This window comes from Rhinopithecus roxellana, chromosome 21 (assembly GCF_007565055.1).
Source record: "Rhinopithecus roxellana isolate Shanxi Qingling chromosome 21, ASM756505v1, whole genome shotgun sequence".
NCBI lineage: Eukaryota > Metazoa > Chordata > Mammalia > Primates > Cercopithecidae > Rhinopithecus > Rhinopithecus roxellana.
Window position 1 is genome coordinate 78203535 of NC_044569.1, and position 144179 is coordinate 78347713.

Below are 144179 nucleotides of genomic sequence, written 5' to 3' on the forward strand. Positions count from 1 at the left end.
GGCCGGAAGTCCAAAATCAAAATGTTGGCAGGGCTGTGCTGTCTCTGAAATCTGTAGAGGATAATCCTTCCTTGCTTCTTCAAAGCTTCCTGGGCTTGCAGCTACATCACTCCAATCTCTGCCTCTGTTGTCACAGGGCAGTCTCCCTGTGTGTCTTTGCCTTCACATGGCTATCTTCTCATAAGGACACTAGCCATATTGGACTAGAGGCCACCCTAAACAGCATGATCTCATCTTTTAAAATCAATATACATTTATACACATGTATATGTATATATCTAATTTTTTAAATGTAACAAGAAATTTACCGTCTTAATTTTTCAGTGTGCAGTTCAGTAGCGTTAAGTATATTTACATAGTAGTGAAACAGATTTCCAGGAGTTTGTCATCTTGCAAATTTGAAACTCTATACTCATTAAACAACAACTCGTCTTTACTCTCTCCCCTCAGCCCCTGGTAACCTCCGTTTTCCTTTCTGTTTCTATAAATTCGACTACTTCAGTTGCACGTAAGTAGAATCATGTAGTATCTGTTTTTTTGTGACATGCATGACTCTGTCTTGGTGAATTATATCTGCAGCAGCTCTATTTCCAAATAAGGTCACACACTGAGTTACTAGGGGTTAGAATGTGTTTATCTGTTTTGGGGGATCACAATTCAACTTACAACACTTGTCTTTCATGACTGACATTTTTGAAGAGTACTGATCAGTTATTTTGAGAGTATCCTTTAATTTGGATTTGCCTGATGTTTTTCTCATGACTGAAATGGGATTATGCATTTTTGGCAAGAATATTACAGAAATGATATTGTGTTCTTCTCAGTGCATAATATCTAGGAGTTTATGTTGTAAATACATTATATTCCGTGGCCCATTTTTGATAAACAAAAAGTTTCACACAATCCACTGGTGAGGGTGGGTGAGGTAATCTCATGGTAGCGTGAAAAAGGCTGAGAGGGGAAGGACAATGGAACCTGGAAAACTACACAGGATGTTGTTGCTGATGATAATAAAGGCTGGTGATGATAAAAAAAAAAAAAAAAAAACAGGATTTAACTAGAAATGGAAAGGAGAGAATGGTGTCAATACGCTACACAGTCCACATGCCCCAGGAACACATCTATGCGGTTGAATCAGTTGGGTTTATTACTCCTTCCAGCAAGAGAAAGCATATTCCATGGGAAACCGTGTGGCATCTCACTAAGAGGGTGTTAGAAAAAAACCTATTAGAGGACTCAGGCTTTGGTTGGGTGACTTTGGGGAGAGTCTAAGGAACTGGGGATAATTCTATGATTGGGTATCTCAAGCACTTCTACAGGAAGGGCAGACCAGAGTAGAGATAAAGGCGTGATTTGTAAAGCAGCAGCAGTTACTCATTTTAGTGGGAGGGTGACATTTGGTATTTTGTGGGTTTCACAGTGATTTTTGTTTTTGTCTTATGTTGTCATGGCCTGAGAGCGACCTTGTTTGGTGTTGATGTTCTGTGAGATTACATCCAAGGGATCAACACAGCTCAGCTAGGAGAGAGCCAGATTAGCTTGTAATAACATTGAGGCCACTTCTCAGATACCAGGATGTTTAAGTATTTCCTTCTTTTCCTCGATGTCTATAGAGGTATTTGAATAGAAAATCAGCAGATGAGTGATGATAGCTTTGTTGTGGGCTGTGAGAGAATGAGAGGAGTCTAGGAAGCCTCGGGCTTCCGTCCTGGCTAATCGTGTGAATGGATGAGAGAGTAACTGAGTTCAGGGATACGAGCAGAAGAACAGATTTGCAGTCAGAGATAATGAGTCCAATTTTAGCTACACTGAGCCTGGGGTAATCAGGCAGTTTCCAATCTCATAGCTTTGAAGCTGGCACTATGTGTACACACACACAGCCCAAAAACAAAAAACACTAATATTGAGATATCTTCTGAAAACAAAAATCACAAAGCCTAATCACAAATCACAAATACCTCCTGAAACATTTTGATAGCACCTGTCAAACAAGAAAATTTAGGAGTCTTTATGCCTCTAACTGCATTTTGTCCACCAAGAGCTACAGCACAGGCAGCACTTCCTAAGAATGTTTATTTCCCACCCAACCCCTTAGTTTTACAGCCAATTCCTTCCTCTGCCTTCACACTTCATAGAACACACCCCTCCCTGAGCCCCATTACATCTTCTTACTGCCTTTCAAAATGGAAATAAGCTTAGAATCAATTCCATTTTCCTGGCTCCCCATTCTCTCTGGGTTAGAACTGCCCCAGTTAATTTAAAGCCAAGGCAGATGGTAATTCATCTTTGGCAATCAATGCAAGTGCTGAAGGAGAGACGGGTCACATGCAGGCTTTCTTAAACCAACACTTGTGTGGAGCTTCCCTCCAGGCTCAGCGGTCACCCACCTGCCGTTGCTGCCATTAATTTTACTCCCCAGGAGACGGAAGGTGGTGGTACTGGGTATAAGGCATGGTGTGGAAGCGCAGTAACAGGCTTCAGGAGAACATGCTGAGGCTGAACTCAGAGCCTGGGTCACTGCCTGAAGAAGGACTTGTGCTGAGCTCAAGAAACACTACTCTTAGAAAAAGAAAACAAACAAAAAAAAAAAAAAAAACAAAAAAAAACAAACAAACAAAAAAAAAAAAAAGAAACACTACTCTTGGCTTCATTAGGAAAGTGTATTAGAAAAGATATGGGAATCCATTTCCAAGTCTCTGGAGAACAGTGTCTAGCACACAGTCCATGCTCAATAAATATGTGAGCAGGATGGAGCAGCATTCTTGGAAGGAAGGAAGGAATGAGAGGTTTGACTCCAGGTAGGCAAATAGCTCTCATCTGAACCCTTCCTGAGCCCATGGGTTTTATGAGGCTGTTGTTTTTCCTCTTGCTAAGATGTGAGAAATGGCATCATGACCCACCAGTATATGAGAGATTGACCATTTTGTTGGGAAACACTAGAAAACTACCAGTTCTTGTGGGTAACCTTGTTCAAATTTCGACTGGCAGGTTCTGCATCCATGGATTGATTTCAACAACTTAATCACTGTGAATATTTCAAAATAGAACCAGTCTATTTAAAGTGTCCTGACTAGGGCCAGAATCAAAACAACAAGGGTTGCCTCTCAAAACAACAACCAAAACCTGCTAAGAAGGTGTTGGTTGAGGGAGCTGAACTGGCAGAGACCCTCTGCTCTTCTAGGCCTCTTCACAGAGAAGCAGCAAGAGATGGGAGAACTGCCTGGACCCAGGCACTGCTGGGCTAGTTGGGCCTGCACGGGGAATGGGAGTCCTACATAGGGATTTGGGAGCCTCACAGAGAGTCAGCACCTTGCCTGGGAGTCCTCTGTAAAAGGTAAACACAAAAAAAGGGAAATTCACAAATGCTCCATAAGGGACATTATAGCTGTAACACCAGCGTCCATCCCATTCATTCTTCTCCCACTGAGTAGGAATGAAAATGATCTCAGCCATAGCTCCAGGAGGAGGGGAATGGGAGTGAGGAACTCATTGGTCTAAATCAGGGAAGTCTCATCATCTTTGCCATGCACTTGGTTTAGGGATGGCAGGGATCTGAAATGGCCCAATCAGAGGGAAACCCAGGACTTCTCTTTTATGAATAGATAAAAATGTGGTACGTCCCTGGTCAAAGGCAGCCCTGGCAGGTGCTGGCAGCCGTCCTAGGACTACGAGGGAAGCCATCCTCGGGAGAGGGGGCAGTTCCAGGAAGAGAGAAAGCCAGTCTTGATGACACTGCTGAGTGGCTGAAGCACTGACTATTTCTGGAATGTTCACCGCATTAACTAAAGAGTTTCCTTTTTAAAGTGAGTTTGATTCAGTTATTTCGTTACTTATGACCAAGAAAGTCTTAACCGATACAGCTATAAAAATATTCATCATCTTCTCTTTAGTAAGATAAAAGGAAGTACAAAGAAATCAGTAATGGATCTGAAATAGGCTTTCTCCTCACACAAAACATTAAATTGAAAGAGTCAATCCTATGATTTATTGAGAACAAAATTGTCAGAATTTTTTCAAAGGTAACTATTTTATTATACTCCTCTTGAAAAGAATTTAATCATGTTAAAGAAATTAAAAATATAGTAACCCATGGTTTTATCACAGTAGAATGTTTTTTATTAATAGATTATAAAAAATGTTTATGTAAAGTTGCAATCATAACTGTTATTTTTATGCTTTAATGATTTTATCATAACCAATTTCCCATGTTTCTCTGTAATCTTTATAATTTTCATTTTTTGAAAAAATTACCATCTTGTTTATATTCTGTACTTAGACAACCCTGTGATTGTCTAATCATACTTATATATGATACATATAATAATGTGATACATACTTAGTTTTTTGTATTTGTAATTAGTGCTGCAATTAACAGATTTATGCAGCATACAGCTCTTTCCTTTTGTTGAATTTGAAATATTAAGTGAATGACCTAACATTTCTAGGCGTATACAACTCCTAGACAAAACAAGGCCTTGGGTATCAAACTACTTGGGAAGAAGTCTTGGCTCCATTCTCGCAAATAGTATTCTCTTGTTACTATCTTGTACAGATTACATAAGCTTTCTTTTTTTGTTGTTTTTTTGTTTTTTTCCATTTGTAAAATGGGAGTAATCATAGCACCTACTCCAGAGAGTTACTTTGGAAACCAGTTGTCATAATACGTGTCAAGGGACTTAAAACAATGTATGGTACATAATACATTCTCAAGAGCTGTATCTATTACTGTTTGAAGTAATATTAGTGTATGAACACATTAATATAATAAGTTCTATGGCATTATGGCCTTACCAGTGCTGCTTATTGATAATATTTTGTCACTTTAACAGACATACCATTATATCTCATAATTATCTTAACTTTCACTTAATTACTGAAGGTGGCCATTTCTCCATGTCTTTTATTTTTTGTGTGTATTGTCTGTGTCCTTTAATAGACGATTTTATAAAGTATGTCTAATAGTCCAAAGGGACTGTGACTTGTTAACTTGTATAGGCATGTGTATTAGTTTCCTACTGTTACCGTAACAAGTTACCACAAATTCAGTAGCTTAAAACAACACAAAATGGTCGTCTTACACCTCTGGAGGTCAGAAGTCTAAAATTAGTGTTGGCAGGGCTGTGTTCATTCTGGATGCTTTGGAGAGAATCAATATCCCTGCCTTTTCCAGCTTCTAGAGGCAACTTGCATTCCTTGGTTTATGACCCCTTCTTGTAGGAACCCTCGTAATTATATTGGGTCACCTAAAAAATCCAAGATTATCTCCCCAGTTTATGATCCTTAATTTAATCACATATACAAAATCCCTTTTATCATGTCAGGTAACATATTCACAGGTCCTGAGAATTCGCATGTGGACAGCTCTGAGGGGCAATTATTCGGCCTAAAACAGCATAGATGGATTCATTCATTCAACCTACATTAATTGAACACCTACTCTGTTCCAAGTGCTGGAGCTATAAAGTTGTATGGAGACACAAGGCCTGTTGGCAAGGAACATTCTTAGCAATGGAAAGAAGGAACGGAAGGAAAGAAGGAAAAAAAGAGGAAGGAAGGAAGGAAGGAAGGAAGGAAGGAAGGAAGGAAGGAAGGAAGGGAGGGAGGGAGGGAGGGAGGGGAGGGAGGGGGAGGGGAGGGGAAGGAGGGAAGGGAGGGAAGGAGGGAAGGGAGGGAGGGAGGGAAGGAGGGAAGGGAGGGAGGGAGGGAAGGAGGGAAGGGAGGGAGGGAAGGAGTGAAGAGAGGGAGGGAAGGCAGGGAAGGGGGAGGGAGGAAAGGGAGGGAGGGAGGGAAGGAGGGGAGGGAGGGAGGGAAGGAGGGAAGGGAGGGAGGGAAGGAGGGAAGGGGGGAGGGAGGGAAGGAGGGAAGGGGGGAGGGAGGGAAGGGAGGGAGGGAGGGAAGGAGGGAAGGGAGGGAGGGAAGGAGGGAAGGGAGGGAGGGAGGGATTAAAGAAAGAAAAAGAGAAAGAGGAATGTGAGGGAGGGAGGGAAAAAAGAAAGAAGGGAGAGAGAAGAAAGAGAAAGGAAGGAGGAAGAGTGGGAGAGAGAGAGAGGAAAGGAGGGAGGGAGAAGGAAAGCATTGTCATGGAAATACTTCAAATACTATGGTAGCACAAGAGGAAAATGTTTTCTAATTCCCGGGGGCCTGGAGGCTTCACGGAGGAGGAGGGGACATTTGTGTTAGTTCTTAAAAGCTAAGTAGGAGGTACCAGGCAAATAACTAGGAAAAAGTCATTCCTGGAGCGAAGAAACTGCAGAGGGACTAAGATTTGAGACAGAACTGCAATATTCAGAGAAAGGCGAGCCAATTCGGTTTAGTTAGAGGCTTGGATATTTCCTTGGAAATGGCAGAAGACTGAAGGGCTATGCTAAGAAATTAAAGAGCTTGTGTGTCATGGGGAAGCTGGTGAAGGTAAGAAGGGTAATGACGATCTGACTGATGCTTTCCCAAGTGCAGTCTTGCGGCTGGGGGAAACTGAATGAGTGGAGCCGAAAGGCTGTTACAATCGCCCGGTGAAAGGGTGGTAAATTTCCCTTGTATTTCTTCTCGTTATCATTAATATCTAATAAAAAGTAAGGGAAATAAACTAGATGACTTTAAAGTTCCCTTCCTGATCTGTGATTTCATGATTTCTACTCAATTTGTTCCCCCAATGCGATTAGTAATTAAAATACTTTAGCTTCTGGGCCTGGAGGAAAAAAATTACATTTACTCCCAGGAAATAAGTCAAACTTCTAAAAGAAGTTTTTAGATAAGTAGCTACTAAAAACCATTATTAAAAAAATACTCCATCATTTCCCCCAATGAGTCCTAATATGCATTTGGATAGCTTTTATTTCCTTATAAAAATATACTATAAAATTAATGCCATATTCTTTTCACTTAGAAGCAATGAAGTCCTTTAGGCTGTGGACAGAAAAGTCAATGTGTTTGTGTTTAAAACTTTAATACCCCCCAGCCCTCTTTACATGGCTTCAAAGTGCTCCACTGTGTGGGTAAACAGAGCTTATTCAATCAGTCCTCTCTGGATAGACATTCAAGTGCTTCCAATCTTTTGCTAAACAATGTGTCCATAAACTTGAACATCTGTTGTTTCATATCTAATAGAGATGTTTCTTTAGGGTACATGCCTGAAAGAGGATTCCTGGGACAAAAGGTAAATGCTTTAGTAATTTTGTTGGATTTTGCCCATTTTCCCTCCACAGAGGTGGTGACAAGAGCAGGCAATACATGACCAGCAATGTATGACAGTCCCAGACTCTCCACAGCCTTGTCAACAGTGTTCATGAAACATTTGGATTTTTGCCAATCTGACAGGTCAGAATTGATACCTGTGAGTAATTCAAATCTGCATCTCTCTTACTTTAAGTGGAGCTGGTCATCTTTCATACAGGACCATAAACCTCTTTTTAAAATAAATTTTTAATTGAGATGATTGTGGATTCACACTCAGTTGTAAGAAATAATAGCGAGATCCTGGATACCCTTTACCTAGTCCTCCTGCTGGCAACACCTTGCCAAACTATAGCAGGATGTCACAGCCACACTATTGACATTGATACAGTCAAGATATAGAATAGATCCTGACCTTACTTTTTATGACATTTTTATGTGGGTTGAATACGATGGTGTAAATTACATTTACTCTTCCCAGTAATGACCAAAAAAAAACACAAAAAAACCCCTACACCCTATACAAAACGCATAAGTAACCTACCAGAAGACTCTGAAAGGTGCAGTGAAGAAAGCACACTGACTAGGGACATGTGAACTGGAGGAACTCAGCTGTGAGCAACTTGGGTTTCTTCAGGCCTCCTTAACATCCCAGCCTGGGTGCTAGAGATATCTATCACTTAATAGAACATCCGCACCCCAGAAATGGCAATAAGGCAGATTTTTAAAATCCCCCAAGAAAAACATGCTCTAAGTATAAGGACTTAAAACATGCTCTAAGAACTTAAAAAAGAGCTGCCCCTTTTAAAATATATTTATTTAAGCTGCAGAATACATGTGCAGAATGTGCAGGTTTGTTACACAGGTATAGCCAGGCCATGGTGGTGTGCTGCACTTATCAACCCGTCATCTAGGTTTTAAGCCCCGCATGCATTAGGTATTTGTTCTAATGCTCTCCCTCCCTCTCCATACCTCCCCCGCAGCGCCCCTGACAGGCCCAAGTGTGTGTTGTTCCCCTCCCTGTGTCCGTGTGTTCTCATTGTTCAACTCCCACTTATGAGTGAGACCATGTGGCATTTAGTTTTCTGTTCCTGTGTTAGTTTGCTGAGAATGGTTTCCAGCTTCATCCATGTCCCTGCAAAGGACATTAACTCATTCTGTTTCATGGCTGCATGGTATTCCATGGTGTATATGTGCCACATTTTCTTTATCCAGTCTATCATTGATGGGCATCTGGGTTGGTTCCAAGTCTTTGCTATTGTAAATAGTGAAGAGCATCCCTTTTATCCATACCTGTCTGTTCTACAGAGCGGCACCAGCAAAGAAGCTATGCCCCTCCTCTGCCCCAACAAGCAGTGCTGTGGATGATCTGTTTCCCACCCTCACTCACACCCTCTCTGCGGTAACCAGACGAGGCCCCTCCCTTACACAGCCTAAGGTAGAACTCTGGAAGCTTTCCTTCTTTTATGGGACCTGTCCAAGACTTTCGCCCAATTTTCCATCAGGTTTACAAGTAGGCTGTAAAACATTTAGAAGAAAAGGGGGTTGGCCCTTTTGAGAAGCCCATGGCAAGCATCTCCCTTTCTTGGTTATGGGCTACTTGGAAAAAAACTGTATCTCATTTACCCCCATTCCCCCAACACTAAGCACAATGCTGAGACGTAGTGTGTTAATAAATGATTAAAAATTATTGGTGTTAGAATAAAGACAAGCCTACCCGAGTTGCTAAATAGGCTAAAAGGCTGCATAATTACCCTATGCAAAATGACATTCATACCAAGGGCAAGGGAAAAAGAATAATAAAAGGGGAATCTAGTTACCATAGTGACCCTGTTCTGCTGAAACAAAAACACTCAACAGGATTTAACGAAGAATTAATAGCCATCACGATTGTTACTGATTCTGACAAAGACAGTGGTGGAAGAGAAGGCAGAAGGAAAAGCAGGCAACAGAGGGGTGGAAGGGGAGGGAGAACTGTGTGAACAACATCTAATAATCCTTGGAAATTAACTGGATACATTGCTAAAACTACCTCAGATGAAAATTACACTCCAGAGATAAATTAACACTTTCTCTTTGATAAGCCAAATAGGTGTTTTCACAATCTGCTCTCATGTGCTTTCCATGCCATCTAAAATCACACAACCCAGTGAGGAAAGGGACCCTGATTCCCATTTGCTGCATTTCTTCTTATGACTATTACTGACAAATTTCAATTGTACACTTTTGCCAGTTTTACTAAATTGTTCACATACACGATCACATATAGGGTAATCACTGACTTCATTTTCTAGTTGCATTAAAGAATGCAGTATCATTCTTTAATCTTTCATCAAAATATTAGGGTCACATAACACTATATTTTGTGGGAAGGGCGACTTCACTTTTCATGTTTGATTTTTTAAAAAAACAATAAAAATGATCGTGGCAATGAATTCTTTGCTATTTTTTCTCTTACATACTAACCTCTATCAACTGACTTAGAAGATACCTTTTAATTTTAAAACTATGTTGAGTATAAAAGAGCAGGGCTCTCTATTCAGATTTATTCACAGGTGTGTCACACATTTTGACAACGGCCTTTCATAGTCCTAATGAAGATACTGATCCTACCTAACACAATCAACAATCAACTATGAGGTATACGGTTTTCTTTCTTTTTTTCTTTTTTTTCTTTTTCTTTTTTTTTTTTTTTTTTTGAGACGGAGTCTCGCCCTGTCGCCCAGGCTGGAGTACAGCGGCACGATCTCGGCTCACTGCAAGCTCCGCCTCCCGGGTTCACGCCATTCTCCCACCTCAGCCTCCCGAGTAGCTGGGACTACAGGCACCCGCCACCATGCTCGGCCAATTTTTTGTATTTTTAGTAGACACAGGGTTTCACCGTGTTAGTCAGGATGGTCTCGATCTCCTGATGAGGTATATGTTTTAATAGAACAGTAATTTAGAATGCCATTTAGTTCTTCCCTAATTAGAGGGCAAAGTGTTCCCCTGACAGACTCACTCATTCATTGAGTACTATGCCAGATGCTAGAAGTACAAAAATAAATAAGACACTGCTATTCTCAGATAGTTAGCAGTCTTTGGGAGAAAAGAAAATTTGTTAATCAAACACATGCAACAGTGTAAGCCATGCTTTTAATAGCGTTTAGGTACTGGGGGCAGAGGTGAAAGGAGAGAGTGGCAAACTGGTTGGCCAGGGAAGGGTTCCAGAGGAGCTTACTGAGTCAAAGAGGTGTGTAGGCCAAGCTTGGTGGCTTACACCTGTAATCCTAGCACTTTGAGAGGACGAGGCAGGCAATCACTTGAGCTGAGGAGTTTGAGACCAGCCTGGGCAACATAGTGAAACTCTTTCTCTACAAAAAAAATACAAAAATTAGCTGGGTGTCGTGGCATGTGCCTGTGTAATCCCAGCTACTTAGGAGGCTGAAGCGGGAGAATCGCTTGAACCTGGGAGAAGGTTGCAGTAAGCCAAGATGGTGCCACTGCACTCCAGCCTGGGCAAGAAAGCCAGATCCTGTCTCAAAAAAATAAAAAAAATAAAGCTATGTAGTAGGTTCTCTGGTGGATAAGATACAGAAGATTGTGTACAAAGGCAACGGTTAAGAGGCCACTCGGAGCAGCCCATAGGTAGCTAAGCATGGAAAGAATGGAACAGGAATGAGAGATGAGCTATCCGTCCTGGAGAGGCAAGAATTTAGATCATGAAGGGCCTCGTATGAGAAGCAGAAACACCTGGACCTTATCCGTAGGCGGTGGGAAGCCCCAGGAAGATTTTCAGCAAGGTGGCATTTCAAAAGAGACAATTTATGTGGCAATATGGAAAACGGAGTCAAAGAAGAAGATATATCCTTGCAGTGAGAAAAGATGGAGTGAGGCAGGTGGATCACTTGAGTCCAGGAGTTTGAGTCCAGCTTGGGCAATACGGTGAGACCCTATCTTAAACAAACAAACAGATTGGGAAGGTTTTTGGCAGCTGTTGAAGAAACAAAAGACCCAGGCAGGTTGAAGAGAGAATTAAAAGGTAATGTTAACCATGGGGAGGAGAAAAAGGGCGGATGACTCAGATTCATGCCTTGACTTGCTAAGGGGATGGGAATACAAGAAAAGACTAGGTTTTGCAGAGGAATTTGATACATTTACCTAAGGACCTGGTGAATTTTAAGTTTCTGTGAACAAACAGGTGGGGATGGCCAATAAATTGATAACGAGTCAGATGCTAATAATAATTCCGAGCTGGAGATAAAGGCTTAGGAATTTCCTGTATATACTTAGTGGGTCCGTGGAGTTAAAGCTCTAGAAGTACAAGAGATTGCCTGCTGCATTTCACTGATTAAAATTTAACAATATCAAAAATTGAGTTCCTTACCCTTACTACTGACATCTCAAGTGCTTGAGAGTCATGTGGCTAGTGACTACTACATTGGACAGCATGGACGTAAAACATCTTCATCACCACAAAACATTCTATTGGACACTATTAAAAGTGAGTTATTGATCCAGAGAGGGCGAGTGGAAGGCAGAGGAAGGACCTTCCAAGGAAACTGCAGATATGTATGAAAAGTCAAATTCAAAAGCCAAGGTTGGAGAGAGAGAGAGAGAGCAAGGACTCCAGCACATCAGGGATATTTGACTCCTTCCGGTATGATACTGGGAGAAGCTCTGAGTTACCAAATGCCTTCCTTGAACTACATATTATAATGTGCGCTTTCCATGCCATCTAAAACCACACAACCCAGTGAGGAAAGGGACCCTGATTCCTATTTGCTACATTTCTTCTTATGACTATTACTGACAAATTTCAATTGTACACTTTTGCCAGTTTTACTAATTGTTCACATACATGATCACATATAGGGTAATCACTGACTTCATTTTCTAGTTGAATTAAAGAATGCAGTATCATTCTTTAAATACAAGCCAAGAATGTGCATGAAAGAAAAGCTTGCTAACCTAAAGCTGAAAAACTGACTTAATATGAGCCAAGTTTTTGTTCCCTGTATCAGACACTGACACAGTGGCACTGAGTGCTCTACTACAGTTAGCTTATTTTTAATCATTTGAATTATCCTCGGGCAGAACATCATCCTTGATTGAGAGAACAGGAAACTGAGGACAACAGACGTTTGAAAATGTGTTAATGTTTCACAGATAATGGCAGAGGACCCCTGGATTCAAACTCAGATCAGTCTAAGTCATAAGTAAAAATTCCACAGTATTTGCTTATAATCCCCACCTTCCGCAGAGCCCACCTTATGCAAAATCCTTAAGCAAATTTTTAAGGTCTACTGCAAAAGAACAATTATCTCAACAACTCCTTCTGAAGTACATGTTTATAGCTGAGAAATATGTGCTGGAGAAAAGCTGCTCCTACAAAGATCCTCAATTAGTGAAACAGACAACCAACGTTTGCAAAGGACAGAAATGAGCCCCTCATTTGATGGCATATGGTTCTTCAGGTGTTTCTGCTACATCAGTTTTACACACAGAAGACGTAAACTCCTTGAGGATAGGTAATGTCTGATACCTCTCAAGATCCTTCAGAGCACACTTAAACCGATAAAATTGGGAAAATTATATTAGCAAGGGCATGCAACCAAAATCTGTTAGGGGAATGTGTTGAGAAAGATGCAAGTTTTATTTTTCACACTGTTTTTTTTCTTTTCATTGTATACTTGAGTGGCAAATCATTTTTTCTGAAGTCATTTAAATCAAGAGCAACACAGTACATGCTCCTTAAAAACAGACTTCTCTAAATAATATTTTGGTCCAGAATATACCCAACAACCTTGAATCTTTGTCTAAAGATAGCACAAAAGGTGTGTGTGTATAGTGTGTGTGTGTACATATATAGGATATCAAGGAGGTATATATAATGATCATATATACAAAATATATAATAATCACACACACACACACACACACACACACACACACACACACACACACGATCATTAAACGAAGTTACTATGTTTTCACCAGAGGACACATTAATACCATAGGTGGGGCAGACTAAGCTGACTAAATTTCATGGCTTTAAATGATTATGATTTAATGACTGGTTTTAGTTGTGACATGCAGTGACAATATCCCTATAGATCATATTATACATAAAGTAATTACAATTCATTTCACAAATAGTTGATAAAACTCACGATCTCACAATCTAGTCTCAAATACAAATCTAGTCCCTAGGTATTTCTGATTTGGCTCTTTGCCTTAAAAATCATCGATACCTGAAAAACACGTAGTAAACTGAGCATAACACACCAACTGAATTTATTGAAGTTGTGCAGGGAGAAGAAAATTTATGCTAAAATGAATTCTTAAATATTTATCTTGATATAGTAGATTACTAACTGTTGCACTAATGAAAAATACTTAAATACTACCTTTTGAGATAAAGGAATAAAGTGATCTTCAAATGTATTTAAGCTGTGGTTACCTTATGCTTATATTGCAACCCTAGTGTCAACCAAGATATTCACCAATAATTCATTTAAAATTTAGGATAACAAACAAACAAAAATCCCAGGTAACCCAAAAAAGTTCCTGAAAGGAAAATAATTACGTCTTCACACAAAGTCTTTAGAACATTATATTTCATAAAAGACAATGATAAAAAAGTACAAACATTTCCATGAGAAGCAAAAAAAGAAGAAAAGTGGGATACAAGAAATTACTAGCATGTATTTCAGTGCATTTATGTAGAAGCCTTTCATCTAAATAAATAAAATAATCTTAAGTACACTTCCTCCTTCTGATAAACAGTACTACGACCATTTTAGTTCTCTCCACTGGCATACTTGCAAATCCAAGACAATAAATCTAGAACAGTATTTCTTTGAAAAACACATAAAGAAATATATCAAAGACAAGCAAAGGTCAAATAAAATGACAAAATCTGCTTTCACTTGTAGGAAGCCTCCAGAAAGAGAATATTGTATTGGACATTTTTCCACTTTGTTTTAAAACAGATATCAGTATCTTGGCTGGGTATATAAGGAAGTTTTTAATACATAACTGTATCTACTTAATATTATAAAGTTTTCTTACTGAATACCCTTTCACAAAAACAAAAACTTAAATGTAGATTTAAAAAATACTCATAAAACCCTAGTTTTGGCAAAAAATTAACTATCTCCACTGTGAATTAGATATCATGTTACAGCAAATGTGTACTCTTTTCCTTTTCTTCTCTACAGACAGGCCCATTAGTCATTACTTCTGTAGTTGAAAAGCACCACGTAATTTTTCCAGTCAGTGCCATAGGGACCTCCTAGTAGCCCTAAGTCCACATATACGGGTTTCTTGACTTTAAAGACTAGGAAATACAACAGGTAAGTTATCAGAGGATGTCTTCATAATTTCAGAAAGACCTCAATTTGCTTGACTTCATTTGTTTAGAAATGAAGTAATAACACTCTTTCCATAGACATACCTAGCATTGCACTGGATATGGAATAGGCAATCAATATATGCTCATTAATAAATCCTCCAAACATACTATAAAGAAGATAATTTGCATTTGCAATATATTTGTTAATCTTTATGTAATAATTTATTGTCATACAATGAAGATAAATGGGCACAGCTCTGTCACTTAGAGAAACACATTAAGGTCACCATTTATAGGCAGAAATAATTTTAGGTCTACACTAAAAAAGCAAACCAAACAAACAAAAAGCAAACTAATTAGGTGGTTTTCACAGGATGACAAACCATATTCAAAACGGAAAAAAAGAAAAGTGTTTATATCTCACTCCTGAAACAAAAATTAACGTCAGACTTAAGAAAATAAGGCAGATACTAGTAGTACTAAGTTTTCTTGAAACTGTAAAATATATATAAAAATGAAAAGATACCGAATGTGGACAGCTCCACATTGATCAACAAATGTTAACATTCTCAATCTTTCATTGACTTTAAAAACTATGTAATAGAAACAGAAAATGAACTGATACACAAATTAAGTACAAATATCGTAATTTTCAGAAGGTTTGATTTTTCATTATTTTGAGTACCACAAAAAAACTGAAATATAAATATTTTGGAAATAGTTCTAAGAAATATGAAAATATTTTGTTTGGTATCATAACAGAGAAGCTATCCATTTTCTCAAAGTGTAAGAATTCAATTATTTCATGATTTAGTTTGTGGTCATTTGTGTTATCAATATTGCCATAAAAATGACACTTCAAAATAAAACTTACAATATGAGATAAATAACCATAGTTCTGTTTTAGGTAAACAATCCTTGAGGCAAACAAATATTATCCAAACGTCTCTCATATATAGATTTCTATTGTTCAACATTGTTGTTGAAGATTCATTTTATAGATATTTAATTTTTTGTTTAAAATTTGTGAAAATATCAAGATATTTTAAAGAATCTTTATAATTGCTAATTTTCAAAAAAAAATACTGTTTGGCTTTACTGTGGAAAAGTTCATCCAATATTAAGATATGTACTTGATATCAGGTAGTAAGACCTTTTTTCAGAGAACAGTCATATGAAGATAACTGGACAAAGCCCTGACAATCATGCAAACATAGAAGATACTACATATAGAAGACATTAGAGCATCAGTGCACTGAATAACTCATCATGTATTTTAAGATAATTCTATTAAATTATACTTTTAGATACTACAAATAGAAGACTTAATAGCATCAGCGCACTGAATAACTGATGTATTTTATTTAAATTAACTGATGTAATTTAATAATTCTATTATACTTTCAGAAAGAAAATTTTAGTAATACCAGAGATATAATCTCTTAAAAGTGAAAAAGACAAAATATAATTTGAATGAAACTAACATTCAAGGGTCCCTTCCAAAAGTGAAGTTCTGTCTGAGAACTAAACTTAAAATTTGTTTTTATCTACTAAGTATTTATCTTCATAAAAATAGAGTATTTAATTCTTATCTAATAGTATAATTCATTTGTATATTATAAGCACTACTGGGTTTTCTTCCATAGATCATTCTTTTTAAAAAACTGACTTGATTTCTTTTTAAATGAAGATACTTTTTTTGGCTCTTCTGAACTGGAAATAATAAAAGTGCTGTTTACTGTGAATTAAAAAAAAATACAGAGTATAAACACACAACCTTGGAAACATTTTTTGAGGCACAAAATCCCTGACACACCAGAGATACATGAAAGACATTTAACATAAAGAGGTCCTTTATATCATGTCACATCACAACTTTTAAGATTTTCTTGGTAATACTCATGCAATATGCATAAACAATATGGTTGTGATTTCTAGCAAAATCAGATGAGATTGCAAGCAAGGAAAAACATAGGTAATCCCAGTAGGAAGAAAAGCTGTTTAAGTCCTTTCTTCTTTCCCTTTAAAGCCTAAGAAAGCTGTGACTTCTTCCACACAAAAGGCTGAGGTCTAAAGCTCAAAACTAGTATAACAGTTTACTGTATTAGTTGGCTGTCAATTATTGACAGTTCCTTCATTTCACACAAGGGTTAACCTTTGTTTAGTGACACAAATTTAGTGAGTTTTTTTTCATGCAAATAAAAAATGTCTATAAAAGTCCAATAAAGGTATAACCGATTACATGCAAAACTGCAGCACATCTAATTTTTCAACAATTTGCACACATTAATTTATATCACATATATACAAAATATGTTTAAACAGAAATAAAAGCATTCTCTTGAATTAAATTATAGATTTTAGTATAAAAATTTTTCTCTTCATAGGGAGCTCTCTTAACTTCCAATCTTAAGTAGTGGCTTCCAGTTTCTGCGATGTTCGCCATAGGGGTGTGTCTCAGAGCAGGGAGGACGGGTGAGAGAAGGGTGACTGTATATAGTCCCACTCTGTAAACACTGAGGACTGCCGGCTCTTCTCAAGGAAAAGGGCACTGTGACACAGCCAATCGCTGACCTCCACTAAGAGTGCGCTCCAAGTTTACGATGCAGCATTGTGGTCTATCTTGCCACGACAGCCACTTCTTTTAATAGTCTTCGATTGGAGCTAACTCTGGCATGAGGTTTACAGATATGTTTGTATACAACCTATCAACCAGTATTTTTGGCCTATATATTAAATTGTTCAACCCATCGATGTACTGACGCTCCTTGGAATACCTTAGTAACTTATACCTATAGTTTTGGAGGAAAAAAAAAAAAGGAACAAAACATGTTCAAAAAGGAAAACTGATAAGGACTGTGTTCAAGGTCATCTCATAATTAAAGCACTTAATGCTCTTTACAATTTCTGGTTCTGGTGTATAATTTAAGAATCTCTAAACCATTATTCTAAATTAGCAATTTTACTACTCAAAAAATGCCACCTGAAAACATTATTTTGCACTTTTACAATTAGACATTTTTAGTAAATGAAATGTTATGTTTTGTTATGGAAATACTTTTACATAGTTAACCAGGCTCTTTAACGTAAATATGTATATTTATTAATACATACATATCTCTTCAAAACAAGCACCAAAAATGCTTCCTTCTGTAAAGATTCCCTTCAGCAAAAAATGCTTTCCTTCCATTATGAAAATTCCCTTCAGCAGCTTTTTTGGGGTTCAATGCATTTTAATTCACCTTTCATATATTCAGCAGCTTTGGAAACCTTGGTATCTGAAGATGACATTCAACTTACCGTCCTAAAAACTGGACTTCACCTCTATGGTGATGAGGAATTGACTTGTATTTTCCTAAGTCTCCCTCTGGTCTGGTTACATTATATCCAGCATAGTGAACTCTACAATACCATATATGAAAATGAAAATATAGAGAAATAAAACATGAAAATGGGTTATGTGAGCTCAATTTTAAAACACAAAAGAATGCTCTAATCCAGGGTTCCCCAACCCCTGGCCCACAAACCAGTATAGGTCTATGGCCTATTGAAAACTGGGCCACACAGCAGGAGGTGAGTGATCATTACTGCCTGAGTTCCACCTCCTGTCAGATCACCGAACGGCATTAGATTTTCAGAGGAACACAAACCCTATTGTAAATGCACACGTGAGGGGTCTAGTTTGTGTGCTCCTTATGAGAATCTAATGCCTGATGATCTGAGGTGGAACAGTTTTCTCCCGAAACCATCCTCCTGGGTCCATGGAAAAATTATCTTCCAGGAGACTGGTCCCTGGTGCCAAAAAAGTTGGGGACTGCTGCTCTAATCTATATGTTGCCAGTAATTTCAGAAAGCAGTCTTAATGAAAAAAAGGAGAAACACAAAATAGGGTTTAGAAACTCAAACATTTCCCATCCCGAAGAATCTTCTTGGAATAGATAAGTATTACAATTTACCTAATATAAGTAAGATTTATAAAAATTCTATTAGTGAACAATTTGTACCTCAACATACCTGTTCCAAAGGTCATCATCTTCTCCTCCCCATCCCCAGAAGGCATTAGGAAAACCATTGATCTTTCTAAATTGTTCCACTGTCAGCCCACTTACACCACCAAAAAATTCCTTATATGGAAGACTAGAAAAGAAAGATACAGTATTCTAAAAATAAAATCATAATAGTTTCCCATGTGAAATGAAGGTTTCAGTCTTTTGTGTGCTTTGCAAAATATGCTTTTATATTCTATATAGACAATTACGTTAGAAAATGTGAAGTACAGCAAGATACACAACATCTTTATATTCTAGTGAAACAAGTACATGTAAATATATTATGTTAAACGTAAAGCACTTATGGAAACCTAAATTTAATATTTAGTATACAAATAAGACTCAAAACAAAACCTGTAAGGCTCAAAACCCAGTCCCCCAAAATTGTATATTTTGACAACAAAAGTAAACATGATTAAATATATTAATAATGGTCAATGCCTGTCAGATGTTCCTAAATAGTAACACTTAAAAAATTAACTGAACTATAAATGCATTATTTATGATATAAAGCAGGATAAATATCAATTACAAAAGACAACTCTAGCATTTAATTTTCTAGTTGCCTACTTTTATAATGATCTTATCTGTCAGGATTATACTCTCAAAATATTTATGGATAGTTAAAAATATATTCATTCTCAATGCATTGATATTTACAGAAATAACTATATTTTTATTTGGATTTTATTTTCCTTACCCTTCCCTAACTCATATTCCAAGGAATGTGTCAAACGATGCAATGTGTTTAAACTTTTCTAAACTGTATTTTTACTTAGCTAAACTGTGTGTTTAGGTATAGATTGGCTTTCTGACGTTTAGGCAGCGTCCCTAGACCTGCAATCCTGAATACATTCCCGTGGAGTGAAACATGTCCCTGGGGAGCAGATGTCAGAGCAGAGAAAACGTGACCATGGACAGCACCCAAAAATCAAGCTGAGGGAAACCTGACTGCGACCACAGCAAAGCAGCAAAGCTGTCTCAGAGGAGGGAGCTTTTCGTTAGAGAGACTCGCCTCACATTCTGAGAAGGACGTGCTGTTTGCCAGCTGAGGTCTTGTGTGGCACACAGACCAAGGAAGAGTAGTTCCTTCATGGAAGCCTAGGGTTGTAGGAGAAAGCAGTCTTGCCCTCACCCTAGGTCAAAGGTACTCCAAGATGATAATAGCAACACTGATCCTAAAGACAACCATACTCTCCTGAGACCTCTCAAGGCTCACTCTTGGGAGCTTAGTGTTCTGGTATTTTAGTAAGACTAGCTGGGGGTTCCACAGGGCCAATAAGCTTTCTTGGCACCGTGTACTTCCCACATCAGATGGATTATTCTTGCCCAGGCTAGTAGTTTAGGAAAAACCTGAGATTGTCAGATAGGGAGATATGAATAAATGTGTCTGTTTACTGACATATATAAATCAGCAAGCCCATCAATTCCATTTACTGCTCTAAGTGGAAATAATCAATTGTACTATACAAAGAATGGAAAGTTATTAGGTAAAATGAAGGTATAACAGATAAACTAAAGAAGAGAAAACAAAATCCAACAAGTCAAACTCTTGCAGTGTTTATCTTACACTGTCCAAAGTGGGAGAGACACCACACCTGAGGGTCTGAGTTCTCTGGTCAGCAGCAGTGTGGCCACCACTGTAGGGCAGGGACGCTTCACCAGGCTTCATCCCACAGCTGAAGTCTATGCACTGTCCAGCCCAGGCCGTGATCTACTGCCATTCTCCCTGAGCTACATTCTAATTACCATCCAAACGTCCAAGATGCCTAACCAATCCAGGGACTAGTCTAGATAGATATGAATACAGTTGACCCTTGAACAACACAGGTTTGAGGTGCACAAGTCCACTGATACACAATTTTTTTTTCAATAAAAGTTACATTGAATGTGCCTCTCCTGCCTCCTTTTCCATCTTCAACTCTTTTACTTTGCCACCCTTGAGACCCCAAGACCAACCCCTCCTCTTCCTTAGCCTACTCCATGTGAGGACGATGAGGATGAAGACCTTTAGGATGATCCACTTCCACCTAATGGACAGTAAATATATTTCCCTTTCCTTATGATTTTCTTAATAACATCTTCTCTCTAGCTTACTTTACAGTAAGAATATGGTATACAATACACATAACATACAAAATATGTGTTACTCAATTGTTTACATTATTGATAAGGCTTTTGGCTAACAGTAGGCTATCAGTAGTTAAGCTTTTGGGGAGTAAAAAGTTATACTAGATTTTCAGCTGCATTCTGGTGGAGGAGGAGGGCAGTCACCACTCTAATCCCTGCATTACTCAAGGGTCAACTGTATTTTGTTTATTAGAAATTGACATTTACAACTTAACAAATTATTTAGACAAAAAACAAATTAATTTAGAATTTAACAACAAATTAATTTAGAATTCCTAGTTTATATGACCTTTACAATTTTGTGTGTGTGTGTGAAAATCCGTTACCCTGTATCTAATTTGATTCTAGCAAACCGACCAAAATCAAGTTTCCAGAAGTGGTAAGAACCAGACTGTGAACCTTGATGGCCTTCTTCAAGGTAACTCCCTACTCAAAGTTCAGATACAGAGGTAATAAAGAAAAAGGTTTTCTAATGATAACAATGACTAGCAAAAAAAAAAAAAAAAAAAAAAAGGGAGGAGGAGGTGGAGAAGGAGGAGCAGGAAGAAAGAAAGAGCAAGAAGCAGGGAGGGGGAAGGAGGGGAGCGGGAGTGGGGAGGAGGAAGAGGAAGAAGAAGAAAGAAGCAAGCATTATTTTCCTCCTTGTGTCGGACTTTTTGCTTCTCTCTACTCTGTTGATTAGCACCAGGCAAAACTGTGACACAGGCAACATCTTCCTGCCCTAATCAACAAAAAGCTTTCTTTTCTCTCCACTCCCATTAGCCAATGAAAACTGTGATCCCTTCCCCAGGTTAGACCTGCATTCTTTTGTGTCCTTTTAAATTACTATCTCAGCTCTGATAACTATTCACATTTTAAATTATCTCCAATTAGAGAAGGAAAAGATTTGCTTTTCTTATTGTGAAGGGGCAGGTCAAGAATGCATAGTTTAGGAAGAAGACAAACAGCACTTTGTGGCCCTCCAAACCATCACTGGGGGAGAGCAGACAGGAGTCAAGATGAGTTATGCACCTGCCACACAGCAGGCACAGAGCACATGTGATCTCACAGCAGCAATATGGATGGGATCTATCATCCCAGTGAACAAGGCATACACCTTCAGAGATGCAAGTGACTAACCTATAAGTCCTGGAATTGTAAGTGTGAGAACCCAAGTTTAAATCTGTGTGTGTTTGACTGCAGAAACCAGGTTCTCTTTCCCACCACACCACATTCAAACTTCTGTCTAAGGAAGCACCCACGGGAACGAAAAGCCACTCTGTGTCCTGGCTCCCCAGGAGGACATGATAGAGTTAAAGATGATATTCTTGGGGTTCCTGAGTTCTCTCAGATTTAGGGACATAATGCAGCTACCATTTCAATGCTATGACTGTGCAATTACATCGTACAATATCAGGAACAGTGCACACTACTTACATATACATGTATTTATCCAGCTTTGCAGCAAAATGACGTGGCATTTCTCCACATCCGTAATAGTTTCGGTCGTTTTCAGGTAGATGATCCACATCGTGGAAGATTACACAGTCCCAGACACTGTCTTTCATGGCCTCTTTGAAGCCCACATTGAAGAGCATCGCACGGTTAAAAGGTTGTGTGCCAGTCTTCATGGAGCAGACCGAGAGAAAAAAATAGAAATGTACTCACACTTCATCATCTGACTTTTTTTTTTTTCTTTTTTTTGTATTTTTACTAGAGACAGGGTTTCGCCACGTTGGCCAGTCTGGTCTCCAACTACTGACCTCGTGATCCACCCACCTTGGCCTCCCAAAGTGCTGGGATTACAGGCGTGAGCCACCACACCGGGCCCCCATCTGACTTTTTTCTATTATTTTTCAAACTTGTTGCATTATGGTCAAATGATTACAATAATTAGACCCAAATGAAACAGACAAATAATAAACATACTTCAGGATTTTCAAACATACTGTTTAAATTTACTTACTATATTATTTTATAATTTAACAACATAGAAGAAAACAGTGGTCCACTGGTACATCAGCACATTTATATAATTGATATTTCTGCTCTACTTCAAATACATCAGGATATAGATTACTTGTGGCGAGAAAAGAAGTCATTAAAGATAATATAGGTTTTATTTTTTTAGTGGAGCTTGCCATATGCTGTCAAGACTAAGAGAAGAGGAAAGTGGAAATGACTCAACAGTGACCCTTCTCTAAAGTACCAACACCAGGGAGGTCTAACTTCCTATTATTAATGCTTATAATAAATACCAAGAGCATTTTAGAGAAAAAACAATTGGAACTTATTACACAAAGCCAAACTTCCTTTATTACAACCATTTTCCTTTATTATTACAGAAAATACATTAAAGTACATGGGCAATAAATAGTTTCTATTATTGCTTATGATAAGATTAAGGGCATTCTAAAGGACAAAAAACAGAATTTTATTAAACAGAACCCAACTCCCTATATTATAACCATTTTCCTTTATTTATCAGTGAACATATATTAAGGTGCACTGCATTTATTTGCATATATGAATATTTATTGCATATATGAAGGCAATAAAAACCCTTCATTCTGCATCTAAAGAAAATTAAAGAGCATTTACCAATGTCTTAGCAACACTTATCAAAACCATTTCTAAAATATATTAAAAAAAGGATTATTACAGAAGTGAATGAGACACACATTGTAGTCATCATCAGAGCGCTGCCTCAAGAGTGAAAACTTACTAATTTTCAGTCCTAGGCCTTACACTAACTTGAGGTAATAGAAGTCACTATTTTTTACAGCCTCTTTTTTCACCAGTGAAATAGAATAAAGAGAAAAGGGAGTTAAATTATGATGTTATGACTAGTACATCAACATCTGCTTTAACAAACTACTTTCCTCTAAGGTTTTAAAAATCGTTTTTATTAAACGTGGACATAACACTCAAAGGCTTATAACAGAAATAAAAAGTTCCATATCTAATCCATCTCCATCCCCCAAGAGCAATACATTTCAACTCTTCCCGTTTATTCTGGTATTTATCTACATATTTTGAGGAAATTAGAGTCCCGATATTTCTTGCTTCTTTCACTTTAGACACTGTCTCTTGACTTCTTATCATGGTAGTGGAGGAGTTAAACCACCACACCTCTTGCCCCTACCTCTAATCTCCCAATACAGTTTTATCATAATTTTTGGTTAAATCAAGAATTTACATTATTAGGACTATGTAAATATTTAACATTTCTTCAGTAATGAACAGATTCTGTTTTCTTTTGCAAACTGGGAGTAACTATAGTTTTCTATGTAACTACTGTATTATTACTTTGTACAAAAGTCCCAAGAAATACGCCCTATACCTATTAATAATTGATGTAATCATTCAAACACATCAAATCATCTATCAATTCCTTCTCCATCTCTCAAGCCCAACTCTCCCTTACCCTCTCCAGACCATGTGTGAACATCACCTGGGTCATCTTCACTCCCTAAATCACCCACACCTTTTCCTTGGCTTTCTCAATTTGCTGAGGCACATTCTTCAGGAGCTTCCTAAGTAAAGACCCATGGAAAATACGTTTTTAGCCAATCGATGACTGAAAATGCCATCAGTCTACTCTCACATTTGTCATTTTGACTGGGTAAAAAATTCCAGGAAAAAAAAATTTTCCAGTATTGCTGAGAATGTTCATAGGTTTCTGATTCATACTCATTTGTCATTTTTCCTAGAATTCCCAGCATTCTAAAACTTTTGTAGTATCTTCTGTTTTCCATTTGTATTTTAAAATTTTAAAATAATACATTTCAAGGCAGATTTGTATCTTACGCATGTGTGCACGTGGGGCCCCTTTAATCTAAAGATTCCCACCTTCACTTTGGGGAAATTTTCTCATGGTCTGTGGTCATTTGTCTCTCACTCCCCTCAAATTTTTTTCTGCTGTATTTTTTACAGTATCTTGATTAGTGAATGTTACTAACTATCTACTGATGTGTAACAAATCATAGCAAAATTTAGTGGCTTAAAAAAGCAATAGTCTCAGCCTGGGCAACATGGTGAAACCCCAACTCTACAAAAAATAGAAATATTAGCCAGGCATGGTGGCACATGCCTGTAGTCCCAGCTACTCAGGAAGCTGAGGTGGGAAGATAGCTTGAGCCCCGGAGGTCGAGGCTGCAGTGAGTCGAGATTGCATCACTGTACTCTAGCCTGGACAACAGAGAGACCCTCTCGAATGAATGAATGAATGAATGAATGAATGAATGAATGAATGAATAAAATAATCATTTATCATGCTGATGGCTTCTGGGGAGAGGGAATTCTGGGAGCAGAGTGGAGGCATCTCCACTCTGCTCCATTAAGTTCAGGGCCTCAGCTGGAAGACTGAAGGCTGGGCAGCTGGACACATTGGAAGGCTTGACTAGGGGCAGAAGGATCCACTTCCAAGGTGACTCACTCGCATGGCTGTGAGATGGTGCTGGCAAGCCGGCTCTTCTCCACAGGGCTGCTTGGGCATCCATATGACAGGGCAGCAGCCTTCCCCAAGAGCAACTGATCCAAGAGATCAAGGCGGAAGCAGCAACGTTTTTTATGACCTAGCCTCTAAAGCCATGTACTGTCCCTCCCACAGTATGTGGCTCCCCATGCAAAGCAGTCCTTATTCGCTGTGGGAAGAGACTACACCGGGTCTGATTACAAGGAGGCAAAGACCCCTGGGGGCCACCTTAGAGGGTGGTTACTTCCATGACATACTGGTACTCTTAGATAGATTCTTTCATTTCCTTAGCTTTGGTTCTATTTGGGGGAGTTATTTTATCTTCCAGCCATTCTATTGAAAGTTTTGTTTTAGTTATTTTCATTTTTTCGATAACTTTCTTATTCTCTGATTATTCTTCATGATATACTATTTCTGTTCCATAGATTATCTTTCCTTCCCTCATTATAGATCCTGATGATGAGTTTTTGTTCTTTTTCAAGATTTCCTCTGCTTCTTCCATTCTCTGTATTTTCTACACCTTCCTTTTTGGCTTAGATTTGTCTCCTCCTGTGGAGGATTTCTTCAGCTATCTGGGGATCCTTGACTTGCCCAATCATGTTGGAGAATAAGGCACTCAACAGGTGAGGGTGAAATGGGAAAAGTTCCCTTATGTCCCTCACAGGGTATACGATGGGGGTGTGGCTTGCTTCTTCAGTGCCCTGCTACTCAAACCTCTAGGGGAAACAGGCAGACGGGCAGGTTGTGGGGCTCTGAGCCCACAGCAGTGTCTAGGGGTGAATGTTTGCAGCTGAAGCCCCAGTGGGCCTGTGTTACACACAGTATGTTCTTTCAGTTTAGCTGTCCAAAGGTGGCTTGTGTTTATCAGCTCAGTTACACTCTCTGCCTTATCACAAGGACAGAGGGCTTCCTGTATCCCGTATCTTGCCTTGGTGTACTGGAAGAATCAGATCACATGGGGGCTTAGAGAATGAGTGCAAGGTTTTATTGAGTGGAAGTAGCTCTCAGCAGATGAATGGGGAGCCAGAGGGAGATGGAGCGGGAAGGTGGTTTTCCCCTGGAGTTGGGCTGCTCAGAGGCCGGGCTCTCCTCCAACAGCCCTGGTCAAACTTGGTGTTGTTCCACCAGTTGATGGCCTGCCGGCGTCTGCCGGTGTGGTATGCTCTTCCGCTGGTGTGTTCCTCTCGACATCCACCTGCTTGTGTCTCTTCCTGCCAGGATCTCGGGGGCTGTTATAGGCACAGGATGGGGGCGTGATAGGCCAGGGTGGTCTTGGGAAATGCAACAGTTGGGCATGAAAACAGAAATGCTTGTCCTCACCTAGGTCCATGGGACAGATCCGGCAGTGAAGCCTTCACCAGGGACCCACCCTTCTCTACCAAGCACTTCCCTGCCCACCTCCCGTATGAAGAGGAATACATATGCAAGTATTACTGCAAACCACTCTTGACTCTTATAAGCACAGACACACACACATCCCTGAACCAAACTGAAACAACAATCAAAAGTAGGCACGGCTCAGGAAGCAGCAATGCCTTTCTTTATTCAGGACAAAAACCCTGGCATCATGTTTGACTTTTCTCCATCACTCAGGCTACATATCCAATTCATCGGCAACTCATACCACTTTAAAACCCAAGATGGCCGAAACCCAACCACTGCTCACCACCTCCTCCACGACCACAGCTGCCCAAATGGTAACCATCTCCTACCCGGACAACTGCTAAAGCTGTCTAATGCTCTCCTTGCGTTAGCCATGTCCCTCTACAGCTTATTCTTAACACAGTAGCCAGAGTCACTTTGTAAACTTAGATTAAGTTGCTCCTCTACTTAAGACCCTCCAGAAGGCAGTGGAGGGTTTTAAGTGGAGGAGAGACTTACATTAGGTCAGTACACATTAATACAAAATTACCACCTATCACATACATTTCAATGTGAAATATGAGGTAACAATACCAAAAGTGGTACAAGCTGGCATGGAGAACTGGTCTTCAAGTGTTACCAGACTTTCTTTAGGTTTCTAAAACATCACTTTATCCAGAAGGTTTTACGTAGACGAGTGACTTAATCTACCTAACACAGGATAATCCAAGCCCTCACCCTGCACTTCCTTATTTGCTTCTCTGATTTCCTCCCCAGAATGTTCTTCAGCTGATGCTCTGGCGACAACCAACCTCTTTGCTCAAACACACCACGTATTCTTCTGCCTTCTCCAGAGTGCACAGCCTCTACATCAGCATGGCGTTCTCCTTTACATCATTCCAGGATGCTCTGATCTCACCTCCCCAGAGAGGCCTTCCCCAAATGCTCTGCACAAAAGGGCACCTCTACCTGCCCTTACCACTCTCTGCCCTGAGCGCCATGGAGATACTGCACAATGATTTACTACTGCCTGTCCTTCCGGGCCAGCAAAAGAAGAGGCCTTGTCTGGTTTGTTCACTGCCATATTCCTTTTGTTGAATGAAGGAAACTGGGCTGCAGGGAGCTGATAAAGTGACAGGCTGGCCTTTTCCTTTAGAGACCTTCAAATATCAGATTTGGACTCTTTTTCCTGGAGTTAATTTATTTCTCTAGCGAAGACACCACTATGCCCTGCCACAGCTTGAGGGGTGGGGGGATTCACATCTGGCTGTTGGCTTCAAAAGGCCAGACAGGGAAGGCCTGGGGTCCCTAAGATCAGCATGCAGACGTACTCAATCCCCCTGGTTTTAGGCCCTACCACACAGCTGCATCAGCACTCTCAGGAGCTTCCTGCTACACTTTTGCCACAGGATCAACTGGAAAAAGCTGCTACAAGATACAACAGAGTAATCACCTGGCAGTACAAGTAAAGATGAGCAACTGGGAATGTGGCTGTTTTGTAGTCAAACTTTTAAACAATCTCCTTACTTTAGCGCAGTGCTTCAGCCTACCTTCAGTGACAGCACTGAGACAGAGGTGTGTCCAGCAAATTGACTCTAGTCTTGTCACATCACCCTCTACAAGCACGTGGGTTTGCACATCCCCTGTTCTGCTAGGCGTCGGCACTCCATCTGCTTCCTGACTTAACAGAAATGTGTGAAAATCTCTCACCCACGACTTTCTGTCCTTGAGGTTTAATAACTTTTCAAAAGTTTTTTTTCTTTCACTCTCATTTTAGGAGTTTGGAAAGAAGTAGTGAACCCATGTCCATCCTCCATATTTCACTAGAATTCCTGAGCTGCTCTTCAATTGCTTAGCACTCCCTGGGTACCTGTATGGCAGAAAAATTACTTTTCTATTTCAAATATGGTGAAGATGTTTCTAGCTCAAAACCTCACTCTATCAAATACACGGTCCTGAATTAATATTGATCAAGCCTGAGACTCAGACTTAAAAGGTTTGAAAATAAAAATGCAGACCTTAGTTGCCTTGCAAAGATTGCTTCATCACATACACCAAATAACCGGTCAACTCTCAGAATAATACGCCTTTAAAAACAGAGACAGGCCACAGTAACTCATGCCTGTAGTCCCAGCACTTTGGGAGGCTGAGGCAGGTGGATTATGAGGTCAGGAGATCGAGACCATCCTGGCAACATGGAGAAACTCTCTCTCCACTAAAAATACAAAAATTAGCTGGGTGTGGTGGCACATGCCTGTAGTCCCAGTTACTTGGGAGGCTGAGGCATGAGAATCACTTGAACCCAGGAGGTAGAGGTTGCAGTGAGCCGAGATCACGCCACTGCACTCCAGTCTGGCAACAGAGCGAGACTCCGTCTTAAAACAAACAAACAAACCACAGAGACAGCTCTCTCACCTCTCAATACATTATGCAGAATTGAAGTTTACACAAAGGAAACCAGCACTTTCCTACTGATCTACAAATCTACAACTACAGCTACCATGAAAGCAGATAAAAATTTTTACTTGTTAGGTAAAAAAAGTCACATTTCACAATATGGACTATTACATTAAAAAGTACGTAAGGCACAAAACTTAAAGGATAATTTACACACACAGAAGTATGGTATGTTATGTTAAATACCAAGCATTTCCATGGAGAAAAAGCAGAGGTAAAAAGCTAAGAGTGAGAAACTTTAAAAAAAAAAAAAGGCAGATTTAGAATAAAGGAACTGGAGAAACTATAACCATCTTAGGAATAAAAATTTGAGTATTTTCCAAAAACTAGCCGAACATGATCCTGTAATCCCAGCTACTTGGGAGGCTAAGGCAGGAGAATCGCTTGAACCTGGGAGGCAGAGGTTGCAGTGAGCCCAGACTGCGCTATTGCACTCCAGCCTGGGCGACAGAGAGAGACTCCATCTTAAAAACAAAAATTTTTCTGAGTATTTTCTACCAAAAGAAAAGATAAAAGTATCTAATAATACAAGCCAGGTAACTTTGTCTATCATTTATACTGTTACTTATCTATTGAAAACTAAGGAAATAAAGCCTAGCGGACTTTTTAGTAGAAACTGACAAGCAGAGTCACTGGAAAGCAGAGACCAGAAACAGACCTGCATACATATGACATGTATATGTTAAGTGATTTTCAACAAAGGTGCTAAAGCAATTCAATGGTAAAAAGTCTTTTCAACAAGTGGTGATGAAACAACTAAATGAAACTTCACTCTTAGCTCATATCATATCTAAAGATTAACTCAATGGGCTGGGCGCGGTGGCTCAAGCCTGTAATCCCAGCACTTTGGGAGGCCGAGACGGGCGGATCATGAGGTCAGGAGATCGAGACCATCCTGGCTAACACGGTGAAACCCTGTCTCTACTAAAAAATACAAAAAAAAACTAGCCGGGCAAGGTGGCGGGCGCCTGTAGTCCCAGCTACTCGGGAGGCTGAGGCAGGAGAATGGCGTGAACCCAGGAGGCGGAGCTTGCAGTGAGCTGAGATCTGGCCACTGCACTCCAGCCTGGGCGACAGAGCGAGACTCCGTCTCAAAAAAAAAAAAAAAAAAGATTAACTCAATGATTAGCCTAAGTGTAAGAGCTAAAACTATTAAGCTTCTGGAAGAATGAGAAAATCATAGAGAACAATTTCTTAAATATAATACAAAAAGCACAAGCTATAAAAACAAAAATCAATAAATTGGACTTCATCAAAATTTAAAACTTGCTTTCCAAAAAAGTCAAAAAAATAAAAAGGCAAGCCATAGACTATAAGATATTTGCAAAACGTATGTCTTACAAAAGACTTGTATTTAAAATATATAAAGAATTCTTACAACTCAGTAAAACAAAGACAACTCAATTGAAAAATGAGCAAAAGATCTGAACAGAAACTTCACCGAAGAAGGCCTATGGGTAGCAAATAAGTACATGAAGAGATGATCAACATTAGTAATCAGGGAAATAAGATACTACCACAGACCCACTAAAATGGCTACGATTAAAAAGACTGACCATACCAAGTGCTGGCAATGATGTAAAGCAATTGGAAAGGTCAGTATACATTAACAGAAAATTACCATCTATCACATACACTTAAATGTGAAATATGAGGTGACAATACCAAAGTGATACAAGCTGGCATGGAGAACTGGTCTTCAGGTGCTATCAGATCTTTTTTAGGTTTCCAAAACACCACTCTATCCATGTTTAGAAATAATGTAGAAAATTACATTCTTTCTTTTTTTCTTTCTTTTTTAATTTTTTGAGACACTCTGCCGCCCAGGCTGAAGTGCAGTGGTGCAATCTTGGCTCACTGCCACCTCCACCTCCTCAGTTCAAGCAATTTCCTGCCTCAGTCTCCCAAGTAGCTGAGATTACAGGCGCCCGTCATCATGCCTGGCTAATTTTCGTAGTTTTAGTAGAGATGAGGTTTCACCATCCTGGCCAGGCTGTTCTTGAACTCCTGACTTTGTGATCCACCTGCCTCGGCCTCCCAAAGTGCTGGGATTGTAGGCATAAGCCACCATGCCAGGCCAAATTCTTTCTTTATATATGCACTTTATAGCCTTTAAACAAAGACTACAAAAAGTAAGTCAGGGTCATTTCAATTCTATTTGAATTAACTATGTTAAAGAATTATGATGTATTCCGCTTTGAGAGCCTCTGTTCAGAAACGAAAGAAATCAGCTTTTTTTTTGACAATATTTTAAAATTCCATTCTCCACCTGGTTATCTCTTTCAAAGAATCATAGAATCTCAAATTTGGAAGGGATCTTGGGCATCACATTGTTTAGTCTTCCATGTAATGTACGCTTTTTTTTTTTTTTTTTTTTTTGACCTGTCAGCTCACTGGATGCATATTTACTTACCAACTGTAGAGTTGGGTCTATATCCTACAACAGAAACAGTCAAGGTTCCTCTACCAAGAAAGATGACTTTGAAAATGAAAAACTGAAAACAGGACAGAAAATGTTTAATGTATACTACTTTTTGTTTTTAGGCTTAATAACTGGCTCTCATTTAGGTGTCTCTGATTACCTAACAAAGTTAATCCAATATTGATTTTCAGGGATAGCCAGCAACTACCCCACAGTACAAAGATATCCTCAATCGAGAATAACCTATGCTTTGCTATTGAGTTAAAAAAAGAAAAAAAAACTTTCCTTCCTTTTCTGTAGTTAAATTCATGGGTCATAAACTGAAATGTTTTTTCAAATCAAACACTGCGAATATAGCTGAGGTGACTGTGGGGTGCTTTGGTATAATTTAGAAAAGAACTTTGAGTTGCACCAGTTATGAGTCCAGATGTCTGTACATGAGTCTAAATGCTGCCAAGTAGCCTAAATTAGAAAATAAGCAGTTTCTCAGTTCAATGAAACTTTACACAGGTTTTCAAAACTAAACAAAGATCATAAGCCTAATGAAAACATAAAAAGGAATAATACTACACGTCAGAGACACATTTAATCCTGTAAGGTAAGTATCAGCTGTATAGCTATTTTAAAAACCAGAGATCGACAATCCAATATTTAGAATGTCATTAAAATATAACGAGGCTATCATACTAAAGTGAAACATGATTGCTAATTAACTCATTTGACCAAATTACTATCATAAGAAATATATAGGCCCAATCCAAAATGTAATTTCACCCAAGTAGGAAACAAAGAATTTGACTTACCTTATTAATCCTAAACTACTAACATGTTTAATCTAACCAAATCTAAGAGTTTAGATTCTAGTATACTTAGTGACCACTGTGAAAAGTATTCTCACCTGTTCAATGACATAAAAGGCAAATTCCAGCCGCTGCTTCTGGAGCATTGGAATCAAATGTAAGAAAAAGATCGGAAGATGTTCATGGCGATTACGGAACGGAATAAGAACTGCCACCTTTAAAACAAAAGTCATGTATGTAAATAAATACAGTAGCACATCCTAGAGGTCAGTATAAAAATTAATCCTTGAAAACTTCTCATGGTTTTAAAGCCATGCCCTTATAAATTTTCTCATCAGAGTTACAGCATTAAGCAAACACGGAAAAAGCCCTTGCTGCATGCATCTTATAAAGCTGAGGGGTAGACGAGGCTCTGAAGGGTTTTCTAAGGATTGTGGTCCTTAACCTGTGAACACCACGAGAAATTGTTCAAGGATTTTGAAAGAGTGATAAATCAGATGTGGTGACTGCAAAGACTACTTTGGTGGCAGTACGGAGAGCAGATTGGAGAAGACCAAAAAGTTGGTTAGGCAATTAACACAGCTGTTGAGAAAAGAGGTCATGGTAGCTTAAACTAAGAGGAGGATAAAGGAGAAGAGAAGCACATGGGTTTTCAGCACATCTAAGAGGTAAGCTAGCAGGATTTGGCTATCAACTGGGCATGAAAAGTAAGGGAGGGGAATGTATCGTAAGAGTAACTTCTTGGTTTTAGAGTAGATCCTAAATAATAATTTTCTGGATTTTGAATTGAATTTAAAAGGCATTTCACTTGAATATCTACTATCTTACACATGGTTTCTCTGTCCTAGAGATATTTTCAGAAATATAATAGAAACCAAAATCTTCAAACATGGGGTTCCAGCCATAGCATACAAGAAAACCTCACTGATACATGACATTGCCCCAAAATACACATGAAGTTTGATAATATAATATTTTTCATTTAATCAAAATGCAGAATTAATTTTTTGATACATTTTTAAAATGTATTTCAGTGGTAGGATAATATTCAGTTTAAAATGAGGTTGGCAACAATCCATAACAAGAAAAGACGTAAGCAGCATAGAAATTTGTTCTTTATCAATCAAAGAAATTTGTTCTCATCCAAAAAGCAAAAGAAAAAACACGTACATAGAAATGAAAATAGTTTTAGTATGTTAATCTTTCTTCTAATATGAAATAAAAAACCTAATGTAATTCTCAAACCCAACACTTAAAAACACCATCTATATAAAATGTTTTAATGTAATACAGGAATAAAGGAATAATCATCAATCATCACTAATTCAAATCCTCCATTTCTTGGATCCAAACTTTGTCATACAATCTATATCTCCTTACAATTTAGATTTTGCCTTTGAAAAACCTAAAGTGTTTTCTAAATTACTTTTCTCAGCAACTTCCTAGCTGAGCTAGCTTTATTATTATTGTGAATTTTCTAATAAAACTGAAATTAAAGCAAGTTTTCCACAGATCATAAATTCCAAATCATTAGATTTTCAAAAAAAGACAACAGTGAAAGTATATCTAACCAAAATACCTCTGTGTTACTCTATAATCTGGATTTTTAAAATATACAATCTAAACTGGTTGTAACAGAATACTGTGAAAGAACATTAAATCTATGATTTACTAAAATTTTATCTATACCAAATAAAGTTTATTAATAAATGAATAAATGCAAATAATTGAGAATGCATAAGTTGTGCACCTAATCCTTTTAAAATCAGGACCTGATATTAGACATCGTCAAACAAAAATAATACTTAACCGTGTATTTTATATTATTACCAGGATCATAGATGGCAGACATTTTTAAATTATTCAAATATTTTCATTTATAAAGAGAACAAAAAATGATTTAGTAAAACTGAAGATGTCTAAACTACAAACTCCACCATTCATTTTCCCCTAACGCTGATGGGATAGCAAAAAAAAAAAAAAAAAAAAAAAAAAGAGAGACAATGGCTGCTATGAGGCTGACGTTTTCATGATTATATTAATTACGGCATATCTGTCTAGCAAATGGTACGAACAAAAGAGGTCTGGTGCCCTTGCCAGCCCAACTTTGGGTTCCACTCCCGTTTAAAGGTCTCTCTTGGCTCAGGAGCCTGAGGACCACGAGGTTACCCCAGCAACACCCGCCCAACACCCAAGACCTCCTTCCTGCCCCTGCACAATGGCTGCCAACTGTACTGGAACTATATACTGAGACGGGACTTACTGCTGGGCTTCAGTGCCCATGGCTGGCACATTCAAGGAATTCCCAAATCAAAACAACTGCCAACCCAGCTCAGGGATTTGCTTTTAGGATAGGAAAGTGCTATGAAAAGTAAAAGGAATAAAAGGGGTTAGATGGTGAGTACATATCCCACTACTGACCTTATCTAAAGCATATCCATGTGATAACATGTAGCTTAATAAGTCAAGCCTGCCCTTCTTGATTTGGAAGTTGGCCACGAGTTGGCCACCTATGACATAATGTCAATGAGCTGTAAAAGCAGTTAACGCCAATTATAGATATTTGAGGGAAGAAATTATTAAATGGCTACAGAGGCCCGATTAAAGACAGTGCATATTAATTAAAGACAATTAGACTGAGTGATGAGCTGAACATACAAGGATAAATAAAAGGTAAAGTTCTAGCTCCCAATACAATAACCTCTTCAATGAAGTATTTAAATATCAAGAGTTTTTTTTTTTAATCTTATAAGGAAAGTGAGACAGTAATGAAAATAATAAATTAACCAGTGTCTTGGTAAATTCAAATAAGCTAATCTAATGTGCTAACAGTAAACGGATGTCCAAATTTTAATGAGAGGGTTATTAAAGATTGTGAATATGTGATAAGTCTAAAGCAAAGCTTTTATTAAAGTAAAGCTAAACAATATCTTAAAAATTCATCTGGCACATCAGTTCTTGTGTTTGTGGAAGGATGTCCTGCATAGTTTACAATTTTTTGTCTAGAAAATATCTCAGTGTTCTGTGCTCATTTATTTTAAGGCTTAATAGCCTGTTTCGGGACATTCTTTCTTCTATGTGCCGTAATTTGCTGTTTGAGCCACTCTCTTGTTGATACACCTCCAGTGGAGACCGAGAACATCTGGTCATTATCTTCTGATAAAACAACACTTCATCCTCCTGAATCTCTCCTCACCACCTCTTGATCAAGTAAAATTATTCCATTCAGTTTGCTCCTACTTTAAAATCACAAATCTTGCTGAACATATGCACCATTTTTTCCCTTGCTTATTTTCTCCTATATACGCCATGAGGAGATCATCAAGAAAAATGTGTATCACATCAATTTCTCCCACCAAGTTTCTGTCCTACTTTCAAATTTTCAGCACACCACCAGCTACGGTGTCCCTAAATGACATAGCTTTAGGCTTGGTAACCTTAAGGTAAATCTAGCTATCTGCCACTGAGTAAGCAGAAGCTGGTAAACCCTCATTCTCCTTCAGTGTTTTTAGTTCCATCTTCCTATTCCTCCCAATTTCCAGCACCTACAGGAGTAATTCTCAAACTGGAAGCCCTTGGTCAAACATGCAAGTTCTTGTTCCTTCCCACCAATAGAAACAGTATGTTTGAGGACTGAGTTCAGGAATCTGCATTTTTTTTTTTTTTTCTTTTAGAGATGGGGTTTCATTCCATAGCCCAGGCTGGAGTACAGTGGTGTGATCACAGCTGCACCAAACTCCTGGGCTCAAATGATCCTTCTGCCTCAGTCTCCCAAAGCACTGGGATTACAGGTTTGAACTACCACACCTGGCCAAAAATCAGCATTTTTACCATATGCCTTAAGTAGTTCTGAAACAGGGAGGCCAAGACCCATCTTTGAGGTACATTGGACTACAAATGAAACTCCAGGCCTCTGGGTAGACAAGAGCATCAAGCAGCTGCCTGGTTCTTTAAGCCTGGAAGTTACAGACCAAAGTTGTTCATCAAGCCCTCCATCTGAAATATGAATGGAAAGTCAATGTTACAGGTAAACACTTCACTTTTAATGACCTGCAAAGCATCCTCATGTTCTTTAGATACAAGCTTGCCCCATAAGGTGTCCAACCTGTGCAGAAATCTTCTACTCAAACCTGCAGCATTCAGGAATATCTAGGAATTGCTGAAATTACTACTGGTTTTTTGTTTGTTTGTTTGTTTGTTTTTTGAGACAGAGTCTCACTCTGTTGCCCAGGCTGGAATGCAGTGGCACGATCTCGGCTCACTGCAACCTCTGCCTCATGGGTTCAAGTAATTCTCCTGCCTCAGCCTCCCAAATAGCTGGGATTACAGGCCTGCACCACCATGCCCAGCTAATTTTTTGTATTTTTAGTAGAGACGGGGGGGTCTCACCAGGTTGGCCAGCTGAAATTACTAGTTTTGAAAGATCTCAGTTCTATTTAATTTGCCATCAACTAACTGCACTGGTATTTTTCTCATTTAAAAAAGGGGCCTCAAATACTAAGAATCAAGTTGATGACAGATGTTTAACATAAATCTAGTCATTTCTTACTTCCCTCTCTCTCCACTGTTCCAATATGAGAATGGAACATTATCAGTAAGCAGGTAGGGACGGGTAGGGGGAGAAACTGTGTAACTAAATATTTAGTGAGATGATAGTTATATAATATTTATGTGAATATAGCTCACTTCTGAATAATCTCCAAAATTCCTTTCATACCTTTAGTTGTGTAATTCTGAACTACAGACTATATTCTGAGAAGGGTTTGCTAAAAGTTGAAATAAAAGCAGCATTATCATAAAGTTCCTAAGTAAAATAAGTTAATTTATTTTGAGACAGTCTTGCTCTTTCACCCAGGCTAGAGCGCAGTGGTGCAATCTCGGCTCACCGCAGCCTCCACATTCCAGGTTCAAGCAAATCTCACACCTCAGCCTCCTGAGTAGCTGGGATGTGCCACCATTGTATTTTTAGTAGGGATGAGGTTTCACCATGTTGGCCAGGCTGGTCTGAAACTCCTGGCCTCAAGTGATCTGCCTACCTCAGCCTCCCAAAGTGCTGGGATTACAGGTATGAACCTTAGATCCCTGAATTAGTTTCTTTCCAGGAACTCTTTTCAATACTGTTACCTACTGAGTCATATGTAGTTTATAGTCTACTAATATCTCTAAGTAGGAACTACTCATGTGATACACCAGTCTCCTGGAAAATGAGAAGAAAATAAAAAAATTTAAAATCCATCTGGTATAGATCACTGGAAACGGGACAAGAATACTTCATTTTTCCTATCCCAAACTGTTCTACTAGCATGCTACTAGTAGAGCACACCTGAGGGGTGTGCCATATCCTGTACAAACAACTATCTGAGTATCAACCTCCGTGCTATCCCACAGCCTCGGTGACTGAGTGTGCTTCTTTTTCTATTAGCATTCAATATACACCCTCAATACCCAAATGTTAAAAATAATTTACGTGCCCAGGATATTTTTAAAAGATGGAATGTACATAAATTGGGCTGCATTTCATATAGATACAAATGTGAGGAAAATCAAGAAATATGAAGAGATTCATTTGTTAAATGAATCTGATCTGAGAAATAGTGTAAGGTAATTATAAAATAAAATGTTTTGCTAAAATTGGTACTGGAATCCATTTAAGCAGCTTCACAACTTGTTCAAGGCAATAAGAAAGCTGACCATTTATTGAATCATTTGTAACAAGGCCAAAAAGGCTTTTATTTGCCTTATAGAGTTAATTCAACAAAACTGTGTTTAGTGCTTAACTCACACAAGACAATGTGCTCTGTGTTGGGAATACAGATACAAATAATAACACATCTTCAAACACAAAGAGTTCATGGTAGATGAAGTCAGAGGGTCTTTTTCATGAGTTTAACAGCATGTGATTTTCCTTCCTACCAGTGGGGGTTTTTTTGTCAGGGGGAAGTGAACACACAAATATTCTAGAAGTATACTAATGTTTTAAAAGAGAAAACTGAAACTGTCTCCAGATCAAGATTATATCACAATTCTTTAGGAAATAACATTTGATTTAATCAGTTGTAGTTTTCATTGGAATTACATAAATGTTATTTCTTACTCAAACGTAATAACATTAGATGAATATGCACTTATTAACCAATTTCACAGCTTTGAGGGCAAGTCTGGCTTAAATTATGGCTTTCAATTTTTCAAAAGCAGCAGAGGCAAACCCACCCCCTTACAGTTTTTCAAACAAAACATTGAATAGAATTCTGACATACCAAAAAGACTGAAAGCTTGGGCTGTGCCTTCTGAAGCCAAGAAGAGCCCAAAGTCCAACTTTTCAAGTCCCACAGTGATCTCTGAGCAGCCTCTTTATAATCTTGGATTCTGAGAAACACAGCTTGAAGACCCCAACGCCAGACCAAACTGAAAATCAGGATATTAATATCCTCCGAGTGAGTTCTCACGATTCCAGAAATTGGTGAGGCTATGCTTGCAGGTGTCAGTAATCATTAGGGACAGCTGCAGGAGGCAGGGAACTCACAGCCTCTCTTCCAAACAGAACAGAACAACAGAAAAAATCTATCTTCCAAGCCAAACTCAAGTCACGTATTTATTACCAGGAACTCAAAGAGAATGAACCGAGCATCTATTTTGTATCTACACAGGTGCATTTACAGTCTTCACACGTTAACACTTAAATCACATTTGAATTATAAATAGTAAACATTAAAGACAAAAATACTGATGTTTTAAATTTATCAAGACTTAAAGACATTTGTCTCTGTATTTTGAATCAAGCACATAGTAACAGTCAAATTGCTTATGAAAAGAATTTACCTCACCTTCCATCTGGGTTTACAGTCTTTTGGCCTCCAATGACCCCCTGGCTCAATATCTAAATCCTTGGAGAAGAGTTGATGAATTTCATCAAAACTGACTTCGCTTACATTGACACTGAGGAATCCTCCTGCAAATTAAAAATGTGAAAAATTGTTTTAATATTTTTTGCCTCAAAGATCTAGTAGAACAAATAATAATCAGCAGGGTGATGGCATAACTTAGTTGCCAGGAAAATACAGTTTATTCCTATTACCACCACAAAATAATGAATAGCGCCCCCTTTCACTTTTAGTTTCAATGATAATATATATGGTCACCCTACTGTGTTTGGTAAATCAGCCAAAGAAAATCAAATTCTTTTTAAAAACCTTTTTGCTTTTGGGTAACATATCGAATAATTTAACATTCTTTGGAAAATGTTTGCATGTCATTATAACTTAACGCTGCAATTTAACAACTATTCAAATATTTTAATACCATTTTTAATTTTAACATTTTCAACATAGGGGACACAATATAGCACAGTGCTTAATGAAATAAGCAGTCAGATTGACTGGGAACTGATTCCTAGCTTCTGTCTATTGGGAAAATTATTTAACCTCTCTGTGCCTAAGCTTCCACCTCTGTAAAAAGGACAGTAATGCCTGCCTCCCAACGTGGTTGTATCCATTCCAAGAAATCACCTGTGTGAAGGATCATATGCAGTGTCAGGCATTAGATACAACCAACAAATGTTAGCTACTATTACTGTTACCTGCTGACATTTCTTAAGAGAGGGAATTTGCAAACACAATTCAAAGCATTGATTCTGAGCACTTACCATATATCAGGCCCCTTGGTATACAAAACTGAAAAACTACTTCTGAGATATTCCTGGTCTAATAGGCACTCATTCTCCAAATTAACAAATATATGACATTACTGGAGGTGTTCTTACTAGCAGCTTTTCTAATGTATACCATTGAAACAGGAACGAATCTTGAATAGAAAACCACTTGCATTAACCCTAAAACAGAACTAAGAATCAGGAAGTCTCTGTATCTCCCCCTGAATTAAAATAGCTGCTTGATCACTAACATCCCTTCAAAGCAATGCTATATTCAATGACTTCACTGTTAGAGAGAACAGGATGTAAAAGGCTATTGGAGCAAAACTACAGATCATCTTCTAGCAGTTTTAAAGTCATCTGTTAACTTCCAAATAGGTACAAATTGCTCTGGAGCGCCCTCCAGCCAAATTCTTCTCTCTGACCTCATCTCATAAAATACAAACCAACAAATGTTGAGGTTTCCCATTTCGAGTCTTCTGAGTTTCATGTAGCCACAATTTCACATAAAAAACACTCAGTTCCTCTCCAGAGAGCCTCTTTGCTCCCGCTATATTTTATGAGTTTTCACAATATCCTCTCTTCCTGTCCCCACTTCATCCTAACCAGGCAGCACTGTCAGTAGCCTCCACGCAGGCATGCTAGAATATTTTACATCGAAATACCTGTTTCCCAGAATAAGTTAGAAAAAGAATTGCTATCTTCTAATGCCTGCCTGTTCTACTGACAACATAAGCAGTCTTTTATAACGAAACACTCAGCCTTCAGTGTGACAACATGCGCAAACAAGCTAATCTTAGAAAGGTCAGATTCATCTAAAAGAAAGAGAAACCTATGAACTTGCAGAGAAAGAGTAAGTAAAATGTAAGATTGATCAGTCAACATAAGTACAGACTATCATGACTCAGCTGACAAAGAACGGAATCTAACACTGTAATCAAATAAAATTTACACAAATAAATCTGATACATTTAATAGTATGCATGATTGCTAAAATGATAGTAATTAGGCTAAATAATAAGCAGTTCATATAAGTAACTGAAGCTGGTATTCTTTCTGCACCGTTAAACCAAATTTTTTGTCTTTTTTCCAGCTTTATTGCTTCAACAGCTGTAATCATCATTATTGTCAGCAGTTTTCTCCAGCATCATTTGCAGTTTAATTTCCATCTCCAACGCATATGTGCTGGCAAGAGACAGGCTTTATTTCTTTCCCTCAATAGAGAGCGCTTTTTCTGTCCATCACTATCCCCATGCCTGAGGTATCCAAAGTTCACACTCCTCGGGGTTGTGCGCCGCCCTCCACCCCAACCCCATCCATACCCCTCAGAGTCCATCAGGAGCTTTCCTATGTGCTTGTTGCCCTTTGCACTGAAATCCTAATAATTTGCTGATGGAAGGCTAAAGATTGACCCGGTGGCATGCTACCCATGATAACAGCAACATCGCTATACTGGGGAGTGTGCAGGGCAGGCCTCCCAGGACAGGTATTGCCACCACTGGGAACAGCAAAAGTATGATCAGAGAGAGAGGAACAACAAACACGCATCACTGTGGGGAGTGGTATTAGGGAGAAGATCCTGTACATAGGAAGGGAAGGGAAGAGGGCATGTTATAAAAAGAGTGGCCGGGAAGAAGTACACTGCAGATAAACTAATGATGGTGTGGTTTCCAAACCGTCCTCAGGAAGGACTTCTCTCAGGGATCCTGTGGTAGGAGGAGGAAGGACTCAGGCTCCCCCAACATGGCCACTTTCATCTCTTTCACGTACTCTTTTGTCCCCTTTAGGTTTCACTCAAGAAAGCCTTCCACTGCTTTAAACACAAAACAAAAGGCTTCAGAAAACCAACTGCTATGAATGAAGCCAGAGAGGGAATGTCCTTCTTGTAAAGGATGCCATCAACTGGGCCAGTCCCCTTTATTTCACTTGCTGAGATTTCAAGAGCAACTGAAGAGATCCACTGAACTCCATGGACAGCCAATCTTCACTCTCCTCTGTGGTGAATCTGAGATTTCTTGTTGTTGTTCTTAATCCCAGATGTGATCATATAAATCTGAGATTTTTAACTAGCACAAGTGGTTTCTTTCCCAGTTAGAGATTTAAAGATCAGAAAATAAATACATTGACTGAAATCCATTTACCCAGTAGTGTAATCACAATCAGCAAATGTAAATAATATAATTTACCAAATACTGAATTTCACTATTTTGAAGGTGGCGCTGGGGTTAGAAAGGAAAGACCAGGAGAACTGGGTGTCTGAAGAGTGGAGGGGCTGCCAAGCACCTAGAGGGTCAAGGTGAAGGACAGGGAACTCAAGTCAGCTGGAAGCTACCTTCCAGCCATGTGTGCCAAACTGCTTCTGTCATGTGTGAGGGTAACTTAGTTGCACCATTGGTTATGTAGGACATTTACTATAATTTCCTAAAGCTGAGTTTGCAAGACATGCAGCAATGCTGCCCATCTGGGAAAGCCAGGCGTGCATGGGCCAAAACAAACAGGCTTATTGTGCTGTGGATGATAATGTATCACACGACATGATTTAGGATTTTATTTTTCTATTAAAATATAATTCTTAAAATAACAAATATTCAAAACCTATGAATTACCTACATTTATATTTTTCTACCATTTCAAGTAAAATTTAAGGCATATAATCTCCAGAGAGTTGTTTGCTCTATAAATCAATAGTTTTAAATGACTGTTTCATTTTGTTTGGAGCCTATATCTATTTTTTGGTATCTAAAACCTAATTCTGGATATGTTGGTTTTATCTGTTTTACCCTCAGGGTTTTAAATGTGCACAGCTCAAAGAGCTGATGACAGTGTCAGAGAAGGACCTAAATTTCCCCTAGAAATGTCCCTTAGGGTAAATTCCTCTCCAAAGCTAGAAAAGCATTTTTATGATAAGATGGGACATTCCCTCCCCCAGCCTCTGTGCTGCCTCCTGAGCATAGCTCTGAGACTGAACAGTTATGAGGCACCCAGCCATCGGTCATCTCCTGTCCTTTCTGAAGCCAACACTAGACACTGCCTATTTCAAATGCTTTACTTAAGCTTCTCGACTTCTAAAATTTTACAACCGCTGCTTAACAAATGATTTCTTACTCAAGTTTTCTTGAAGCAACCAAACCTGAGCATTCTAAACATAAGACAGAGCATTAGTCACACATCCCCACTGCCAAGGGCAATGCCTGGACACAGAATGAATGAATGAATGAATGAATGAATGAATGAATGAATGAATGAATGAGTAGGAAGATTCCTGTCTCATCCCTGCTTCTACCTACCTGCATTTCTACTCCCTGGCTCCATCAGGTGCTAAAATATTTCTTTAAGACATGTATGCAAAACTGTACATCCAACAAAGGCCTAATATCCAGAATCTATAAGGAATTTAAACAAGCAAAAAACAAATAACCCCATTAAAAAATGAGCAAAAGATACAAATTTCTTAAAAGGAAACATTCAAGTACCAACAAACATATGAAAAAATGCTCCAAACCACTAATCATCAGAGAAATGCATACTAAAACCACAATAAGACACCATCAAATACCAATAGGAAAAGCCATTATTGAAATGTCAAAAAACAACAGAAGGCCGGGCGCGGTGGCTCAAGCCTGTAATCCCAGCACTTTGGGAGGCCGAGACGGGTGGATCACGAGGTCAGGAGATCGAGACCATCCTGGGTAACACCGTGTCTCTACTAAAAATACAAAAAAACTAGCCGGGCGAGGTGGCGGGCGCCTGTAGTCCCAGCCACTCCGGAGGCTGAGGCAGGAGAATGGCATAAACCCGGGAGGCGGAGCTTGCAGTGAGCTGAGATCCGGCCACTGCACTCCAGCCTGGGCGACAGAGCGAGACTCCGTCTCAAAAGAAAAAAAAAAAAAAAAAAACAGATGCTGGCTAGGCTTGGGAAGAAAAGGAGATGCTTATACACTGTTGGTGAGAATTTAAGTTAGTTCAGCCACTGTGGAAAGCAGTTTGGAAATTTCTCAAAAAACACACAGAATTACCATTTGATCCAGCAATTCTATTACCGCGTAAATATCCAAAAGAAAATAAATCATTCTACCAAAAAGGCACATGCACTATTATGTTCATTGCAGCAATATTCACGATAGTGAATTCACAGTGACACCCTGGACACTCTGTGTCCAGACCCTGAATCACAGTCACCTAGAAATGACTGGCTTTCACCTCTGACACTGCACCCTCTCATTAAAGCCTCTTTCCCTTTCACCTTCTACCACTCCCCTCCCATGAAGTCCCTCTTCAACTTCATGAAGACTTGAAGTCCTCTCTGCTATATCCACATTTTCCTCTATCTGGCCTCTGTATAAAGTGGTTTGCTAATTTTGATGTGTGCCTAAGAATTACCAGCTGTGCTTGTTTAAAATGCAGGTGACTAGCCACACTGTCAAAGTTTCTGTGTCAGTTGAAGCTCATGGGTCATGGTTTTGTCCACTGGCTTTAACTGAATACATTTCAACAGCTTGAACTACCCACCACTGAGTCCTGCCTTTCAAAGGAAAAAGCTAGAACCCACTCTCCAAACCCCTCTAGCAGGTAGGAGCGGTCATGTGACCAAATGCACCCACAGGAGAATGGAAGCAGTATTAAACAATATAAGGACAAGGGTGCTCTGCAAAACTATCTTTCAAGTAAAAGTGGTGGCAAAAGCTTCTAGCTTTACGGGAACCAAGAAGTGGCACTTCTGGTCTCCAGACCTGAGCAATGCTGGTAGGAGGTGTAAGTCCTGACAAGTGGCAGCAGGGGATGTTTCAAAGTGGTCTGAGCCTTGTTCTGGCTGCTCAATTTCTCAACCTAATTCTCTAGCCACCCAGGTTGTCTCTGGGCTCTCTAATATATTTTCATGAATTCTTTTTTCTCTTAAATCAGATATATTCTGTGGTTTGCAACCAAGAGCCCTGACTTTCACAGTCTAGGGTTTAGCTCAGAGGCTGCATTTTTAACAAGTATCCCAGTCACAACTTTTTTTTTTTTTTTTTTGGGGACGGAGTCTTGCTCTGTCACCCAGGCTGGAATACAGTGGCACCATCTCGGCTCACCACAAGCTCCACCTCCCGGATTCATGCAATTCTCCTGCCTCAGCCTCCTGAGTAGCTGGGACTACAGGTGCCTGCCACCACGCCTGGCTAATTGTCTATATTTTTAGTAGAGACAGGGTTTCACCATGTTAGCCAGGATGGTCTCGATCTCCTGACCTCATGATCCACCCACCTCGGCCTCCCAAAGTGCTGGGATTACAGGCGTGAGCCACCGCGCCCGGCCCCCAGCTGCATTTTTAACAAGTGGATGTCATCTGAATCACACTTAGAGAAATGCAGCTCTATGACCTTCACCCGATCACAGCACCTACACACTGACAAACACCTTATCTACAACCGCCCCAACCTGCCACACCTGGGCTACAGGTCCCATCCTTGTGGCGACAATTAACCATGCTCCAATTCTCTACCTAACAAACATAACTAAAGAAAGCACATAAGCATATGGATTAATCCCATCATTTGGGTGGCAATACCTAACATATTGCCTTAAGCATAGTAAGTTTTCAGCAAAAACAAGTGTCACTTCTTTTTGTATTGTGACCCCACCAGGGTGGGGTGGAGGGCTCTCTAGGCTAACCTGTCACCTTTTAATTTATGATTAGTTGACTCCACTTTTCATTCCCTACAACAACTTTTTAAATACTTACTCCTCCCTTTCAAGCTGCTCAGTCCTTCCTGGCCATGCCCTCAGGGACACGTGGCCTCCTGCTTTACCAGGAAAACGACACAGCAAGCACAGCAGGCACAAGCACCCTAGCTCTCCACCTCATCTCCAAATAAACCTCAGGCTTCCTCAGGGGAGGAGGCATTCCTGAGGCTTTCCATGCTCACTTTTCAACCTGAGGCATTGTCTCCCTTCACTTTCTAACCTGGCTCTATGGAGACTTCCCTTGTGCTTCTCCCTCATCCTTCCCAGCTCTCTTCTCTCCATCCTTCCTTTTTTTTTTTTTTTTTTTTTTTCCCCTGAGACAGAGTCTCCCTCTGTTGCCCAGGCTGGAGTGCAGTAGCATGATCTCGGCTCACTGCCAGCTCCACCTCCCGGGTTCACGCCATTCTCCTACCTCAGCCTCCCGAATGGCTGGGACTACAGGCATCTGCCACCACGCCCACCTAATTTTTTGTATTTTTAGTAGTGACAGGGTTTCACTGTGTTAGCCAGGATGGTTTCGATCTCCTGACCTGGTTATCTGCCCACCAAAGTGCTGGGATTACAGGCATGAGCCACTGCGCCCGGCCTCTTCTCTCCATCCTTTCTTTCCATGATGCCTACAACACACTCAAGTCCATCTCTTCCTAAAGAGCGCTTCCCTTACCCCCACCTCCTCTAGATCCTTTACCCCATTCTCCTTCCCTTTGCCACCAAATTTCTCTCGTTTCACCTAGTCTTCACACACATCTGACTCACTTCTCAAGACAGTCTACTTTGCTTCTTTCCCAACCACTTTACTGAAATCGTGCTTGCTGTATTCTCCATCCATTTTTGCACCAAATTCAGTGGCCCTTTCATGGTTCCTCACTCTCCCTGCTGTCTGCAGGTATGTGACAAGACACAGCAGTCTCTTTCCGGGATGTGTTCCTCCCTGGCCCCCCAGACACCATCCTCTGGCTTCTCTAGGTTCCTGTCTCCCCTTCTTCTGTTAACTGCCACTCACCTCACAAGTACGGAACTTCTCAGGGACCCACTCTCAGCCTTCTTCCCACCTCACTTCCTCTAATCTTCAGTCCAGATCTCTTATGAAAGTCAGACCCCAAGTTAACCCTCCTGAACTTCAAACAAAACAGCCCAAACAGAAACCACTAACTTCCCCATCCTCCAAATGTGATGGTTACTCTGTATCACTTCAGTTCATGGTCACCAAGTCTGAAACCTAGAAATTAATCCTCACCTCTCAATTGGTCACCGCATCTGGCCAACGGTACCCTGTAGGTTCTTTTTTGTGCCTCCTCCTCTCTCCAACGCCAGAGCCTTGGCACATGCCATTGTTGTTGCCTGTGGGCTCCCTGCAGCAAGCTCCTCTTTGGTCTCCTGGTGATCCCAGTATTTCTCCATTCTCACCCATTTTTCAGCTTCTCATCTGAATAATCTTCCTAAAATACAATCCTAGTCCATCATTCATCTGCCTAAAGCCTTTGATGGTTCTCCATTTCCCTAAAGCAGTGGGGTTTTTTATTTTTGCTTTTGGTTTTTTGTTTGTTTTTGTTTTGCCCCTAGACCCTTTGAAAATCATGCACTCTCGCCTGAGAGAAATGCACACAGGCTCATAAATCAACCATCTGCATATAAGCTAACAGGCTTTTCTCCCTCTGAAGCTCACCTCATGGATGCCTAGGAATGATGGAACCCACAAGGCCCTCAGATTCCTCAGTCCTTTACACAAGACCCTTCTGGCCAGCTTCCTTTCCCATACACGCCACTTACACACCCTCTCTGGGCAGAGCCGACCACTCTCCAGTCCTGGAACACACAGAGCCTCCTCATAGTGATGCTGTTCTCTCCGTTATCTTGCAAGACCCAGTTCTAATGACACCTCTCTCTGACATCGTCCTTTCCCTTGCAGAATAAACTGCTGTCTCCCTTTTGTCACATTCATAACCTTTTTACTTTTTTTTTTTGAGACAAAGTCTCGCTCTGTCGCCCGGGCTGGAGTGCAGTGGTGCGACTTCAGCTCACTGCAACCTCCACCTACTAGGTTCCAAGCAATTCTCTGCCTCAGCCTCCCAAGTAGCTGGGACTACAGGCGCGCACCACTGCACCCAGCTAATTTGTGTGTGTGTGTTTTTGGTAGAGATGGGTTTCACCATGTTGACCGGGCTGGTCTTGAACTCCTGACCTCAGGTAACGTACCCGCCTCGGCCTCCCAAAGTGCTAGGAAACAGGCGTGAGCCACCACGCCCAACCTGATAAGCTTTTCATAGCATGCCTTTCTCCAAGTGTGTTACCTGCTCTGGGCTGCCACACACATGACCATGTTCAGCTTTGTCTCTCCCATGCCTGCTTCTATGAACAACACAGGGACCGCTGTACAGCAGCTGTTCATCAATGACTGGTTGACTCTAAAATGGCAAATGGCTCCCATCTCATTTTTTTTTTTTACAATAAACATATGCATGACGGTTTGTTACATGAGCATTATTTGAGCTTTGCTTAAGTTTGCTTATCTTTTCCTTCTTTGCTGATTTTCATTTGAATTATTTAAATTCATCTCGAAAAGTCCTTGGAGCTTTTGTTACATTCATAAGGTTAGCAACTACAGAAACTATCAGGGTTAAACCATAAAGGGAACTATTCCACAAATAGTAAGAACAGAATATATAAAGGTCACTGCAAACGTATTCTATTTGAATAAGAATTAAAAGATAGGAAAACTAAAGGTAAGTCTATTTTCACTCTAATGCAGAGTATGCAATTGACATTTTCCATTTCTACCTCACCCATAAAAATTAAAATCAAAACATCCACACTAAGCACTTATTAATTTTTAGCCTCAGACAAGGTGAAACTTCTATTTTACTTTGTTAGCACAAAGAATCTTACATAAATGCAATAAAGCTGAATGTGGATTTGCCGTTTGGAGAATCTATAAATACTAACAAGAAAGAAGTATTCACTCATATTCTTCATATAAAAATACACATTAAAATAGATTTTACAGTGTAATCGGCCACTATTGAATATGAAACACTGCTGAAATGTATGAAACACATTTTATCTGCATTCTAGTTTGAAAAATTCACTTTATCTTTACAGAAATCCAGTGCCAGTGTTTCCATTGCTATACTAGGTAAAAATCAAAATTTACAACAGGATAATCAAATACATCAATGTTAAGCCTTAACTTCACTTTTAGTGACTATAAGTAAATATCACTTGTACTTGAATGGTTTTCATCCAAGTAGATCTAATTCTTACACAAATCCCTTCTATTATTTGGGAAAGAATCATACTCAATTATTTTGTGTGACTATTGTAAGATTTTATACTTATGTATTTTATTGCATTGTTCTCTATTATCAATGAAAACTATCTTTCTAAGTAAAAAAATGTAAGGATATATAGCTAAGAATAAAACTTCTAAACTCCACACATTTCTCCTAGTGTCTCATTCCCTTGACCATTGTAAAGTCTGGCTCTATTATTCAAAGAAGGAGGGAGAAGAAAGGGAGAATCAAATTAACGCCTATCAAACTTCAGGCACTGTGCTTCATTCTATCCTTACCACACTCTGCAGGTGATATCAGAATCCCAGGTTTTACAGGTACGTAAACTAAGCCTCCACTTTGCGGAGGTCACAGGACTGGTGAAGCGCTCTGTTGGGCAGCTCGTGCAAGGTTCTCTTGGCAGAAGCCTCATTATGTTGGCTGTACCCATGGCTCCTTTCTAAAGCTTTACCTGTATCTGGCTGTATTTTCTACCAAATCACCCTGTCATCATGGCCACCACGGTCACCACTAACTGGGCACAAAATTGGGACAGGACCCAAAGTTGGCAGCCCATGAGAGGGCCTGCTGTGAAAAGATGGCTGGCCACACCAGTGTGATCCTCTCTTACAAAAGAATGCAAGGATCTCAGGGAAGCAGAGAGAAGGGGCAGCAGTGCTGAGGCCCCTCCCCACCCCCAGTGTAAAGGTACTGCACAGCAGCCACGCACGACGCAATCTCTCAGTCACCATGACACAGACGGTACAATGGGCTGTGGGGCGGGAGGAGAGGAGTACCAGAATGAGGAAGTGGCAGACAGATGCTTTGAAATAGAGTTTAATTAGTACTCATAAAGCACTAATTAAAGAAAATGGCAACTAAATCAAGAACAGAAAGATTTCCTGAAACTATAAACCTTGAATATGAAAATTATGAAGATGAAATTATTGTAATCAATATTTCAACAGAGCATTACCCAGCGGTTTCAGTATTACACAGACAAAAGTATTCATTTTTAAGAAAACATGGCTGCATAACAAAGTAATGACAACCACAAAAATCACTGAGTTCCATTCTTTATTATGGTATAGCAAAGAGAGAGCAAGATTAGAATCACCTGAGAATTTTTTTTTCTTAAATACCAGGGACCAGGCCCACTGCTCTAGATCAGTGGGTCTCAATATGTGGCCCAAGGCTCAGCGGCAACAGCATCACCTTGCGGGACTTGTTAGAAATGCAGATTCTCAGGCCCGCTCCACACCTGCTGAGTCTGAAACTCTTGAGGGCAAGAACAAGCAACGGGGCTTGACAAGATGATCGGGGTGATTCTGATGTACCCTCAAGACTAAAAGCCATGGCCTTAGATGGTATTAGGTCAATCTTTCTTTTTATTATCGATATATAATATCTATCAACAATAAACTAAAACAAATCCTACAAATATGATAGGCAAAGGCTGATTTCCTCAATTTAAAATGCTCATGTAAAGAATAAAAAACCAAATACATCAGAATATGGATAAATAAGCAATTCAAAAAGATGTTCATATAAACCTTTAATTATATCAAATCCAAGATACAAACCTATATGTACAAAGTATGCTTAAAAATCATGGGGCAGGGGTAGAAGACTTGGAAAAAAAAAAAAGCCAAAATAATAGCTGTGTAGCTTCTGAATGTTGAGAGTACAGTATAGTGTTTTTAAAATAATGATAATGTATTATCTTCATAATTTTAAATATATATATTTAACGTACAGTAGCTTTATCACTACGACGTATTAAACACAAAGGTTAAAAACAAAATAGTAAAATCACTAGAAGGAAATAAAGGTATTTATTTGTATGGCCTCAGGGTAAGAAAAACTTTAAGACCAAAAAAAAAGCAAAACCCCTAGGTAAAGTGATAAAAAACATTTGAAAATGTTATAATTTTGAACTTCCATAAAATAAAAGACAAAATAAAATGAGAAGCCCGGGAATGTGAAAAGATACTTACAAAACACATAGCAGATCCACTGCGAGAACATAAATAATTTTTACAGATCAATACCAACACACAATAACCAACCAGGAACTGATAAAGCCCATGATGCAGCAAGTCACAGGAGAGAAAATTTAAAAGCACAAACATGGGAAAACCTACTCAAACCCACCAGGAATAAGGGAAGTGAAAACTGAAACAATAAGAAACCATTTGTTAATCTTTCAGATTAGCAAGAATTTAAAAGTCCATCTGTATCAAAGTGGTACATTCATGCTTTGCTGTTATGGATATAAATTGGGATAGCTGCTTTTGAGAGCAACTGACAAAACCTGGAAAAACTGAGCCAACCTACCCAGCAAGTCCCCCACTAGCCATCAACCCTCAAGTACAGATGCATATATGCACAGGAAAACCCACACTCTGTTATTCTTTATACATACATACATATATATATATATATATATATTTTTTTTTTTTTTTTTTTGCTATTTTGTGATAGCAAAAAAGTTGAAACAACCTAAATGTCCATCAGTGGGAAAACAGGTAAATGAGATGTGATACATTTATACAAAGACGTACTACACAGTAATAGTTAAGAGAAAAAAATTAGATCTATATGTAACAACATGGGTAGTCCTCAAAAAAGTACCTAAAAAAGCAAGTTATAAGAATGAAATGCACTTTTTAAGACCAATTTACATAAATTCTCCTGTGAAACAATATCTATTTTCTATATAGACATCTATCTATGTAAAAAACAATTTTCATAACCGGTGAGAATACTCAGCAAACTCCCAGTAGAGGTGAGGTTACTTCTAAGGAAGGAATGCAGAGCCGGCGCTGGGGATGGTGGTCAAAAAGGATTGCTTAACCAGGAACATTTTAACATATTCAAAAGTAGACTACACATTAATTACTCTCTTAAACACCGTTTTAAAAGAACTTGGACATAGGTTAGCCAAAGTATTCGTTTTTAAAGCTGGGTGGGAGCAAGATGGGTATTTGTCATTTTCTCCCTTTGTATTTTTCTTCAGTTTTTCAATCATCCCCCTTCAAAAAGCACTTTGCCAAAAAAAAAAAAAAGTTCAAATAACATGCTGCATAATATAAACATTTGCACCCAGGTGCACATGACCTGATCCTGCTGCACTCAAATCATGTGGTTTTTATGACCGTACTGTAACACAAGTAAACAGTTAAGTCAAAATTAGATGACGACTTACGCATATAAGGCAGTTTTTCTGGACAGGGGAGGTATGGTGAGTATGTGAAGTTTTCCGGAAGATACGTTGTTGTTTGAACAAGATAATCACTTGAATTATTGCCTTCAGGATAATCTTGGAGAGAGAGAAAAGAGTTACAAAAACAAAAAGGTCCTTTTGCTTTGTCCCTGGAATGAAATACGTCACTGTCACTGTGAGAAAACTACAGTACACAATCTACAGAAGTACTTAAAATCAATTATCTTTAAAGAACTAGAGAACAGCGCACTGCTGCTGGGAACCTAACTCTCCGCATGATTTCCCAAGAGACATTTAGAGAGCAGCACACCCTTATCCTTGCACACAGACATAGCAGTCCCATTTGCAACCATGTGAGAACACCTGCTCCCATCCCTCCTCTGGCTGAGCCCCATCTAAAGGGAGTGTGAAAGTATAACAGGGAATCCCCTCCACTATGGCATAGCCACGGGTGTTCCAAACTGCTGTGTGCTTGCTACTAGCATCCACAGAGCAGAGGGGTGGGAGTAATGTTTTCTTACCACCTCACACTGTAGAAACTGAGATTTACCCACTCAACTTACTTTTGTAATACAGATCATTCTAAACCTTTAAGTTAGTCATTCCCAGCCTGTGGGCTGCAGCCCCGCGGGAGCCCTGGAGCTATTATTACATTAGATCCATTATCTTTAGAGTTAGCAAGTTAAACTGCATACAGGGCACCAAAGTCAAATGCCTGAGTTCAAATCCTCGCTCCAACACACTGTAGCTGTGGGATACAGGGCAGGACATGATGTAGTTTACCATCTATGCCTACTTCATACTGTCATTTTTAAACTTCGATAAGATAAAATGTGTAAGGTGCTGAGAACAATCCCTGGCCCACAGAAATAGTTAGTAACTGTAGCTATGAGCGATTAGAGATGAGCACCTGACCCATGAGACAGTCACAGGCTTAGAATTTTTGAATGTGGAACCAGAGAGATCACATTTCAGTACCTTTCTGGAGCAAAGTTCTGAGACGCAACTCTAGAAACCACGACACGCAGGTTTCCTGCTATGTAGGGAAGCTGGTCTAAGAGAATGACATCATGGTGCAATGAGTAAGAAATGAGAGATGAAAACAGCTCATTAAACTATGGTCTGTCTCCTGGATCACCAACGATGTACCACAGAAAGTGAAACTCAAGCAGACACTTTACGAAAATGTGAAGATATTCTTTGACTCTTGAGTAATCTGCTCCAGTGAGAGACACTGTAGGAGCTAAACCCTCTGACCGTAGGCTAATGACAGAATCCTGCAAATTAGATAGGAAGTATGTGAGATGAGCCAAAGAAAACTAAGCACCTCCCCTGCACACCTTTCCCTAACATCAGTATTCAGTCATTGTCACAATGGAGTTGGTGAGGATGCAGCGTGGGAGTCAGGACAGTACTTCAGGGCAGAGCCTCACGCCACCTGCAAGGCTGTCGAATGAAAGAGGCCCTGCCACAGCTGCTAAGCAGAGGGTGTTGGAATGGACAAAGGTTCCAGGTCGGGCACCAAGGAAGAAACAGAAGCCACAAGAGAAGGTCCAATTCCAAAGAACTGCATGGAAACCCCAGTTACAAATTTCACAGGGCATCAGTAAGGTGTTAAGGTAAATGCACTCCCAGAAAACCTCAACATGAGGGAGATCAATGATGGTACAACTGCTAAGGCCTATTCTACCAGGAAGTGGGAAAGCCCCAATGAGACAATCCTCCTCACTGTCTCTCCCTGTAGGAGTGCTGGCAAGCATCTGACAAGGAAAATCTTTCAAATGACAAGGGGAGGAGAAATTCAGTGAACATTAATCGTTTTGTATGCCCAGTGACACACCAAGACCACAGACACTACTTGGTAGCCCATGCTCAATGTATTCCCCCTGTGTCTGAAAGATTTAAAGATACCAAGCAAAAGCAAGTGGAAGGAAGTCCAATAAAGTTCTGATTCTTTTGTTTTTTTGAGACAGGATCTTGCTGTGTCACACAGGCTGGAGTACAGTGGCATGATAACAGCTCACTGCAGCACTGACTTCTTCAGCTCAAGTGATCCTCCCAGCTCAGCCTCCCAACTATTAATAGCTGGAACTACAGTCACGCACCACCATACCCAGCTAATTTTGTATTTTTTGCAGAGACAGGGTCTTGCCGTGTTGCCCAGGCTGGTCTCCAGCTCCTCGGCTCTAGCAATCCTCCTGCCTCAACCTCCTAAAGTGATGGGATTACAGGTGTGAGCCACCATGCCTGGCCTGATTCTTTACTTAAGATACTTTAAATATATATATGTAGATAGATATACACCAAAATTCAAGTTTTTTTTTTTTTAAAGGGCTTCTCTTTTCATGGGGACTCCTACTTTGCTAGTGGTAGGAGCGAGTGCAATAAGCATGAACTGGGTTTCTGTCACTCCCACCAAAACTGCTTAAGATCACTATTGTTATGAGTTTTGTGACAGTGTCTAGTCAAGTTCATTGATTTATACCTTAGAGTTATTTATTTATCTTCAATATTCCTGAAAAGGAAGATAAGGCATTCTTATTTGAGGGAGACAGTAAGAAAAGAAAAATACACAAAAAGAATTCTTAAAAATAAGTTTGCCAAAATTTAAAAAATCAAATCAAAGCATTGTAATAAAGTCAGAGCAATCTCCCAGAAAGATAGAAAGAAAAATAATTGAAAAACAAGAGAGAAATGATAATACATAATAGGATTTCCAAAAAGAAAGGAAAATAGCAGGAAGACAAATTATCAAAGAAATAATACAAAAATATTTTGGGGAATTGAAGGGTAAGATATTCCATATTGATAGGACTGCTCCCAGTAAGAGAAGAAAAACAAAGCTCCAAGATGCTCTTTGTGAAATTTAACAATACAAAAAGATCCCAAAAGTCTCCAGAAAGAAAAAACTGGTCCATGAACAGTAACTGCAATCAGGATAGTCAACAGACTTCTCAAAAGCAGCACTGGAAGAGTGAAGACAATGGCATAGGAATTTTGGAAACCCCCCTTAGAGTGGTCAACTCATGTGCCTAAGGGAAAATCAGTGACAAATTAAGAACTTTTGGAGGGAAAAAAGAGTTAACAAGTAACATCAACAAAAATAAACAGATCTACAAAACAAACATAATTACAACTAGACTCAGGAAAACAAACCATTATCTACATTCTCTTAACAACATCAACAATACGATTGAACTTAAATTGTGATGTAATTATATTGGGGATAAGGATACGTAAAATTGGGGTGAGACTATAATACTAAATGTCTTTCTTCCATAACAGGAGTAGTTAAAATTGATAAATCAAGAGACGGCAGGATAGAAACATAAAGATAAATAAACAATAAATTGTTAGTTCTCTGAGGATTGGGACTCAGGGAGGAGTAAGCTAGGAGACTGTTGTTATTATACCCTTTTCTACTTTTAAAATATAAAAAGTTCTACTTAAAATAAAAATGCAAGAAAGTTAGTGTGCTTTTCAATATGAATAAGTGAGCAGTTAAAACAATAAATAGTGAATGCCAAGTTCTTCACTAATTAGCTAGCGTGCGCTCACTTTCTCTCTCTGTCTCTCTCTCTCTCTCTCTCTCTCTCACACACACACACACACACACACAGAGTTCATATTATAGCTTTTGTTGCACATACCACCAGAAAGAAAAGATGGGCTAGCAATACAGAGATGATAATTTTTCTGAATCTCTTCAATTTTTATTAAGGATATACTATACACTACACATTCACAAGAATGAGACAATAAATAAGGTTGTCCTTGGATGTACAACTATGATATAACAATATTTTAAAATACAAAAAAAACAAAAGAGTAAGTTTGTCCCTGGGGGTCATCTGCCTTGAGATGTTATAAGGCCCATTTTCTTATAAAACTGAGGCAGAAAAAATCTACATTGTCATTCAATCCTTTTGTTAATATCATGCACTAACTTTAAGAGTATTTTCTTATTCTGCAGGATTTATTAATTTTATCATTAATGCTTGGGCTCCTTCTCTTAGCCACAAGCTATGATTCTCTAAACCCGCATCTAATTCACAGAAGTGCTCTGCTCTCTAGACATTTCCACAAAACAAACTGTTAACTCCTTCTGGGAAGTCAAATGGCAACAGGAGGGCCAGAAAGAATTGTTCTACTTTTTATTTTAGTGCTAGAATGACTGACTCACGAAGTAAACATTCTATCACTTTTATTAGTTTTTAAAGAACCACATTTAAGTGCCTTCAAGTTACGCAATATCATTATATTCACTTCACTGAATACAAAGTTTTAGAACTAAACATGTGCTATTCTTGGCCACATCGTAAGGAGCTCAACTCACTGCCAGACTTAGAGAAACACCTCCACACTCCTGGAGTACTCTGTTCAGTGGTATTTGTGTCTTCTCCATGTATTATGTGTATATAGTCTATCTACCAACCCATCTATTATTCTGAATATCTCTTTTAATTAAAATCAAATTGTCTTTGATTTCTAGCACCTAATAAAAGTACCTACAACACAGTAGCAACATACCATAAATAAACACCTCACAAATAATAATACAGCCAATAATGATTTAAGCTTCTAGAGATTTCACTGTAATAAACCCACAGAATCATTATTCCTACAAAAGTGGTTAGGTGAACAATGTCCATCATGTATAACCACTGCTTTCAAAGTCAGGAACCATTTTAAAAGGTTATGCATGACAGATGCATTTGGGATCCACCACAACTACTATAAAAGATAGACATTATTTCATTTAATGAATGGATAAAAATAAGATGAGCTCTGGGCCCCCTGCTTTCTTCCTCCCTTCCAGAAACACAACCAAAGAAAAGGGAAACAAAGAATGAAAACTGCCAGATGGATCCCCTACTAATTCTCACTGGACCTTATCACCTAAAGGAAAAGGAGACCAGGACCCAAGAACACCTTTTAATGGCTTTATTTTCCTGCTAAACAGCAGCTTAACACAGGTGTTAGAAACCCATGAGAGTTCTAGTCTGTTTCCCACTAACTTGTCTTGTCAGTCTGGCAGTGTCTGGAGGCCTCAATTCATATATCCATCAAATGAGGAGGCATGCTGGGTTATTTCCAACAAACCTATCCACTCTAACATTGCATGGCCCTTATCTTCTTCAGTAATTAGATGAATTCACTGAATACATCTTGTTTTCATAATTTGACTGGCTCTGTGGGCTACACGGCACCATCTGATTATGAGAGTATATAATTTCTTTACAAAAATAGTATACATTTATATTTTGATGCCACAGAAAGGCAGGTACAGGATTAAAAACCCCTTTTGGAAATCAAATGTGCTTATAACCATCACAATCTATTTACCATTTAGTGTTAAACTGTAAATGAGCCACTGTATATTAATCAATTCTCCTCTAAAGCTCAGTTAGCTTTCTGTATACCTTATAGGCCATTATCTTCTTTTCTGGATATTATATCTATAGAAGTCTATGCAGAAATAACCAGTTGCGTTATAAATAATTATTTATGTTTCCATCTCTCCCAGAGGCCTAGAGATCCTCATATTAAAGGAGACTGTTTTTCTTAATATTGTGTTTCCAATATCTGGTTAAATATACTAACTATATTCAGTAAATGTTGGTTAAATGAACATGGCAGAGCCTCACTGCTGACTCAAACTCCATTTTTCCCTTTCCCCTTAGGTAATAGAATGCCAGTTTCACTAGAGTTCCAGCACACTCTGGTCAAAGACTATATTTCCCAGTGTTATCGCATGTGGCCAGGCAATTAAGTTCTAGCCAATTAAATGTATGAAAAAATACTGTATGGGACCTCTGGGAAGGCTCCAGAAAAAGGGGTACCTTATTTGTTCTTCTTTGCTCTCCCTTTCCTCCTTCCTACGGACCCAAGTTCAAACACCAAGATGGCACCCAAGTAGCCATCTTAGACTATGAGTTAACCATGGAGCTACATGACAGATAGCAGAAAATGAAGTGTGATGACTTACTTTCAGGAGCCTCTACAACCAGCCACAGATATCCAACTTGCAGAGTTCTTTCACATAAGAACAGAAAGCTTCATGTGTTTAAACCACCACAGACAGGTCTCTGTTACATCCAAACATAATCCCTAATGTATACAATGACTGTTTCCTGAGGACAGTTTTACCATCAGTAAAGGAACTCTATGAAAAGTTTTCAAAGTTTTTTTTTCAGTTGCAGGGTACTATGGGGAAAGATTGTCTTGTCCATGTAATCATTCCTCCTAATCATGCTCAACATCCACACATAGACCTTATTCATACCCCAGGGAAAACAACCTGATATGCACAAATTTTTAGCATTCCCACAAATATACCAACTTAAAGATGTCTATTTCCTTTCAGTTGAACAAACTTTCAGTGAACATTTTTACAATCAACTTATTCAACCAGCACAAATCCTACAGAAGCTTTTAAAATGTTTAAATTTCTAAAATTGACCTACTATTCAGAAGACTCATTCATGCTAAAGAACAGTTAATGAGACTTTTGCTGTAGTATTAAAACATCAACTATGTTGAGACAGTCCTTCTAAAAAAAATCCTTCAAGGTTAAAAAATTAAAACAAGAGTATTTTGATTTGTGACATCATAAACATATTAGGCAAATGACTAAACTGGATTTTATAAAAGCACATGTGATATTAAATGGAGATCAATATGTCACAATCTTGAATTTTTAGAAGGGTCTAAAACTATCACCCACCTTGACATACATTTAAGAAAGAACACCTACAGCTGGAAGACAGACTTTCTCTTAGTACAATGTGTAGGTTTACAGTGACATAAGGAAGAATTACTAACACAAATTAAATCTTTATTTTTCACTCTTCAAAATGAGACCATAAAGGGTGCAACAACTGACAACCCCACTGAATCCTTTAAAGTAACACCTAATAACTTTGGGAGACACTGTGGCAATGCTGCCATAAAAAAGCATTAACATTCTTCCACAATAGTGAGATTTATTTACATCAATTCTACCATCCTTAAATCACTGGTTCGGCCTATTAGATTTTAACCTCCTGGGATTCTAATGCAGCTTCTACTTCCAGGTGACATTTTAAAGACAAGAGTAGGCCAGGCACGGTGGCTCACACCTGTAATCCCAGCACTTTAGGAGGCTGAAGCGGACAGATCACGAGGTCAGGAGATCAAGACCATCTTGGCTAACACAGTGAAACCCCATCTCTACCAAAAATGAAAAAAATTAGCCAGACGTGGTGGCAGGCGCCTGTAATCCCAGCTACTCGGGAGGCTGAGGCAGGAGAATGGTGTGAACCCGGGAGGCGGAGGTTGCAGTGAGCCGAGATTGCGCCACTGCACTCCAGCCTGGGCGACAGCGTGAGACTCCGTCTCAAAAAAATAAATAAAAAAAATAAAAAGACAAGAGTAGTTACCAATTTCCAATTTTATAAAATTTCTCCTTTAGCTCCTTAAAAAGGCCATAAAACTACTAACAATCTTCTATAATTAAAAACAACTATTTTCTAGACCTAGTTGGGAGAACAACTTAGGAACTAGAATGAACATAAAGAGAGATGGTGGTATGGCTTACTAAGATGAATAAATTATTCTCTGGTTAATTTCTCTTTAATACAATATGTGAACTGAAAAAGTAGAAGCTGCTTTCTATATTTTGTTTGCAAGAATTAACTTAAGTGTTTGTACAAAATCTCATCACTTTTGTGACCACACCTTCATACGTCCTAAAATAGGTAACAGTCTTGATTTGCACAGTAAAATAATCTGCCAGGATGCTTAGGGGAAGATACCTTCATCTTTAACAGGAAGTTACCTGAAGGCAAAACAGACTGTAGAAGATTTGATTTACTGCTTTGTGACTACAAGGGGTTAAGCAGGAAGTAGTCTTACCTGTACCGTTGAGCGTACTGTTTTTATTTGTGTACAGCCTGATCATATGACCTATTGTTTTCACATTTTCTCTCAACATTATACCTCGAGCTTGTACCATAAAGAGGTATGTGTTGGCTATAAAAGAAAAATAGAGAAAAAATGTCATAACTCAGTAAGCTTTTATTATTTAATAAAATAATATTCAGAATTGGTGAAGTGCCCAATAAACATAAACTGACTCAATCAGCACGTCCAAAGGGAAAAGAGAAATACAAAATATTGCCTACTATAAAAACTGACAAAAACAAACTGATTTTTTAAAAACAATAAAAACAAAAAAAAGTTGAAATATCCACCTATCAAATAAAATGAAACTAACTGAACTAAAATATCATAATGAACCCCCACATCCATAAGTGATTTTCTACTATAAAATAGACTTAGAAATTTCAAAAAGGCATTTTATTACAAGTACTCAATCTTGGTTATAACTCAGTTTCTCTAATTATAATATTAATTTCCTCCTACCAAAAACTTCACAAAAGCTAGGATTCCTTATAAATCCCATAATGTATGAATAAAGATCTTGCAATGGTCCTGAAAATTCTTGACGTGTTTGTAGGGAGGGGTGATCTAGGATAAGTATCTCTCTGGGTCACTTCTAAGAGTTAATTAAACTTTTACACTCCCTTTCAATCACAAATCTATCTACCAGCAGGGTAAAAGCAAGTAAAATCAAAATCAATGTGTATTTTTAAAGCGGGTCAATTTAATTCTTCACAATAAGTGCTTCAAAAATAGGCTCCAAATTTCTTCTGCTGGGAGAAACTGGTAAATTGACAAAGCTTCATCACAAAAATCTCTAACTTTTGAGATGTCCAGACTCCCCAGAGGCACAGGACTAAGTGAGAAACTCCTTTCCTGGTCCCAATTCTGTTAGTGCTGTGCATAACTTTGTACAGCTCCTTGGATCTCAGTTTCCTCGTTTCCACAAGGCACTCGTGCAAATGGTGCATTCTTCTTTAAAGTCTCTAAACACAAAGCTAAAAATCATAAACTCCATTCAGATGAGAGGCAGAGGCTCACTATCATGGCAAAAACCAAGAAACTGCAAGTCTCAGTTAATGACTCAATTTTAACATAAGCTGTCTCTGAATACAGTAATGACACTCTCAAAAGATGAATGCTGAATGAAAAAAATTAAGAATGCTGATTAATTTTCTGAGTCCTGCTCTAGTTTCTCAAGACCGAATAGAGGGATGAGAGAAATTTAATGTTTACTACCGTCTTTCCCACTTTTTATGTAAATGTCAACTTGCTCAAAGTACATACGAGCAGAGCATAAATAAAACTACTAGAAAAGCAGAGTAAAATGAAACTTTCATTTCACCTCCAGAAAAAAGAGAGAAACAGAAATCCAGGTTTCACATAAGCTTTACAGATACCGTTTTTGAGAGCATGTCTACAGGCTTTCTAGAAAGTAGTCCTGTAATTAGATTTAACTTGCTTACACCTGAATTTACTATACTAGTTTACAAATACAGCACATTTTGACTACATTTTTGTACTTAAGTGGACTTTAAAAGAATGAAGAACACAGTCATAAAAAAGAATAAAATCATGTGCTTTGCAGAAACATGGATGCAGCTGGAGGCCATTATCCTAGCGAATTAACACAGGCACAGAAAACCAAATACCACGTTCTCACTTCTAAGTGGGAGCCAGACACTGGGTACTTATGAACGTAAAGATAATAACAACAGAAACGGGGGATTACTAGAAGAGGGAGGGACAAAGCAAGGCAGAAGTTTAAAACTACTTATTGGGTACCATGCTCACTACCTAGGTGACAGGATCAATCATACTCCAAACCTCTGCATCATGCAATATACCCGTGTAGCAAAGCTGCGCATGTATGCCCTGAATCTAAAATAAAAGTTGAAATTAATTAAAATAAATAGACCATATGGGGGAAAAACTTATTAATAACAATTTAAATATATATTCATAAGTAAGGTTTTTGGGTTTTTTGCCATCTATGCTTTGTTCTTAATGTTAGTTTCATAAAATAGACTGTACACATTGCTGTCATTTTCTGAACTCTGAACTCTGAAACAACGGATACAGTGTGGCAGATATTAAGCCCTTAAAAGCTTGAACTGACTTCTCATAAAAGGAAGATGTCATCTGGCCAGGCGTGGTGGGTCATGCCTGTAATCCCAGCATTTTGGAAGGCCAACACAGGTGATCTCTTGAGGTCAGGAGTATGAGACCAGCCTGGCCAACGTGGTGAAATGCTATCTCTACTAAAAAATACCAAAAAAAAAACCTAGTCAGGCATGGTGGCACATGCCTGTAGCTCCAGCTACTTGGGAGGCTGAGGCAGGAGAATCACTTGAATCCAGGACGCGGAGGTTACAGTGAGCAGAGCAGGGATTGCGCCACTGCACTCCAGCCTGGGTGACAAAGCGAGACTCTCTGTCAAAAAAAAAAAAAGCTGTAATCAGACACCTGTTCCAATTCCTGTCTGTTCATGTATTCAATTTGTTGATTTGTTGAATGCCTGCCCTCTGCCAGAAACTGTATTAGATGTATTTCAGTTTCTACTTATTCTTGATTCATTTTGGAGTATTTCGTCCCAGAGATTCAACAATTTCATTGAGATATTCAAATTAGGTAAAGCTATACATAATCTTACATAATTTTTGAATCTCTACTTTTGATTTTTAATTATTTTCTCCCTTTTCTTTTCTATGTAAAATTTGAAAATAAACATGTCATCCTTATGCAGGGGCCATGCTAATATTCTCTGTATTGTTCCCATTTTTGTGTATTTGCTGCCAGAGCAAGCACTCCCTTTTATAAGACTTGTCATATTTGTGTATTCCATTGCTTATATTTAAATAATCTGTCTTGACTATCTCAATTCTATTTTCCTCTGTTTTTTTTTTTGAGGCGGAGTCTCGCTCTGTCACCCGGACTGGAGTGCGGTGGCCGGATCTCAGCTCACTGCAAGCTCCGCCTCCCAGGTTTACGCCATTCTCCTGCCTCAGCCTCCCGAGTAGCTGGGACTACAGGCGCCCGCCACCTCGCCCAGCTAGTTTTTGTATTTTTTTTAATAGAGACGGGGTTTCACCGTGTTAGCCAGGATGGTCTCGATCTCCTGACCTTGTGATCCGCCCGTCTCGGCCTCCCAAAGTGCTGGGATTACAGGCTTGAGCCACCGCGCCCGGCCAATTTTCCTCTATTTTTAAATGTATTCGTTCCTGATCTCATTCTTGTATATTTAGACTTTTTCTAATTTCTTAATTAACCATGTTAATTTTTAATAATGAAAGTATCTACAACAATAAATTCATCTTTGATAACTATGAAAAACTGGAAGAAAAGACACGAAGAGAAGAAAGAAAACTAAAAGAATGGCCAACAGAAATGCAGGAAAATGTTCAATAAAAGACAAGCTAACATTAACAACTCGGCCTCAATGAAGACCCAAAGTTCAACTGAAATGATGTGGCTGGGGCAGCATCACATAGATTACTAACGACACCTGGTTCCCAACACCTTGGATTATTTAATCCTAAAGTTACATATGAAATTTGTTGTCAGTAATATAAACATCTTATATTTGTGCTACACCAAACTGTGAAAAGAAAACCTGCTACAAAGTACTAGAACTCAGCCTAAGGCAAAAAAGTTCTACTTCCAGGACTGATCCTGGCCTAAGAAATGAGATGCTAAGTAGGAGCATTATATGCATTATTGTTTCCTGGAAACAACTTTTTAAATTATCTAACTTGTAGGTAACAAAACCGTGAAAAAACATGGTTTCTTTTTTTTTAAGACAGGTCTCACCCTGTCATCCAGGTTGGAGTGCAGCAGCTCGACCTTGGCTCTTCGCAACCTCCACCTCCCGGGCTTAAGCGATCCTCCCACCTCAGTCTCGCAAGTAGCTGGAACTACAGGTACCTGCCATTACGCCCACTTAATTTTTTGTAGAAACAGGGTTTCTCCATGTTGCCCAGCCCGGTCTTGAACTCCTGAGCTCAGGCAATCCGCCCGCCTCAGCCTCTCAAAGTGGTGGGATTACAGGCGTGAGCCACCGCACCTGGCCTTAAAAATGATTTTTTATGGTACCTCTAACAAAGGTGAAAAAGAGTGCATTTACTATTCATTAGACAAATGAAGACCAAAATTAAGCTAGACATCAATTTCTCCAAATGGAAAATCTATTTATTTATTCCAAATCATTTACAGCTGAGTTACATTCCTCAGGTTAATGGTCCTCATGGGTTTAATCCCTAAAGATCAAAACCCATTAGGGAATGAAGCTGTGTTTAAATAGAGAGTGGTCGTTAACAGGAAGAAAGTGCTAGGTCAAAGGGTTGCAAGACACACTAAAGCAGTATGAGAATGGTTCCAATTGTCTGCTTTCCAAACATAAAACTATGTTAACCCAAACCCAAAACTTGCTTATCAGTAGTAGTATAAAATGTAATGTCTTTTTTTTTATTGTAAGTTCTGGGGTACATGTGCAGAACGTGCAGGTTTGTTACATAGGTTTACACATGCCATGGTGGTTTGCTGCACCCATCAACCCGTCACCTACATTAGGTATTTCTCCTAATGTTATCCCTCCCCTAGCCCCCACACCCCCGACAGGCCCCAGTGTGTGATGTTCCCGTCCCTGTGTCCATGTGTTCTCCTTGTTCAATTCCCACTTAAGAGTGAGAACATGCAGTGTTTGGTTTTCTGATCTTGTGATAGTTTTCTGCTGAGAATGATGGTTTCCAGCTTCATCCATGTCCCTGCAAAGGACATGAACTCATCCTTTTTTACGACTGCATAGTTCCATGGTGTATATGTGCCACATTTTCTTTATCTAGTCTATCACTGATAGACATTTGGGTTGGTTCCAAGTCTTCGCTATTGTGAACAGTGTCACAATAAACATATGTGTGCATGTGTCTTCATCACAGTATTATTTATAATTCTTTGGGTATATGCCCAATAATGGGATTGCTGGATCACATGGTATTTCCAGTTCTAGATCCTCAAGGAGTCACCACATTGTCTTCCACAATGGTTGAACTAATTTACTGTCCCACCAACAGTGTAAAAGCGTTCCTATTTTTCCACAACCTCTCCAGCCTCTGTTGTTTCCTGACTTTTTAATGATCACCATTGTAACTAGTGTGAGACGGTATCTCATTGTGATTTTGATTTGCATTTCTCTAATGACCAGTGATGATGAGCATTTTTTCATATGTCTGTTGCCTGCATAAATACCTTCTTTTGAGAAGTGTCTGTTCATATCCTTTGCCCATTTTTTGATGGGGTTGTTTTTTTCCTGTAAATTCAAGTTCTTCGTAGATTCTGGATATTAGCCCTTTGTCCGATGGATAGATTGCAAAAAATAAAATGTAAGGTCATATTGACAAGTCTTTAGGTAGAGAAAATCCTTGTCTAAAATTTCTATTCCAATTTATAAGAACCCTTATCTCGGAAAACAAACAGGGAAACCTACCACTGCTTAATTAAAACCATGCTGTTTGTTCTCTAATTTCATTCATTTTCTATTTGGCTCTGCATTGTGAGATATAAATCTAACTTATTTATCAGTTCTGCTTCCCAGGGGATAACAACATCTCAAAAAATTTAAAAAATAAAAATAGTAAAACCTATTTTCAACAGTTTATGAAAGCTTCTAGGCCAGGCATTCTATCCCGAGTTTGCAAGGCAAGAGATTTATGAACTTGTCTAATTCTTCACTTAAGGAAATTAAGGGACACATCTGCTATAAAACTGCCTCCCAGCCCCTTTCCACATCCAGTTTTGCTCACTAACAGTGCTGCAAGGATTCAAGACAAAAAGAACATGCCTGCCTGCAGGGATCCAGAACTGTTTCCTAGGCTTTGCAGGACACCAATGCAGCATCCCTGTGATCCTGATATCTCTGTTCCTAGCTGCTATGACATGCTGCCACAATTCCCAGGTCTCTTAACAAAAGTCAAGTGAATAAATGATTTTGAGAGGGAGATGATGATGTTTGTTAGGCAATCTGGGATGCAGTTATAAATGTAGGACTGAAGCTAAAAGAGGGCTAGAAATACCATTTGGAGAGACATTCAATAAATGTAAAAGCTGGAACTATCGTGATAAATTCCCAGAAGAAAAATTATCCAAAAGGGAGATAAAAAGGTGAAGACAGACCACAAATAGGCAGCACAAAGATAAAAGATCCCAAAGTGAATTAATCTCAGCTTGAACACAGTGAAAAAGCTAATGGACTAAAGAAGAGGGTGAGGTCAACCATGTCAAATGCTACAGATGTAAGGAGGACTTAAAAACAACAGCTTAAAAAAATTCAGCATACTCTCTTTGTCAAGCATACTTTACATACACTAACCTATTTAATCCTCACAAGCAACTCTAGAGGGCAAGTACTATTATTATTTCCATTTTACAGATAAAGAAATTGAAGTTTGGAGTTGAATGACCTGCCACAGGTCACACAGTTGTTAGGAAGTGGTGGAGCCAGAATTCAAATCCCAGCAGTCTGGCTCCCCGCAAGTTAGCCCTTGACCATCATAACATTTAGCCTCTGTGAAAAGCCTATAGGAGATCACTGTAAGCCTTCAAGACAGCAGCTTCAGGAAGCAGTGGAAACAAAAGGAAAATAGTAAAGATTTCAGTGCATACTGACAAAGTGAAAGCACGTTTCAGAAAAGGCAAACAAGTGATTAGCAAGGTCAAGGGAAGGTTTTCTGCAAGAGGAGGGCCCTGAGCATGTCTGCAGCCTGAGTGGAAAAAGCTAGAAGAGAGGGTGAATAATTTCAGGCACTAAAGGAAGCAAGAGGAAGGAGAGAAAACCATTCTGTTGGTGGGAAAGTTTAAGCAGAGGCTCTGAGGTGCACAGCAGCAGGGCACACCCCGGGAATGACAATCTGCCTTGAGTGGAGATGGGTAGTAACGGAAGTTAGGAAGGGCCAAGTGGGATAGAGAGTTTTAAAAAAAAGCAAAGGAGAGTGAGAGGACAAGAAGTCATTGTGAGGATGAGACATAACTGTTAAAAAAGGTGAGAAACCTCTAGAAGCGGAAGGTTAAGAAGGCTGCAGTCTGGAGAGGTGCAAAGGAGAGCAAGCCACAGCCATGCTGACACCCAGGGCATGGCCAGGCGGAGTGAGGGCAGAAGACAAGAGCTAGACATCCTGGTGCTCACCAACGAGGACGGAGGTGGGGGACAAAGTGGAAGGGAACATTCAGAACTGAGCACCGACTGCTGAAATCTTCCAGGGATATAGAAGCTTGACGGGCACAGGTTTCTGAAGAGCAGTAGATGAATTTACTAAGTGCTGAGTTTGGTCAGGCACTGAATTGAAGTCCACATATAAATATACCTAAGTACACATACACAATTATATTTCCTTTCATTCTTACAACCACCTGGAGTTTGTTGAATGGAAATCCCCAAAAAGATATGCCCACACCCTAATTCCCAGGACCTGTGAATGTGACACTTGGAAAGAGGTCTTTCCAGATGTAATTAAGCTAAGGATTTTGAGACAAGGAGATCATCCTGGATTACCCCGGTGGACCCTAAATCTAATGGCAAGCACTCTTCTAAGAGAAAGGTAGAGAGAGATTTCACACACACACACACACACACACACACACACACACACACACAGGCAATGTGAAGACAGAGGCAGTGATGTGGCCACCAGGCACCTGAAGCTGGAAATCGCAAGGAGGATTTTCTCCAGAGCCTCCAGAGGGACTGTCTTGCTAAGACCTTAATTTCAGACTTCTGGCCTCCATCATTCTGAGAAAATAAACGTGGTGTTTCAAGCCGACATGTGGTAATGTGTTACGGTGGCCCTAGGAAAATAACACACCACCCCACGACAGGTACAACTTTGTCCATTAGAAGATGAGAAAACAAACTCAAAAGAAAGTTAACACAGGTAGAATTAACAACTCAGGATTCAAGCACAAGCCTGAGTGACTCTGAGGGGAAGGGATTTGGAAGAAACCTTGGTTCAAGGCCACAGAGGAGAGGGAGAGATAAGGAAAAAGAAATCTTCATTGTAAAAAGTTACAAGGGAAGTGAACATATGAGAGATTAACCAGATTTCCTTTAATACAAAGAGGAGGAGAAAGCCAGAAGGGATCCTTAAAAGTTACAGAAGAGAAAATGATTTCCCGTATTATCTACAGAACACAGGAGATAACATAGACAAAAGTAAAAATCTGAATGCACCACTCAATATTAACTACAGATATGTGAATCAGGTATCTCTTTCTAAGAATTTCTAACAATTTACGATAATCTTCTAAATATCTGTTTCTGATGCTGAAAAATTTTCTTCTTTCCACATCTAGCCTCTTATTCAATAAATCCCCAAGAATTACTCATCCATGTGGGTAAAGGAAAAATATGTTATCTTCAATAACCATGGTGTAAACCCCAAGGTTAGGCCAGACTATACATGAAATATTATTCATACTACAGCTAGGACTAAGGATGGTAGGTACTACTTGGATTAAAAAGAAAAAAATAACAAACATCAAGGATGTGCCAGGCTTTTTTAAAAAAAAAAAAAATTCTTTTATGTCAAAGTACTATTTGTCTGACCATGGTGACAATAATTTAAAACCAGGTATGGACTCAAGGAAATCTGCAGTGCAAATTATTACTAACATATAATATCCTTACCTCTACTTTTCAAGTTATGAGCTGACAAAGTCTGCAAGAATTCTGTGTTCAGAGCCCCACTTTATCAAACAACAAATACAATGATCACATACAGGACATCTATTTCAGATCTTAGCTAACAACTCAAGCTTTGTAGATTTTGCAGATGCAAACATAAAAACTGACAAGAAATCTTTGTAACAGGTGTCTTTACAACTTCCACTCTGCAGTTTAACAATCTTAAGTTATTTCTGGAGATTCTTTGTGTTGGAATACTGATCAAGGTTAAACATTTTTAATAAAAACTGACTTTTCCAAAGATCTTACTAAAAATGTTCAGGATGGAAACATGTTTATCCACATGTTTATTGAGTGCCTACCGTTTACCAAGCAATGCCAAAAGTTAAGGGGCCATTTGGCTTCCTCTGTAAAGAACCAAGATCCTGCAAAGGCACAAACTGTCTAAAACATCAGAAGGACTTTTGCAACAACCAGATCATTAGTTCAGCCTACTTTAACCCTAGTTGATAATTCAAAAAGTAGACTCTGAACCTAGTGATATGAAAACACTATCTAACAAAAGATAACTATCAGCCCTGTCATTTGCTAACACACTGTATAATTCACTTAAAATAACTATATAGCTTTTTTAAAGCATGACAGGAACCCTAAGAGTTATGAACCACACTGCGGAAAGTGGAATCAGGAGGAAATGAGGAAATCAGGGAAGGAAGAATGCAGGCAATTAAACAAATCTTAAAAATCTAATCAGGAAACTCACTTAATGACATTACAGACTAAAAGACCAAGCCATAAATAAGCAGGCCCAGGAAACATTATAAAATTGTTGAAAATTAGTGATGTCAGAATATGTAAGTGTAGAATATATAAGAAGTCTATCAAAATGAAGTAAAATGTGCACTATTTGAATATGTTTTATAATCATCTCCAATTTACTTGTATTTTCACAATTAAAATACCTTTCAGAATTCCAACTTAGTATTCATGAAAGGAAAATGAGCCTAAAACAAGAATCAGGGAAGGGAACTGGGTAGGAAATGAATTTCAAAGACTTTCAAAGCATATTTTCAAATCAGTAAACAAGGCATCTTTTAATTCTCTACCTTTGGTCTCTTGATTCAAATGAAAATAATGTCCAATTTCTCTTCCTATGAGTCAAACTGAAAATTGCACTATAATTAGAAGTCATAATTTCTGAGCAATTAACTTAATTATCAGGAAGGCAATATACGTAACAAGATTTCTGTAAAATCATATTAACATTTGCCTCAAATATATAAAAACAGGCCATAGTATTCAATCAAGATATCATGTTATAGTAACAAACTTCATATAGCTAAATATACTACTGTAAAGATATTATAAAAATGACTTTTCTAGCCAAATGCTAGGAAACGTTTTGAAATTACTTCCACTGAACAACCTATAATGCTATATAGTTTAATAAGTTTTATTGCTCTTAAGTGAATTACGATGTCTCTTTCTAATAATTAAAAACACTAAACAAATTTAGGATAACCCAGGACCCAATCACCTAGTCACTGCAGATTCATAAAGGAATACATGATCCTGGCAGGCATAAATAATGTATCTGTCCATTCCTCTTCTGAAGGAAAAGATTCTTCACCATGATAGCCATCTCTATTGCCAGTAAAACACGATGTTATAAACAAGTTAATTAGGTTTTCAACAGGTAAGATTAGTTCTATGAAATACCAAATCGGCCAGGTGCAGTGGCTCACGCCTGTAATCCCAGCACTCTGGGAGGCCGAGGTGGGCAGATCACGAGGTCAGGAGATCGAGACCATCCTGGCTAACATGGTGAAACCCCGTCTCTACTAAAAATACAAAAACTTAGCCGGGAGTGGTGGTGGGCGCCTGTAGTCCCAGCTACTCAGGAGGCTGAGGCAGGAGAATGGCATGAACCCGGGAGGCGGAGCTTGCAGTGAGCAGAGATCAAGCCACTGCACTCCAGCCTGGGGCAACAGAGCGAGACTCGTCTCCAAAGACGACAAAAAAAAGAATATCAAATGATGTAAGTAATCAATTTAGAAAAGTAGGTAGCACAATTTTTTCCCCACCATTTGGGGTATTTTTCAGAAATATCATTCCCAGTGTGCAGAATCATCTGGGTATGTGTTAAAAATGAATCAGAATCAGAATCTTCAAGACCTGGGAAATAAGCTTATTAAAGCATATCACCTTAAATAAGCCTTAAGCACATTCATATTTGAAAACTATTTCTTGTAGTAATTCTCTAAACATAACATTTGTAACAAGTAAAACAGTAGACCCTTCCTTCCAAATCAGTTTAACTTATATTAAATGTATCTTATTTTTTTTTTGAGACAGAGTCTCACTCTGTGGCCCAAGCTGGAGTGCAGTGGCCGGATCTCAGCTCACTGCAAGTTCCGCCTCCCAGGTTTACGCCATTCTCCTGCCTCAGCCTCCCGAGTAGCTGGAACTACAGGCGCCCGCCACCTCACCCGGCTAGTTTTTTTTATTTTTTAGTAGAGACGGGGTTTCATCTTGTTAGCCAGGATGGTCTCGATCTCCTGACCTCATGATCCGCTCGTCTCGGCCTCCCAAAGTGCTGGGATTACAGGCTTGAGCCACTGCGCCCGGCCTTAAATGTATCTTCTTTTACAAAGCTTTTGAATATACCACAATTCATTTGGACATAGGAGTATCTGTTTCATCCTCAATGAATATATAACACAACAATTTGGTGAAGCCAAAGACTTTCACTAATTCAAGTAATCAAACATAAAAACAAAGATGCAAGCAAAAAGTCATACTACATTTCTGGAGGAAAAAAAATTAAAAATTAAGATTTGAAATTACCAAGTATATTTTCCTAAACATTTTGCTGTGCTATATAGCCAAAAATATAATTACTGACATAAACATCCTTTACGCTAACTCTCCTATTTCAACTGAGGAGGGGTATTGCTGTATCTTAAACCAAACTCAGCTAAATTCTGCTAAGACTAAAAACAGTTATGTCCACAGGCAGTCTGACCATGAAACATAGCAAATCAAACTGGCCCAATACAGGATGTACATGCTCAAGAAAAACAGAATCGGGGTGCTACCTGGAAGTCTCCAGTGGGCCCAAGATATAAGGTAAAAATATCTCATTATAACTGGAGTAAATGCTTAATTTTCCAAAGGCATGTTAAAGGCATTATGGGTATCCTCAGAAAACCTACTCTGAATCTTCACTTGAATCGATCTTCAACTTGAATCACTATATTACCTGTATATTATTCTCTTCATTATTATCCTGATAAAAGGCAGAATTTGAATGAAAACGCCTTTTAAATATTAAATCACCGTGTCCTCCAGGAATTAAGAAAACACGAAACAGATTCAGAGGGACAAGGGGGAAAGGAGAAAAGAGAAAGGCAAAGAGGTAGAGACAACCTGCTCTGCTTAAGCTGGCAAATCGCAGACTCAGGCAGTTGTGACAAAAGCCAGCTTGGTCCAAGGCGGCCAAGAAAATGGACTAGAAAAAGAATGTTGCAAACACACAGGCCTGAGGAACTCCCAAGGGCGACCCAGGAAACCCAAGCTCTAGAAAAATCACTCCTCCCACACGTCTCACCTCAGCCTCCCCTCCCACCTCCACATTTCTACCTAAGACAAACATGAAAGGCAGGCTTGAAAGGGAAAAGGAGTCACAAAAGACAATGTGGGTGGGAGACAGGTGGAGGAGGTCTGCCCTTTTGCAGGGTAAGCGAGGGTGCTGCAGAGTCTAAGCACACAGTATAAACACAGCACTGAGCACCAGTGTTTAAGGGAATCCTAGAGGTCTGTACAGTCTCCCAAACAAAGCACCCTCTCCAGAGTAATCACAGCCTTAAGAGGCGGTCATCTACCCTCACCTGATAATGTGTAAGGAAAGGAGCACTTATAAGGCCACTTATTTCACTGATTGGAGGTCAGTTAGAAGGTTGGTCTTTTTTTCTCTCTCTTTTCAATAAGCCTCAACTCTGCCTCATTGTAATTACCCTCACTGCTTAGGCTATCCAAAAAATTTCATCACTTGTCTATACAGTATTCCTTCAAACTGAAGAAGAAAGAGCTTGTATTTCCCCAAAATCTTCCATTTTCCAGGGCAAAAATGATTAGTTCCTTCAACTAGGGCACGGTAGAATGAGTCAGGAATCCTAAGGTGTACACTTCAGCTCTTCCAACAATGATGTGTGACACTCTAGGCAAGTGGCCATCTTCCAGAGCCTGTCCTTCCTTCTCTCATTTCACAAACAAGGCTAGCCCTACTGGCAAGGGGTCAGGGGTGTGGCAGGGAAGACGTGGATCTCCAAATATGGACAAGGCGGTGGGCTATCTTTGGGATTTTACTCCTGGGGCTGCTCTGCCCATAGCTCTGGCTCCAGAAACCAATGCTTCTGTGCCCAAGTTTCCCCTGGCCTTGGGCCCTTGGAGAGACGGGCAAACGCAAGGGCTCTGAGGGTGAGAGGAAAAGCCACAGCTAGAACCATCAGAGATGAGGCCCAGAAGGACAAGTGCCCTGAGAAGCCCTGCAGGACAACCTGTGAGAAACAGGCTTTCCACAGGATGGGTTACCAAATTAACTACTGTGTACCACACTGCCTCAAAAGGAAAATGCATTCTATTCCCAAGCAAATTCAAATAGTATTTGGAATACCTATTACATACAGACACTACAAACCTAGGTTAGAAGTTTCTCTTCTAAAAGTAATCACAGACATGGCTATTTTTATCTCTAATAAACATTAAAGGCAGTAATGATAAGCACTGCTGCAGAAAAAAACACATCACTGCCTTACTCTGCCACATTGTTTAACAGACCTACCAAATGTATTTGTAAAAGAAAGGCTAAGGTGGAAAATAGCAGTTAGCATTGCCAGATTTCAATGAATCAAGTTTTCGTTCAATATTGCCTCATTTCCCACAAGGCCATGAGATTTGGATTAGTTTACACTGAAGAGATATAGCTGAGTTACATATGCTACTCAGGAATGGCAATCTGACTGTGCAAACAATCTCTAAGAAAGCCAGCACATCTCTTGAGTGTGAAATGGACCCACTGACTCTTGTAACAAAGCTAGGGAGTGAGAAGGAGGGTAGCAAACCTCATCGGACACTCTGAAACTATACTTGGTCTTCCTCCGTATTTCAATTTAACCCCTGTGATTCCATGTTTCAGGGGAAGTAACACAGTGAGTCACTTCCAGTTGCAGAAGTGAGTTTTATTACTCAGGTGTGTTGGAGGATAAATAGATAAATACCATTCACCTACATGAGGAAAACAACCAAATCTCTCTCCTGGGCTGCAAGCCCTTACTTCCATCTGCCTACCTACTAATTCTTCCTGGATATCACACAGGGATCCCAACTCATTTTCTCTAAAATCAAAATAGCCCCCCAAAGACGTGCCTTTCTATACTCCCTACTAATAGCTACCTGAATGTCTAAGCTAGAATCCAAGCCTCATCTTAAAGCTATTCCTGTTTCTTCAAACCCACTATTCCCATCCATTCAATTCTGCCCTGATGAACTACCAACCTCAATGGTTCTAATCTTCTATTGTCCATTTCCCCCTATAACCCATCCTTCATGCTAGAAAGGTCACTCTAAACCAATGGACTGCATCGTTTTCAAAACTTGTGACATTTCCTGCTACTCTCAAGACAAAAAAAGCATGGAACATGTGGCCAATAAGGGAGGCCCAGAGAAAAGACATGCCCAGTACCACGGCCCAAATCTGAACTCCTGAAATGGGTCATGCAGATCAGAGCACTGGGTGAATTAAAATGAAAGACCTTTGAAACAAAGCAGACTATAACAGCTCCAAAGAACACAGCCAGGCCCACTTGCCAGGGCCAAGAGGCTGAAGGGCTATCACAAAGCTGCAAGGTAACTAGCTACCTTCTGTGCTAGCCCAGGAAGAACCCCAGCCACAATGCCAGAGGGACTCTGAGCAAAGGACCTAAGATAGCTCCCCCACAACACACATGCTTGCACATAGACCCCACACTTTGACTACCTGTCGCCATCACCTCCACCATTCCCAGCAGGGCACACACCCCAGGGAGGCCCAAATAACAAAGCACTCAGCCAGATAATTCCTCCAAGGGTCCAGAGAAGTCAGACCAAAGTGGCCCCACCAGATTTCACTCTACCCAGAGAGCAAAAGAGCCCATCAGTGTGTCCAGGAAAGGTCAGGGCTTCTGGTGAGTCAAATGGATAGTGAAATCCCCACTCCCAGGGAAGTTATGTAATCTCCTCCCATTATATTGCCCCACTGATTACAGGCACTATCAATGTTTTTGTAATCACAGACAGCTTTGATAAAGTTGTATGAACAAAGACCAGTCTCTCTCTGCCAGGAATTTTAAAGACCTCATGCATCTGAACACCAGGGCTGGGCACTGGAGCCCCAGAGACCTTTCATAACCTGGCCCATGTGCCACTCCAAGCCCTAAGCAGTAGCTGGATAGAGCTACTCCCATCTTCTAGAAGCTTGGCTCATGCTGTTCCCTCTGACTAGGATCCCTTTGCTCAGTCCAGATAAATCATATCCATTCCATTTCAACCACTTTCTCCTCTGGAAATCCTTAACCAGCCCTCACTCCCCACCACATGCCTTCCAAGGATTTACTACAGCCGTTTTATGGAGCTCATCCCATTGTACTTCAGGGAAGAAACTAAGTCTTAGTCATCTATCTTCCATACCTCAAACAATGTCCAGCCTCTCTTGGGTGCACCACTCCTATTGTTGAATGAACTTACACGTCAGCTCATCTTTGATATGACAGCAAGAAAATGACTATGTTATATTGGAAGTTATATTAATAAAGGTTGCCTATTAAATGCAATTCTATTCTCAATCCAGCCAAGTCAAAACCTTGGAGAGAAACTGCACTCATCTTTGCAGTCATGCACAAAGGTAGACACAGAATAAGAAACAATTTATGGCTCTGGCCTCTACTGGGTGGACTAGAGCAGTTTGTCCATTGACATCCTATGGTGTGGTGATGGGGCAGATGTCTGCCATCCAGTTTCCCTGAGTAGTAAGGTTTATAATACAATGACAACGACAATCCCTGTGTTTCCTGTATGCATCAGACACTTCAAGAAAAATGTTTCCTTGAAAATAATGAGCTTTGAGTTCCACGGAACTCACTGTAGTTGACAACCCAAATAGTCCAGAAATGCTGAGGAGCATCTGAAAACACTGGAAACTAAACAGATTATGCTGTCTACAACTGTGATGTATCTGCTCACAATGGCAAAGAGGAGGAACTAAAATGACAGAAGATGTACCTGGGAAGAAGGCCCATGACACACACAGGGCTCAGGACAGAGAAGAAGTAGGGAAATAGAATTAAAGTCTACCAAAGAGGTTGATATGGTAGGATTAATAGTAATTTCTTAACAGAGGAGATTTGAAACATTTACTTAGGGCACATAAAAAGTACTCATACAACACATATTTTAGTCATAAACACATTTTGCCCCAAGATGTAATTCAGGCTAAAATACGAATTGTTTTCTTGAAGTTGTTATTTCAAGAAAAATCTACATACATCGAATAAAAACTAGTTAAAAGAACCTAATTACTTCCGGATATGTCTCATAAATAAGAAATCTGAAGCACTTGTGCAATTGATTGATTGCTGCAGTATGAATTCAACAAGCCACATTTTTCATGGAACATCATTTTTCCTTGAAAGAACAACTGAAAAACTATGGTTAAACTTGTGTATCTGACCTACATTTTCTCGAAAATGAGCAAAGTGAGCTGGACACTTCAAGAAAAACTGACAGTATTTGTTATCAATGATAAAATTCAAACTTTCAAGCAAAAATTTGAATTTTGGAAAACTGCTTCCCAATACTTAAAGATACAAAAGATTAAAAAGGAGGCTTTTTTTAGCTAAATGGTTCAGGGTTTTGGAAACAGATTCAGCTTGACAAGTCCACAGCATTTTATAAGTTTTTGGTTTACACTCTTCTAACTGGTTTTAATAACTTATTATCATTTATAAGACCTACAAAAACAGAGTAGATTAAGCCATGTCAATCTAATTGCCTACAAGACATTTGCCAAAATTTTTACATTATATCAGTGACTGTTCTATGGCAAACATTAAACATTCAAATAAGAAAAATTTATTAGTATTTCACACAAATTGAATTAAGAACCTACAAATAATATGCTGGTGCACTAACTTTAAAAAAAAGGGATGACTAGAATTCTGATTTCCTTTGGTTAGCTTTTTGAGTAATGTAACTTTAACATGTTACTCATAATACTAAGAAAGTGGGAAAATTGTTATGTAAGTGTGAAAAAAACTTTTTCTCCAAAATCTTTCAAAGTTAAATCCCTAGTAAAATAACATACCCCAAAGATGTCCGAACTTTTGAAGAGTTACATGAGAAAGTAAAAATTGCTATAGAATGAAGAGTTAATTTATAAGACTCCAAAAGGGCAAAAAATAAAGCAAGCCCTTGTTGAATATCTAGATAATATCAAAGCCACTAAGCTACCACTGTCATTTGTACTATAGGCTTCAAGGGGTAGGTTTTTGTGAGGTTTTCTTTTTCTGGCCTAAAGGAAAACTGCAATGTTAAAATATTCTTCAAACTTTACCCTAAAACTTATCTTTTGGGATACATCGTTTCACAATCCATTTCTTCTCAAACATCATCATCTGAGTTTTATACATCTCACTGAATCCAAAAATGTATTAAAGGAAAAGTCTCATAGTAATTTTAAGAAATGAAGCAGTCTGGGTGAGATTTCCATCTTCCTTCCCGGCTGCAATTCATTACAATAATCTACTACACTCAAGACAATACCCTGATCATTCCATCTCAAAATTCTGCAGGTGTTTTCACTCTGTAAGGGGCATTTTATTTTTAGATAACTCGCTGGCTCAAACGACCACAGTGTGTAAGGAGAAATGAGAGGAGATGGTCACTGCTACTAAGTAATTGAACATTAAATACATAATAGCCAGGAAAAACTCAGAAATATGGAAATATGACTTATTTTGGAAATATGACTTATTTTAATATGCATGTGAAGTTCCTATTTTTCATTCACTAGAATTAACGCCGCATTGGCTCCTTTTTAACAAAAGGGGGACAAGGAATTAGGATATGTAATACAGTTAATTCAAGTAGTTTTACAAAAGTGTATTTTGCACCAAAGGCCAAAAAATGATAAACAGGTTAACATTTTAAACTACAAGTTCCCTTGGATAATGGTTATTTTAATCACTATTTTCTCAGAAGTCATCCTAACAGGTAGCAAAGGCAACCTACCCTTGAAAAATCAGACCCAAGCAGACTAAAATAAAGGAGCATGGTTTTTACAGACAACTCATCGCCTTAAAATTCCCCAAGTATGGTACAAATGTCCACTGACCCCTTTCTAAAAAAGCGACCTAGGACCCTAGAATACACACATCGTTGGACTCAATCACATTCCCTGCTGTTGGCTCCTCCATATTTTTACAACCAGTTCTTATACCCGAGAGTGTTTGAATAAAACTATGATTAAGCACTGAGTTTAGGCTTAAAGACTTAACATTAAATGGATAAAGCTGTCATGAACACTCAAGAAAGCGACTAGGGCATCCCGGGCCATCACACTAATTTTGCTATGTCTATTTAATGCAATCTTTTACTTTATTAACAAATACGCATCAACAAAATGCATGAATTAACAAAACTCACATACCAAAGCCATGCCCTGCAGCAGTTTGACACTTCTGAAACAATATTTAAAACAAAACGCTTTCCTGCGGGCCCTGTTTAAACAGCTTCCAAATCCCAGAAGTAACATCCTTAACAGCCTGGGGAAGCGAGGGTGTGTCTCGGTGCTTACCGATGCCCGGGGCCACATAGATGAAGTACAGACAGGACGAAGAGAGGGAGAAGAAGAAGATGAAGGCGAGGAGGGAGCGATTGGAAACCCGCATCATCCGCCTGAGCACAGACATCTTCCTCTTCCCGGCCAGCAGCCCAGGCTGCGCTCTCACGCCGGATTCGGGGCCACTGTCCAGGCCCTAAACTTCCATAAATGTGCTAAGAACCCCGAGACTGCAGCAGGGTCCGCGCGGGGAGGCTCTGGGGAGAGGGCCCAAGCAGAAAGGAGGAAATGGGAGGGAACGGACAGAATGAATTGGGGGTCAGAGAGTCGGGGGAGGGGAGGCGCGGAGGCCGAGGGGGAAGAGGTGGAGGAGGGAGAGGGGACGGGAGCTGGGGGCCTGGGGACCGCAGGACCCAAGGAGGCCGGGGAAGGGCAAGAAGGCGCGTTCTCTCCGCCTGGCAGCGGCGGGAGGAGGCGCTGCAGGTGGGGAGAGGCGCACGCTGCGCGCGGCGGCGCCCCTGCGGAGAGGGGCAGCGAACTGCAGCACGCCCGGCACCGCTACCCGCGCCCGGCGGAGTCCCGCCGCGAAGCTCCGCGCTCAAGGTCCGCGCCGCCCGCGTCCGCTCGGCAGGCCTGTGCCGCCTCCTGCTCCGCCTTCTGCTCCGGGCTGCGGCGTCTCGTGCCTGCGCGGGGCTAGCGTGGGCGCCGGGGCCGCAACCAGCGCGCGCGACGCGCGGGGGTCCGCGGGGGCCCTGGGGGCCGAGGAGCTGGGCGCTCGCCTGCACCGAGCCTTCTCCTCCTCATGCCGCGCCGGGCCCCGGCGCCCCGCGGCCGCCGCGGGAGTTGAGCACAGGCCAGGGCGGCGTCCCGGCCAGCGACGAACGCGCTCCGACTCCTGCCGCCGCCAGCTGCCTGCCTGGCCGCAAGGGCGGCAGCGGCATTACCGCCGCGCGCCCGGGGTGAGGCGCCCCCGCCGGGCCCGCGGACACCAGGCGAAGAGCGACCGGGCGACGCGCGCTGCGGGAAGAGCCGGGGAGCCCGAAGAACAGGAGGCCGAGCGCCGTCGGAGCCGCGTCTGGTTGGAGAAAGAGGCGGACGTGAAAGGGCGGCGGAGCCGCGGAGGAAAACCGGGACCGGCGGGCGCGCCCGGAGACCCCCGCGGGCTCCGCGCGCTCGCTCGGAACTCGGCAGGCGGCGCTGCGCCGGGCCCCGAGGAAACCTGGAGGCCGCCGCCCTCCCCGCGCCCGAAACACCGCGCGTCCTGATAGGTCCGCGCCGAGCAGCCCCCTCCTAGCGCCGGCCGCACCGGGGCCCCGCCGCCTCCTGCGTCACCGCCGCTCCCGCCCGCCCGGGGACCGGCGGTGGCCGCACTGCTGGGGACTAAGGGTCGCGTTGCGAGCCCTGGATACATTCTACCCTGGGGGTACATAATGAAGGATGTTGTACCTGAAAGGAAAAGGGCATCTCCAAAAGGAGACTTCGCGGGTGGAATTTCCTTCCAAAATCCTTCCTCGAGGAACAAGGTGTATTTCTGACCTGGATTAACGAATCCCCCCTCCCATCCCGCCCTTCTTGTAGAAACTGTGTCAGGATGTGGCGCGGACCTATGTGCATCCCTTATACCAGGACTTGCCTTCACCGCTGAAGGTGAACCCTGGGTCGTCCTTGCTGTATTCAGGCGGGGCTGAAAAGGCTTCCGGGCAGCCAATAGGCCCTTGACGCCTCAGCCCCATCTTGCTTCAGGAGGCAAACGGACGGGTGTCTTCATCCACCTCCTAGGTCGTGGTCTACCCTTTGTTCAAATGCTTCTTCCTGCTAGCTGACTTTGTCCAGGTCCTTAGCTATATCACATTGTTCAAATATGTGTGCGCAGGTGTTTCGTTTTCAACTAATCATGTGGGAAATGGCGGGATGCCCTACTGCCATTATTTGCTCAGTATTTGCAAATGGAACTGCCGTTGATAACCAATAAATTTGGTACGTTTTTATCAGGATGCCCATGCCCTAGATAGTCTCTGAGATAGTGCTGTGCAATGTGGAACCTGAAACACCTAATTTATAAGCCCAAGCCTTACATTAGTATTAACTGTGAGAGCCCTGGAAGCTACTACTTTGTGTGAGCCTGTTTTCTTCACCCTCAAACAGTGGATATAATACCCCCTTGCAAGGCTCTGAGATTAAATGGGTAACTGTGCATAATGCTAAGCATGGTGTCTGGGACGTAAGAGGTTCCCTTATAGTCCCGTTAGTTCACTAGGTGGAATCACCAAGTTGAAATGCATTTTTTAATATTTTGCTTGTTGGAGTACTCACAACTCAACTTCTTTGGCTAATTTGATATTTAATATGAAAGGTAACGACACCATTTTGTAACATTTTTAGTTGCTTAAGGGAAATTTGAAATGCAAAGTGGAACAACATTAAAAGGAAACTCACTTGTAAAATAAAGAAAACCTATGCAAGCAAATTAAGTCATGAATGCTGAGGAAGCAAAAATTGTGGTATTCCCCTCTCCAATCCCACTGACTTTTCTTTTCTCTTTATTTGCATCAGTTCAACTGGTTGATTACAAAGCAAATACCACCATACCACTAGTCAAAAGAGAGTTACATACCTTTGCTGACCTAGTAGTAGACCATTCTTCTCAGGCAAGGTTGGCTTATTCAAAGGAAAGGTTACGAAAAAACTAAGAAGTAGTAACATGGTAGAATTTGATGATTCATCTTTAAGAAATCTGAAGACTGTACAGATGAACCTAGCTGGCATAGATGACTGCCATCGGTATCTCTCCTAATTTTAACCCTATCTCTTGGCAAGTGTCCCCCACAGTACTTGTTAAGACTGATTCTCTCTCCCCAGGTGTGGACTTTTTATCTATTGTACCAGAAAACAACCCTAGTCAGTGCAGTCATTGTTGTGAGGATTAAATTAAATGAATCAATGCCTGTAAAGAGCATGGGAGAGGCTGGTACATGGTAAGTACTATTTGAATATATGTAAAATATATTTTTAGAAATCTCTCAGTCACTCTCTGTCCACAGTAACAAATGATGGTTATCTCTTTCTGTTTAAACACCAGATTTCCTAGTGGGTCACCCGTTAAGTCTGTCTCTGATAGTCTGAGGGATGCCTCAGGGTCTCTGCTCATGTTTAAAACAGAGATAGATTAAATACTCAGTGCCCAAGAAATACTAACTGAGCCTTTCCAAACCCACAATATCAACTGATACTTCCTCAGGAGCCAAGTAAGCCCCATAACAGAGGAATGACCTTGCAGAAATCTAAAAGTCTATCTTTCAATGCCATTAAAAAGATCTTAATCCTATAATAGTAAGACATGACTTACAACAGTAAGACAGAAATGAATTTTATTTAATGGCTTTGTTCTAAGTTTATTACCACCAAGTATTCCTTTTATTATTTTCTGTCCACTAGGGACACCATGCTCTTAAATATTTGGGTATCAAACGGAATAAATTAAGTCATAATTAATGGTTTTCTAGTTGTATTAATAAGAAGTATACACAGAGATTACAATCAAAACAAAAAAAGAAAAATGTACTTGTTAATGAGATGGATGACATTTTACTTGGTCTGTGCTGTCTGAGTGAGGGTGAACAATATACACTGTGTTTTGAATTTGCTCGTGAGCATGGTAAAATAAAAATATCTAATTTTTTTCAGTGAATTGGGGAAAGAAATGAAAGGAAATAGCGTATAGAATCTCACTTTTATGGTAGCTAAAGATTCAGATCTTCATGTTACAAGCACTGATTAAAAATAGTAATTATATCTGTTTAAATGCATGGTCTCAGCATCTGAGACTCAGCTAAAGAAAATTATTAGGTTGATGAATTATGCTTAGACAATTGAATTTGTATTTATATAATTGTATATCATATAAAAGACATTGGCATGATTCATAAAATGGAATATTTATATACATATAATTGAGTATATATATGTATATATACATATGTAATTCCAAAATGTTGTGGTACAGATACTTCTCATAAATACAAATTTGCATTGTGAATATGGTCAGATCTCTGGTGAGAAAAATGATATTGGTCCTTGTATCTTATTTAGATTATATAAAATAAATTTTAAATAAGATTTACATTTCAGAACAAATATGATCACTTTAAAGCCAAATTTTAATAATTATATTTATGTGAAATAATATATAACTATGATAATTCTGTATTGTAGTTAAAATTTTGAAAGAAAACTGCTGTAGTGGTAGCAGCCCTACTTCAGCATTTGACCCAAATTTCTTACTAATCTCAAAGTGCCTGAACTCTTTGATCTTAGATCCAAGATCATTCTTTGACATCATACGAATGTCCTAGCATTTTCAAGCATTCCAACCACTTTGATATCGTTTTCACAACATCCCTTTGGGGTTGGTATGGCAAGTATGATTATGTCCTTTTGAGATGGGGAAACCAAAGCTCGGGAGGTAAGATACCGGGCCTGAGGTCACATAGTATAAAGGTAGCAGAGCTGGGAAAAAAGCCCAGATGTTATCAGCCTAGTTCATTGCCCTTACTACAAACCACACCAGCTCTCATCTTCACACAGATTATTTTGCCTATCAGGGTAAGTGTTTTCTTCATGTATTTTTTTCATTTTTTAGAAATAAATATGCATAATCCATATTTCAAACCTTCTTTACCAATTTTGCCTTAGACCTCTCTGCCAAGAAACTATATAAAGTGTACTACTACATGGTATACTGATAGGGAAAAAACTGGTACATAAAGTGAAGGCCCCACTATCTAGTCCTTACTTGTCATCAGTTGGTAAGTCAAAACGAGAAAATTAATGGATGGTGTTAGCTTTGTTCATTATTTTTCTCAGCTTAATGCTAGGTTTATTCAGTAGATTGCTGGTTTTGCCTTACAGGGGATCTGAGCTGCCAAACAGTAGCCACTGACTGGACTCAAGGCCAGCAAATCCTAGGCTGATTGGAAAAAGAAGCCAGCCCAACAGAGATGAGAATTTGTTCAGAAAACTATGCGGTTGGAAGGTGGGAAGGCAGACAAGGAGAAGCAAAGATAGAAGACTGAAAGAATCCAGTCACACAACATGGTGCCCACTGCCTTCCATAGTAAGGGATGATACATAAGCACTCACCAGGATAAATAGAAGAGGCTGGGCCGGGCACAATGGCTCATGCCTGTAATCCCAGCACTTTGGGAGACCAAGGCGGATGGATCGCAAGATCAGGAGTTCAAGACCAGCCTGGCCAATATGGTGAAACCCCATCTCTACTAAAAATATAAAAAATTAGCCAGGCATGGTGGTGCATGCCTGTAGTCCCAGCTACTCAGGAGTCTGAGGCAGGAGAATTGCTTGAACCCAGGAGACGAAGGTTGCAGTGAGCCAAGATCGCACCACCGCACTCCATCCTGGGCGACAGAGCAAGAAAACAAGAAAAAAAGAGGCTGCCTTCACCAGCCTGAGGGTTAAGCTGTCTGGGTGCCAGGCAGCCCCCTGAAGGTTGAGGGAAATCAGTCTTGGCACCTATGTAACCCAGACACACAGGGCACCTTAGGTATTGTGCATACCAGCTGGGCAACTCAACCCTCGAGAGAAAGTTCGTAAACTTGGCTGCTGAACAGACAAAACAATATCCGCAATACTAGATCTTCCTTGAATTCTACACACTGTTACTCCTGAGAATCTCAAGAGATAGCTTTCTCGTAGACACATGCATCTTTCTTAAAAGGATAAAAGAACTATTACTTCACACAGTTCAAAAGAATTAACTTATTATGGCCAAAATAGCCTACCTTCAGTCATTTAATGTTTTGGGAGTTTTTTGTTTGTTTTAATGAGACAGATTCTCTCTCTGTTGCCCAGGCTGGAGTGCAGTGGCTTGATCTCTTGGCACACTGCAACCTACGTCTTCTGGGTTCAGGCAATTCACCAGCCTCAGTCTCCCAAGTCGCTGGGATTACAGGTGCCCACCACCATGCCTGTCAAATTTTTTATTTTTAGTAGAGATGGGTTTTCACCGTGTTGGCCAAGTTGCTCTCAAACTCCTGACTTCAGGTGATCCTCCTGCCTCAGCCTCCCAAAGTACAGGGATTACAGGCATGAGCCACCATGCCCAACCCCTGCAGTCATTTAATATTTTGTTGTTGTTGTTTTGTTTTGTTTTGTTCTGTTTTTGAGACAGAATTTCACTCTTGTCGCCCAGGCTGGAGTACAGTGGCACGATCTTGGCTCACTCTAACCTCCGCCTCGTGAGTTCAAGTGATTCTCCTGCTTCAGCCTCCCGAGTAGCTGGGATTACAGGTGCCCACCACCACGCCCAGTTAATTTTTGTATTTTTAGTAGAGATGGGGTTTCACCATGTTGGTCAGGCTGGTCTCAAACTCCTGACCTCAGGTGACCCACCTGCCTTGACCTCCTAAAGCACTGGGATTACAGGTGTGAGCCACCACGCCCAGTCCCCAATCATTTAATGCTTTTAAAAGTCATTTTCTTACTATGTAGCCATAAAAAAGAATGAGCTCATGTCCTTTTCGGGGTCATAGATGAAGCTGGAAGCCATCATTCTCAGCAAACTAACACAGGAACAGAAAACCAACACCGCATGTTCTCACTCAAAGAGGGAGGTGAACAATGAGAACATAGGGGAACATCACACACCGGAACCTGTCGGTGGGGTCGGGGGCAAGGGAAGGGAGAGCATTAGGACAAATACCTAATGCATGTGGGACTTAAAACCTAGATGACAGGGCCGGGTGCGGTGGCTCAAGCCTGTAATCCCAGCACTTTGGGAGGCCGAGACGGGCGGATCACGAGGTCAGGAGATCGAGACCATCCTGGCTAACACGGTGAAACCCCCGTCTCTACTAAAAAATACAAAAAACTAGCCAGGCGAGGTGGCGGGCGCCTGTAGTCCCAGCTACTCGGAGGCTGAGGCAGAATGGCATAAACCCGGGAGGCGGAGCTTGCAGTGAGCTGAGAACCGGCCACTGCACTCCAGCCCGGGCGACAGAGCGAGACTCCATCTCAAAAAAAAAAAAAAAAAAAAAAAAAAACCTAGATGACAGGTTGATAGGTACAGCAAACCAGCAGCATGGCACATGTATACCTGTGTAACAAACCTGCATGTTCTGTACATGTATCCCAGAACTTAAAGTAAAATTTTTTAAAAAGTCATTTTCTGAACATGATTCTATTTTGGTGATATATGTTACTATCCTAGAACCTAGTACAAAAACAGGGCAATAAGTAATTATTGAATGAGTGGATAAACATAGTCTTAACCTCTCACAAAATTATATGTGTGTGTGTGTGTGTATATATATATATATATATATATCCGGGTTTTGTGTAATGGAATACAAGTTAGTTCACCTTAACTCATCCAGAGCATATTATCAAAAGAGTCTTCATAGGTGAATGACTCACAAAAGAAAAAGATAAAATACATAGATGAAAGGTAGTATGCTATGAAAGTGTCCTTTTATCATATCAAGAATCTTATACCTGTAACCAAGAGAAGCAATTCAAGAAGTGTAATTATGATTCAGAGTATAACTTTTAATGAAGAATATTTCTAGACCATTTTCTATTCATTTATTATCATATTTAATGTCATAAGGCTCATAAAATTTTCTCGGTCTGTTTTAGTGACTCATTCTGGGGGGAAAATAGTTTCTAAGCTTTAATGGGTTAATATTGAATTAAGAAATAGGATTCAGGCCGGGCGCGGTGGCTCAAGCCTGTAATCCCAGCACTTTGGGAGGCCGAGACGGGCGGATCACAAGGTCAGGAGATCGAGACCACCCTGGCTAATACGGTGAAACCCCGTCTCTACTAAAGAATACAAAAAACTAGCCGGGCGACGAGGCGGGCGCCTGTATTCCCAGCTACTTGGGAGGCGGAGGCAGGAGAATGGAGTAAACCTGGGAGGCGGAGCTTGCAGTGAGCTGAGATCCGGCCACCGCACTCCAGCCTGGGCGACAGAGCCAGACTCCGTCTCAAAAAAAAAAAAAAAAAAAGAAATAGGATTCAGGTAAATTTGATAAAGGATTTCAGTGTTTCTGTGTCTGAAACAGGAATTCTGGAATAGCAAGGTCCTCTCTTAAGCTAAAATCCACAAGTTTATGGTCACAGGAATGATTTAAGTTACTGTAAAAAAAAAATAATAAGTTTAGGTATATCAGAGCTATTCAAAAGAGAGAAAGAAACCGACCTTTTCAGTCTGCAAAGTAATAATACCAGTTTGCCATGACCAATATGAAACAGCTAGAAATGGAAGCACCTGGCAACATTAAGCAAGTTATTGACATAATTCAACATATAAAGTCAAAGAAAAAAATACAGTATCTTTTATTTTTTAGAATGATTATATATTCTAAATATCTATTATTATTTGTTAATGAACATTGCTTTTCAATTTGAGTCAATAATAAATTGAACTAGCATAAATATATGCATATGTGCATGCATTTCTGTTGGTTATATACTTAGTAGTCAAAATTGCAGGTTTTATGATGTGTGTCTACTCAGATTTAAGAGATGCTGGCAAACACTTTCCCAAACTGGTTTTACCAATTTACGCTCCTACCAGCAGCATTTAAAAATTCAAGTTGCTCGCATTCTTATCAGTACTTTCTATAGCCAACACAATTTTACTATTACCATTTCAGGTAGAGCATAGTGATGTCTCATTTTGGTTTTGATTTGTACCTTTCTAAGAGCTAATGGGATTGAGCAGTTTTCATACATTTTTGGGGTACAATGTCTTTTATAGAGGCTAGGAAGCATTTGATATGATTAAACAATTTCTGATATTAAAACTCTTCATAAAATAGGGATAAGAGGATGTGTTCTTATTTTGTAAAGAGCTATCTTAACAAGTTGGATCAACATGATTAATGTAGGATTATCTCCATTCAAATAACAAAAAAAGACATGATTGATAAGAATTAGCTAATGCATGTGGATGAGAAAATAAGAGGTAAAAGTAAGGAAAAGAAAGTTATAAAAATTATTGTTATTTGTAGTTTATACTATTACCCCCAAAAATAGCGTTCACTAGGAAACTCATTAGAAATAACAGAAGAGAGTCATTCAAAAAACGTGCACACTTACCCAGTTTAGCGTGGGGATACATTCCTAGATGTTAGGGCTCTAACTGAACTTACTTATATGGGGTCCTGTAGTTTCTATGGAGATGTAGTATAGGTATTGTACTTAAGTGATTGCTTAACCCTCAGTTTTAGCAATGTTTAGAATGTCCTTCAAAACGTCAAAGACTTCTACCAATCCTCTAATTTTCTTTATTCTCTGCTTCCTCAAATATTTCCTTAAAAGCATCACAAATTGGCAGAAAATGTGTGTCCTCAGCTCCTTTCTGATTCTCTGCCCTTGTTGGTACCATAGCTTTGGAAGTCAATACATATAAAAATGATTTACTAGAACTTAAGACAAAAACTGGAAGGAGAGGCTGAGACAGAGAACACAAGAACAACACACGTTGTGGAACCACTCAGCTCACAATGGTTTGGACTTTGCTTATTGCTTGCATACACCAGTACACAAGTACACCAGTACATCACTGGTGGAACATATGATGGCGCTCAGTGCATGAAGAAAAGTCCTATTAACAGAATATCATAGGTGAATATGTAAATACCTGTTACACATATAGCATATTCTACTTTTTAAAATATCATAAAGACAAACAGCAAATGGGAGATATAATATACCTCATTATATTATAAAATTAATAAAATATTATAACTTTATACAAATGTTAACATGAGATCACATGATAATAGCCAAAAGATCTCAAGTGCAGTAGCAACAAAATATACATAATACTATAAATAAACGGAAAAGGAAATATACAGAAGTAATGTGAAGAAAATACTCAACAAAGTGAAGACAAAAAAGAAGGCTTGAAAATGAAAAGGGCTGGCTGGGTACAGTGACTTATGCTTGTAATCTTAGCACTTTAGAAGGCTGAGGCGGGAGGATTGCTTGAGCCCAGGAGGTCAAGACCAGACTGGGCAATGTAGTGGGACCCTGTCTCTATTTAAAAAATGCAAAAATTACCAGGTGTGGTAGTACATGCCTGTAGTCCCAACTACTCAGGAGGCTGAGGTGGAAGGGTCACTTGAGCCTGGGAGGTCAAGGCTGCAGTGAGCCATGATCGTGCCACTCCAACCTGGGAGACAGAGTAAGACCATGTCTCAAAAAAAAAAAAAAAGGAAGAAAAGAAAAAGCTAGCCGGGTGTGGTGGCACACACCTGTAATGCCAGCTACTCGGGAGACTGAGGCAAGAGAATCGCTTGAACTCGGGAGGCAGAGGTCACAGTGAGCCGAGATTGTGCCATTGCGCTCCAGCCTGGGTGACAGAGTGAGACTCCGTCTTAAAAAAATAAAATTCATATATAAATAATGAAAAGGATAGGAAATTCAATACTATAAAGATGTGAATTCTTCCTAAATATAACCATGAATGTTGGAGAGTAACCAAGCTAGAGAATTACAATCACTTATCTCAAAATAGAAAAAGGCAGGACAGTAAGCATGCCTCCATGGCAAGAGAAAATACCCTTAAACATAACAATATTTACAATCATGACCGATTATGTTTCCACTATTCTTCACCTGACTAGGCATGAATAATAAGCCTGAGAAAGAAGATTAATCTTTCTATGAATAAATGAAGTCTTTCCTTAAGGAAGCTGTAAATAGGAAGAGCTTCCAGATTAGTCTTCTAGAGTCTGAAACAGAGATCAGTACATATAAATAAGACTTGCCTTTGTAGGTGGAAACACTATTGCTTGCATTAAGCACAACACTTCTTTCCTTGGCACAGATGTGTCCCAAGCAAAACTGAACATCTTCAAACACACCAACCTCTTCAGGACAACTGAGCACTAGATAAAGAACAATCGCTCAGAGTCTCTCTCTAAACTCTGCAGTTAGTTGCAAGAGCCAGTGTACCAAGGAGAGGCCATGAATGACTTCAATCAAAGTCCTTTGCTATAAAGAATGAAAAGTGCCTGTAGGACTTTTGTTCACAGGGATATTTGCAGCAACTGGCAATTATTACTGAGTTATAATTGACTTAGGTTGTAGTCCTGATATAAGTTGTCTTAAAATAACTTCTTTCAATAGAAATATTCCCGGTTTTTGCTATATGATAGAAAATTTTCAACTGAAATATCACTTTACCAACATGAAATTTCAAAATAATATGTGTAACTGTGAAACCAAGGGTACAAAACAACTCAAATTTTACCCCTCTGCATTTCACATACTAGTTATCCCAGACCCTGTTTGTCTTTAAACTGTTAATGGTAGAATAACTTTAGAAATATGAATTGCATAGTGATTAATACATAGATATTTAATTTTAAACATTCTTGATTGAATTCCTGACCCCTGTTTATAAAATGACATTAAAATCTCCTAGGAGACTTCATTGTATAACAATTCTTAAGAATCATGCTATACTGTGGAGAAGGAATATTAATGCCATCAAGTACAAATCATTAAAATAAAACAGGGGCGACTTTTTTCCTATCTTTGAGAAAAAAATTTCCCACTGCCACAGAGAAAATAGGCTAGAACAAAAGTATTACACATGTAGCAGGAGAAAAACTTGTTAAAGGAGGGACTGGCAGAAGGTGGTTTCCAGTTTAAACTAATGAAATAAAAATAGCTCTGCCACTTCTCCTGCCTGGAAAAAAAAAATTCAAAGATGCCAGAAAATGCCTAAAATCCTGAACAATAATATATGAAGAAAGCCTGGGAATATTGTCCCCACAGTTAGGGAGAATGCCACATGAGGATTCCTGCTCAGTACACTTGGGACAGAGCAGAATTCTTTGTAGTGGAATCCCCCCGGAGGCAAAGCAGCCACTGCCTCCTGTAGGAGGAGAGGCCAGATCTAGGCTGCCTGGACCTCTCTGACCTCTTTTGACAATGCGGGAATGGAAGACGTTTTCAACCAGCAATGCATAGACACAACGTTTCTGTAAGAAGCAAGCTACTGATGTGCGATTAGAGGCAAAACCTTGCATCATCTCACAGCCCTGAGCTGCCAATTTCTGTAATCTGGAGTTGTGAAAGCTAAGGTAAAGGTAAACACACTAGAAAACTATATAATATGGAGATTCATGGGAAAAATGGTGCAACTTCTTCCCACCAGGTTAGAATCATGCCACAAGGCAAAATGTCAGTGAGAAAACTTTCATAGACAACATCTTGTAATCCAGTTGCTCCTCAGGTACACTCCCTAGCCCATACCTCCAAATAGACCAGAAATAAGTCCATTCAAAGCAGAAATAACCAAGAAGGAGCCAGTACACAAAAAGAAGAGGAAGAAAAATAACATGGCATATGAAAGATAGATAATCAAATGCCAGAAAGATTATATGAAGAATGAGATTGAAATTGATTTTTTTAAAACTTCAAATGAATTTTACACATACACAGACACACAATCCCTGGGAAACATGGAGAGTTGGAAGGGTTCACGAAAGCTGATGCAAAATGAGCTGGCAGAGCTCAAGAAGAAAAATGAAAGAGAAGAACAATATCATCACAAAAATCATGGGCACATGGAGAACAGACATAAAAAGATAACAGATGTTGCTGAAAACACAACTCAATGTGAGATAGCAGGCTTGAGATAACTGAGCAAAGTAAAATAATAGAGAAAAAATAAATATGGAAGACAGGCAACATGATCCATCATATGCATATTTGGCATTGCTGAAGAAGAAAACAAATGCAATAGAAAAAAGTTCAAAAATACAATTAAACTAAAAAGAAGGAGGCCCTCCATTCAATTTAGATTCTCTTGGCTTATTTTATTCCTATCAAGTCTTGCCTTTGATTTATCAAGTTTTAATTCATTGCCTTTTCTTCTTCTTCACTTTTCTACATTCTATTATTTTATTGATAATCTTCAAATTTTTAATGTATAAATTTTTATTATTTTTAAGTAGTTCTAAAATTATTGGTGTCTGTTTCTCAACCAAAGATATAGAACAATTTAGCTTCTCTCCAAATAGTTTCCATTCCAGATAACATGCCATGTCTACTATTTCATTTCGTTTTGCTTTAAACACCATCAAATTGCTTTTTAAAAAATTGTTGCTATTGCTTTTAGGAGTAATACTTAGGTAGATTTTTCTAAGAGGTTTTACCCATTTCTCTTCTCACCATGGCTTTTTAGATCTGTTGCTTCATGTGGGCTTATTTTCTTCCTTCCTGCAGTATGGCCTTTATAGTTCTAATAGTAAAGGTCTGTGGATATTAAACCCTGAGTCATTTAACGCAGAAATTTGTCTTTATTTTGCCCTCACTACTAATGATTATGTAGTTGAGTCCAAGCTTGTACCACTCACAGCACGACAGCCAGTTAGCTGAGAGACGAAGTGTTGTGGCAAGGCAAGTGACTTTAAGAGGGCCAGCTAGGCCGGGCATGGTGGCTCACACCTGTAATCCCAAAACTCTGGGAGGCTGAAGCAAGTGGATCATTTGACCCCAGGAGTTAGAGACCAGCCTGGGCAACATGACAAAACCCCATCTCTACTAAAAAATACAAAAATTAGCTGGGCATAGTGGTGCACACTTGCAGTCCCAACTACTCAGAAGGCTGAGGTGGGAGGATCACCTAAGCCTGGTAGGTAGAGGATGGCTGAGATTGTGCCACTGCATTCCAGCCTGGGCAATGGACTGAGACCCTGTCTCCCCCCAGAAAAAAAAAAAAGAGAGAGAGAGCGAGCCAGCAAATGGAGAAGACGGCAGACATACTAATGTCCTAAAGAACCACCATAAGTTAATAGAAATTTCAGACTTCTTGAATGTTAGTGGAAGGGGGAAGAGGGAGGGGGTTGAGGTACAGAGGTGACCAGTGATCACAGACATCTGGGTGGCAGCAAGGGTCGGGGGTAGGTGGGAGGGTTGGATTGAGAAACTTTGTCCTTTGTCCTTGCTTCTAGAAGTCCTTAACATAACATTGTTACTTGTGTGTACACCCTCATTATCTCTTCGGTTAGTTTAGGGGGAACTATTATCATCCTTGCTTTAAAGTCAAACTACAAACTAAATTCCTCCCATAGTTAGCTTGGCCTATGTGCAGAAGAAAGCAAAAACAGTTAACCTAAAAATATTGCATGAATGAGGGGACTAGGAACAAAATGGGTTTAGTCATGCTAAGCCTCCTTTTCACTGTTACATTGTAAGCTTGGTATAGAAATGTAGGTTGATGGGTTTTTTCCCCAACCTTTGAAGATATTATTTAATTGTCTTATGGTATCTATGGCTGCTATTTGTCTAATTATCATTCTTTTGTAGGTAATTTTCTATCACTATTACAGTTTTTTTTCTGATGCTCTGTGGTTTCAATATCTTGTTTCTCAATAATGTATTTTCATTTATCCTGGTAGAGACTCGGTGTTATGATGTCTTTCTTAAAGTCTGGAAAGTTCTCAGCCATTAGCCCTCTGAATATTGCTTTCCCCTCATTCTCTCTATAGGCTCCTTCAGAGATTCTATTTCGCATATGTTGAATCTTCCCATTCTCTGCCTGTCTTTTGCCTTCTCTTTTAATTTTCCATCTCTTCATCTCTATATGCTTCATTCTGTGTTAGATTCTCAGCTGTATATTTAATTCAATTATTGCCTTACTTTTCTCTTCTTGTTTTTGACCTTTACAATGTCTTTAAGAGGGAAAGGAGGCTTCCCTCTTAGATACTTAGTCTACCATCTTACAAGAAGTTGAAATCTTAAATCAACAGGTTCAAAGAACACAACATTGGCCAGTTGCAGTGGCTCACACCTGTAATCACAGCACTTCACTTCAGGAGACCGAGCGGGCAGATCACTTGGGTCAGGAGTTGAGGACCAGCCTGGACACCATGGTGAAATCCTGTCTCTAGTAAAAATACAAAACAATTAACCGGGCATGGTGGCACGCACCAGTAATCCCAGCCACAGGAAGGCTGAGGCAGGAGACTCGCTTGAACCCAGAGGTTGGAGGTTGCCATGAGCCGAGATCGTGCCACTGCACTCCAGCCTGGGCAACAAAGCAAGACTCTGTCTCAAAAGAAAAAAAAAGCGGGGGCGGGGGGGAAGAACACAACATGTCCCAAGAAAAAATTAATATAGATTTGATCACCACTGACCAGTATACGCAGTAAATAGCAGAAAGGAAAACATCTTAAGGGCATCCAAGCAAAAAAAGGTCAGCTCATTAAAAAGAAAAAGTAAGGCCGGCCATGGTGGCTCATGTCTGTAAAGCCCAGCACTTTGGGAGGCCAAGGCGGGTGGATCACCTGAGGTCAGGAATTTGAGACCAGCCTGGCCAACATGGTGAAACCCTGTCTCTACTAAAGTACAAAAATTAGCCAGGTGTGGTGGTGCACACCTGTAGTGCCAGCTACTTGGGAGGCTGAGGCGCACGAATCACTTGAACTAGGGAGGTGGAGTCTGCAGTGAGCTGAAATTGCACCACTGCAGCCTGGGTGACAGAACCAGCCTGGGTGACAGAGCAAGACAAAAAAAAAAAAAAAAGAGAAAGGAAGGAAGGAAGGGAGGGAGGGAGGGAAAGAGAAAGAAAGAGTAATTTTTTTCTGGCTTTAATGGCTCAGATAATTTCCTTTTTTTTTTTTTTTTTTTTTTTTTTTTTTTGAGACAGTTTCTTGCCCTGTTGCCCAGGCTGGAGTGCAATGGCATGATCTTGGCTCACTGCAACATCCACCTCCTGGGTTCAAGCAGTTCTCCTGCCTCAGCCTCCCAAGTAGCTGGGATTACAGGAGCACACCACCATGCCTGGCTAATTTTTTGTATCTTTAGTAGAGATGGGGTTTCACCATGTTGGTTAGGCTGGTCTCAAATTCCTGACCTCAGGTGATCCGCCTGCCTCGCTCTCCCAAAGTGCTGGGATTTCAGGTATAAGCCACCACGCCCAGCCTAGACGGATACTTTCAAACATGAAAGAAATCAGGAAATACACTTCCCATGAGTCTCTTCTTGGAAAAAAAAAAAAACCTGCTATACGAGAACTGTGACTCTCAAAGCGCTAAAGGAAGAAACAATGGTGAAGGGAATAACAGTGACCATTGAATCAATAGAAATTTAGAAAGAACAAAGACTGAACAATTTTAGGTTATTGTATATAATGTGTAATAACTCACTAAAATGGGGAGGAGGAAGCAAAGAGAAGATAGACAGTAGTTACGTAAGTTTATTTGTTTCCCCATCTATCATAGAGGGAAGAAAAGGAATTTGTTTGAAGCTGATTAGTCATGTGATAGAGATCTAATGTGTTTGAAAATAAAGAGGAAATTACAAAATAATTATTTTAAACCAGCAAAATCGGATGGTGGGAAAGAAGGAAGTTTATATGAAGATCAAAAACAGGCAAAACTAATCTATGAATTATTTTTGGCAGGGTACTAATAGGGAGAGGGCAAGAAAGCATCTCCTGTGATCCTGGTGGTCACACATAAAGAATCATCAATCTCTACACATATGAGGTGTGTCCTTTACCATATGTATATTATAACTCAATACATGTTTTTAATTCAAAGAATTAAGTTTTTAAAAATTGTTCAGCAAAGCTAAAGAAATGAAAAAATAGTAGAATAAATATAATTTATTCTTCTTAATCTAAGAAAGTCATGTAGACATGAGTAAGATATAGAGGAATCAAATGAGGTAATTAAGCATGTAGATCTAACTAAAATATATGTGAAACTTCATACTCTGTGAAAGAGAATATACTTTTGCTTCAAGTGCTTATGAGACATTTATAAAATTGACCTTTTTTTTTGTTTGTTCCGGAGTCGTGCTCTGTCACCCAGTCTGGAGTGCAGTGGCACAATCTCAGCCCACTGCAAGCTCTGCCTCCCAGGTTCATGCCATTCTCCTGCCTCAGCCTCCTGAGTAGCGGGGACTACAGGCATCCACCTCCACACCCGGCTAATTTTTTTGTATTTTTAATAGAGATGGGGTTTCACTGAGTTAACCAGGATGGTCTCCATCTCCTGACCTTGTGATCTGCCTGCTTGGGGCTCCCAAAGTGCTGGGATTACAGGCGTGAGCCACCGTGCCCAGTCAAAATTGCCCATATTTTAGTTAAACTACAAGGATGGTCTTTGGTGTCCTAAGATCAGTGCTGCCTGTATCAACCTGGTTCTCTGAGTGACGATGTGGATCAAAGACCCACCCCACACCCATTTGCAGCAATCAATCCACATTGATATAGAGTCTGAGGGAGAAATGGACCTTCATTTTATTAAGCGACTGATATTTCAGGAATAATTTACATCATGGCATAGCATAACCTATGACAACTAATAAATTAGATTAACAAAAACAATGGAACAAAATAGAAATTCAGAATCAGACCCAAATAAACATGGAAATGCAGTATATATTGATATGGTTTGGATCTGTGTTCCTGCCCAGATCTCATGCTGAATCGTAATCCCCAGTGTTGGAGGTAGAGCCTGGTGAGAGGTGATTGGATTATGGGGACAGAGTTCTCATGAATGATTTAGCACCATCTCCTCGGTGCTATTCTTGTGATAGTGAGTGAGTAAATTATCACAAGATCTGGTTGTTGTAAAGTGTGTAGCACCTCCCTTCCTCTCTCTTGCTCCTGCTCTGGCCACGTAAGACATTCCTACTTCTCCTTCACCTTCCATCATGGTTGTAAATCTCCTGAGGCCTCCCTAGAAACAGAAGTTGCCATGCTTCTGCACAGCCTGCAGAACCGTGAGCCAATTAAACTTCTTTTCTTTATAAATTACCTAGTTTCAGCTATTTCTCTGTAGCAGTGTAAGAACAGACTAATACATATATAGAAGTGGCATTTTTCAAGTCATGGGGAAACATTAGAATAGTCATTAAGTGGAGAAGGAACAATGCTAACATCTGGAAGAAACTAGACCTGCTTAATTTTTTATATCAAAAATTTCCACAGTTCAATGTTTTAAACATAAAAATGTAAAAAGTAAAATGTTTAAAATACTAGGAGAAAGTGTGAACCTTTCTATTGTCTCAGGGTGGGGAAGTTCTTGCTAACAAAGAAAATAAATGATTGACGAATGTTACTGTACAAAATTTAAATTTTCTTTATTGGAAGTGTTTCAAAAGTAAAGTTATAAATCAATGCAATATGAAAATAAATATTTGAAATGCATAAGAGAGACAAAGGATTAATTTCCTTAATATTTAAAAAAGCACTTACATAAGAATACTATTACATAATATTTTAAAAAGCACTTATATAAGAAGAATATATTACATAATATTTTAAAAATCACTTACATAAGAGAAATAGAGAAAGGAGGTTCTCAAGGAAAAAATCATTTTAAGTACATGGAAAGTTGTTATACATCTTAAATTTTGAATATTCAAGTTAAAATGGCAATAAAATACCTTCTTGCACCTATTGGTTTGGCAAATAATTTGCTATAATGGCAAGACACTGTCAGTGGCAGTATAGACTAATACAAATCTCTAAGTGGCACACTTGTCAGTACTTATTAATATTTCTAATACAAATACTCTTTGGTGTAACAATTACTATTTTTAAAAATTAACCTGCAGTTAATACTTATACATATGTGCAAAGATACAAGCACAGGGATCTATGTTTGCGGTAAAGTTATACACAGGGTGACTGGAAACAACCTAATTGCCATGAATAAGGGACAGAATAAAGAAATTACATCAGTGCAATTGGAAATTATGCTTATAAAGGCCTCAGGTTGATTGCATGCAAGTTGATACAGCCTGACAGCTAAGCTCTAGAAAATCATATATGTGGTGCTCCCGTTTGTATCTTTGGGATCCCTATAGGCAGCAAATAGCACAGTCATGCAAGATAATCTCAGTTTTAACAGGAGACTGTTTATAAGTTCTGGGTGGGGTGCGGAGAAACCTCTAGAAATAGGATGAGCCACTGTAACCACAAAAAGGCCTAAACAGGTGAAGGAAAGGCACAAATACCATAAATGGAAGAAGAGAGTAGCCGGAGAGAGCCACAGTGGGATCTCAGGAAACCAGGCCAAGGCCCTACTTCTCTTCTCTTCATTCATCTTCCAACATGAAGCCCAAGGTGTGGGAGCCTGAGGATGCATCCAAGGGGAGCTCTAAGTGAGAAAGGAAAGGTCAAAAGTGGATATGGAGGGGAAATGGGAGGTATGCAGCACAATACTTTTCAAAACATGGGGACATAGACACACTTATGTACCCAAGAAACTGCCGCAAAGAGATGCCTTTGAGTAAGAACCACGAGAATTAGGGCCTTGCAGTATGAGATGAAAGGAAATCACACTTTCTCTGCATTCTCTTTTTTACTGTTGAAAGTTTTTTAATCTTATGCATGCATTATTCTTTTGATTTAAAAAATTAGCTGGTGGCAGAATTTCTTTTAGAGGGAAAACTCTTTGGTTTGACAAAGCATCTTGATAGTCATCTTAGCTGAAGGAAGGGAGGTCTGAAAAGCAAAGGAGCAAGGAAAAGAGGGGAAATAACCAATTCTTTCTTCATATCAATGGGTAGAAAGTGGGGAAAAGTGAAAAATTTGAGGAGAGATACAAGGGCTCAGAAAATGCTGGGTAGCTGGGGTCTGAGGAGAAAAAAAAAATACAAGAATGATGCAGATTTCTAAGGACAAGATTTTTCAGTTTTATATTACGCATAGCCTTCAGAAAAGCCAGCTACATCCACTCCCTTGTTTATAGTGCGTGGTTAGTTAGGGTCAGTGGGAGAAATTAAAGGAATAGGGACTCTACTTCCTGTTTGGATTGTTTTAAGACTGAGAATCAAAAAGAGTTACTGTTAGATCAATACGAAAGAGAAATTTTCATCCTCAACCAGAAATTGGGACAGAATGTGACTTGAGAAAACATAAGCCCCTAGAAAGTCTTCTGCAGTATAGGAGAGATGCAGATTTTTTACCATATTTGAGGTCGGAGGTTAAGCCAGTATTAGGAAAAGAATGAGCCTAAATAGCTTGTGCTTTGAGCATGCCTGGGGAGCTGTGTGATACATAGAGAATTAAAGCAGAACTAAACAAATGCATTCGAGGACAGATCTGTCTCAGGTATTCCCATAGATGTCTAAGAATCCATATGCAGAAATATGTAAAGCTCTGAGCTCAAGTATTTTGCATTGGTTCTTTTGCATATATATCAGCAGGGGTAAGAGGTTTAAACATTATTCTGAAAGTTAATAGTCAGTGCTTTATGATTCAGAAGAGGCGAACCATCAGACTGTCTTCAATCACAATAAATCCAGAATTTTAATCCTTTTTTGTTATCTCCATTTTCCACAAAAACAACATTAATGACAACAGCAAAAACTGAATGTGAAAAATTGGTCTTAAAAGTTTTGCAATAAATGTAAAAACATCAAGTACATATAATAATAATTTTATAATTAGCTACTAACCTGAAGAGGATTTCAAGATATCTAAAAATAATATAATTGGTTAGGCAAAACCGATATCTTTTTATGAAAGAACATGAGAATTTTTTTTTTTTTTTTGAGACAGAGTGTCACTCTGTCACTCAGGCTGGCGTGATCTCAGTTCACTGCAACTTCCACCTCCCAGGTTCAAGTTCACCTCAGCCTCCTAAGTAGCTGGGGTTACAGGAATGCGCCACCACGCCCAGCTAATTTTTTTTGTATTTTTAGTAGAGATGGGGTCTTACCATGTTGGCCAGGCTGGTCTCGAATTCCTGACCTCAGGTATTCCTCCTGCCTCAGCCTCCCAAAGTGCTGGGATTACACGCCTGGCCACGATCTTTCTTATATCAAAGGCCTGCATCTATTTTTAGTACAACTTTTGTCATACCATATTCCAAATATCTAAAATCTCTGATAAACACTCAGGTATTTGGACTTGTTTTTCTAAGAGTAACAATGGGTTGCATTTTTAGAAGATACAATATGTAGGGTTTTGCTCTCTTCTCACCAACAATACATACTTGTGAATTAACCAGTTGGTTTAAGGATACTAGCAATGACCATGGAAGAGTTTTTTTCATATTAAAGTTCAACAACCTATAATAGGCTCAAGTGTACAATACATACAATAACCAAGTAGAGTAAGTGGCTCAGAGTCTTAGGAAAATGAAAAGGCTCACATAGTTATTAATTAATTTACAGTTTGAGTGATATATGTAGAGAAACATACTTGGCATACAAAGTTAAATCTTTTTTGAGGTAACTATATTTTCTGTCTACCTACCAAAAGAATTTGACATAACTTGTAATTTTAAAAAATCACAGACACAATATAATGCCAAATCAGGCAAACAAGACAAATAAGACAAAAGTCAGGTAATAAATATGAAACTAGACAGATATAGTTGTTCTGTATTTATAGGTAGGAATATAGACTAGAGATGACCTACTCAAATTCAGGTCTTTTTACTGCCATCTAAGTATATGTGATTTAACATATTCAAATCTGATTTATTTGCTTAACACTACCAAGTGAAAGAGGATAATAAATGTACTTATACAACAGGGTATGTAAAAAGGTATCATCTAAAACTTGAATGTAAAGCAAGGAGAGTACCATATGTGCTTTCCAGGTCCTACTAGGGCTTTTTTTTTTTTTTTTTTTTTTTTTTTTTTTTTTTTTTTTTGAGACGGAGTCTCGCTCTGTCGCCCGGGCTGGAGTGCAGTGGCCGGATCTCAGCTCACTGCAAGCTCCGCCTCCCGGGTTTACGCCATTCTCCTGCCTCAGCCTCCCGAGTAGCTGGGACTACAGGCGCCCGCCACCTCACCCGGCTAGTTTTTTGTATTTTTTAGTAGAGACGGGGTTTCACCATGTTAGCCAGGATGGTGTCGATCTTCTGACCTCGTGATCCGCCCGTCTCGGCCTCCCAAAGCGCTGGGATTACAGGCTTGAGCCACCGCGCCGGGCCTACTAGGGCATTTTTTAACCAGCTCACTCATGGATTATTTAATTAACTAGGGCAACTTTCCTTTGACATTTATTATTTATTTATTTATTTATTTATTTATTTCGAGATGGAGTTTCAATCTTTTCACCCAGGCTGGAGTGCAATGGTGCAATCTCGGCTCACTGCAATCTCCACTTCCCGAGTCCAAGCGATTCTCCTGTCACAGCCTCCCAAGTAGCTGGGATTACAGGCACCCACCACCATGCCCAGCTAATTTTTGTGTTTTTAGTAGAGTCGAGGCTTTGCCACATTGGCCAGGCTCTTCTCAAACTCCTGACCTCAGGTGATCCATACGCCTTGGCCTCCCAAAGTGCTGGGATTGCAGGCATGAGCCACCACACTCAGTCCGTTTGACTTTTATATGGATCTTTTTGTATGATTTGTATAAAAATTAAGAGCTTAGACTCTGTGGAATTTTATGGTAACTTGTATTAATAGATAGAGTCAGTAGAGCTACAAGTAATTTCTGAACGGTAGAAAAGATAACCTCAAATGTTATGGTTTTTTATTGCACTATAGAACAATCTTATTCTAATGTTTTTCTCAAATGCCTATAAACACCCAGTTCCTCAAAATACTCTTTAAACCACTTTGTCATTTTGCTGGCTCCCTCATTAATGAGTTAATACATCTTTAACATGTGCTTCTTCTACATTGGAGTGAGAATCATGTTTTTAGCTTTTTGGAAATTGTATTTAGACAGGTAGTTATGCTGGTTAAATGAGACAACATGCCTAGAACATAGTAACTGTTCAATAAATGTTAGATTTAAGTTTCATGCCCTAATCCCTCCAACATTATAAGAAAAAAATACAGCTCTGTTTACAGAGGGAATAAATACACATATGTATATGTATAAATGTGTTTGATGTACATATATATAGATACATTCATAATACATACAGGCAAGAGGAGTATATATAATATATATTACATATGTAGGTATATAATATATAGATGTATTTCTATTTATCAAACACTATCAAGAACATTATACAACTTTTTGGCTGAGCACAGTCCTCATGCCTGTAATCCCAGCACTTTGGGAGGCCGAGGCAGGCAGATCACTTGAGGTCAGGAGTTCAAGATCAGCCAGGCCAACATGGAGAAACCCTGTCTGTACTAAAAATACAAAAATGAGCCGGGTGTGGTGGTGGACACCTGTAATCCTAGCTACTGGAGTGGCTGAGACAGGAGAATTGCTTGAACCCAGGAGGTGGAGGTTGCAGTGAGTTGAGATCACGCCACTGCACTCCAGCCTGGGCGACAGAGTGAGACTCCATCTCAAAAAAGAAAAAAAAAAAAAAGAAAAGAACATTATGTAACTTCTAAAGACTCTCTTCATTTCCATAATTTTATGGTTGATTTTAATGTTTTCTAGCAAAATGTAACATTAATAACCAGTAACAATGTACTCCAGCCTGATTTTGGTTTAAGATCCCCAGCTGAAAGAGCTTAAATAGACCAAATCAGAAACAGCAATAGCAGTGTCATAAAGATAACTTCCTAAGAACTGTGCTATTTCATCAGAGAAACTTACTGAGTACTCTGTGAGAATTCTAAGACATTAACCCTGTTAATATACCTAAATTGCAGGAGTCGTGAATCTACAAACACTCATCTTGAATGGACATTTGTCTGCCCCTGATATGTATGGGGGTGGGAGGTGTAAACCGCAGAGGGAAACAATACAGAAAAACATACATTACCTCTACTACTCTGTCCTTTTTCTCCTTCATAGGAGTGACCACACAGCAGAGTGTCTGGGAAACTATTTACCTTGCAAATAAAAGTATGGTCAACTTTTTCCAAACTTTTTACTCAGGGACTCAAAATTATTAACCATGCCCTATCTGAGAGAAATGGTACATTTTTTATAAAATTTCTTTTCTTTCTTTTTTTTTTTTTTTTAACATTTAATGACATGTAGGAAAAACTGAACCTATTCTCTGTCTCCAATAAAACATTCACTCACGTTCTAAGATACTCCAGTGTTAGTGTGCAGTAATATATTTCAGGATCGCCTGTGACCCAAACAGTGTGTCTGTCCTGAAAGATGATCATTTTATTCTTTCTCTTAGGAAAGCTAGTCAACTGGCCTCATTACGAGTCGTAGCTTTTGCCACAAAAAAAGGTGGGCAGTGAATTTTGTTTTCTTTCCTATTCTAGATGAAGAGGTTAATTTACAAGATAAGTTAAACATGTGCTATCTGTAATTTAGAATGGTCGAAAAGAGTAAGAAGGAGAAGATGAATAAAACATTTTTACAGTGGTAAATTATTTAAATAGTATTAATTAATTTAATCTTCCCTGACATTGTCATTTAAGGACAGAAGCTCCTAGGCAGTTTCTTATTTTAATACTTCCCCCCCACATTATGCATGGCTCATAATAGACTCAGCATAAAAATTCAAAAATGGAACTATATTGAGCAGAAAGTGGAAGTCCCTAATACCACTGTAGAACAATGGTTCTATATTCTTTCTGATATTATACCTATACACATACACATTCACAATATGCTATAATTGCATGCATATGTTATATGATATATATTACAAAATAAATGAAATCATCTTAAACCTATTATTCTTTCACCTGACCTTTTCACTCAACATGTTATGGACATTTACCAACGTCAATTCATATAGATCTACATTATCTTTTTGATGGCTACACAGTATTCATGTGCATGAATTTATCACGATTTGGTGCATTAATTAGCAGACTTCAGTGTGCGTTACGATCACCTATGACGTTTGGTCATTCTCCTCTTGCCAGTGTCCAGCTTCTACAGAAGGTCTGGCGTGAGGCTCACATGTTCATATTTTTAGTAGTGTTTGGAGGAGACTCTGAAACATACCAAATTTTGAGAACTACTTATTTAAGGAATTTGTTGTTGACATGCATTTCGTTTCTTTCTAATTTTCAAAAACACAGCACTACAGCTGGGCATGGTGGCTCATGCCTATAATCCCAGTACTTTGGGAGGCCAAGGCCGGCAGATCACTTGAGGCCAGGAGTTCAAGACCAGCTTAGCCAACATGGTGAAACCCCACCTCTACTAAAAATACAAAAATTGGCCAGGCGTGGTGGCGGATGCCTGTAGTCCCAGCTACTCGGGAGGCTGAGGCAGGATAATTGCTTGAACCCGAGAGGCAGAGGTTGCAGTGAGCTGAGACTGTGCCATTTCATTCCAGCCTGGGAGACAGAGTGAGACTCATCTCAATTAAAAACAAAAACAAACAACAAACAAACAAACAAAAACCACTAGAATAATATTGACACCTGAAAATAGAAAAAAATAGAAAGCTGGAAGGAGAAATTACATTTTTCTCTCTTCCCTTTATTTCTTTCCACCTTTCTTCCTGTTTCCCTCCCAGAGTCTGAATTTCCCACTTTTTCTCATTCCATGGAAGGAAAAATAAGAAAAGATTAGATAGATCTGGGGAGAAAATTAGAAAAATGCAAAATGGTGATGGCAACAGGGGAGAGAGGCCATCCTCAGGTTTTGGAATAAGTGAATGCAAAACGATGAGGCCAGGTTTCTCATTCTAGGTGCACCATTAGGAAACAGGAATGCCAATTTTCATTTCATCAGGGCTTCTATCTATGTACTTAACTTTCACAATTGTTGCAAATTTAATTGTAAGCAATAGAGGTGAATGGAGCAAGCACTAGACTTTAGTGCTCTGTCTTTCACTCTCTAGATGTGTGACCTTTGATATGTCAGCCTCTCTGTGTGTTAGTTTCCTTGTCTGTAAAATGTGTGAGCTAGATTAATCTACAGTCCCTTTCAGGTCTCTCATTCTTTAATTCCATGAAAGAACATTTTGCTTCATTTTTTAACCAACACCATTTCAGAAAAAGAACTTTTAAAAAATTCTAATTTATTTATTTTTTATTTTATTTTTTAGAGATGTGGTCTCACTATGTTGCCCAGGCTGGTCTCAAACTCCTAATCTCAAGCAGTCCTTCCCCTTCAGCCTCCCAAGTAGCTGGGATTACAGGCATGCACCACCGCACCTGACTTAATGCTAATTTAAAAACCTGTGGGCATTACAGTATGTGACAATGAGCATTCTGCAATTTATACATGTATATATATATATGGTATATTCTCTTGGCACTCTGTGTTTCAGAATAACATATGGTATCCAATGTACCTTGGATGAGAAGGGTTACAGTAGGATATATATGTTTGTGTATATATATATATATCCTTCTATGTAATCCTGCATCGATTACATGAAGGTTTAATACTTCATGGAGATCAATCTGCAAAGACTAATAAGTGGCAAAATGATGCTCTAAGATATCAACAATTTAAAACAAGTTCCAGACAAATAGGAAATTTAGGCTCAAATTCAAAGACTGTAATCAGGTACTTTTCATCTTTCAGAAATAAGAAGTGTGGCCGGGTGTGGTGGCTCACGCCTGTAATCCCAGCACTTTGGGAAGCTGAGGCAGGCAGATCACCTGAGGTAAGGAGTTCAAGACCAGCCTGGATAACATGGTGAAAAACCCATCTCTACTATAAATACAAAAAATTAGCCGGGTGTAGTGGTACATGCCTGTAATCCCAGCTACTCGGAAGGCTGAGACAGGAGAATTGCTTGAACCCGGCAGGCAGAGGTTGCAGTGAGCTGAGATTGTGCCATTGCACTCCAGCCTAGATGACAGAGAGAGAGAGACTTTGTCTCAAAAGAAAACCAAAAAAAAAAAGAAAAAAATAAGAAGTGTGTTCATTAAATCTACGCTTTTCTGATTCAGACAATTGTCTGGTAACAATAAAACCAAGTCACACAAGTATAAAATGAAGGTCTGCCAAGGCTAAAATAGACACCAAGTAAGTGACAAATACTTGAATAACAGTGAAGCATAAACTGATATAAATAAGAAATTCAGTGATCACATGATATCAGCTAGGAGATTTCTGCCTAATATCTTACCATGACTCCTTTTATAGTAGGTTAAATGGCAGCCTCCCAAAAAATATGTTTACCTGGAACTTGTGGACATTACTCAATTTGCAAAAAAGGGTCTTTAGAGATGTAATCTGCAATTTAGAGTAGCCCTAAATCCAATGGCAACTATCCTTATATCAGAGGAGAAGACAATGGGAAGACAGAGGCAGAGATTGGATGATGCACTCCAAGCCAAGCAGTGCCAAGGACTGCCAACAGCCACAAGCAACGAAGAGAGAGGCCTGAACTAGGTACTCCCTCATAGCCACCAGAGGAAACCAACCTGCAGACACCTTGATTTTAGACTTCTGGAACTCTGGCCTCCAGAACTATGAGAGAATAAATTTCTGTTTTAAACCATCCAATTTGTGGTAATTTGTTCTGGCAGCCCCAGAAAACGAATGCACCTCTTTAAAAATATAGTTTCCAAAAATACTAATCTACTTAGTTTCCTGAACACACTACACATACACACACACACATACACACACACACACACACACACACTATAATCACTAAATCTTTTAAGGATTAGGTGATCTTGGCCTAAATCCTACTTCTATGACCTGTGACAGCCAAAGCCCTCCTCCATGTGTCCTATAAATTTCTATGCATACTTCCTCATGTTTGAGGCTGCCACAGTGAGTTGTACAGACTCCCTGGCTAGAAGACCTTCTGTAATGCACAGCCTGCAATCTACCAGCACTGTACCGTCAAAGCTATGCACCCTGCCATGGGGCTACAATGCCTGTTTTTCACACAAATGTGTCACTTTGTCCCAAAGAGGTATCTCTTAAAAATTTGTACAAAAATGGCATGTTACCAGGAGTGGTTCTCCCTGTCCACTGTCTTGCCACTGATCCTTGCCACAGTCTCCCAGGACTGGTCTCCACAAATTATTCTTTTATTTTACATTTTTTTTAGGTTCAGAATACATTGCAGGTTTATTATACAGGTAAATTGATGTCACAGGGGTTTGTGGTACAGGTTATTTTATCACCCAAGTACTAACTTCGTACCCAATAATTATTTTTTCTGATCCTCTCCCTCCTCCCACCCTCCATCCTCAAGTAGACCCCAGTGTCTCTTGTTTCCCCCTCTTTGTGTTCATGTGTTCCCATCATTTGGCTCCCACTTATAAGTGAGAACATGCAGTATTTGATTTTCTGTTCCTGCATTAGTTTTCTAAGGATAATGCACAAATAATTTTTAAACCTAGTGAGATTACCAGAGGTTGCACAGAAATTACATCACATACCATAAAATTTAATCATCATGTTCAGTTTTTCATTCATGTTCTCTCCTTTCCAATGTCCTGAAATTCTTATAAATGACTTTGCTACTGATATAAGCCATGCCATCAACTCTGTCTGTGCACCACATTCTGGAGAATAATATTTTCCCCATCTTCTTTCACTATTTTAGGTATCAGAACCTTTGAACATGCTGGCTCTTTATCCCTTTGTCAGAAATAAACTCCTGTCTAATTATCTTTCAAACACTATTTCAAAATGAAAGAAATTGAATTATTAAAAAGTAAAGACTATACAATACCAAATTCACCAGTCATTGTCTATCTCCCATAGACAGGCCTCTGTTCTCTCCTACCTCTCCCCAACTGGATGATAGCTCTTTAAGAGCTCAGCCCTGACCCCTTGCTCCTCCCACCCTGTATTTAATCACACACTCAAATGTTTGTTTTCTAAGCACTTTTCTCATAATCAGATCTCCTAAGAGGATTTTAGTCAAATGACTATAATCAAGTTTAAATTCCTGTCATTTTCCAAAAATCGATAAAATTAAAAGTCTGACAAATTCTGCTGGCTACCACTCTGTCCGGTGACTTAGACACAGGCTATAATGGAGTCTTTTTCTTTTTTGCATGAGATTTCTGCAGTAGTTCAGAGTTGCCCTTGTTTTTTGCAATTCTGCTGGGACGGGACATCATTTCTTTTTTCTCTTTTTTTTCTTTAGACAGGTCTTACTCTGTCACTGAGGCTGGAGTGCAGAGGCGTGATTTTGGCTCACTGCAACGTACACGTCCCGGGTTCAAGCAATTCTCCTGCCTCAGCCTCCTGAGTAGCTGGGATTACAGGCGCCCACCACCAAGCCCAGCTAATTTTTGTATTTTTAGTGGAGGCGGGCTTTCACCATGTTGGCCAGGCTCGTCTCAAACTCCTGATCTGTCTGCCTGATCCACCTGCTTCAACCTCCCAAAGTGCTGGGATTACAGGTGTGAGCCACCATGCCTGTCCAGTCACTTCTACATCTTTCCTTTTGCTTTGCTCATAGTATCCTTTAGGAAGAACACTTTCATTTCTTCTTTCCTAATCCTTTGGGTGTGCTCACATTTACATTCATTGCCCTATTTTTCAGGGCTTTTAGTGATGTTATGCTCCTTCTGAATTTGATTTCTTTTTCCATTTCTGGTTCCTTTCCAATTCCAGATTAAGAATGCCACTAAGCAGCGAACATCATCTTGACAAGCTCAAAATGCAGTTACATTTTTGCATGGTGTATTAGGTTGTCACCAATGAGATTAACTCAGAAATCATATAAAAACAATATTTTATTTTATTCCTTGTATATAGGCTGCAGCAATTTATTTTTGATATATTAACAAAAAAAAAGTCTGTTTTCCTTGCACTGTTTGGTTCTTACCAGTTTCTTTCCAAAAGTGACATTCCTATCTAAATATAAAAATTATAAATGGGCCAGGCACAATGGCCCATGCTTGTAATCTCAGCACTTTGGGAGACTGAGGCGGGTGGATTACTTCAGCCTGGGAGTTCAAGACCAGCCTGGACAACATGGTGAAACCCTGTCTCTACAAAAACACAAAAATTAGCCAAGCATGGTGGCACATGCCTGTAGTCCCAGCTACTCAGGAGGCCGACGTGGGAGGATGGCTTGAGAACAGGAAGTAGAGGCTGCAGTGAGCCAGGATCATGCAACTGCACTCCAGCCCGGGCAATAGCATGAGACTCAGTCTTTAAATATATATAAAAATAAGTTACTTTCTAAATTTTAAGTTTATTACTGAGCATAGACCTTAAGCACTGTATACACCTCATTTCATTAGGGCTTCATAATAGCAATACAAGGTCCCTACCATTACAGGTTTGATGCTGCAGATGGAGAAACTGCGTTTCTGAGAGGTGAAGGGACTTGCCCAAAATTGTCTGTTTAGAATGTGATGGATCCAGCATGCAAGCCTGCTCAGATAGTTTGGAGCCTCTGCCTTCCTGTACTTGGCCTTTTCTTAGTTAGTCTGGGAGAAACATCTTCTAATTGACATCTATCTCAGACACCTCCTAAGGCCCAAATTCCTAAAGCAGAGTTAGGAGTTTAATGTTTTTCATAAAGGTGAAACCGAATTTTTTTCAAACAAGGGTTCCTCAAACCAAATGCCTGTGGCAGCCAGGCAGGTAAAATAAATGGGAAAGCAGGCAGAGTGCAAAGCAAAACAAAAGTAAAATAACCGCTGACAAGCTCGAGTTAATTGGTGCATCAAAGGATCGTTGGCCTGGCGTTGCCAGGTAGCCTATTATTTTCAAAAGAAAACAGAAATGCAAGTTTTCATTTGAAATCTCTCAATTATTAAATGTCAGCATCTAAATCAGATTTGTTTGTTTTACTAACTGTACAAACTAAATGTCTATGAAGCCCACAAATTGCCAGCCAGTGAGTGGCTCCAGTATGGACTTGACCTTGGCCCATAAAGCACATGTCCAGTATGGTAGCCATAGGCCACATCATGCAACTATTTAAATTTACATTTTAATTAAGTGTAAATAAAATTAAAAATTCAATTCTTCAGTTGCAGTAGCCACATTTCTGGTGTTCAGTAGTCACACGTGGTATGTGGCTACTGTAATGGACGATACAGAACATTTCCATCTTTGCAGAAAGTTCTATCAGACAGCACTGAACTGGAGCAACAAGAAAATCAGAGCTGCTTTTTTGTCCTCCATCATGATCACCAACTTGTACTAGAATGCTAAAGTTACTGCTCCCACAGGACCACTCTGGGGGAGTTACTGCTCCCCCAGGACCTTCTCTTTCATCTGAACAGACAGAGGTTGCACAGACAATCCCACCTACCTCCCCTGGGTCTGACATGAAGCCGGGTGGGGCTGCACAGACTGGCAAGCCTGGGAAGAAGGCAAAGTGTATCTTTAGCATCTCCCAGTCCCAGCTCTGAGACTCTGGGACTTATAGTCAGGCCACTACCCTCCCCCCTCAACAGAGACCAGGGCCTAATAATCTCTGCCCACTCTGGAAAACTTATGTCTAGGTCATTCAACTACAGTAAAGCATACATAATGGATATGTACCTGAAGTTTCTACCCCTGCCTTGGAAGTTGATATTTATAATGTAGAAAATTCTAAGAGTAAGATGTCAAGCCTAGGGGAGATGGTGAAGCAGGATTTTATATTTTCTTAGCAGAAGACCATGATCATCTCCCTGAAGCATCTGAACTCTTACCTTGTAGGCTGTCAGCTCACTTCCCTGGCTCCTTGGCAGGCCCTACTCAGGATCTGGGTCAGTAGTCTCAAAAGCAGGCTGGCCATGAGGATCACCTCCATAGGCTTGCCAGCTTTAACAAGTGAAAATACAAGATTCCCAGTTAAATTTGAGTTTCAGATAAACAATGAATTTTTTTTAGTACAAGTATGTCCAGTATGCTATGCAATGTGTGTTTTATCTGGAAATTTTACACCTATGGCCCTTTTTATAAAAAGACTTTCTTGCTGGACCCACAAATTCTCAAGCTTGCTCAGGTTTAGGAACCCTGATTATATTTAACTCACCTGCCTCTGGGAAGCGTTTCATTTCTTAGTCAATTTCTGTCTCCTTAGAACTGTCTTTTTATTTTCTTATTTATTCATTCATTTATTTTTAGAGACGGGGTCTCACTCTGTCACCTGGGCTGGTGTGCTGTGGCATGATTACAGCTCACTGGAGCCTCAAACTCCTGGGCTCAAACAATTCTTCTGCCTCAGCTTCCCAAGCAGCTGGGACTACAGGCATGTACCAGCACACTTGGCTAATTTTTTAAAAACTTTTTTGTAGAGATGGAGTCTCACTATATTGACCCATCTGGTCTTGATCTCCTGGTCTCAAGCAATTCTCTGACCTCAGCCTCCCAGAATGCTGGGATTACAGGCATGAGCCACAGCACCTGTTCTGGAACTGTTTTTTTTTTTTTTTTTTTTTTTTTTTTTGAGATGGAGTTTCACTCTTGTTGCCCAAGCTGGAGTGCAATGGCACGATCTTGGCTCGCTGCAACCTCTGCCTCCTGGGTTCAAGCAATTCTCCTGCCTCAGCCTCCCAAGTAGCTGGGATTACAAGCACATGCCACCATGCCTGGCTAATTTTTTTTTTTTTTTTGGTAGAAACAGTGTAACCATGTTAGCCAGGCTGGTCTTGAACTCCTGACCTCAGGTGATCTGCCCACCTCAGCCTCCCAAAGTGCTGGGATTACAGGCATAAGTCACCATGCCCGGACAGGAACCGTCTTTTTTAATGGAATCACAGTTTCCTGTAGTGGAACATCCAGCTACTCACGACTATTACCTTCATTATGTCATCTGATCATCACAACAACCTTGTAGAGTTAAAAGAGACAAAAAGTCTCCTTACCTTGTCAATGAGAAAACTGAGGCTCAGATACTCAAATTTTTCAGGTAAAGCTACTAATAAATGGCATACCTAGGACCCGAACTCAGGTGTTCTGGGTTCCCATTTCAATATTTATTGATCTATTCAGGGCTGTGAATGAAAGGGGATGGCAATAATGAGTGAGAGAAAAAGAGAATTTTTCGTTAAAAGTATGGCCACGTCACCAGTTACCACTCTTCTGATTCATACCTTTCCAGCCCACCAATCAATTCTGAAGCAGAAGGAGAATGCCAGGAACCCAGAATTTAAAAAGTCCCACATCGCCAGGAATCAAGGCGTCTGAGAGAGAAAAAGTTCAAACTGGATAATGCAATCAAAATAATGTGGAAATTGGCTTTTGGACTGGTTATGGCAGTGACAACAGTGAATGTCTGAAAGAACTGTTGTTAAACTATGTAATGAGATACTACACCTGTAATTCACCTCCACCACCTAGTTCACACCCTGGAATTTTCTTACAGTAACCTAATGAGTAAGCTCTGTGCCTCATCTGACTCCGAGTGCTACACTGCAGTGAACAGGGTCAGAGAAAGGTAACCACTATAAAAGGAGTGGAAGTAGAGGGAAACCATAAACCTAGGCTCTAAGCTCCAGAGGACAGATAACTAACTATTCTGCCCAACTTGAATGCCTGGGGGTGGTGGCAGAAGTTGACCTGCCCTGGAACTCATCTCCATAAGCTCTTTGTTGTTGAGAGCAATCTCTTGGAGGTACCCCAAGTCATCACACATCCACAATTACATGGGGCATTAATGTGCTAGAAAAGATTCATTCAACTGTAAGAAATAAAATTAGTAGGCCGGGCACCACTCACGCCTGTAATCCTAGCACTTTGTGAGGCCGAGGCAGGTGGATCACTTGAGGTCAGGAGTTAGAGACCAGCCCAACCAACATGGTGAAACCCTGCCTCCACTAAACACACTAAAATTAGCTGGGCGTGGTGATGGGCACCTGTAATCCCAGCTACTTGGGAGGCTGAGGCAGGAGAATCACTTGAACCTGGGGGTGGGGCAGAGGTTGCAGTTAGTGAATATCATGCCACTACACTCCAGCCTGGATGACAGAGTGAGACTCCATCAAAAAAAGAAAGAAGGAAAGAAAGAAAGAGAGAGAGAGAGAGAGAGAGAAGGAAGGAAGGAAGGAAGGAAGGAAGGAAGGAAGGAAGGAAGGAAGGAAGGAAGGAAGGAAGGAAGGAAGGAAGGAAGGAAGGAAGGAAGGAAGGAAGGAGAAAGAGAGAGAAAGAGAGAGAGGAAGGAAGGAAGGAAGGAAGGAAGGAAGGAGAAAGAAAGAAAGAGAGAGGAAGGAAGGAAGGAAGGAAGGAAGGAAGGAAGGAAGGAAGGAAGGAAGGAAGGAAGGAGAAAGAAAGAGAAAGAGAGAAAGGAAGGAAGGAAGGAGAAAGAAAGAAATGTTTATAGCAGTTTTATTCAAAATAAGCAAAAAATGGAAATAATCCAAATGTTCAACATAGGAGAAAGGATAAATTATGATATTTATATACAAAAGAATACTATTTAATCAATTATACCTTAAGGATGTTAAAAATAAAGAATAAACAAAAGAATACTATTTACCAATAAAGTCAAAAAATTAAAATAGCAGTTGTCTCTTTGAATAAGAGGTACCTTATGGACTTGACTGAAAAGAGGCACAAGGGAAGCTTCTGGGTGCTGCAAATGTCTATTTTTTATTTGGGTGATGGTAACTTGAGTAAGTATACTTGTGAAAACTTATCAAATTGCATTTTCTGCATGTAAAACACGTACCTCAATAAAGGAAATAAATGGCTAGTTAAAAAATAATAAAATTACAATATAGTCATATAATGAAATAGTATGCATTTAAAATTATGATGTAAATCTATATTTATTGACATAGAAAAATGCCTACAATACATTAATAAATATAAAAGCAGAATCCAAAACAGAATGGAGAATACCATTTTTATAAAAAATATGATATTAAATACTGATATGGGTATGGACAGGAAAAGGAAGTCATGCACAAATGAAACTGCCAAGATATTAAAACTGGTTACTAACATTTTATGATGAGTTTTACTACTTCAAACAGAAATCATTAAGATAGTTCTATATTTTTTAAAAGCACAAAATGAAAGCATTGCAACAACATCAAAATATGACCAAGGTCTAAATTCGTGTTTCTCAATAGAGGTGATTTGTCCCCCAGGGGACATTTGGCAATGTCTGGAAATATTTTTGTAGTTTCAACTAGGAAGGAGTGATAGCAACATTTAGGGTAGAGGCCAGGGATGCTGCTGGACATCTTACAATGCACAGGACAGCTCCAACAATAGCCATCTGTACTAAAATGTTTATAGTGCCAAGGTTAAGAAACCCAGGTCTGTCTAAATGGACATAAGATAGGGCCTATTTATAAGACAGAAGTAGTACAGTGTTGACTTATTTCTCTTATTTCAAACAGTTCAGAAGTTGCCTCTCATTCAGAATCTCCATAAATCACGTGGCAACCAGCCTTCTCCTGCACCTAACATAATGCTCTCTGCATATCTGGAGGGATGGCTCTTGGAGAATCAGTTGTGCAAGGTCACTAAGAGCCAGCCTTGACTTCCATATCAGAAAAGAATACTTATAGAGGCAGAAACCTCTGAACTGGCCATGAATAGCCAAAAGGAAGGGTGTGATATTCCACTCCCTGCCTCCTCTCCACTCCTTCCACTACCAGGAAAGGCACTGATTCCTGGAAGGACCAACTCCATCACATTAACCTCCTCATGGGCCCTCATAACCACTGCTTCCCAGAAGAGGGATTGAGATGTTGGGTTTTTGATAGCATAAGTAGTTTTTTTGAATCCTCAGCAAGACGTTACCAAGATAGATAAGAGTTTTTTGGGGAATGTGAGGGTGATCTGGCTGTGACACATGTCATCCCATTAATGGCCAGGATTGACTTAGCTGATCTGGTTGGCTAGGCGGGTATCCTCTTCCTCCCTCACCCCTCCATGTGCATCCCTCCTGAAGCTGCATGTTCAGTCCGAGAGGATGACCATCCCTGATAGAGGAGAACTGGTGTTTGGTCAAGGATATACAAGTAGCTGCACTCCCCTGCTAGAACCTCCAAACAACCTCTCAAGGTAAGAGTTTTTTGGAGAGATACATAGTTTTCTGCATTCTTTAAATTCCAATCAGTATATCAAGACTTAGACCTTGCTGACTTCACCATTAAGCCTGGAATAGGGAGAACTCAGGCTATGCTCTAAGGGAGACCTCTGCCAAGTGGGAAGGGTAGGGCTGACATACGCCATTCCCAGAGCAGGGGGCAAGGAGAAAAGAGATGCGGGAGCAAAAAGAGGCAACTCATCCAGCAACCTGCTCCAGACCAAATTCCCAGAGGGGAAAAATCAATGGACACATCTAGGCAAATATGAGGGAAGCTTGGGGCTAGTTGTTTTCTTCACCCTATATAACCTAAGGGAGCTGAGAGCCTCTAGAAAAAGATCATGTCCCGTCTGAGGGTGTAACCACCCAATCTGTTCACCTTGCCTGCTGCCTAGACAGAGCCAATTTACTAAGACAGGGGAATTTCAATAGAGAAAGAGTAATTCATGCAGAGCCAGCCATGTGGGAGACCAGAGTTTTATTATTACTGAAATTAGTCTCCCTGAGCATTCTGGGATTAGAGTTTTTAAAGATAATTTGGCAAGTAGGGGCAGGGGAAGTGGAGAGTGCTGATTGGTCAGGTTGGAGATGGAATTATCGCTGGTCAAAGTGAGTTTTTCTTGCTGTCCTCTGCTCCTGGGTAGATATGGCAGAACTGGTTGAGCCAGATTACCTGTCTGGGTGGTGTCAGCTGATCCATCAAGTGCAGGGTCTGCAAAATATCTCAAGCACTCATCTTTGGTTTTACAGTAGTGATGTTATCCCCAGGAGCAATTTGGGGAGGTTCAGACTCTTGGAACCAGAGGCTGCATGACCCCTAAACTGTAATTTCTAGATGTGTAGCTAATTTGTTAGTCCTACAAAGGCAGACTGGTCCCCAGGCAAGAAGGGGGTCTTTTCAGAAAAGGGCTGTTATTAATTTTGTTTTAAAGTCAAACCATGAACTGAATTTCTTCTTAAAGTTACTTTGGCCTATGCCCAGGAATGAACAAGGACAGCTTAAAGGTTAGAAGCAAGATGGAGTTGCTTAGGTCTAATTTCTTTCACTGTCATCATTTCCTCACTTACAATTTTGCAAAGGTGGTTTCTATACGAAGAAAGCCAGGTGGATGAACCTGAAATACAGCCCCTATTCCCTCACTTCTGAGCAGAGTGTGCTGTGGATCCAGACGCTGCTGTGTTCCCTGGGAACGGGTAAAGAGGTGCTGAGATAACCAGCGGGCTCCCTGAGGCCTGGGCTGGAGAGAGATCAAGGACTGCAAAATTATGGGCAAATGGCAGGACTTCAGCTATGGGTGCCATTGTGATATCCAACACCACAAGGTACAACTAACTAATCAGCAGCACTTCAAAGGACACCAGACCTGGAGCAGGAACAAGGGAGGTCCCAAAAGGACTGACCCCCACTACGTGGATTAGAGGTCCCTCAATTCCTTGTCCCCATGAGGTCCCCTGAATCTTTCCTTAACCCTGACTGTATCCACATGCCAATTTAGAGAAGAGAAAGGGGGTTGGTGCGGGGGTGGGGGGCGTGGGGGAAAGAAATATGAAGATGGAACATTGACCTGAAAGAGACTGTGTAGATTGAAATGGACTGAAATAATGTGAATTGTCAAGTGTGTCACCGCGCTCACCTTCACTACCCATGCCACAGGTTCCTCATGACCAAGGTTAGGCCTGTCAACCTAAATAACAAACCAAAAGAGACTCCTGAAAGATAATGAGCTTATTTGGGAGTGCACAGAGATTTTGCAAATCTGGCATATGCAGGCTTTGGAGACCGGAGGCACATCCAAAGTGGCTGAGGCAGGGGGAAGTGTTTAAAGGCAAAAGGGAGAAGTATACACCATTTGTTTTAAAACAGAGAATGTTGGCTACAGGGGCTCATCACAGGAGTTGACACCGGTTCATTCATGGAGACAGTGTGTCAAGCAAGTGTTCTTGTGCATCTTGCTAGCTGTCCTTGTGACTCATGTAGCAAGCTGCAGTTTAGGAAGTTCTTGGCAGAAGTTTTTACTATAGGCATATGTGCATGAGAGTCCTTCAGAAAGTCTTTGTAACAGTATATGTCAACTTGGCTAGGCAAGCGTGTGCAGTTGTCTGGTTAAACAATAGTCTAGGCATTGCCATGAAGATATTTTGTAGATGTGGTTAACATCTATAAGCAGCTGACTCTAAGTAAAGCAGGCTACCCTTGATAATGTGGATGGGTCTTATCCAATCAACTGAAGGTTTCAGAACAAAGACTAAGATTTCCCAGAGTAGGAGGAATTTACCTCCAGGCTAAAATATAGCCATCTTTCCTGAATTCCAGCGTGCTGGCCTGCCCTACAAATTTCAGACTCAAGACTACAACATTAACTCTTGCCTGAGTTTCTGACGTGGCAGCCTGACTTACAGATTTCAGATTTATCAGCCCTCACAACTGTGTGAGCCAATTCTCTCTCTCTCTCTCTCTCTCTCTCTCTCTCTCTCTGTGTGTGCATGTGTGTGTGTGTGTGTGTGTGTGTGTGTGTCCCCTATTGGTTCTTTTTCTCTGGAGAGCCCTGATTGATGCACTTGGCAATATATATCAGGTTGCAAAGGCATATACCCTTTGAACTAGGAATTCTACACTAGGAATTCCACCCTCAGCTGTACTCATGCATAAGTGAAATTATGCATACACAAGATTCTGTAAGTACTGAATAAATAATTAAATGCCCTTTACTGAAGTATTTTAAAATTATAGTACACACATAGCTAGAATAATTTGCAACCATAAACAAAAAAAGCTTCCTGTATTCTTTTATTGAATTTCATCCAAGATAATGTTAAGTGAAACCAAGATACAGAATTGAGTATATGTTTACTACCATTCATATAGAAGGAGGAAGGAGCGAGGGTATTGTATACACAACACACACACACACACACACACACGCACACACACGTATTCTCTGGAAGAATATTTAAGGAATTGCTAATATTGGGTAATATTGATTCTGGAGAATAAGAATATCTTTTTGTAACTTTAGAGTTGGTACCACATATCATGAAAACAATTGTGAGTGGAATTAAAAGGCACACCACATAACATTTATAAAGAAAGGATGCAGAATCCTGGGTGGCTGCTCGTATTACAATGAGTCTTCCTCAGTAGTGCTCTCGGGTTTGTGATTGCTCTGCCCTCTAGAGGCGGCTTTGAGAAGTGCTTGAGATGAACGTCTGTGTGACCTCCCTCATCAGCAGGCTCCGCTTAGTCTAGGAGCACAGGCCTGAAGTGGGTGCTTACAGGATGGTTTTCCTTTGGCTACCTGCCTTCGTTTCATCTGGCAACAGTGGTTCCAGTAATGCTGGCAGTCAGTAGCTATTATGGTGGGAAGAATCAGAACTTGGATAAATCACAGCGCTACTAAGATCCCGTTCTTAAAGGCAGAATCACACACAGTAAAAGAGAATTTGAGGTCTTCAGTTACTAATGAAATACCAAGACTTCTTTGTTACTCAATTTGGGTCAAAAAATATCAACTAGAAAAGAAAGTTGGGAATGATTATCCACGTATATTTATGAGTGTAGCATCTGACGTATAAATGAATTACATACTAATCATGAGGTTGGATTTTAAATCTTGACATACTCAAAATGTACAGAAAGGGCTTTGTAATCACATGTTTTCACTGCAGGCTGCAGCTGAATAGTGAAATATGAAAAATACATGATTGAACTATTTAATTTTTTGAAATTTAAACATATAATTTAGCAATATAGCATATATATAGCAATATAGCATATGTATGTATACAATATAGCATACATACAAATACATATTTCACTATCAGGCAATGTTAATATTTTTTATTGGCTTCTAATTTCTTTAATTATTATTTTATAATAGATGCCTTTTATTGAAAGCTCACTGTTTGCAAAGCAGTCTACATTTATTATCCCATGAAATCCTCAAACAACAAAAGGTAGGTGTCAATACCACTGCCAGTAGGTGACTCTGCCAGACAATGAGTAATAAGATAGGTAAGAATGGCTATGGGGAAAGTCAGCTGGGTTTTAGTTATAGTCGCATTTCAGAAAATTATGTAGCATGCTGACTTTAACAACCTAAGCGTCTTCTCTGAAGGGGTGGCCTGCCCCTCCACACCTGTGGGCGTTTCTCGTTAGGTGGAACGAGAGACTTGAGAAAAGAAATGAGACACAGAGACAAAGAATTGAGAAAGAAAAAGTGGGCCCAGGGGACCGGCGCTCAGCATACAGAGGACCCACGCCGGCACCGGTCTCTGAGTTCCCTTAGAGGGATAATTGATAATTATCTTTACCATCTTAAAGATAAGGGAGTGGCAGGATGATAGGATCATTTTAGGGAGAAAATCAGCAGTAAGACATATGAACAAAGATCCCTGTGACATGAATAAGTTTAAAGAAAAGTGCTGTGCCTTGATATGCATATGCAAACATCTGCATAAACCTTTTAGCAGCATTGCGCCAGCAAGTCCCACCTTTTGCCCTAAGGCAGTTTTCTCCTATCTCAGTAAACAGGGCATACAATCGGGTCTCACACTGAGATGTTCCATTGCCCAGGGACTGGCAGGAGACAGATGCTTTTCTCTATCTTAACTGCCAACATCCACCAAAAGGCCTTCTTTCCTCTTGTACTAGTCCTCCTCAGCACAGACCCCTTCACGGGTGTCGGGCTGGGGGACGATCAGGTCTTTCTCTTCCCACAAGGCCATATTTCAGACTATCACACGAGGAGAAACCTTTGACAATACCTAGCTCTCCCAGGCAGAGGTTCTTGCGACCTTTGGCCGTGTACGTGTCCCTGGGTACTTGAAATTAAGAGAATGGTGATGACCTTTAACCAGCAAGCTGCCTTCAGGCACTTGTTTAACAAAGCACATCCTGCCCAGCCCAAAATCCATTAGGCCTTGAGTCACCACAGCACATGTCTCTTGCAAGGACAAGGTTGGGGGTAGGGTCACAGATTAACAGCATCTCAAATACAGAACAAAATGGAGTCTCTTATGTCTACTTCTTTCTATATAGACACAGTAACAGGCTGATCTTTCTTTCTTTTCCCCACATTCTCCATGTGTGCACACAGGGTAGAACTTTGAAGAGTGGCGCTGTAGCTTCTAGGGTAAAGGCTGTGTTAAGTCAAGGCAGGATGACAGTTCCGCTTCCCCCCAGGCTAGTGCAAAGGGCTATTCACTAGGATTAAAGCCTTCTCTCTCAAGACTGAATTGCTCACCCCCCTAAACCCCTCCGACAGAAAATGTGGAGTCCTCATTTATACCCTGGTAGCCCCTACCTAATAGGGTGGTAAATTAATTACCAAACATGCAACAAAGGATATGGAAGGTTTAGCAGAAATGGCAACATTTTGAAATAAATAACTGTAATGTGTGCTCTGCCTGCCACCCTAACTGGCACACATTTTGCAGGTCAGTTGCTTTCCCTATGGCCAAGAGGAGGAAAAGCATCTCTCGGATTTTAGCTTGGAGGAGGAAGAGTTCAGATTTTAGCTTGGAGGAGGAAGAGTTCAGGCTGCCAGAACTGGACTGGCACTGCTGAATATCCCGAGGCGAGGTGTGAAACTTCCTCGGGAAGCTCTGCCGCGCCCCCACCCACCCCACCCACCCCACCAGGCTGCTGGAATCTTGGGACCGCAGACCCCACGGCCCACATCCTTCCTCGCTGAGGGGAGAAGAGGGGTGCTTCGGCAGGGCGGGGCGGGGCAGAAGGGAGGTTGGGGCTGGATTGTGGGATAAGATCGCCCTGGTGAGGAGGAGCGGATCTGGACCCCAGTCTAATAAAGGCTGCGTAAATAAAGGTGACGTTAATAAAGGACGGGACGGGGCGCGCGGTTGCCAGGGGCGCCAGCGTCTCGGGGCTGCCCTAATGGCTCCGGCTCAGTGCGCAGCGCCAGCGCGTGTCTTGTCCCGGCTGCGTCTCTGGGCCCCACGGGCCCCTCCTCACATGGCAACGATTGTGGCTACTAGTCCAGGCGGCTTAGCCTCTACAGTGGGTCCAGGACCCGCTCCAGCTGACTTCCGACTCGCTGGGGCCAACTGAGCCCTGGTCTTCCCGCTCCTCCGATCTCCCACGCGAGTCGCCGCCTGAGCTAACTCCCCACCCCCGGGCAGACCCGGGAGGGCTTTGATTACCTGGGGTCTTCCGCTTCCTCCAAGATGTCAGCTCCGCTTCAGAAACCGACTGAGACTTTGGCTCAGACTTTGGTTCCATTCCTGGACACCAGTTCAGCTGGAGAGCTGCCCCCGGGCCACAGCAGTTCGCTGCTGTACACCGGGATCTGAATGACAGGCTCACTGGGCAAAGAAGGCTCCCAGAGGTGGTTGCAACGCTAGACTAGGATCAGAACCAGGCCCCAGCTTGGCCTCTTGGCCTCAAAAGTAGGTTTCTAACTGTAGATCTAGATCAGGCTGCAGATCATCAGGCATATGAAATACTTGTTCCACCTCTAGATAGAAATCAAAAGCAACGAACTTGACTGTTTTGCCCAAGAACCTGAAGAAAGATCTAGCTCAGCATCAAAGGCTTGCCAGGGTTGTTGTCGGAACTCCATACCGATTCGTATCAAAACCTCAGCGTCAGAAACAAACTCTGCATTTAGATGTATGGATATACTGTATCCAGGCAGCCTGCCTCCAGAACTCCAGGTGAACTCCGATGAGCCTCCAGGGCCTCCTAAGCAAGTTGGACTTGCTCAGTTCCATCTAGAGCCTGAAACTCAAAATCCAGAAACCGTTGAAGAGATCCAGTCCTCTACTCCAGCAAGAAGCTGCAGCGCAGCTTCCATAGCTCCCTGGGGTGGTAGAACCTTCTTCAACCAAAGCAGGAGGCCCCAGCCCTGCCTTCACAGTCCCTTGAGGGGGTCCCCTCTTCCACAGAGCAGGAGGCCCCAGCAAAGCAGCTACCTGCCTCTGAAGAGATCATAGCTCTGCCATTGATACATCATGAGGTAAATGTTCCATTGAAAAGTTGGAGTGAAGCTCAGCACTCACACTTGCCCAGTGTCACAGTCAAACCTATGCATGTGGAGCTTACCGTAACTCCAGAGCCAGGTAAGGAACAGGCCCCAGCTCAGCCTCCAGAACACCCCAAGGAGGTGGGCTCTTCCTCAACCCAATTAGAGGCCCCAGCTCAGACACCAGAGCACCCTGAGGAGATGAAACCTTCTGCAACCCAGCAAGGGACCCCAGCTGAGCCTCCAGGTCCTCCTGTGGAGCCTAAACTTTCCCCCAGTCAAAGGAGAAGCCTACTGAGTTTCCCAGGGAGGTTGAACCTTCTGAGTCCCAGCAGGAGGTCCCAGGTCAGCCTCCAGAGTCCTCTATGGAGCGTGCAGCTCAAACTCTACCGAATCGTGAGGTGACAATTCACCCTCCAGGTGAACATCAAGCTCATTATAACTTACCCAGCATTACAGTTAAACCTGCGGATGTGGAGGTTACCCTAACTTCAGAGCCTACCAAGGAGACTGAATCTTCTCCAGCCCAGCAGGAAGCCCCAACCCAGCCTCCAGAGGAGGTGGAAACTTCTGCAACCCAAGAGGAGGCCCCAGCTGGGTCTCCAGGTCCTCCTGTGGAGCCTGAACTTTCCCCACAGTGAGCAGGAGCAGCCAGATGAGGCTTCTGAGTTCTCCAGGGAGGCTGGACCTTCTGAGACCCAGCAGGAGGTCCCAGCTCAGCCTCCGTAACATCACGAAGTCACAGTTTCACCTCCAGGTCACCAGCAAGCTCAGCATTCAGATGTGCCCAATGTCGCTATTAAGCCTCCAGATACGCCACTCACCATAGCAACAGAGCCTACTGCAGAGGTGGGAACTTCTCCAACCTACCAGGAGGCTACAGCTCAGCTCTTGGGGCCAGTGAATGATGTAGAACCATCTGCCACCCAGCACAGGGCCCACCTCTGCCTCCGGAGTCATCGGAAGAGGCTGGACCTTTACCAGTTCAACAGGAGATGTCAGTCCAATCTCCAGAACCTGTTATGGATGAGAACCCCTCTCCAACCCAGCAGGAGGCTGCAGCTAAGCATCCACAGACCTCTGAGGAGGCTGAATCTTCTCCAACCCACCAAGAGGCCCCAGCTCAGCTTTCAGAGCTCCCTAATGAATTTGTAGTTCAACCTCCAGAGCATCATGAGGTAACAGTTTCTCCTCTTAAGTCAATGATTAAGTTCCGCCGCCAATATTACACAATGTCACTGTAAAACCTGTGGATCACATGGTTACCATGACTCGAGTTCACTAATCAGGTTGAAATTTTAACCCAACAGGGGGCCCCAGCTCAGTCCTTAATGTCCCCTGAGCAGTTTCAACATTTGAAAGACCAGCAAGAGATTATAATTCAGCAGCTAAATACCCCTGAAAATGATTAACTTCCTTCAGGCCATCAAGAGCCCACAACTCAACCTCCAATTCAGCTCTCCTCAGATTTTGTAAGTTCATTGAATGATGAGATGGTATTTTCACCCCTAGATCTGTCTTCAATATTCAGAAGTAATTCAACTTTGCCTGATACCACAGTTAAAAATGTGGATATGGATGTTACCATACCTACAACAGTCACTATGGAGGTTGAACCTTCTCCAGTCCAGCAGGACAACCCTCTTATTCCCACTGAGCAGGCTGACTTTCCTCTAATCCAGCCTGATCCCTGTTCTAAAAAACAGAACAAAACAAAACAACAAACTCCATGTGTCTAAAAGTGAAATGACTGTCATTCCCCCAAAACTGTTCCTTCATTCACTATCACCCACTTAGTCAACCAGGTACTGGGTTCTATGCTATTCTCCTTCCTTGCTTTCATATCAAATTCTACAAACCTGTCCAATTTTACTACCTAAAATGTTAAATTATCCTGTCCTAGATCAGACCCTAGACACCTCTTACCTGCACTATTTCAATCATTTCCTGATTTCTTAACTCTTCTTCCTGTCTCCAGTCTTTCCTCCCTCTACATTCATCCACAACGTAACCAGAATGATGGATCCAAAATGCAGTTCAGAGGCAAACTATTACTTTTGGTCACAAAACTGGGTCTGTGAAAAAGCATGAAGCCAAATAATCCTACTATATCTTCTGATTTATTAAATATACATGTATTTCAATATGTGGAGACGTTTGTAATATATAAACAGAAGTTTCTAAGACAGTTTTCTACATACCATTACCTGATGTATAAACATCTCTCACCCAGACAGAGATGTCTTATTCAGGAGTTCACCTCCACATTGAACAACTCCGGAGACACTGAATTCTGAGGGATGCCCCTCTAATGAGAACAGTTTCCCCTAGAATGGCAGCAGGGTCGTATTGCTTAGAGGCCCCCTCTCCTCTGTGCCGGAATTGCCCCTTCCCATCACGTTTACTTTCCTTTTCCTTCCACTGCTGAGAACAGTGGGGCTCTCTGCCCACTCCTGATATTCTGGGAACTCTTGTGTGATTCCCTACTATCACCTAGGTCACCAGGACCCTCTTTAACTGCACATGCTCCCTCCGATGCCACAAGAACTCTAGGAACCTCACTGCTGCTGTGGATACCCTACAAAAACAGCAGCACCAGAACGGGCTGTGAAGGACCTGTGAGTTGGTCCCACTTAGTGGAACCCAGAGTTAATTTTGTCCCAGAAATAATGCGGTCATCCTGGTTATGGTTTGTACTATTGCTACTACCATCATTAACTTCAGAGGTGCTGGCCGGGCGCAGTGGCTCACGGCTGTAATCCCAGCACTTTGGGAGGCTGAGGCGGGTGGATCACCTGAAATCAGGAGTTCGAGACCAGTCTAGCCAATGTAGTGAAACCCCATCTCCACTAAAAAATACAAAAATTAGCTGGGCATGGTGGTGCATGCCTGTAGTTCTAGCTACTCGGGAGACTGAGGCAGGAGAATTGCTTGAACCAAAGAGGTGGAGTTTGTAGTGAACCAAGATTACGCCATTGCACTCACTCCAGCCTGGGTGACAAGAGTAAGACTCCATCTCAAAAAATAATAAATAAATAAATAAATAAATTCAGAGGCGCTAAATAGGACTTTGGGTTCATTCTAAAAAATTAAACTACTACAGACGCACTATAGCTATGGGAAAATGTGTGCTGAACTGACTTACCAGGGACCATTTGGAGTACAGTCTACTGATATTTGAGCCCAAATAAATGAATCTTAGAATCATGTTAATGTTAACTTGATTTTTTAAAAAAGTCATTGGAGATACTGTATACATGAACTATAATACCCATCTTTTTTGCATTATTCATTTTATTTTACTTTATTTTTCAAGTTCAGGGGTACAGGTTCAGGTGTGTTACTATCTAAAGTTCAGGTATTTTACTATCTAAAATGTCAAATTATCCTGTCCTAGATCAGAACCTAGACACCTCTTACCTGCACTACTTCAATCATTTCCTGATTTCTTAACTCTTCTTCCTGTCTCCAGTCTTTCCTCCACATAGGTAAAGTTGTGTCATGGGGGTTTACTGTAGAGATTATTTCATCACCCAGGTATTAAGCCTAGTATCCATTGGTTGTTTTTCCTGTTCCTCTCCCTCCTTTCACCCTCCAGCCTCCAATAGGCCCCACCCATCTATGTGCCCATGAGTTCTTATCATTTAGCTCCTACTTATAAGTGAGAATATGCAGTATTTGGTTTTCTGTTCCTGCGTTAGTTTGCTAAGGGTATTGGCCTCCAGCTCCATTCATGTCCCTGCAAAGGACATGATCTTGTTCTTTTTTATGGCTGCATAGCATTCCACAGTGTATATGTACCACATTTTCATTTGTCCAGTCTATCTTTGATGGACATTTAGGTTGATTCCAGGTCTTTGTTATATAATATCCATCTTTACCAGTACATGTATTCTCAGATGTTTTCTCTAGCACTCCAGAGCAATGGACATGGCTTGCTTGTGTAGGTCATCGTATCCATGTAACAGAATACACCCTGAGGTGGAACTTCCAATATTTTGAGGGAGTAGTATAAATAAAGCTGACTATCTGAAGTCATTTGCTAATGTTATTGTTCTTGCACATTTACTCCAGCCTCACTGACTTTCTTGCCATTGCTCAAAAACACCAAGGTTATGCTCACCTTAGTGTACTCCTATTATCTGGCATGCACATCTCAAGATTTTGCTTGACTCTCCCATAGCTCCTTTTGTTCTGTTTGCAGAAAAAGCACAGCTGAGTGCCTGATTTAAAATAGCCTTGTTCTACCCAACCCATCTCATCCCTTTGTTCTGCTTCATTTTTCTTTAAAACATATGTGTATTGTAAATATATAGGTTATTTGTTTGTTTTCTGCTCCTTCAACTGTTACGTAAGGCCTATGAGGATGAAGAATTTCTCCGTCACTTTCACTGCTGAAAGTGTCCAGCATGGCATATAGTAGACATGCAGTGGATATATATTTTGAAGGAATGAATGAATAAATTAGTCAGTCTTAATATTTCATCTTTTCTCTTTTCCCGGTCAGAATTGTTACACTCTCTAATTGATCTCTTCCAAGTGCAGTGCGTTGCAAAGAATAGTGCAGTGGTTAGAACAGACCCCTAAATTTGGCTAGAATTCTGGCCTCAGCACTTACTTTACTTTATGGTCTTGGACAAACTATATCACCTCTCCAAGTCTCCATTCCCCTTCTATTGTATAGAGCTAACCAAAGAATTTTCCTCCCAGGATGTGATCACACCACGTACACTCAACACACACAGTAGTTTGCTCCTTAAGTAATAAATTTCTACTCATCTTTTAAAATGCCCTTGTTGGTATGCTGGGGTGGTTGTTTTTTTTTTTTTTTTTTTTTTTTTTTTTTTTTTGAGATGGAGTCTCGCTCTGTCACCCAGACTGGAGTGCAGTGGCCGGATCTCAGCTCACTGCAAGCTCCGCCTCCCGGGTTTACGCCATTCTCCTGCCTCAGCCTCCCGAGTAGCTGGGACTACAGGCGCCTGCCATCTCGCCCGGCTAGTTTTTTATATTTTGTAGTAGAGATGGGGTTTCACCGGGTTAGCCAGGATGGTCTCGATCTCCTGACCTTGTGATCCGCCCGTCTCGGCCTCCCAAAGTGCTGGGATTACAGGCTTGAGCCACCACGCCCGGCCAAGGGGTGGTTGTTAACATTCTAGATTCTATATTCATAGGTGGCCATTTGCTCTACATTTTCAGCTTTATCCCCTCTGATTGCTAGTCTTGCTCAAATGTCTCATTATTTTCCATTTATTGCCTATTTTAATAAATAAAAGGTCAGGGATTTTCCCAAGTGTGGTTGGTAGAATATCAGTTGCTTTTTTTAAAAGAGGGAGAAAAAAAACATTCCTAGGGCCTCACTATTGAACAAGAGCCTCCTGGGGTGGGGCTCAGGAGCATGCATTTTAAACAATGTCTAGAGGAGTCTTATATGCCCTAGAATTTGAGGAACACCAAAGGAGGCTTCTAGATATTGGCTACTGGTGCAGGTTTGCTCAGCTTCTGTAGGTTAGTGCGCCACTGAATGAAGCCCTACTCTCCTCCTCCTCCTCATGCCACCTTTCCTCCGCAGAGGGCTGCCTGCAAGAGTTATCTGTGCTGTTCGCACCAGGTGAGCCCAGGGGACCGTGCCACAACTTGCTTCACTACATGTTGGCCTTGACTGGTATTCCTGAAGTCTTTTGGGCATTTCTCTCCCACTGCTCCCTTGGTTTAGAGGAGGAAAAACTGGCTCTTTTGGTTAAAGGAGAAGAAAAAATTGGTTGGCTGAGGAGCTCCTTTTACTTCCAACACTATTTGGTGGAGAAATCTACCCTCCAGGTCTGCCAGTCTTGGCATCTTTCATGAAGAAAATAACTCCAGGGAATTTCCTATCTTTGCCAAAGCTGTGCATCTAGCCCTTGTGCCTCTTAGGTGAGAGGAATTAGCAGGAGACCTCAGTATTACCCCCACTTGCCTTCTACCATCCAGCAATGTACTAAACGTCTGTCCGGCTGTCAGTTGACTGCTGAAGTCTTTCATTTTTGTTCAAATTGTGCTTTATTCCTTGTAGTTTATTGTCCACTCTTCAGCACTTTGTTAGCTTCATCCCAGGTATAATTTTCTCCTTTGTTATTGCTTCGTTGGAGAATTTTCAATGGCTATAGGGAAAGTATTTATTTGATCTCCATTAACACTACCATCTTTCTCCAGACAGCAGGTTTTAGAAGATAAATCTCCTGATGGAATCATTTCATTGCTGTTTATTTATTCTCATCTCAAAGAACTAGTTACTGACCAGAAGAGGAAAGAGCTATGCAGCCTCCACTGCAGTCTCCAGAGACCTTGGGAGTCTCTGGAAGGAGTTGTTGCTGCCTGGAAGGAGCAGGAGGCCTCAGGTCAGAAGGCATGCTGCAGACCACTCGTGAGTGATTCACATCCAAAAACCTTTATATCTCCAAACTGAAACTCACATGGAAGAGCTTTTGCCTGCAAAGACCATCTGAGAGCAGCCCTGCTAGTCAGTGAAAGGTTGTGGGACGGGCAGATTTAGAGCTGTTAGTAAATGTAGGAGAGTCTTAGACTCTGGTCAATACTGACATCAGGTAGTCTTATTCATAATTATTATCCTTTTGAGAAATAAAAAAAAATATCTTGACACAAATGCAAATGGAAACACAACATACCAAACCTTAAGGGATACAGCAAAAGCAGTTGTAAGAAGGAAGTCTATAGCAATAAAAGCCTACATTAAGAAGCAATGAGAAAGATCTCAAATAAACAACCTAACTTTATACATCAAAGAACTGGAAAAAAAGAACAGACTAATCCCAAAGTCAGCAGAAGGAAGGAAATAATATCAAACCAGAAATAAATGAAAGACAGAGTAGAAAACAATAAAAAAGATCAATGAAAATCAGAGTTAATTTTTTAAAAAAGGTAAGCACAATGGACAAACTTTCAGCTAGACTAATGAAAAAGAGAGAAGGTACAAATAAATAAAATGATAAATGGAAGAAGATACATTTACAACTGATATCACAAAAATAAAAAAGGATCATAAAGACCAGGCACAGTGACTCACACCAGAAATCTCAGCACTTTGGGAAGCCACGGTGGGCAGATCACTTGAACTCACGAGTTCGAGACCAGCCTGCGCAATATGGCAAAACCTCGTCTCTGTAAAAACTATAAAAAAGTTAGTCAGGCATGGTGGTGCTCCCCTGTGGTCCCAGCTACTTGGGAGACTGAAGTGGGAGGATCGCGTGAGCCCAGGAGGCGGAGGTTGCAGTGAGCTGAGATCACACCACTGCACTCTAGCCCCTATACAAAAAAAAAAAGGAAAGAAAAAAGAAAAAAAAAAAGGAGCATAAGTGACTACTGTCAACAATTATATGCCAACAGTTAGATAACCTAGAAGAAATGGATAGATTCCTAGAAACATAAAACCCAGCAAGTCTGAATCATGAAGAAATAGAAAATCCGAACAGATCTATAATGAGCTAAGAAATTGAATCAGTAATCAAAAACTTCTCAACAAAGAGAAGCCCAGGACCCAACAGCTTCACTGGTGAATTCTACCAAACATTTAAGGAAGAATTAATGTTAATCTTTCTCACACTCTTCCAGAAAATTGAAGGAAAGAGAAAACTTCCAAACTCACTTTAGAAGGCTATTGTTACTCTGACACCAAAACCAATAAGGACACTGCAAAAAAATTACACACCAATATTCCTGATAAACATAGATATAAAAATCCCCAACAAAATACTAACCAAATTCAACAACACATTAAAAGAATCATATGCCATAATCAAGTGAGATTTATCCCAGAGAAAGGGTGGTTCAACATATGCAAATATATAAGATCACATGAACAGAATAAAGAAAAAAATTATATGACCATTTCAAAGATATAGAAAAAGCATTTGACAAAGTTTAATATCCTTTCATAACAAAAACTCTCAACAGATCAAGTATAAAGGAATATACCTCAACATAATCAAGGCCATATACGACAAGCCCACAGCTAGTATCTTCCTCAATAGTGAAAAATTGAAAGCTTTTCTTCTAAGATTAGGAATCCAATGAGAATGCCCACTGTTACCACTTCTGTTTAATATAGTACTGGAAGTCCTGGTAAGAACAATTAGGCAAGAAAAAGAAATAAAAAGAATCCAAGTTGGAAAAAAAGAAGTAAAATTGTCTCTATTTATAGATGATATGATCGCATATACAGAAAATCCTAAAGACTCCACCAAAAAAAAACCTGTTAGAGTAGACAAATTTAGTAAAGTTAAAGGATACAAAATCAACATAGAAAAATTAGCAGTATTCCTATATACTAACAACAGACTATCCAAAAATGAAATCAAGAAAACAATCCCATTTACACTATATCCAAAAAAAAGTACTTAGGAATAAATTTAACCAAGGAGATGAAAGACCTGTACATTGAAAACTATAAAACACTGATGAAAGGATGAAGAAGACACAAATAAATGGAAAGATATCCCATGTACATGAACTGGAAGAATATCACTAAAATGATCATTGGCACCAAAACAATCTACAGATTCAATGCAATGCCTATCAAAATTCAATGACATTTTTCCCAGAAATAGAAAAAGAATCCTAAAATTTATATGAAATCACAAAAGACTCCAAATAGTCAAAGAAATGTTGAGCAAAAGGAAGAAAGCTGGAGGTCTCATACTACCTGATTTCAAATTGTACTACAAAGCTATAGTAATCAAAACAGCATAGTACCGGCATAAAAACAGATGCATAGACTAAAGGAATATAATAGAGACCCCAGAAATAAGTTTATGCATTTATGTTCAATTGATCTTCAAGAAAGGTACCAAGAACATACAATGTTCAAGAAAGCACAGTCTCTTCAATAATTGGTACTGGGAAAACTGGATATCCACATGCAAAAGAATGAACTTAGACCCTTCTCTCACCCATAAAGAAAAATCAACTCAAAATGAAATAAAGACTTAAATGTAAGACCTGAAATTATAAAACGACTCAAATAAAACATAAGGGAAAAGCTCCAAGATATTGGTCTGGGAGATGATATTTTGGTCATATATGACCCTCAATGCACAGGCAACATAGTGAAAAGACAGAAATGGGATTGCATCAAAATTAAGAGCTTCTGTACAGAATAGGAAACAATCAACAGAGTGAAAAGGCAACTTATGAAAGGGAAGGAAATATTTACAAACTGTACACCTGACAAGAGGTTAATATCCAAAATATATAAGGAACTGAAACAATTCAATATTAAAAAGACAAATAATTCAATGTTGAAACAGGCAAAATACCTGAATAGATATTCCTCAAAAGAAGATATTTACAAATGGCCAACAGGTATATGAAAAAATGTTCAACATCACTAATGATCAGAGAAATGTAAATCAAAACCACAGAGAGATATCACCTCACACCTGTTAGTATAGCTATTATCAAAAAGACAAAAAATAGTAAGTGTGGGTAGGGGTGTGGAGAAGACAGGACCCATGCACACTATTGGTGGGAATGTAACTTGGCACAGCCATTATGGAAGACAGTATGGAGATTCCTCAAAACAGTAAAAATTGAACTACCATATGGTCCAGCAATTCCATTTCTGGGTATATATTCAAAGTAAATGAAATCATTATGTGAAACAGATATCTTCATTCCCATGTTCATTGGAGCATTATTCACAATAGCCAAGAGACAGAATCAACCTAAGTGTCTGTCGAGAGATAAATGGATAAAGAAAACGGGATATATCTATGCAATGGAATATCATTCAGCCTTAAAAAAGAAGGAATTCCTGTTATTTGCAACAACATGGATGAGCCTGGAGGACATTATGCTAAGTCAAATAGGCCAGGCACAGAAAGACAAATACTGCATGATCTTACTTATATGTAGAATCTAAGAAAGTTGAAATCATAGAAATGGAGAGTAGAATGTTGGTGGCCAGGTGCTAGGGCAGAGTGGGGCTGGGATGGGAATGAGGAAATGTTGGTCAAAGAGTACAAATTTTCAGTTAGACAGAAGGAATAAGTTCTGGAGATCTCTTGTACAGCGTGGTGACTATAGTTAATAATAATGTATTGTCTACTTGAAAATTGCTAAGAGAATAGATTATAATGTTCTCACCACAAACTAAGTATGTGAATTGATAGATATGTTAATTAGCTTGGTTTAATGCTGTCACAATGTATACATATATCAAAATATCACATTGTACACCTTGAATATATATAACTATTTGTCAACAGTATCTTAATAAAGCTGGTGAAAAAATAAAAATAAAAAGTAAACACACACACAGGACAACTGAAGATCACTTTTTATTTTGTAGAGACAAGAGTCTGGTTGTGTTGCCCAGGTTGGTTTCAATCTCCTGGCCCAAGTGATCTTCCTGCCTTGGCCTCCCAAAGTGCTGAGATTACAGGTGTGCGCCACCATGCCCAGCGGAATATCACTTTTACTTAGGAATATAGGTCAGAAATATTTTTTTAACTAGCAAATCAAATCTAACAATATATTAAAGAATGAATTTAACAAAATAGGATTTAATTTAGGAATTCAAGAATAGTTTGATCACTGGAAGAACATGATTTAATATGTTAAGAAATGGAAAGAGAATAAAAACATGATCATAATAACGGAAGCTACAAATTCAACCAGACACTTTTCATTCTTTAAAACTCATTTAAGATAAAGAGAAGCTTCCAAACATGTTGAAGTTTATTTCCTAGAAATCAATTACAAACATTTCAAATAAACACAAATTATTTTCATTAAAATAGAAAAAAGAAGAATGCTGTCTACTGTCCCTAATGGTCAACAGTCATTGCAGGGAGCATAATAGATAATGTGGTAAAGCAAGAGAAATAAATATGTAGCTTAAATATGGGGGAAAACCTTTTTGATATCCTTTTCTATTTTGGTTATAAATGTGCTCAGGTTCTTCAAAAGATGTGATCTGAGGATAGCACATATTAGGATCATGTCTTATTACTACAGGCTGTTCCAGAAACGCCATGGGGCTTTCTCTGTTTATGGGAACAGCTGAATGTGATCAAAACTGGATGGGCCAAGTGCGTAGGACCTGTGTTGCCGAAACATGCCTTCAAAAATAGGAGTGAAAATCCAGTCCCATGCTTACATATCAAATATAGCACTGGCCCTCAAATCCAAACTGCTAGAGTATACTCAAATTGCTTCACTCCACTAATTTTGGGAGTATACTAATGACCAAAGGATGTTTTACTATAAAGTGACATTTGTTAATAGAGCTTCAGGCTCCAAAATGCAGTTTCCAGGATACTTGTAACAGAACGTAGGGTAACCTAATAATTCTACCATTTAGTCACAAACCTATTTAATCCAACATTTTTTCAAATTCATTTACTTAAGAAATTAGATCATTCATTACAATTAATTTGGCAAGCAAAGACAGCCAGCTGCTCGAGTGAGACCCCAAATTCTCTAACAAATTGAATAAACACTAATTTGTTTATTTGTTGATATGATTATGGAATTAGCAAAATGGCCTATTCCTCAGCATGAAAAATTCAGGTCCAAATTGTTTCATTGAGGCTTATTTCTGTTACAAGTTAAATGAAAAAGAGAATCTATTATTCACTAATTTTTAAAAAATCATTATTAAAAATAAAGACCATCTGAGCATAGTTTGAAACTTCTAACTGCAGATTTTCATCTCCATATGGTCCTCACTTTTTCTCTAATGTGGAGCCCACAGCATACTTTAAATGGCACTCATCATTCTGGGACCTCTAGTCTCAAAGTGCCTTCCCCAGATTATAGGAATATTTATTATTTATTTATTTTATTTAAAGAGACAGAGTCTTGCTCTGTTGGCCAGGCTGGAGTGTAGTAGCACAATCATAGCTTACTGCAGCCTCAAACACCGGGGCTCAAGTGATCCTCCTGCCTCAGCTTCCCGAGTAGCTAAGACTATAGGTAGGCACTACCAGGCTCAGCTACGTATTTTATATTTTTTAGAGATGGGGTCTTGCTGTGTTGCCCAGGCTGGTCTCAAACTCCTAGGCTCAAGACATCCTCCCACCTAGGCCTCCCAAAGCGCTGGGATTAGAGGCATGAACCACTGCACCCAGTCAGAATCTTATTTTCATTTATTTATTTAATTTATTTATTTTGAGATAGAGTTTCACTCCGTTGCCCAGGCTGGAGTGCAGTGGTGCAATCTCGGCTCACTGCAACCTCTGCCTCCTGGGTTCAATTGATTCTCCTTCCTCAGCCTCCCAAGTAGCTGGGATTATAGGCACACACCACCACACCTGGCTAATTTTTGCATTTTTAGTAGAGATGGGGTTTCACCATGTTGGCCAGGCTGGTCTCAAACTCCTGGCCTCAGATGATCCACCCGCCTTGGCCTCCCAAAGTGCTGGGATTACAGACGTGAGCCACCTCACCTAGCCTTTATTTTTAATAGGATAAATTTTCATGAAGATTTTATATTGTATACCCTCTATACACATTTCCACTATTTGCTATAGTTTTTCAGAATTTCAGGAGAATGCTAAATAAGTTGAGCTTTATTGTTTTCTTATCATTTACATTTAAAGCACATTAATTTACAGAAATGATACACTTTGCTCCAAAAAATATTTTTTGTGCCTCTGAGGAAAGGGAAATGCTTATTTTTATAAAGAGAAGGCACAGTACTAAAGAATATTTCAAACTTCTTTTCAATGCTTCTAACTTCTTGCTTTCCTTGAGACAAAGACAGACTTACCTGTTCAGAGATAGAGGGGGCAAATAATAGGTTCACGTTTGGTTCTTTCTCACTCTTGCTGCAGATTCATTTCTCTTCTAGCTCACTGCCAAGCCACAAACAGTGAGCTACACAGTGAGTGTACCAGGGAAGGGCCTAGGGCTGCTGCTAGGAGCCCAAAGCACTGTGCAGTGGATAGGTCTTGAGGCAAGCTAGGATTCTCCATATGACTGGAGAGACAAGTATCTTAATCTCAGATCAGAGCAAATGGGTGCAAAAGCTCTAGATTTGTGGTAGGACAGGAATATAGGAAGATCTAATCCAACTCAGCATACTAGAGGCTTTATGTTTGGGGATAACTATTTGATGATGTTCTTTCAGCCTGTTAAATATAGTGAACTCCAAGTTCCCCTTCAAAGAATCATTATGTCAGTATGTTCAGCTCTCTTATTCTTTGTTCTCCATTTTAAAGTTTAACTTCCTGGTTCTCTTTGCCCCCTTGCCTTTAGTTTCAGTAAACAACTTTCCTGCCAGTTCTAATCAGTAGTTCACATCTGTTCCCCTGGTCACCAGCTTTAACCTGAGTCACCCCTGGTCACCTGCTCCATCCTGACTCATCCTGAGTCACCTGTTCTGTAATCGCCTTTCCCACCAAACTGCTCACGCCGCCACTCCGTATCCCTGCTCTCTTTAAAATAGCCAGTGGGAATTACCTTAGACTGTGTGGTCTAACCCTAGCCAATAGGGGAACGACACAGCAGTAGGAGCTAACTGTGTCAGGAATAAAAACCCCTTCCCCTCCCTTGTTCAGGTGTGCTCTTGCCATTGCTCCATCTGCAAGTTGCGTCCTTCTATAGAAGTAAAAAATGCCTTGCTGAGAAAATTAACTTTATGTTTGAGTGCTATTTCTTTGGCAGTACTGAAAATTTATTTATAACAAGTCTCATATGGCTCTTATGTCATTTTTTCCCCAAATTTATTAGAAGGCCAGAAGAAGTATATTTATGTTGGCACAGGCCCACCCTAACCCCAACACAATCACCAAATCATCCACTTTGTAGTCTTGAAGACTCCAAATTAAAAGACTACTGGAAATTATATCTCTGCATTTAACCTTAAATAACACTGGCCAAGGGGGTAGGAGGAGAATAGATTACTGAAATTCTGAGTAAGCATCTAAATTCAACACTAGATGTCTCTATCCTGACATTTTGAATTATACACAAAACCTTTTTTTCTGTTTTATATTCTTCCTAAAAATATAGTAATAAATGCCAAATATTTCACCCTAGATTATCGTTAGCCAGGTGACTTTTTTTTTGGAATGCTTCTCCTTGCCATTTATCTAGTCTCTGAGAACATAAAGTCTGAATCACTGCAACCATGTAATGTTCTAGAGCAAGGGTTCTCAAACCTGGTTACACATTAAAATAGCTTACACATTAAAATAGGTTACACATTAAAAACTTTTAAGAAATACTGTGCCTGAATCTCCCCCAAAGATCGGATGTAAATGGTAAATGATAGAGTCTGGACAGAAGTATTTGTTTAAAGTTCTGTAAACCAAAATTAAAATTCTAAGACCCCTCCTCCACCCTTGACTATCTGAATGTGATAGGGCTCCTTCACATCGTGGGATGTGAGAGACCAAGAAAATTAGTGACACGGACACACATGGAGTGGTTTCAAGAGGTGGAAAGTTTAGTAGGCAAGAAAGAAGAAAACAGCTCCCCTGTGTGGAAGGAGGGGGTGCTCCAAATGCAAAAACCCCACGTGTAGCAGAAAGCAGTCAGTTATATTGGGAGGCTGGAGGAGGCGGCGTCTGATTTGCATAGGGCCCAGGGGATTGGTTTGACCAGGTGTGTCATTCACGTAGCCAGCGAAAAATCTGGCCCTACCACCCCAGCCTTTTAATATGCAAATATGGGTTGCCATGATGTCCTGCACATGTGGCTTTATCTGGAAGTTACCATGACACCTGGCACACATGGTGACAAGGAAAAGAGGGCAGGAGACACCATATTGAATGTACCTGGCTTCCAGCCGCCAGCATTTGCATATCAGTGTTTGTCAGTCTGGTTTTTCAAGTCGCTTTCTATTAGTAAAGAAATGCTTTTGGGGTTGCTTTTCATTAAAGGGAAATTCCGCTGAGAACTTTCACCCTTTCTAGCTGCCTAAAAATTATTTCTAAATAACTCTCGTACTATTTTCTCTATCAGGGGAAGGAAACTTAACTGATGTTAGAGGGTGTTGGATGACGATTCTTTCTGGCTACTTTCTGCTAAAAAAGGGGCATCGTGTGACGGGACAGCAGTTGGGCCTCCTCCTGAGGTTGATCTAAAAGTTCTCAGAAGAATGGTGTGTCCATGTGTGGTTCTGTCTGCAGCACCATTTGGAGTTTGATTGCTTCTAGATGAAAAGAGATACATTTTACAAGAAGGTTTAAAATGTAGAGTTAGGACATGAATATTAATATTACCACTGTTGGCTGGGTGCGGTGGCTCACACCTGTAATCCCAGCACTTTTGGGCCGAGGCCGGCAGATCACCTGAGGTCAGGAGTTCCAGACCACCCTGGCCAACATGGAGAAACCCTGTCTCTACCAAAAATACAAAAAAAAAAAAAAATTAGCCGGGCATGGTGGTATACACCTGAAGTCCCAGCTACTCAGGAGAATTGCTTGATCCCAGAAGGCAGAGGTTGCAGTCAGCCGAGATCATGCAACTGCACTCCAACCTGGGTGACAGGGCAAGAATCTGTGTTTAAAAAAAAAAAAAAAAAAAATTACCACTTTTAGTGGAAGTCTTATAGACCCTAACAATGACAATAGAGGTTGATACCTGTTACAGCAATGGATTGTAATACTGGCTTGTCTCCACTAGATGTCGCTGTACATTACTAGAAACGTTAATATAAAAGTAATATTCTCCTTGAGAAAAGCATGCACTTCCCCCTTGACTTGCCAGTAGAGAATAATTTTAGGCTTAGGCCATTTTGTAACTTGCAATATGATTGGAAGAAATACATTATTGGGTGGCTACAATAACTTTAGTGTTAATCTTGATAATTCCTTTCCTTTAATTACTAAACTCTTTCGTGACTGAATTTCACAGACCCTCTTACAACATACTCAAACTTTCTGACCTGTTCTAAACACCCTTCCTTTAAATAATCAGTTATTTTCAGCTGCAGTGAGGATCTGACTTAGGAGCAACATAACACCCCTCCATGTGAGGTCAAATACCTGAGTTAAATTTTGGAAAGTTTCTGTATACCTGTCAGGGTCTTTAGAAAGTCGGCCTAAGTCTCCCTTTATTTACCTAAGGTCCTGTAATAAGAAGGGAACTTCAAGGGGCCCCAAATAAGGGGGATCCTCAGATGGTTCCCCTGGAAGTTGCTTCTCTAATTTGGGGGAATTAATCTCTTTGGGCCTGCCCAATGTGATTGCTAAAAGAGCTGGGTTGATCTTACAACACTTGAAAAGGTTTAGTAAAAATGCCATGCCCTTGTGCAAAAAAAAAAAAAAAAAAAAAAAAAAGAGCCGCTTTTCAAAGTTCTGAGATTAAAGACGTTCCAGTGTTTAAGAGTGCAACTCCAGAGGGGTCAAGCTGAAGATAATCTGTTACCCATCTAGAAAAAGAAGTGAGAGAAGGCATCCCTCTAGTCTCCTTCCTTTCTGTAAGTGACCCAGGATGGAGAAGAAGACAGTGGGAGCATCCCCTCAACTGTTTTCCCTCCCTGGTTCCTGGTTCCCGGCACCCTGTTAAATGTGCTGCCCATGGTTGTAGGCATGACCCTCCAAGCCATGGCACCAGAGAAACTAAGCGTTGGGGGCTAGTCATGCTCACCCAAGTAGCTCTAGTCCTCTGCTTATGATTTCCCTTTGACTTCCTAGACTTGGTGACCTGTGTGCTTCCCTAAAATAAAAATGGATCTTGGGAAAGACTACATGAAAGGTAAGGCCCCTTGAATGGAGGGAATGTGGTAGATTGCCTGCTATTATAGCCCGTGCTAAAGCATTTACCCTGAGAAAAATGGTTCTGGTTAGCTTCCAGACTTCAAATCTCTTTACTAATTAAGTACTGTCTTAATCAGAGACAGGGTAGGGGCCGTGGGGGCCTAATGGTGATTTTCCTGCTGATGGGACAGTATTGGGACCAAAATTTGGCTGCGGAGGACATATTACTCCTAACTGTTGAAGGCAGAATTTTCTCATTCACAGGAGCAGCATGAAGCCTGGTTTCCAGTAGAAAGGTGCAAAAAGGAAAAATTGGGAAGCTGCAGTGTACCACAGAGCACCAGCAGTGTGTCTTATAAAGAGGATCTCTCTTTCCACTACGTAATGCTGTTGGCTTAGTAATACCATGTGCTGGGCCGGGCATGGTGGCTCACACCTGTAATCCCAGCACTTTGGAAGACCGAGGTAGGTGGATCACCTGAAGTCGGGAGTACAAGACCAGCCTGGCCAACGTGGAGAAACCTTGTCTCTATTAAAAATCCAAAATTAGGCCGGGCGCTGTGGCTCAAGCCTGTAATCCCAGCACTTTGGGAGGCTGAGACGGGCAGATCGCGAGGTCAGGAAATGGAGACCATCCTGGCTAATACGGTAAAACCCCGTCTCTACTAAAAAATACAAAAAACTAGCCGGGCGACGTGGTGGGCGCCTGTAGTCCCAGCTACTCGGGAGGCTGAGGCAAGAGAATGGCGTGAACCCGGGGAGCGGAGCTTGCAGTGAGCTGAGATCCGGCCACTGCACTCCAGCCTGGGCGACAGAGTGAGACTCCGTCTCAAAAAAAAAAAAAAAAGAAAAAAAAAATCCAAAATTAGCCAGGCATGGTGACACCTGCCTGTAATCCCACCTACTTGGGAGACTGAGGAAGGAGAACTGCTTGAATTCGGGAGGCAGAGGTTGTGGTGAGCTGAGATTGTGCCAGTGCACTCCAGCCTGGGCAACAAGAGCGAAACTCCATCTCCAAAGAAAAAAAAAAAGAGAGAAAGAAAAACAGGAATACCATGAGGAATATTAGCAACAAAAAAAAAAAAAAAAAAAAAAAAAAAAAGAAAATTAACAAGGAATATTAGCGATAAAAAAGAAATACCAAGAGGAATATTAGCGAGTGACCTCACTGTGAGGGGAGGGGAGACCTCTGTTCCTAGATTACAACAGCATTTCCCTGAGCTATATCCATGGTTACTATAGCATTTCCTGATTTTGCCTAACGGATTACTTCTTCCCTAGGCTGTAAAAATTCCCACACATGTGACACACAGAGAGAATAAGAGACATAACGACCACTGATAGAAAAAGAAGGTAAGTTTTCGCCTGGCATGGTGACTCACGCCTGTAATCCCAGCAGTTTGGGAGGCCGAGGTGGGTGGATCACCTGAGGTTGGGAGTACAAGACTAGCCTGGCCAACATGGAGAAGCCCTGTCTCTACTAAAAATACAAATGTTAGCCAGGTGTGGTGGCCAGCGCCTGTACTCCCAGCTAGGCTGAGGCAGAAGAATCACTCGAACCTGGGAGGTGGAGGTTGCGGTGAGCTGAGATCGTGCCATTGCACTCCAGCCTGGGCAACAGGAGTGAAACTCTGTCATAAATAAATAAATAAATAAATAAATAAATAAATAAATAAAAGTAAAGTTTTGCAACAGGATAGCTGAGGATCTTTTACCAACACCCAGAGCAGGCTGTCAGAGGCTGGGTCCAGTCCAGAAGCCTTTGAATAACACCAGGGTGTGCCCCAGCCAGAAATTCTGTTATTTCAGAACCTTTCCTGGCCTCGCACAAGGGAAATGTGTGTTGCCCTGATGTCCTGCACATGTGACTTTACCTGGAGGCTGCCATGACACCTGGCACACATGGTGACAAGGAAAAGAGGGCAGGAGACACCATATTGAATGTACCCAGCTTCCAGCCACCAGCATGTGCATATCAATGCCTGCTGGCCTGGTTTTTCAAGCCACTTTCTGTTAGAAAAGAAATGTTTTGGGGGTCGCTTTTCATTAAAGAAAAATTCCACTGAGAACTTTTGCCCTTTCTAGCTGCCTAAATATTACTTCTTAATAACTCCTGTATTGGATGGACCCCTCCTCTCTGCCGAGGACATTCCAAAGTTAACCTGAAGTACTAGTTTAGACCATGATGAGAAGGGGGTAGTCAGACATGCCTCGTTATACACTCTTCCCTTTTGGAATTCAAGAAAAGCTGACCAGCATTAACATCAACACAGACCTTAAGTCTGATAAGAAACATTTACAATCTATTTGCCCTGGAGCCTGCTACCAGAGGCTTCATCTGCGTGATAAAACTTTGGTCTCCACAAATCCTTGTCATCGCAACTTAGACATTCCTTTCTATTGATTCTAGGTTGTTAGAAAATAATGAACTGTTTCAAACAATCGCCAACCAGAAAATTTTTAAATCTACCTATAATCTGGAAGGCCCCCACCCTGCCTTTCCAGATTGAACCAATGTACATATTACATTGTAATATTACAGGTTATATTGATGTGCATGTCTCCCTAAAAAGTATAAAAGCAAGCTGTACCCCAACCACCTTGGGCACATGTCATCAAGGCCTCTTGAGGCCTTGTCATGGGCATATCCTTAACCTTGGCAAAATAAACTTTCTAAATTGGTTGAGACTTGTCTCAGATACTTTTGAGTTTGCAGTTCATTGGGTGGCTCTGATGTGAAGCAAAGACTGAAACCCTCAATATTGGTGGTAAATGGCTGCTAAACTTAAGTATACGTTCTAGTCATCAATGAGGTCCTCAAGAGACCTACTGTAAGATTGGAAAAACAAACATTGTTTTTCCTTGTACTACACTCACACTCAATACATTTCTGTCACCAGGTGTATGGGGTTTTCCCACACTGATCACTTCTCTGACACCAGCTGGGTGTCCTACAATGCAATTCAATTCTGACACTAACTGGAGTCTGTGCAGACCCCACAGGTTTAGGGTCCAGTCCCACACAACTGTCGCCCAGTTCAGATGACAATTCCAAGTAGTAGGTCCCTGGGTTACCCATAATTTCTCTCTGATTTGGCTACAAATCAGAGGTTCCCACCACCCCCTTCTTGGGTTCAATAATTTGCTAGAGCAGCTCACAGAACTCATGAAAATACTTTACCTACAACTGCCAATTTATTACCAAGGATATTTTGTTTGTTTGTTCGTTATTTACTTATTTTTGGGAGACAGGGTCTTGCTCTGTCACCCAGGCTGGAGTTCACTGGTGTGACTATAACTCACTGCAGCCTTGAATTCCCAGGCTTAAGCAATCCTCTTACCTCAGCCTCCTGAGTGGCTAGGATTAGAGGGCATGCTGCTGTGCCCAGCTAATTTTTTATTTTATTTTTGTAGTGATGCAGTCTCACAATGTTGCCCAGGCTGGTCTAGAACTCCTGGGATCAAGTGATCCTCCCACTTTGGTCTTCCAAAGTGCTGAGATTACAGGTATGAGCCATCACACCCAGCCACAGAGGATATTTTAAATGATGTAAATCAACAGCCAGAAAAAGAGACACAAAGGGCCCAATCTAGAAGGGTCCCAAGCACAGGAGCTTTTGTCCCAGTAATGTCGGGGTGTGCTACCTTCTGAGCATATTGACGTGTTTGCCAACCACATAAAACTCTCCAAACCCCGTGGTTCAGGAAGTTTTATGGAGGCTTCATCACATAGGCAGAATCAATTACTACCTCAAATCTCCAGCCACTCTCCCTTTCCCGGAGAATGGGGTTGGGACTGAAAGTTTCAAGCCTGCAACCATGGCTTGGTCTTTCTGGAGACCAGCCCCCATCCAGGAGCCTACCAAGAGGCACCTCATTTGAACAAAGACACTCCTATCACCCAAGAAATTCCAAGGGATTAGAAGCTCTATGCCAGGAACTGGGTCAAAGACTTATTAGAACAAAAGATAGACTTAGCACCCTTATTGCTCAGGAAATGACAAGTGCTTTAGGAGCTCTGTGCCAGTAACTGGGGCAGAGAACAAATGTATACATTTTTCATTATGTCATACCTACTCAATCAAAATTTCTGGTATGAACCCCGAAATCCGTATTTTTAAGTGATCGAACTGAGACGTGCCCCAGCATTTAAGAGTCACCAGACTGATTTCCACTTTAATCTATCCTCCATGATCTTTTCAGACATGCTGCATCACACCTTCTCTTGGATCTCTAATTTAAGTCCCAATCTCTTCATATCTAGATTATTCTAATAAGTCAGTGTTTTCCCTCCTTCAACTCCTCTTGAATGCTGCCGCAAGATTTGCTCCAAAAATATGACTTTACTGCAGATATTTTGACAGAGGATACATTTTGCCACTGTGCCACATCAAAGGATCCTATCAAAGTCACTTTTTACAAAACAGTTTAATACTAAGTACAGAACTTTACCAGGCAGTCCTGCCCCAGTCCATTTCTAACCTTCAACAAGTTGGCTCAGAGTCTTCTCCCAGCTGTCCCTTATTTCTCACTCAGACCCATCACTCCTTCCCTAATTCCATTTGGAGCCACCTCATTCCCCACTCTCACCCCTGACCACCACCCCAGGGATACAAATCAGCAATCATGTGAGGCTCAGGGATGGAGTGAGGATTGACATTTTGCAGATTATCGGTGACCTAAAACCCTAACATTTGTGATTTTCCCCCCTAGATTACACCAACGGCCCCCCTTCCACCAATATCCAAGGTTCAGACTCCACATGTCCTATCAAAGTCACCTGTGGTCCAAGGAATAATTCCAGGGGAACATCTGCCATTGTTTGAGGGGTAAAGGAAGTCATAGTATGAGGGATATCTGGTCACAGAAATAGAAAGGGCCATTTTCAAAAGGGAGAAGCTCAGGGAGCATGTGAACTCAAGCCAATGACAATACCTACCATTGCTGCAGAAAGCTGTGTGGGTGATAGCTTAGTTCAACTGCTCGCACAGGATTCACTCAGGTTTCTCACTGCAGGGAGCCCTGTGTTCCTGTGGGCCTCACTCTCTGGTCCAGCAAGAACAGCATCTGGCACTCCTGAGGCAACTGTTCCATGTCTCAAATGCCCTGGCTACTTGTGGATTAGCCACAGCTCCTGCGGCAGCCTGATGATTTTGCTGGCTCTGTTTACTTCTCAGACTCACCCCCTACCGCATGCAGACTTCCTTTAGGTCATATTGAACGGGATTAGTGAGAGAAGGCATCCTTGCCTTGTGCTAGTTTTCAAGGGAAATGCTTCCAGCTTTTGTCTATTCAGTACAATGTTAGCTGTGGGTTTGTCATAGATGGCTCTTATTATTTTGAAGTATGTTCCTTCATTGCCTAGTTTATTGAGAGTTTTTAACACGAAGGATGTTGAATCTTATCAAAAGTATTTCTGCATCTATTGAGATAATCATGTGGTTTTTGTCTTTAGTTCTGTTTATGTGATGAATCACATTTATTGATTTCCGTATGTTGAACCAAACTTGCATCCCAGGGATAAAGCCTACTTGATCGTGGTGGATTAGCTTTTTGAGGTGCTGCTGGATTTGGTTTGCCAGTATTTGGTTGAGGATTTTTGCATCTATGTTCATCAAGGACAGTGGCCTAAAGTTTTCTTTTTTTGTTGTGTCTCTGCCAGGTTTTGGTATCAGGATGGTGCTGGCCTCATAAAATGAGTTGGGGGAGGCATCTATCCTCAATGTTTGGGAATAGTTTAGTAGGAATGGTACCAGCTCTTCTTTGTACATCTGGTAGAATTTGGCTGTGAGTCCATCCAGTTTTGGGCTTTTTTTGGTTGGTAGATTATTTCTTACTGATTCAATTTCAGAACTTGTTATTGGTCTGCTCAGGGATTCAATTTTTTCCTGATTAATCTTGGAAGCATGTATGTGTCCAGGAATTTATCTGTTTCTTCTAGATTTTCTAGTTTGTGTGCACAGGGGTGTTCATAGTAGTTGCTGATGGTTTTATTTGTATTTATGTAGGGTCAGTAGTAACATCCCTTTGTCATTTCTAAGTATGTTTATTCGGATCTTCTCTCTTTTCTTTATTAGTCTAGCTACTGGTCTATCTTATTTTTTCAAGTATCTGACTCCTGGATTCGTTGATCTTTTGTATGGTTTGTAGTGTTTCAATTTCCTTCAGTTCTGCTCTGATTTTGGTTGTTTCTTGCTTTCTGC

General features: G+C 40.2%; 1 protein-coding gene and 1 pseudogene across 1 annotated transcript; both read right to left on the reverse strand.

The window, feature by feature from the left end:
• Positions 1 to 13752: 13752 nt before the first annotated feature.
• On the reverse strand, positions 13753 to 78943 carry B4GALT6 (beta-1,4-galactosyltransferase 6). Its single transcript, XM_010380798.2, has 9 exons — positions 78533 to 78943; positions 59946 to 60062; positions 52032 to 52145; positions 39007 to 39131; positions 32281 to 32397; positions 22102 to 22289; positions 18521 to 18643; positions 17807 to 17908; positions 13753 to 17298 (listed from the first exon to the last, which is right to left on the reverse strand). Exons 1-9 carry the CDS (start codon positions 78645 to 78647, stop codon positions 17151 to 17153), a joined length of 1149 nt encoding a protein of 382 aa, XP_010379100.1. The 5' UTR covers positions 78648 to 78943; the 3' UTR covers positions 13753 to 17150.
• Positions 62684 to 62776, reverse strand: LOC115895619 (annotated as a pseudogene).
• Positions 78944 to 144179: the final 65236 nt, after the last annotated feature.

Bases quoted from the DNA above. Each gene is read 5' to 3' on its own strand.
- B4GALT6 (XM_010380798.2), bottom strand. From the start codon at position 78,647: ATGTCTGTGCTCAGGCGGATGATGCGGGTTTCCAATCGCTCCCTCCTC. The intron at 52,146-59,945 runs GTAAGACTACTT...TCTCTCTCCAAG, and splicing joins CAGTACGCTCAACGGTACAG to ATTATCCTGAAGGCAATAAT. The intron at 39,132-52,031 runs GTAAGTCGTCAT...TTTAATTTGCAG, and splicing joins AGAAAAACTGCCTTATATGC to GAGGATTCCTCAGTGTCAAT.